General features: G+C 31.0%; 19 protein-coding genes and 3 long non-coding RNA genes across 36 annotated transcripts; 12 read left to right on the top strand and 10 right to left on the bottom strand.

Annotated features, from left to right (window-relative positions):
* Window positions 1-3,122: 3,122 nt before the first annotated feature.
* LOC128394950 (UDP-glucuronosyltransferase 3A1-like) lies at window positions 3,123-4,911 on the top strand. The gene is given in 3 exon segments (XM_053355327.1): window positions 3,123-3,338; window positions 3,468-3,652; window positions 3,655-4,911. Coding segments are annotated over 3 exon segments (1,317 nt in total). The 5' UTR covers window positions 3,123-3,294; the 3' UTR covers window positions 4,743-4,911.
* A 107-nt stretch (window positions 4,912-5,018) lies between these two features.
* LOC128394954 (adenosine 5'-monophosphoramidase HINT3-like) lies at window positions 5,019-6,252 on the top strand. The gene is made up of 5 exons (XM_053355331.1): window positions 5,019-5,329; window positions 5,399-5,516; window positions 5,582-5,648; window positions 5,719-5,845; window positions 5,905-6,252. The coding sequence occupies exons 1-5, from the start codon at window positions 5,156-5,158 to the stop codon at window positions 5,941-5,943; spliced, it is 525 nt and encodes a 174-aa protein (XP_053211306.1). The 5' UTR covers window positions 5,019-5,155; the 3' UTR covers window positions 5,944-6,252.
* A 270-nt stretch (window positions 6,253-6,522) lies between these two features.
* Window positions 6,523-9,726, bottom strand: LOC128394952 (protein rogdi-like). The gene is made up of 9 exons (XM_053355329.1): window positions 9,537-9,726; window positions 8,428-8,989; window positions 8,283-8,354; window positions 8,061-8,207; window positions 7,889-7,972; window positions 7,677-7,799; window positions 7,493-7,591; window positions 7,274-7,402; window positions 6,523-7,187 (listed from the first exon to the last, which is right to left on the bottom strand). Exons 2-9 carry the CDS (start codon window positions 8,452-8,454, stop codon window positions 7,053-7,055), a joined length of 816 nt encoding a protein of 271 aa, XP_053211304.1. The 5' UTR covers window positions 8,455-8,989; window positions 9,537-9,726; the 3' UTR covers window positions 6,523-7,052.
* A 1,016-nt stretch (window positions 9,727-10,742) lies between these two features.
* LOC128394956 (heat shock 70 kDa protein cognate 4-like) lies at window positions 10,743-11,398 on the top strand (the record flags this gene model as incomplete). The annotated part of the gene is given in 3 exon segments (XM_053355334.1): window positions 10,743-11,106; window positions 11,109-11,213; window positions 11,216-11,398. Coding segments are annotated over 3 exon segments (540 nt in total), but the record flags the coding sequence as incomplete, so codon positions are not given.
* A 216-nt stretch (window positions 11,399-11,614) lies between these two features.
* On the top strand, window positions 11,615-12,975 carry LOC128394953 (protein-L-isoaspartate(D-aspartate) O-methyltransferase-like). Of its 2 annotated transcripts, XR_008326470.1 has the most exons (4): window positions 11,615-12,081; window positions 12,180-12,265; window positions 12,336-12,577; window positions 12,834-12,975. XR_008326470.1 is itself a non-coding variant. In XM_053355330.1 (3 exons), the coding sequence occupies exons 1-3, from the start codon at window positions 11,757-11,759 to the stop codon at window positions 12,513-12,515; spliced, it is 591 nt and encodes a 196-aa protein (XP_053211305.1). In that variant the 5' UTR covers window positions 11,615-11,756; the 3' UTR covers window positions 12,516-12,582. The 2 variants fall into 2 exon arrangements, 1 of the variants encoding a protein (XP_053211305.1); XM_053355330.1 differs by lacking the exon at window positions 12,834-12,975 and having other exon boundaries at window positions 12,336-12,582.
* On the bottom strand, window positions 12,676-15,643 carry LOC128394949 (sulfhydryl oxidase 2-like). The gene is made up of 3 exons (XM_053355326.1): window positions 14,041-15,643; window positions 13,811-13,962; window positions 12,676-13,733 (listed from the first exon to the last, which is right to left on the bottom strand). Exons 1-3 carry the CDS (start codon window positions 14,644-14,646, stop codon window positions 12,812-12,814), a joined length of 1,680 nt encoding a protein of 559 aa, XP_053211301.1. The 5' UTR covers window positions 14,647-15,643; the 3' UTR covers window positions 12,676-12,811.
* A 130-nt stretch (window positions 15,644-15,773) lies between these two features.
* Window positions 15,774-16,514, bottom strand: LOC128394955 (histone H3.3A). Its single transcript, XM_053355333.1, has one exon. It carries the CDS (start codon window positions 16,393-16,395, stop codon window positions 15,985-15,987), a length of 411 nt encoding a protein of 136 aa, XP_053211308.1. The 5' UTR covers window positions 16,396-16,514; the 3' UTR covers window positions 15,774-15,984.
* Window positions 16,515-16,794: 280 nt separating this feature from the next.
* Window positions 16,795-19,641, bottom strand: LOC128394951 (probable serine/threonine-protein kinase DDB_G0267686). Its single transcript, XM_053355328.1, has 2 exons — window positions 17,585-19,641; window positions 16,795-17,478 (listed from the first exon to the last, which is right to left on the bottom strand). Exons 1-2 carry the CDS (start codon window positions 18,621-18,623, stop codon window positions 17,282-17,284), a joined length of 1,236 nt encoding a protein of 411 aa, XP_053211303.1. The 5' UTR covers window positions 18,624-19,641; the 3' UTR covers window positions 16,795-17,281.
* Window positions 19,642-19,933: 292 nt separating this feature from the next.
* Window positions 19,934-21,314, top strand: LOC128394957 (uncharacterized). Of its 2 annotated transcripts, none has more exons than XR_008326472.1 (2): window positions 19,934-20,973; window positions 21,089-21,314. It is a non-coding gene; the product is annotated as an uncharacterized LOC128394957 (long non-coding RNA). The 2 variants fall into 2 exon arrangements; XR_008326471.1 differs by having other exon boundaries at window positions 21,042-21,314.
* Window positions 21,315-22,872: 1,558 nt separating this feature from the next.
* On the bottom strand, window positions 22,873-33,724 carry LOC128394555 (formin-like protein). Of its 2 annotated transcripts, none has more exons than XM_053354882.1 (6): window positions 33,356-33,724; window positions 32,468-32,969; window positions 26,352-27,190; window positions 24,479-26,269; window positions 24,208-24,295; window positions 22,873-24,105 (listed from the first exon to the last, which is right to left on the bottom strand). In XM_053354882.1, the coding sequence occupies exons 1-6, from the start codon at window positions 33,522-33,524 to the stop codon at window positions 24,084-24,086; spliced, it is 3,411 nt and encodes a 1,136-aa protein (XP_053210857.1). In that variant the 5' UTR covers window positions 33,525-33,724; the 3' UTR covers window positions 22,873-24,083. The 2 variants fall into 2 exon arrangements, with proteins under 2 accessions (XP_053210857.1, XP_053210858.1); XM_053354883.1 differs by having other exon boundaries at window positions 22,873-24,102.
* Window positions 33,725-33,928: 204 nt separating this feature from the next.
* Window positions 33,929-39,753, top strand: LOC128394553 (WD repeat-containing protein 19-like). 2 transcript variants are annotated; one of them, XM_053354879.1, is made up of 11 exons: window positions 33,929-34,300; window positions 34,483-34,640; window positions 34,715-34,983; window positions 35,053-35,515; window positions 35,589-36,151; window positions 36,220-37,283; window positions 37,461-37,518; window positions 37,580-38,637; window positions 38,710-38,791; window positions 38,866-39,244; window positions 39,321-39,753. In XM_053354879.1, exons 1-11 carry the CDS (start codon window positions 34,295-34,297, stop codon window positions 39,430-39,432), a joined length of 4,212 nt encoding a protein of 1,403 aa, XP_053210854.1. In that variant the 5' UTR covers window positions 33,929-34,294; the 3' UTR covers window positions 39,433-39,753. The 2 variants fall into 2 exon arrangements, with proteins under 2 accessions (XP_053210854.1, XP_053210855.1); XM_053354880.1 differs by lacking the exon at window positions 33,929-34,300 and having other exon boundaries at window positions 34,501-34,640; window positions 34,719-34,983.
* A 38-nt stretch (window positions 39,754-39,791) lies between these two features.
* Window positions 39,792-45,427, top strand: LOC128394554 (histone-lysine N-methyltransferase, H3 lysine-79 specific-like). The gene is made up of 8 exons (XM_053354881.1): window positions 39,792-40,145; window positions 40,441-40,764; window positions 40,872-41,139; window positions 41,418-41,563; window positions 41,780-42,826; window positions 42,937-44,045; window positions 44,199-44,365; window positions 44,810-45,427. Exons 1-8 carry the CDS (start codon window positions 39,894-39,896, stop codon window positions 44,959-44,961), a joined length of 3,465 nt encoding a protein of 1,154 aa, XP_053210856.1. The 5' UTR covers window positions 39,792-39,893; the 3' UTR covers window positions 44,962-45,427.
* A 949-nt stretch (window positions 45,428-46,376) lies between these two features.
* On the top strand, window positions 46,377-52,080 carry LOC128394599 (cyclin-dependent kinase 5 activator 1-like). The gene is made up of 3 exons (XM_053354939.1): window positions 46,377-48,918; window positions 50,474-50,611; window positions 50,713-52,080. Exons 1-3 carry the CDS (start codon window positions 47,689-47,691, stop codon window positions 51,052-51,054), a joined length of 1,710 nt encoding a protein of 569 aa, XP_053210914.1. The 5' UTR covers window positions 46,377-47,688; the 3' UTR covers window positions 51,055-52,080.
* Window positions 52,081-52,871: 791 nt separating this feature from the next.
* On the top strand, window positions 52,872-53,717 carry LOC128394600 (thymosin beta-like). The gene has a single exon (XM_053354941.1). It carries the CDS (start codon window positions 53,126-53,128, stop codon window positions 53,396-53,398), a length of 273 nt encoding a protein of 90 aa, XP_053210916.1. The 5' UTR covers window positions 52,872-53,125; the 3' UTR covers window positions 53,399-53,717.
* A 2,504-nt stretch (window positions 53,718-56,221) lies between these two features.
* LOC128395043 (lysosome-associated membrane glycoprotein 5-like) lies at window positions 56,222-58,825 on the bottom strand. The gene is made up of 7 exons (XM_053355434.1): window positions 58,479-58,825; window positions 58,317-58,366; window positions 58,071-58,238; window positions 57,849-57,974; window positions 57,612-57,696; window positions 57,296-57,487; window positions 56,222-57,223 (listed from the first exon to the last, which is right to left on the bottom strand). The coding sequence occupies exons 1-7, from the start codon at window positions 58,537-58,539 to the stop codon at window positions 57,030-57,032; spliced, it is 876 nt and encodes a 291-aa protein (XP_053211409.1). The 5' UTR covers window positions 58,540-58,825; the 3' UTR covers window positions 56,222-57,029.
* A 662-nt stretch (window positions 58,826-59,487) lies between these two features.
* On the top strand, window positions 59,488-61,617 carry LOC128395042 (isovaleryl-CoA dehydrogenase, mitochondrial-like). Its single transcript, XM_053355433.1, has 3 exons — window positions 59,488-60,111; window positions 60,523-60,789; window positions 60,859-61,617. Exons 1-3 carry the CDS (start codon window positions 59,565-59,567, stop codon window positions 61,332-61,334), a joined length of 1,290 nt encoding a protein of 429 aa, XP_053211408.1. The 5' UTR covers window positions 59,488-59,564; the 3' UTR covers window positions 61,335-61,617.
* An 820-nt stretch (window positions 61,618-62,437) lies between these two features.
* Window positions 62,438-65,105, top strand: LOC128395041 (adenylosuccinate synthetase-like). Of its 2 annotated transcripts, XR_008326492.1 has the most exons (6): window positions 62,438-62,681; window positions 62,943-63,811; window positions 63,927-64,024; window positions 64,102-64,251; window positions 64,397-64,657; window positions 64,846-65,105. XR_008326492.1 is itself a non-coding variant. In XM_053355432.1 (5 exons), exons 1-5 carry the CDS (start codon window positions 62,544-62,546, stop codon window positions 64,447-64,449), a joined length of 1,308 nt encoding a protein of 435 aa, XP_053211407.1. In that variant the 5' UTR covers window positions 62,438-62,543; the 3' UTR covers window positions 64,450-65,105. The 2 variants fall into 2 exon arrangements, 1 of the variants encoding a protein (XP_053211407.1); XM_053355432.1 differs by having other exon boundaries at window positions 64,397-65,105.
* Window positions 65,106-65,111: 6 nt separating this feature from the next.
* On the bottom strand, window positions 65,112-72,780 carry LOC128395040 (synaptotagmin-14-like). Its single transcript, XM_053355431.1, has 9 exons — window positions 72,220-72,780; window positions 71,595-71,762; window positions 70,123-70,452; window positions 69,599-69,745; window positions 68,816-69,516; window positions 68,602-68,730; window positions 68,341-68,511; window positions 68,082-68,270; window positions 65,112-67,989 (listed from the first exon to the last, which is right to left on the bottom strand). Exons 1-9 carry the CDS (start codon window positions 72,236-72,238, stop codon window positions 67,957-67,959), a joined length of 1,887 nt encoding a protein of 628 aa, XP_053211406.1. The 5' UTR covers window positions 72,239-72,780; the 3' UTR covers window positions 65,112-67,956.
* An 11,443-nt stretch (window positions 72,781-84,223) lies between these two features.
* Window positions 84,224-89,629, bottom strand: LOC128394612 (RING finger protein unkempt-like). 3 transcript variants are annotated; one of them, XM_053354956.1, is made up of 7 exons: window positions 88,658-89,629; window positions 88,263-88,531; window positions 87,051-88,154; window positions 86,577-86,935; window positions 86,376-86,450; window positions 86,103-86,264; window positions 84,224-84,566 (listed from the first exon to the last, which is right to left on the bottom strand). In XM_053354956.1, the coding sequence occupies exons 1-7, from the start codon at window positions 89,467-89,469 to the stop codon at window positions 84,531-84,533; spliced, it is 2,817 nt and encodes a 938-aa protein (XP_053210931.1). In that variant the 5' UTR covers window positions 89,470-89,629; the 3' UTR covers window positions 84,224-84,530. The 3 variants fall into 3 exon arrangements, with proteins under 3 accessions (XP_053210931.1, XP_053210933.1, XP_053210932.1); XM_053354958.1 differs by having other exon boundaries at window positions 84,228-84,566; window positions 86,586-86,935; window positions 88,658-89,627; XM_053354957.1 differs by lacking the exon at window positions 84,224-84,566 and adding an exon at window positions 85,226-85,728 and having other exon boundaries at window positions 88,658-89,628.
* Window positions 89,630-90,496: 867 nt separating this feature from the next.
* Window positions 90,497-91,977, bottom strand: LOC128394597 (tigger transposable element-derived protein 6-like). The gene has a single exon (XM_053354937.1). The coding sequence runs from the start codon at window positions 91,475-91,477 to the stop codon at window positions 90,539-90,541; it is 939 nt and encodes a 312-aa protein (XP_053210912.1). The 5' UTR covers window positions 91,478-91,977; the 3' UTR covers window positions 90,497-90,538.
* Window positions 91,978-114,142: 22,165 nt separating this feature from the next.
* Window positions 114,143-121,696, bottom strand: LOC128394717 (uncharacterized). Of its 8 annotated transcripts, none has more exons than XR_008326449.1 (9): window positions 120,916-121,696; window positions 120,705-120,837; window positions 120,495-120,605; window positions 120,331-120,381; window positions 119,878-119,963; window positions 119,467-119,743; window positions 118,976-119,204; window positions 116,461-118,714; window positions 114,143-116,087 (listed from the first exon to the last, which is right to left on the bottom strand). It is a non-coding gene; the product is annotated as an uncharacterized LOC128394717 (long non-coding RNA). The 8 variants fall into 8 exon arrangements; XR_008326446.1 differs by lacking the exon at window positions 120,331-120,381 and having other exon boundaries at window positions 114,144-116,087; window positions 116,461-116,593; window positions 116,694-118,714; window positions 120,916-121,691; XR_008326448.1 differs by lacking the exon at window positions 120,331-120,381 and having other exon boundaries at window positions 114,145-116,087; window positions 116,461-116,489; window positions 116,694-118,714; window positions 120,916-121,690.
* Window positions 121,697-123,465: 1,769 nt separating this feature from the next.
* Window positions 123,466-124,899, top strand: LOC128394772 (uncharacterized). Its single transcript, XR_008326457.1, has 2 exons — window positions 123,466-123,960; window positions 124,100-124,899. It is a non-coding gene; the product is annotated as an uncharacterized LOC128394772 (long non-coding RNA).
* Window positions 124,900-125,517: the final 618 nt, after the last annotated feature.

The following is a 125,517-nucleotide window of genomic DNA, read 5'->3' as shown; positions in this document are numbered from 1 at the left end:
TATAATATTAAGAGATTTAAAACTTTCATCCATCGTAAGTGACTGCTAATGATTACCTCATTTGATGAAATTCAAAGTCATATTAACAGATTTAACATCCCTTGTTCTGTTATCCAAAATCAACTTGCCACAAAAACATATGACTTTTATGGGACAAAGTTTTTGATACAATCAATAGCAACTATTAATTTCGGACATGTTTTCGAACTTGAATCATCGACAGATAAAATGGTTTTGAAGGTGTTGAAAGCCGGGATCGCCTCAACCGAAATTCGATTCCTAAAAAAACTTGATCATGAGAATATCGTGAAATGAATCCGAGATGAAAAAGATTACGGTAATGATTTTGTTTTTGTCGATTTTTGTGGCCAATCACTTACCAATTTCATGGGAAATAAAAATGATCGTTTATCCTTGAAAGACATTAGCTGCTTGATGAGCCAGTGTATAAAAGCACTCGATTATATTCACAACAAAAAAATAATCCATGGAGATTTAAAACCATGTAACCTAACAGTTGATGCCCGGAAGATATTGAAAATTATAGACTTTGGTGTAATGGTGGTTTTAATGTCAGTGAAGATGATCCTGGTTATTACACATTGCACTTCTGTGCCCCTGAATATTGGTCGGAAAACAGCTGTAACAAAAATTATTGATTATTAGTTTGTTGTTTGTCGTCTGAGACGTTACCATGATGATGACCATGATATTCATGGTCATCAATGATTGTCACGATATTTTATCGATTAGTAGATAATTAGAATGTTCTAGAAGGTGATCATGATCAGTATCATGATCACCTTCGGTATTATTGTAATACATTGTATTCATTCATTGTAACTATTCATTCCCCATTCCCTCTTCCCTTAAGTAACATCAAAGTAAAAGTATTAAAGTTAAATCTTATTGTTATTAATTGTGATATTTAGTTGTATTTTAAAGTGATTATCGAAACAATCGTTTCACAGCAGAGGAACAAAATATGTATAGCCGGTATCAGTTTTCGTCTTATTTAATGAATTACCTTGATGGGACGATGATGATAAATACGTTGTAGGAAATTGTAACAATTCAAATGAACTGTAATGAAGATACACCTGATTATCTATCTTTTATCTTAAATATGATGATGTTAAATGATTCGAAGAAAAGATACTCAGCTAAAAAACTTTTGAATTGTAAAGAAAATGTTCTGTAAGTAATTAAATATTCAACCCATTTTGAATCAATAATAATAACAATAACTCTAGCCCAACGTCTCGGTATCTATTAAGTGGCGCGCATTTTTCCTGATCAAATTTTAAACTATTGCCACTTTTGATTAAAAAATTAATTTCAAATTTCGATTAATGCATCAAAGTCAACTTTATTTAATCAAATTTTTCAATCGAGTTCATGACAATCAGTAAACAATATTTCTACATGGTCATTACAAATCGTTTTTTCGCATAGAGCGCATTTTTTAGAGCTTCTTCTATTCATTCAATAAACTTTGGAGCAAATGTAACAATTGGCGCGTTTTCCTGAGCTTCGGAAATTATTTCTATCAATGACAGGTGTTCTGTCTATCTGCAAGATATTATTTATTATTGATCTAATTGTAAGTTTCAACGATGGCGCATTTAATCTGCTTTGAATATGCTTTTTTATCAGAACTAACCCTGGATTTTTCAAAAATCTAGACACTTAATATTAGACAAAGCAATAAGACGAAAAGCTTTGAACACATCTCTTTGGATAATCACTCGCTTTACCTTTGATAGAGTTACAAACCTCTTTAACTGTAACAATATCGTACAAATCATTCTCCTTGAGAATAAGTTCAATCTTGAATCTCCAATTCGATTTTCGATATTAATATTTTGTTGTCAAGCTCCATGACCAATTAATATTAATATTAAACACAAACGATCTAAACACAATCACAATTACCCAGGCAATTAACTAAAAACGAGCTGAGCCTATAATCTGTTGTAAATAAAGATTGTTGAATGGATTGATCATTACGAATCAGAAAATTTTTAAATTAAATTAAATTAAATATGATTAAAGGTTATATAGTAGACAAAACAACAATTATACTTATTATACTTTATTTATACTTAATTGTCATTATCTTATCATATGATATTATGTATATAAATATAGAAAACCGGAATTACTCAAAAACGTGGGGATCTAGAACTAAACTGAGCACAACGTTGAACTCGTCATAAAACGTTGCATCTAAAAAATTTGATACGATTGGTGCATCATGGTGTCCCAAAAAAGTTACATTTAATTCCCAAGGGAAAAATAATTTTTTCATTCTGATCAGTCCGTAAGACTCAGCTCACCGAGAGCTTTCGATTGATACCTATTTCGAAAAAGTCCGAAAAGTTCAGCAAAAAATCCCACATTTTGGCTATCCTCCTTCGTTTACTTTTGATTGCCTAAATTTGTATTCAAATAATAAGAATAATTATTGATTAATAATAATTTAATTAATCAACATCGATAAGCATTTGCTTCAACAGTCATTAACAATCAACAATCAAATCATCATAATCAACAACAATTGATGTTAATTAACGTAAATTAATTTTGTCAACCTGTTGTTGTGGTTGATCAACATCAACAATGACAAAAAATATCTGTCCACAATTATTAGTTAATTAATTGTAGGTTGAGAGAGAGAGAGAAAGATCTTTTTCTTTTTCTTTTTCTTTTTCTTTTTCTTTTTCTTTCTCTTTCTCATTCTCTTTGTTCACTTTCTTCTCTTAATATGCCAGAGCATCCATTTTAACTACTAATTACTCTTTGGTTAATATCATTGACATTTTATAACCAATCCTGAAATGTTTTCATGGTTAAATCAATTGTCTTGTCAAATAGTTTTAATCAATTGTTTGATACAATCAAAACTGCATCTTAATCATTTTGATGGTGATAACAAAAAGATTCAAATCAAATGATAACAATTAAACTGAAAAATACACAAGTATATGTATTGAAACACTACATTGTACATTGAAACAATTTAACTGATTACATCTTATCATCAATTAATTCACGGATTGTAGATTAAGACAACCATTAAGTCATCATTAAGCTATTATTAATAGTTAATTGCTCGAGGCGCATTTTAATCATTAATTGCAGTCATCTTTTAATCAGCGGTTTCGTGTTTTTGTACAATTAGAATTGCAAGTAAACAGGTTGTTTGTATTTAGTTTTTTCATTTTGATTTTCAGTAAGGCTAAATCAACAATAAGTAAATTGTCAATTTAATTTGAATAAATCATCGTTAAAATGACCAACACAAGTTTTCACTTCCTCTTGACCACTATGAATGCGTGAGTATTTTAACTGATATAAACGGTTATCGTTAGGATTTACTGACCATCGTTGATTGTGCTTACATAGTTTACTAATAATTGTATTTCCGTGTCCTCATTTTTTTTTACCTCTTTGTACTGTTGCAGATATGGACCAGTCAATGCGACACTTGGTTTTGGCGAAGTTCTTACCCGCCATGGACACAAAGTGACCTTTGCTCATTTACCGAAGTACGAAAAGGCTGCTACTAATCGTGGGTTCGGTTTCATCGCATTCAAAAAGGAACTTTTTCCAGAAAAAAATGAAGATTCTCTTGTTGAAACGATCGACAAGACTATGGAAAACTTCGTCGCGATCCGATGGTTCGATTCACTAATTTTACTCAACAGGATAAAGAGAATATGAATGACATGAGTGCTTGGTTAACTCTTCATGAAGCTCATAAAGAATTTCTTAGTCGGACGAATATCGATGAATTTGATGGCATAATTCACGATTGTTGTGATCTTACTGGTGCTATTTTCTCTACGGGTCTACCAGTGATCAACTTACACTCTTGTAATCCACTTGGACTTTACAATAACGGACCACCGATTCAATTTGGTTTATCAACATCATCTGATCGTAAACTATGGGCAGAGATGAGGAATCACCTTCTCGATTCCCATGAAGTTTTCATCACTTGTATGAATGAGCATTTAGCTAAAATCGGTCGACCTCCGGTCTTTCGTCCTACTCGACTTTCCTTACCCTTGACCAATATCGGCTTCTATCATTATCCCAAGCAACTTGATTACACCGAATGTGAACCAATTGAACCTGGTTGGCATCGAATCGATAATTTCATCAGATGTTCCGAATCAAAGTGCTTCGAGATACCCGATAATCTGAAAGATAAACCTGGTTCATTGATCTACTTTTCCCTTGGATCAACTGCTTCAAACGATATTCAATTAATGCAAAGGATGATTGATACTCTTGCTAAATCACCTCATCGATTTATCATTTCAAAAGGATTTCGAGGAGATCAACTTAAATTAGCTGATAATATGTGGGGAGATAATTATGTTGATCAAATTGCGGTTATTCAATCAGTTGATTTGGTTATAACTCATGGCGGTAACAATACCTTGATGGAAACACTTTTATATGGTAAATCGTTGATCGTAGTTGGATATTATTTTGATCAACTGGATAATGCTCAGAGAGTTGTGGATAAGAAGATCGGATTCCGAGTTAATCCATGGGAATTTGATGAAGATTATCTATTAGATTGTATTGAGAAATCGCTTGTTGATGATGAGATGAAAAAACGAATCGTTCAAATTTCTGAGACCATGAAAACTTCACAAAGTTCATCGGAAGCGATCACCATGATTGAAGAAGTAATTAGAAAACACAAATCATCATCAACCAATTGATTTTATTTCTCTGATTGTTATCGTTCAAATTTCGCTCATCAATTGATTGTTACTCACTTTAAATTGACAGTTTATCAACTGAAAATCTGTCACTTTATTTACTCTGGTTTGAGAAGGGATTTAATTTGGTTTCAACAATTAAAGTTCAATTATAATTATTTTCTTATTATCTTTCTTTTAAATTCATTTACAATCATCTTATAATTGCGATCAAAAATCTCAATTTTATCAACTGAATTGTCACAATTTAAGTAAACACATTAATCTGTAGTCGGCGCTATTTGTTTACTTTTTTGTAACAATCAGCTGATTGAAAATTGATTTTAAAACAAATTTTGTTATTTACTTGTTGGTTTTTATATTTACTTTTGTGTTGATTGTAATCAGTTAATTGTTGATTTAATTTCTTTTCCATGTTTTTGTCTGTCCTTCACCTTTTTCCATTATCTCTGAACTTTTTTAGATTATCTTTATTGTCATCAGAAATGTCAACTCAACGACAATCTAATTGCAGCTCAGAATTTAATAGTAATTGTATTTTCTGTCAAATTGTTGGTAAAAAAAGCGAAGCTTCAATTAGATATGAGGTGAGTTAAATTATTGCTCATTCTATCATCACAATTAACAGTTAATTGTTTCTCTCTTAATCAAATTAGGACTCTAATTTTATCGCTTTTGATGATATCTCTCCGGCGAGTGATGTTCATATATTAATCATTCCCAAGAAACATATTAAAGATGTTAAATCATTAACTAAAAATGATCTTTCACTGGGTAAGTTAATTGTCACAATTAACTAATGGTTCAACTCTAATTACTTTCATCATCTTGCAACTCAGTTGAAAACATGAAGCAAATCGCCATTGATTTGGTCAAAGAAAAACAATTCAACATGAATACTACAAGGTAATGAATGGAATCAAACTTAATTGTTATTATTTTATTTTCTCTAATCAATTTAATTTTAATTTTCTAGGCTTGGATTTCATCTTCCTCCGTTTAATTCAATTGGTCATCTTCATCTTCACTTGATTTATCCGACAAATAATATGACCTTTTTGAAAAGAGTTCAATTCAGACCTGGATCTTGGTGGTTCACTGAGGTTCGTAGCAATTAAGTTACAATACTGGACAATTTACTAATTGTTTCTATCTGATTTAGATTGAACCATTTTTAGACTCATTAAGAGCATCAACCTAAATCCCGGAAATTTATTGGTCGTATTATTCTGATTATAAATACCATAACAATTAACACAATAATCAATTTGATAATTTTAATAACTAATCAATTGTAATCAGATTTTATTCAATTCAAATAATTTGCTAATCAGAAAACATCGAAAAAAGTTCATTTGATTGCTCTGAATCTCATTATCGGTGGTGATTTTTGTTTTCTAGAAGATTTTAGTGGTTAATCGCTGCAATTAACTGATCTTATTTCAAAAGATACAATTGATTGTTGACTGAAAGAATAAAGATTTTTATAACCTCAATCAAAATGTCCTCAGGCAATTTTGATCAACAATCTTTGAACTTTTTTCTTCCGTCGGTGGCAATTACACTCGATTGCCGACATATTAAACTTGGAACACAATTCAGAGCTATTGATGTAATTTCTCACATTTAATTGACCTGAAAGGGTAAATCGATTCACAAATAGTTTCCAAGAGTTAATCATGCAAATGGACAGAAAAACATGTGATGATTAAGATGAAAGAGTTTGGTGATTGGAAAATTATTCTGGTTGTAAAATAATAACAATCAACACAATAATTAATTTCGTTTAAATTGTAATCAGATTTAATTCAATTCAAATAATTTTCTCATTCGTTTGGTTTGAAACAAGTTACACTACTATTTTTAAATTATTGCAATAAGTTATTAGATATTTTTTTTTCATAATTCACAAAGTTTTTCTGGTGCATTTTTATTTAACGTCATAAATTGTGACACCAGAAAAACAACAAAAAAAAGTTCATTCAATTACTCTGAATCTCATTAGTATACCAATCAAATAGTTTAAATCATATTCATATTTTTTGACGATTATGATTTTAAACATGTAACAACTTTGAGATTGTTTTTCCTCCTTTTGCTTAGAATTCTAGATTAATATTTCAAATAGAACTAAGTGATAGGCGACTATTAAATATTCGAGGCTACAGTTTTTTTTTGAGAAATAGAGAAGAAGAAGCGAAAAACAAACAATGGAAACTACAGATTTGTAGATAATGAAAAAAAAGGTGAGTCAGATGAAACTCGGTAAAACTTGAAAAAAAGAACAAAAAATAAATTCGATTGTAAAAGTCATGGGATGGCTTTGATTTGCATTTCCTTGTATTGTGCAAAAACTGAGACTTTGTCCTTAAGTTGTTGACAAAATTGAAGAGCAACAGTGAATAAAACAAGAACTTCACTTAACCATGGAATTGAAGTTTCAGCCTGTAAACAAATAAAGAGAACACAGAAAATAAATAAAACATCGATAATCAAATTAAAAAATTGACAGGGAAATTAATATCTCTTACCTGGTACATGTCCAACTTCAAATTTCCATGAGCATCTTTAAGTTGATGATAAATTGCACAGACTAGTTTGTGGGATTGAATGTAAAAACTAATAGCCAGATCGTTTGGAATGGAAGGTTGAAATGATTTCTGATAATAGAATAAAATGAAAAATTAGAAAATCATGTTGATAAAAGTAAATTAGATTAGTAGACGTGTCAATTGTTATTATTCTATTACCATATTACGACTGTTCCTTAATTCGTCAATTGTCTTGGTTTTAGGAACAATCAAGGAGTTTCTCCCTTTATGTAGATAGCTCATAATAGTGTTTATCATCTGAAGTAAATATAGAAACAGATAAATCAATTAGGAGAAGATTAAAATAAATCAATCGATAAAGAGCGAAAAATTCAATCTCTACCTGAATAACCTCTTCAGCTGAATGAAAGTCGAACTTGTTTTCAGACTCAATGTACCTAAGAGGTGGAGGAGATGATGATAGAAGTGATAGAGCAGCAGCAAGATGATTGGCCGCATCTTGGATCTTTAAGGAGAAAGAGAGAGAGAGAGTGAAAATTAAGAGAGTGAAGGTTAATTAACTTGCCAAATTTCAATAAGTTATCATGAACTCACTTGGTGTAGTTTCCATTGACAATCATTTTGGATGAAAAATCTTAGACTAGACGCTGTATGTTTAGGCAAACGAATGTTAATGTCCTGGAAAATAAATATAACAGAAAAAAACAATTCATTAGCTATTAATTAGTAATATCAAATGTAGATAATGGTTATTGATTATCTTTACCGCTGCAGTTATATCATCGGCCATGATGGTAGCAAAAATTTTCAATTTATCAGCATGAGAGGCGTTGGTGCTCATCAAAGCAAACTTTTCAGTCTTAATTAGAGAAGGAAATCCTTCTACATCATCAGTGAACCTTCGAGAACATTCCTACGAGGGAGAGAAAGAAGAAATTAAAAAATTCTATTCTAAAATAAATTAGTCAAATAAGTATTATGAACTTACAATGATTAACTGCTTCAGCTGTTCGAGGATAACATTGACTTCTTCATTGAGTAGCCATTGGAACTCCAATTGCTTGTGGGTAAAAGAAATTATTCTTATTGTTAAATCGATTGTTTTAAAGTCGGAAAAATAGAAAATCACTTACCAAGGAAGATATTTCATCAAGTTCCATGATATTATTTCGAGATTTTTGTTTTCTCTCTAGAAGATTTGAGTGATCATACGAAGAATAAGGTTGAGCTTTTTAATCCGATACTCTTTTTGAGCCAATAAATTGGAATGGATTTTGTTTAGAACAAAGGAAATTCTTAATTGTGAACTAGAGGATAAAGAGATCAGACAAACTGTGTAATAGTCTGATTGGTAGTAAAGGTGAAGGAATGTTGAATGATTTAAGGATAATCAACTTGAATTTCCAATGGTGATGATGAAATTGGAGGTTGTTATTGCAGCAACGAAATTGGAAGGCTGAGTAACATGAAAGAACCGTTGGTAACGATGATAAGCTGATGATGATGATGATGGCGATGAACCTTATTGTTGACGTATTGGGATGAAACAAAGATTATCTAATTCAATATTTGTTAATGTAAATAGATTTTTTCTTTGATTAGTAAAGAGGTTACCGAAGAAATTAACACGTTCTGGTATAGAAATATAAACGCCTCTTCCTCCTTTCAAACACCAAGGTGATCAACCCAAATTACCTGTTAAATGACAATAGAAAAGACAATAATTAAAATAAACTGTAAAAAAAAATTCAATACAAAAAAAAGGTTAAAATGAGGATAAGAGAAGTGAATTTCCTGTTGACAACACTTTAAAGTAAACCAACAAAAAGATATATTCAAATGTAATTAGCCTGTAATATCAATCAATGTTATTTAGGTTTAGTTTAACAGGTAATTGTGAATTAATCTAAAATCAATTGAGACAATCAAAAAAACTCTCAACAATTGATATTGAAAACATGACTAAACAGTTATTGTTACTCTTTGGGTATAAGAGAGAAAAAGGAAAACAAAAGAGTTGAATAATATTACTCATTAAAAAAGAGACGATCAAGAGAATTTAAATATTAAGTATTGTCATTAGAATCCATTGAGGACAATTAATTGTTTGGGAATAAGAAATGGTCACAATTAAATAAGAAACGTTAACTTTAAATTGTTATTCAATCAAAACATGAAGAATAGAAAAAAAACCAAAGTAAAAAAAGAACAAAATAAAACAAAACAAAAAGCAAATACGTACCAGTGATTAATCACCAACGATTATAAGAAAACGCAAAATTAAAGGTTAATCATTAATTGGCCAGAGAGATGAAGCAACTGTAAAAATAATTAATTGGAATCAGTTAATTACAATCAATGAACATTTAAAGTTGAATTTTGTCTTCTTCTGGTTCAGCGTTTGTTTGTTTCAATGGAACTCAAAATGATCACTCAATGTTCTCTGTCTATTTCTCTGTCTATTATTCGTCTTCTTGACAGTCTCACAAATAGAAAACACAATTTGTAGATTAGTTAATGTTCCCCTTGTTTTGGAACATTTTAAAAAATTTTTTTATTTACTAAAGTGAATCAATTTTGTCTTTCTATTTGTGTCTGAATAAGAATCCAAAGTAAAGTGTACTGTGAAAAGAACTGAACAATTTAAGCTAATAATGGATCTACATGCAACCCTTGGCTTCCCTGATAGAACAAAAAGCAAACCACCGTCGAAAGAAAGATACATCGAAATCATGTCCGAACTTGGCATTGACCCGAAACGATAGTTTTACCTTCGCATTTCACTGACCCAAAGCCTGAGCAATTCAACTCTGATGACTTTTTATTGTGTGGTGATGATGAGGTTAATGTTTATTTCTATATTCCCATTTGCAACTGCTCTCATCGAGCGCCCAAGAAAATGTGCCTACTTTATTACAATAGATGGAATGAAGATGAGATAACCAAAATTCGGGTGACTCAATTTGATGAGCTTAACTTCAGAATTGACATTGTAATGAAGAAATCGACCAGGAATAATCTGGTTAAAGAGAAGGGCTGATGATCTTTAGAGAGAGTCATTATCCTGGTTATGACCAACTGGGAGGTGAATTTAAGGTTGATTATGATAACACTAGGATTCAGATGGCTCTAAGTAGAGTCAAAAATAGCGACCTTCATAAGTACATGCTCTACCTTGAAGCCGCAAATCTTGAAAAGGTCAATAGATATCTTTTAAACCTAGCAGTGCATCGTCACTATATCCCTAGAGGCAGAGGTGATGCGAAGACCTTGAGATTATCGATTCGTTTATAAAACTAAAAAGGACACTACTTATGATTAGCCTGATTAGTCTCAAATCAACTCATTAATCATAAGTCTCTTTATCAAAAGGCTGTTAAAAATATTCTCGTTGCCTTTTCCTGACTCAACTAATATCTGATCTAATCTTGAAATCCAATATATCTAATCTGTTCCCTCTTCTTGTGAATTTTTTGTGAATCAACGTTTACTTTTGCTTTGTGAAACAAAATTCTTGAATCGAAAATGTCTGCTGGTCCTTGTATTGGTATTAATCTTGGAACAACTTATTCCTGTGTGGTGTTTTTCAACTAAAGATGATGGTACAATTGCTGGTCTTAATGTTTTGAGAATCATTGATGAACCCACCGCTGCTGCTATTGCTTACGATTCGGATAAGAAAGGTGCTGGTGAGCAAAATATCCTAATCTTTGATCTTGGTGGTGGTACTTTTGATTTATCCTTCTTAACAATTGATGATGATATTTTTGAGGTTAAATCAACCGCCGGTGACACTCATCTGGGTGTTGAAGATTGAGAACTACTTGTGAACAAGCCAAGAGAACTCTCTTTTCCTCAATCCAAGCAAGTATCGAGATTGACTCTGCTCATGAGGGTATTGACTTTTATTCCACAATCACTGTGTTCGATTTGATCTTTTCCGATCAACATTGGACCCTGTTGTAAAGGCTCTTCGAGATGGAAGAGCCTAACGCTAAAATCGCCAAGATGATAAGATCAAGATGATACGACGAAAGTTCTTAACAAGGTCGATGAAGTAATCAAATGGCTGGACAGCAATCAACTTGCCGAAAAGGAAGAATTCGATCAAGATGTTTGCTATCCAATTGTTACCAAAATTTACCAAAGTGCCGGTGGAATGCCAGACTTTGGTGTCGCTGGTGCCTCCGCTGGAGCCAAAGGACCAACCACTGAGGACGTTGATTAAAATATCGTAATACCCCCACCGCACAAATATGTAAATTTACATATTTATACATTAATGTATAAATTCAACTCTTTTTTTCATCTTCACTTGCTCAAAACTTGAAAATAAATTTACATTGTTAATATTTTCTCATACTCATTTAAAATGTATCAATGAATTTTATTGGACAATATTAATTTGATTGAGAATTTAAAGAGAAATGGAATCATTACTTGTGATCGAGTTGAAAGGTCAATGTTAGCGGTTGATCGGTCCAATTATTGTCAATCTAATCATTTCACTGATGCTCCACAAAAGATTGGATTTGCTGTTACCATTTCAGCTCCTCATATGCATGCTTATGCTTTAGAGTATTTTAAAGATCATTTGGTTGAAGGTGCAACTGCTCTCGATGTTGGTTCTGGTTCGGGTTATTTAACTGCTTGTATGGCTCATATGGTTGGTCCAACTGGTAAAGTCTATGGAATTGATCATATTCCTGAACTAGTTGAACAATCAAAGGTCAATATTGAGAAAGATTCACCTGATTTACTTTCATCTGGTAGAGTTACATTAATTGGTATGTAATTAAGATTTTATATCAATAAGTTTATTTCTTTTGTAATTTTCCTTTTTCTTTTCCTTTTTCATTTTTCATCTATTATGTTGATTAATCAGTTGGTGATGGTCGTAAAGGTCATCAACCAGGAAGTCCATATGATGCTATCCATGTTGGTGCAGCAGCTCCAGTTCTACCTGAAGATGTAAGTAACAATCAATGACCATCAATCTGAAATTGTGTTAATTTTGAACCTTTTTCGTTTAATTCTACAGCTTGTTAATCAATTGAAACCCGGTGGAAGATTAATCATACCTGTTGGTCCAGAGAAAGAAGGACAAAAATTAGAACAAATTGATAAATTACTCGATGGAAGTGTCAAACGAACTACAGTTATGAATGTCATTTATGTCCCATTAACTGATCGAGAAGCTCAATGGCCAACAAAGAAATGAATGTTGCTAAAAGAAAACAATTTTAAACATAAATTTTGGCGACAATAAACTACTCAGTCAATGTAAATCATGATTCTATTCATATTAATATCCTGATGTTATGATCGGTCCATCGGTTGATCCAAAATTTAAAATGACAAAATGACAAAAAGAGTTGATCAGTTTTTTACTTGTGAAAGACAATTCGAAACTATTTAATTTAGTCGCAGAAATTTAGGTAGATATTAGTATTAGTACATTGAAAAAGAAAAGTTGACAATCAGTTGTCTTGAGGAAGAAAAAAGTGTAACAGTTGATTAATTTTTGGTTTTTTCGCAGGGAATCCAATTGGAAGGATTGTATCGATTAATCAAATATTGAATGACTTGATTATCGTTAAATCGGCCTCGAGTCCAACAAGTGGAACATTGAGTTTGTAAAGGAAATTGGACTTTTGGAAAGAACGGATCTTGAGTTGGATCGCCGGCGATTCTTTTGTTGACTGAATTGTGAACAGACCAAAGATATCGAATAGATGAAAATGGATCCGATTGATGAATCACTTGGAACATGTCGATTGTCTCATTGATGAAATGTTGTCGACACTCTTGACATGAGAAAAAGTCTCTGATGAATGAGCGCATCGTAAAAGCGACCTGATGATTAGTTAACTGTCCATCAACTTGGAGATACTCGGCTACAGACAATGTGTGCCAAAGAAGCCACAAGGAACAAGTGTAACCTCGATAAATTGGATTAGATCCTCGACAAGTGATCCAATTGTTTGGCTTAGGAAGACGATGAACTTGTTGTAATTGGTTAATTTTCCTAATCAATTGGTTAACTGAAATGGAATCTAGAGAATCATTGGTTAACAATTGATTCTCATATGATTCTAGTGATTGTGATAAATGATTGAAAAAAGGTTTTCCTGTTGATGAATTAGTGAATGGAAAGTAATTAGCAATGAGATTGGTAAAATTTTTCAATGAATTAATTTTTTCCAATGAATAATTGTCATAAATCAAAATCTCATTAGTTAAAATTTGTTGTAAACATTTGTAAAGATCATCAAGATAAAGTGGACTTTCATATGTATTATTGAAAGATAATATTTGTATTGGTGATCTTGTCGATGATTCAGTTAAAATTGAACGCGATTTGTTTGTTGACAGTCCAATCGATTTATAGATGATGTCATTAATTGCTTGACGAGAATTTTTAATTGATTGATTGGTCCTTAATTAGGAAATAAAAGAAAAACAATCCAAGGTTAAATCGGTTGAGAAAACTTAATTGTTGACAAATCAACTTACTTAACAAGAATTGGTAAAAATCCTCTTTTGGGTAAAGTAACAAGAATTGGTAATTGTGATTCGTTTAATTGTAATTGATGAAACCATGGACTTTTCCAGTTGACTCGTTTTATCATCACTTCATCTTTAAACTGATAATTGTCAAGAATAACCTGATAATCAAGAAAGTAAATCAATAGGAAAATTATGAAAATCAGTCAACAATTTAATCAATGGAAATATCAACGAACCTCTGTCCCAACTTTGGAATCCTTTTCCTCAGCAATTAAGAAAAACTTTCTGTCCGATATTTGATTTGGTACATTTCGAAGATCAACCGGATCAGAATAATTAAATTCTCCACTTAATGATGATGATGAAGTGCTCACAATTAACGTTGTTATATTTCCTCTTAAATTATCAACTGTTCCCTTTTTAATGACAATCGGTGTTAATCCCGATGAGAAGTTCCAATTACTTGGATAGAAATGAATCGTTGGTACAAACGGAATTGAAGCCGATCGACATGTAGACACATTCTCATCATAAGCACAATTAATCACAGCCAATCGAACCACTGATTTCCACAATTTAATATCTTGGGATAAATTTTTCCAAACGGGCGCAAATCGTTTACAATAAGGGCACCAATGTTTATAAAATTGAACCACAAAAATATTGGATTTAAATTCAATTGTTGAAGTGAAATTGGTCCAATCCAATGTAATTATATTCTCGTCCAATGGGTCATACAAACTACTGCTGATTTGCTGTTGATTTGTAACACAATTAAACGATAAAATTGTAGACAATGTAACAATCAGAACAATTGATTGATAGTTAATTTGATTAACCATTTTTGTTGCTATTAATTGTCCACTAGATTTGTTGATTAGTTTAAATGGTGTCGAGTAAAAAGTTACACTTAACAAAATTGTGAATATTTTGTTCAATTCACTTTGATTGTAAGTGAATCTTTTTAATGGTGATGATTAAACTGATTGGTTAAAAATCCTCCCAATTATTTTCCACGTGATTTATTAAGATGGTTCACGAAAAAAAACTAACTATTCTATTCAAGGCTAATCATCTCCTAATTATCATCTTAATCATGATCATTTTCTATTCTTATTACTGGTTTTTTGTGACATTTGCTTGAGAAAAACTGTTTAAATATGATAACTGGTAATTCGTGGATATTTCAAACTCCACGAAATCTAATCTTTTAAAAAACGACTAATCTTTTAATCTAATTTAAGAAAATAGCCAAGAGACTGATTAACATGATTAAGAAGAAGAAAATTTAAAAAAAAGAAAGTGAATCATGATGGAGAACCGATAATTCCGAGAGTTGATTGGGAGAAGAAAAAAATTCAACAATTTCAATAAAAAGGGTGTTCACTTTTCCCCTCGGGCGGAGCGTAAATTAGGCGATCAACAATCAATAGAGTAATGGTGACATCTAATTAGTCGATTGTCCATCGTTAATTGTTCCAATGGTCAGTTAATTGCGATGATTACAAGGCGATTGTTTACATTTGAGAAGAGAAAGTGAGTTGATAGTGAAAAGAATTGGAGATTCTGAGTGATGAGAAATTTATCTCTTTGTTATTGAACGAGATTCAATTTTCTTTGTTTTGAATTTTTTTTCCGTTAAAATATAAGATCAATTTGATTGATTCTTTAATTTGGTTGAGTTAATTGGAGGATTTTTTTTTCTTTTCTCTTCCTTCTTGATTGTTGAGATTATTAATTAATTGGAATTTTTGTTTTTCTTTGATTTCCATTGAATTTCTCTTTGTTGTTCTGTCAAAATGATTTCTCATCTTCTTGTTTTGACTCTATATCAATGTTGGAATATCAAATTGCGACCGATTCAACTTATTGGTAGAATTTATCATTTTTTTTTAATTAGTAACTTTTATATGAGTTATTATCCTTCGATGGTTCACTGACCACTCGATGTAAATAATTCGATATACAATTAAGCTTTAAACTTATTATTTATTCAGTCATCTAAGATTAATTGAGAAATTAGGCAATAGAAAGAGAGGAAGAAAGAGAGACAAAGAGAGATAAATGAGAGAGGTAAATGAGAGATAAATGAGAAAGAGAGATATTAATGAGAGAGAGATAAATGAGAGAGATAGATTTTGTATGATGGTGATGAATCCACCGAAAAAAGTGGAGCTCAATTAAGCTCGTTCTCCTCGGATTCTTCTAGCCAACTGAATATCTTTCGGCATAATAGTGACTCTTTTGGCGTGAATAGCACAAAGATTTGTGTCTTCAAATAGACCAACCAAATAAGCTTCCGAGGCTTCTTGAAGTGCTCCAATGGCCGCAGATTGGAAACGCAAATCAGTTTTGAAATCTTGAGCAATCTCACGAACTAACCGTTGGAATGGTAATTTTCGGATCAACAGCTCAGTTGACTTTTGGTAACGACGAATCTCTCGTAAAGCTACTGTACCTGGGCGATACCGATGAGGCTTTTTAACACCACCTGTTGACGGAGCGCTTTTACGAGCTGCTTTGGTAGCCAATTGTTTACGAGGAGCTTTACCACCAGTTGATTTACGGGCAGTCTGCTTGGTACGCGCCATGGTGAGTTGCGAAAAACAAACAAAAACAGAGTAAAGTTCAGAGAGATGTTAAAATTGATGAGACACAGAAATGAAAGAGCTTTGATGAAAATTGAATGAATGAAAATGAGAAAAGAGTAAATACTCAACAAAGATGGCGAATTCTCATTCAACTGCGCAAGTCACAATTAAGAAAATGGTAGAGAAGGGGAAAAACTCAATCGTTTTCATTTCGATTCTTAATTTTAATCGAGTGGCGCCAATTACGAAAAGAGAATCGATTAATTCAATTATTTGATTGATAAGAATTTTTTTATTACTTTTAGACTTTTGTGATAATCTTTTTGATTTTGAACATTTTATTCATTTTTTCGTGTTTTATGTTACTATTGAAGTCTTGATAATTCTTGACTTTCACAATTATGTAATGAATATTATATATTATTAATATATGTTGTGTGTTTTTTGTTATCATATGAATTGTGTTGAGTTGTGTTTCCAGTTTCAGTCACAATCTCAGAATTGTTGTTAATATTGTTGACCATTAAATATGTTTTGAATATATTAGAGCAATTACAAGAATTAAATGAATTGGGAGGGGCGAGAGAGAAAATAAAAGAACGAGTAATTAACACCTTATTGTCAACTATTTTAAGATGATTAAAGGTGATGGGGAAAAGGGAGAGAGTTAACAATAATAGAGAGAGAGAGGCAATTGATTATGATGATAATAATATGCAATAATAATCATAATAGATAATGGTGATGATATTAAGTGATAATTGATGTTTTTTTGTTTGTTTGTTTGTTTTTTTGGATTTGAGATTAATTAGCTTTTTGTTTAACATTTTGCTTAACGGAGAGACCATGATGATTAATGATTATGGTCAACATTTGATTAAACGGGTCAACACATTTTACGATTGTTAGAGTAACCACTTGGCCGTTGAGTACATCGGTGACGGCGAGTTGGCCGTTGGTTACTTTGAATTTTGACCAGATTTTGTCGATTAAGGAAAGACTTTTTCAGATATTTTTGAGATCCTTGGTTCATAGCTTTTTGCATTGGTGCTAAATGATGATTGGTAATTTCAGAAAGATGTCCTGGATAATTTAAAGAGAGAGAAAAATTCAAATATTAAATTACATTCGTTGATTAATTAGAAGAGAATGAATTGCGAGAATAAATTGAATCGATTGAATATCTTACCAGTTCTTTCATGATTCTCGAGATTTGCTCCTCGAGTTTCACCAGCTCTTGGTGGTTGAATTGCCTCATCATTGAGTCGATTGTTATTATTATTATTGCGATTGTTGGATGATGATCCATTTCGTTGACCTCTATTTGACCGATTGGATCGATTAGAAGATGATGGAGTGGCCAATGCAACGATTGATGAAACAGCGACAGTTGCCAATGAGGTTAAATCAGCGAACCGAATTCCTGGTGATGGAAGGAGATGAAGTGTAGGGCAAGGCGAATGTTGAGAAGATGAAGGTGATCCAATGGTGTTTGGAGTTGGTGCTAATGATGATTGAGAGGGAAGAGGATAAAAAGAATCCAATGAAGATGAAGTGTGCGAATGGAACACACTGATCGATGGATGTTCAATCAGTATATCTTCCAATGGTGAAACGGAAATTTTCTTGATTGATTTTTTATGGCTCACGAAACATGGAGGTGGTGTCATGAACCATGATCCCTCCATTGTTCCTGTAGGGTTATTGTTTTCACGAGATTTTCTCTTTTTCCTTTTAATGGCAGTTTCTTGGTTCTTTGCATCATTATTATTGGCGATTAGTTCATCAATTGCTTCACCATCTCGATCATCCTCATCATCTTCTTCTTCTTCATCGTCATCTTCTTCCGATGAAACCTCATCATTTTCGGTGGGATAATTGTTGTTGGCAGTCGATTGTTTATCATCTTCACTAACATTTTCCTTGTTTGTACTTTGTTTGTCTTCATCATTGATTAATGAAATTTCATTAGATGCTCTTTGCTGATCCAATTGCTCGTCATCATTGGTTGAAGTAAGGCCTCCACTACCTGGTTCAATATCACCTGGACAACCAATTGATTGTTCATGAGAACCATTTGAATCCAATTGTTGTTGCTGTCGAAGCTCAACCAGAATCCAATCATCGCCATCAGCTCCTTTGATTGGAGTTTCTTTGAAAAGATTTTCTAAAACCTCGTCAGTAAATTCATTTAGTCCAAATAAATAGTTAGCAAGGCCAGTTAACATTTCAGTCAATCAAAAAGGGGAACAATTCAAAATGTATATCACCAACAAATTGAAATGAAGAATTGATTGTTTCAGTTTACAAATGGAAGGATAAAAAATCAAGTGAACAATGAAGGAAAAATGGTAATGTAATAATGTACAATAATATACGTTTGTCAAATTGATTAAAAGGCTAACAGGAGAATGGCTTAATTATTACAATCAGTTGATTATTGAATTTTAACAAATATATACTTTTTTTGGCAGAATTGGACTTGTGATGATTTGCTTTTCCTCTTCTTACTTGAATAACTGCGGAAATTAATCAATTTCTTGGTTAAATTGTTGAGCTAACACTTAATTTTAAATGGTTGATCTTTTCCCACTTTAAATGGCTATTTTGTTGTGTTGTTGTTAAGGAGTAATTTGCATCTAATTGAACTGGTAATCAATTCAAGGTGATTAATAATTTTTGCAGCAACAAGAAGAAGGGAAATTAACAAATTAATTTAAATTTCACTATTTCACCAAGAGAAAGAGTTGAGCTTAAATAAAAAGATATGAAAGGCAAAAGGACTTACAAAGGTTCACTTTGTATGGGGTTAAATGTTTAACCTTGGGATTAATGGATCATAAGTGAAATTGAGAGAAAAGGTTAAGTTACAATTAGGATAATTTAACAAAATTTAAGAGAAAATTGTTTCAATTTAACAGAAAAATGGGGTTAAGTTGATAGTTGAGACGAATTATCAAAAGATGAAAGAAAATTTGTCCTTTTGGTTGAACACAAATTAGATTTTCAAATACACAAGGTAATTAAAATGGAGGAAATTGATGGCGAAACTAAAATTAAAGTAAAATTTGAAAAGAGAAAAAGAAAATTTCGCTTAATTAAAAATTATTGCGAACAATAAATTAATCTTATTGTCTTATTATGTGGACGATAAATATTATATACACAAATTGATAGAGTTGATCAAGTTAAACACTTTTGTTTCTAATTAATCACAAAAATGAATTAAGCTTTAGACAATTAATTTATAAAAGGAGAAATAGAATTAAAATTAATAAGTTAATTTTAGTGAGATGATTATGATGTGAGAGATGAACATCAACTGATTAACGTTCTCATTTTTTTCTTTCTCTTCTCTTTCTTTCTCTTTCTCTTTCAATGTTTTCTTTTTTTCTCTCTGTCTAATTTTCTTTCTATTTCTCTGTCTATTCTTCTGTTACCAAGTAATGTTTATAATCTTTACGTCACTTGATACCAAGGGGAACCGAATGGGGAACAAAATTAATGAAGAAAAAGGCGCAAAGTGGGTTGGGTCGAGCAGAATTTCCTCCCACTATTTGGTAATGTTGACAATTTAAAATCGTAACTTTGATGATGACATTTTAACCTTAATCGAATCAATTTTGTTTATTGTTACACTTTAATTGATGGAAAATTTTGTTTACTTCATTATGTTGATAAATTTACTACTCATTTTGTTAGGAATAAACTAACAATTAGATATGTAAGAGTTTCTACTTTTACTTGTGTTGTTTTTGTTTGACATTCGATTGGGGAGACGAAATAAGGGGAAACCAATCAGCTGTTTTCTTTTTCTTGTTTTCATTTTTCTGCTCTGTCTCTTTTTCCTTTTCTCTTACTTTTTACTTCTTATACTTTCTTTGTTTCTCTTATTTTTTTCTGTCTTTTTATCAATTTACTTGATCGAGATGAAGAGTGAGAGAAAGAGATGAAAAGTTCCAACTCTGTTTCTCTTTCTTTTCTTTGATTTCATGTTTCTTTCTTTCTTTGTCCAGTTTTTTTTATTTAATTTCTCTTTCTCTTTCTCTCTCTCTTTCTTTCATTCTTTCTTTCCTTCCATGAATGTCCATAAGCTTTTTTTCTGCTTCAACATTTCTCTCCCTTTCTCTCTCCTTCTCTCACCTTTTCCTCTCTCTTCTAATTTTATTTCTTTGTTTATGATTTCACGGAAGAGGATCTTTTGGTCAGGTGATCATTGAACTCCCAAAAAATGGTTAAGCTTTGATGGTTTGGCTCCTTTTTTTGTTTCGTTTCAAGGTGGAGTCCGAGTTCACCATCATCATCATCGCCATAATCACCTCATTATTTAACTATCATTATGATTATCACTCACCTGACTAACCTTAGTTATCACGGCAAATATAATTTTAACTTTTCTCTCTCTCTCTCTCTCTTTCTCACCTTTTGTTTTCATTCATTTTCAACGTAATAATATTACACTGAACTGATTGTCGTTCTTATTTTTCCTTCTCTCTCTCCAATTTCTCATTTTCCAGTTTCTCTATTTATACAAAAACACCCAATGATGTCAACTCTCATGGAAGGAATAAAAAACTGGTAATATTGAAAAAACATCATCACGATGACATGATAATCATTTGCTGCTATTTGTTTATATGAAAAAGAAACTTGTAACCAGATTAATAAGCTACTTTAACCCTGTTACTTTAAGATTATCTTAAATTTCATGTAATCAAAATGAAGAAACTCCTACGGAACCATTAACGAGAAGGAGGACAAAGAAAAGAGGAAAACCAAGAAGATGAAAAGAAAGAGAAGATAAAAGGAAAAGATGATAAAAGCTGAAATTCAAGTTTCTTCATAATCATTAACGCAAATTACTGTTGCTACGAGTGCGAATTCTGCCAAGAGAAGCTTTTTCTTTCTATTAACCAGAATCACCGTTTTCTACCAAAAACATTGTTCATCTGATCCCTTTGCTCCCTTCATCTCTCTCACTAACCAATCCCTCTCATCCTTGTCTCTCATGGGTCTTGCGTGGGTATTCAATCCAAAGAAGCAACAGAGAGAGAGGAGAGAGAGAAAATTATGGAATCAGTGAGAATGTTCATTCTGCTCGTGATCAGACTAATATACGACCTAGAGAAGGAGAAACTTGTAACCAGGAAGAATAACAAATACATTAGAATATAAATAAGAAACAGTTTCAGTAGAGAAAAAGAAGAAGAAAAAAAAACTCAACAATAACAAAGGAAAAGAGAAAAAGTTTTTCTTTCTTTTCCATTTTCAAGGTCATTTCCAATTCACTTCCGTACTTTTTCCCCCTCAGAATTCTGGGTTGGTTGGTGAATAGAACCAGAGAGAAAAAAAAATGTTTATCATCATCATGAAAGAAACATAATTGTGATAGAAAATGAAATGATAGGAAATTCTACAAACAATTATATTTACTTCGAGTACCATGAAAATCTCAAGGTATTGATCAGAGATTAACACGTAATTAACATGAAAAGAAAGTTCTGTGAAGATGGAGATATAAATTCACCTTCAAGGTTTCCTACTTTTCTCTATTCATTAATTGTCGCAATTTAAATGAGAGAGAAGAGCAAATTGTTTAAATATAATCATCTCCAGGGGTTCCTGTGATTCTTGAACCAAATTTTGGCACCAAAATCAGTTCTATTTGATGAACAAGGTTGAACATTAATCGTAATCACAGTAACATAATTATATTGTCATCGTGAGCAAATTTTCATAACAATCAAGATTATCATGATCAGTGTGATTCTGATGTCATCAGAAAGTGAATTGAACTGATCAAAAATAATAACAATTAATACCAGAGGTAAATTTGTTTTCAACAAAATTAACCATTTGGTTTGTGACAAATGACAATTCGTATCAATTGACTTGTTTAATTGTAAACAAATAGTTAAAGGACAAAGTCTGAACAATTAACTTGATCACGAGGTGAACACATTTGCTCAACAATCAAGTCTCAAGAGTTACAATTATAACTCAATTAATAGTTAATTGTTAATTGTGTCCACGGGCAAATGGACATGTCAATATGTCTTAATTGTTTTCTCCAATTAAAACTAATCAGTTTGGTTTCCAGGTTCAAATTGAAAGTAATTTAAATTTACAGCTAATATGGTTAAGGACAAATCAATCAAAATTAAGTAAATAATTATGATCTGATCACTTAATGTTGGTTAAAATTAATTGATCAGAACGGAAAAGAAAACAATTAACTGATTTTCTCACAATTAACCTTCAATTATTTGACAAATAATTGAACAATTAAAAAAATATAAATAGAATTGACAATAAACAATCAATCTAATGAATTAAAATTAGTATTCAATCAACTGTACATGTAACTATTAATTAACAAACACGAATCTCAATTTTTGTGAAATAAAATTAAAAAACAATTAAGTTAATTTTCAGGCCTTAATCATTATCAATATAATTAAGCTCAATTTACACAAGTTGATAATATAATAATTATATATTAAATATATATACTTATACATGGAGATGAATTGTACAGAAAGGTTAAGAAAAAAAAGGAAAATGATTAACTAATTAATCAGTTAATTTGATTGTTGTTACATTTTGGTTGCCTTCAAGTTGATAGAAAACATTTTACAAATGTCAAAAATTGATTGTCAACAATCATTGATTTGATTGATTCTAAACAAAATCAAAACACTAACAATCAATTGTGCGAGTGTTTTGATTATGTAAAAAAAGAAGATGATGATTAGCAGTTGATTGTGATTAAGATGATAATTAGAAGTTGAAACTTAATCATCAGGGAAAAGTTGTAGTTGATATTCAAAGGTTTTGGTAAAATCCGTTGTTGTTGTTAATTGTTTGATATCAGATTAATTTTTTCCTTTAATTAGTTGGATTATAAGTGTTGTTGATGTTTCCATTGTTTTATCAAAGTTAAATTAATCGTTGGGATTGAGTAATGAGAACACAATTTAATTGTAACATGATTAAGTTGATTGGTATGTTACATTGTAAACATTTAACCAGTTGAAGTGTCATTTGGTGACAATATATTACTTGATAATTTATTTTTAACAATTAACCTTTGAAAGGTTAATTGTTAACACCAGGATAGTATTTAATCATAATGGATTAATTAATTTATAAATTAAAAAGGATTGGCAAGATTTTTGCATCATTTGTATCCTTAATTGTTGAGCCAATCACTTTGCTAATCACTTTGTTAATCATCATGATCAATTTTGTATTTGATGTAATCATTGTCATCCTGTAATCCAATTTGATTAAGATTTTCATCAAATTAATCAGCAATCTCTTGATTTTGGTCTTTGAATCTCATCAAGATTTTCAATTCTTCTCTATCAAATCTGATCAGCTGTTTATCTTTTCCGGTAATTAAATTTGATGATGAAATTTAAAAACAATTGTTAACAAAAAGACGAGATGATTTGATTCACACTAAAATTGGTATAAATTGATAAAAAATGTTAAAGAATCAAATTGTAAACAATAATCCGCTGTTTTCTGGTAAAACTTTAGTAACTTGGTTTTCCATGCAGTGGCCTTAATTGTGCCCAATTGTTAAAAATAAATCACTTCAGATCAGAACGGTAATTGTACTGAGATTTACAGGAACAATATAGTAATCATTATTTTTGACAATTCCAATTGTTTCAAGCTGATCACACATCCATTTCAGAGCTACTAAATTGAAAGGAAAGAGAGACAACAAACAAAAAGATAGAATTAGTTTACAATCAAATTAACAGATCAAATTAATGATTCGTTTGATTCCAATTGACTTACATATGACTTTGAGGTCTAGCATTTGCTTGTTTCTTTCTTTGACTGCGTCTAACGGCATCTTCCCGTCGATAAGGTTCATTCTTAAGACCTGAAATCATAAACAAATTAAAGAGAAACAATTAGATGATTGAGTTTCAATTGAATCGGCAAGGGGAAAAGAGGAAAGAAAATTTTCCAATAACAATAATGAAACAATTGGAGATTCGTGAAGGAAAATAACTATTGATTCTAATTGCGTATTAATCAATAATTAGACTGATGATTTACTTACTCAATAGAATGTCTTCTAAAGCTCCATTATAAACTTCATCTTGTTTCAATAATCTTTTATCTCGAATTTTACTCTCATGGGAGGAAACTTCTTTTTCCGGTGAATTTTTCTTCTGATTCTGATGTTCTTGAATTTTGGCCTGTAATAGCGCTTCTAGTTTCTTTTTATGAAGTATCTTAATGTCACGAAGACATTGCTTATAATGTTTCAAGAATTTGGCAAATATGTTGAAGAAAGCAGAAGATGATTCCAATAATTTACTATTTTCACCAAAATATTCAACACAATTACTATATTCACTTTGTGATCTTCTTAAATCCTCTTTTAAAGCGGTTAATTCAGTTGATTTGGAGGCGACAAAATTTTGTAAACGCTGAGTTGCTTGATCTTTTTGATATGATCTTAATTGTAATTCACGTTTAACTAATTCCATCCCTTTCTCCAATTCAAACACTTCACATGCACAAGTTTCCAGTGTTGCATTGGTCGCTACACTTTCCAATAAGTTTAATAATGTTTCCAAATCAAATGGTAATTTAATTGCTTCAATAGAAACGTCAAGACCAGAAAGTAGACTATTGGGTCCAGCAAATTTTTTGGTTGCCGTTGTAGGTGATAAAGTAGCTAATGTTTTGTACAGTCTTTCCTCTTCACTTAAGCCCGATTCTCCTTCAACATTACGCTGGATACATTCAGCAACATAGTGAAGTAAACATCGAGATCTATCAGCTGATGACTTGGTTTCCACAATTAACTCTAAATTTTGTAACTTAAAACCATAAGCTTGACCTGCTATGGCCATTGCTCGAGTTGCTGAATTTAGATAATTGCCGAAAACAAGAATATATTCAAGAACAGTTCGGATTCCAGTTGATGTTCGTAAAGCTCGAGATGCTTCAGTTATGGAGATGATTCGAGATCTCCAAACTTTGATCACATTAAGAGTAACACCGATTGATGGTTTTCCAGGTATTCCTGGTGAAGGTTCAGGTTTCATTAAAGTTTCCATGTAAGACATAATTCGTAACTTTTGTTCAAGTCTTTCTATCTTTGAAATTTTAAATAAAAATTTGTCTTCATCTGTCATCTCATCGACACTTCGACCAGATCGTTCAAATTCACGATAAGCTTGAATCTCTTGTGGATTTGGTATCATTCGTAATAATATTTCAATAAATTCTAATGAAAGTGTTTCAATGTCAAATGAATTGATTGATTTGATGACTGTTTCCGTATCAATGTTGACTTTACGGAGAGATATGGCCATATTACGAAGTCGATTATGCTCCAATAAAGATGTTTTCTCATTTGTCTTGATCTTTTTCTGTGCAGTGACTGTAGGATTTGAACCTTTTCGAGCTAATTCAGGTTTAGGGCCCAATTTAAATTGTTCTTCAAATTCTTCAAAATTAATTGAATTAATTATTCGATCTTCAGCATGAAATTCTTGGAAAATTGTTCCTTTCACTTGAGCGGGTTTCAATGCGTTCCAATTGAGAGTAGGAAGCTTGTAACGAGTAACAAAGGATTGCTTAATGGTCATCATTCCGGTGTTTTGAGCATTCATGGGGAAGGGTGGAGGTGGTGGTGGAGGTGCAACCGATGATGGAGGTGGAGGAGGAGGTGGTGGTGGCGGTGGCGGTGGTGGAGGCGGAGGTGGTGGAGGTGGAGGTGGTGGTGGAGCAGCTATTGAAGATGAAGATTTGTATCCACTCTCCGGAGGTGTCATTGGTGATGTAGCTGAATTTTGCATAGAAATTTTATCAGAATTATTTTGAAGTGAAGTTTGTCCTGCAAATGAGAAATGAATAAAACATATGATTAGAAATGGAAAATGAAGGGAAAAAAATATGAGAATCAAACTCGAGTTTACCATTTGTTTTAATTGATTCGAGTTGAATGATTTTCGATTCTAAAAGGGATTGTCGCCTTCTTGATTCTTCTTCTCTCATTTGAATTGTTTTCCTTAATGTTGATAATTCTTCGGATAAATGATGATTCTCTTCACTAACAGATTTATAATCTTGTTCAATAACCGAATATTGTAGCACCAGTTCATTGTATTTGGTTTCCAATTCTTTTGTTATTTCATTGGAATGAGATAATTGTAAAGCTAAGGTTTGAGCTCGATCTGTAGCTAAATTTTTCTGCTCAGCATCTTCCATAAGAGCACCAACGTCAAAAAAGTTATCCAAATAAGCTTGAATTTGAACCGAAAGATCCTCTGATTCGGTATTACGTAACTTATTTTCCAAATAATCATCCAATCCTAATTGGGTAAATTCAAATTGAAGGTGAACCCGGAAATTCATATCTTCCACGGAATGAACAATAATATTGATGAATTGCATACAAGCTACCATAAAATCTATGTTAAATACTTCAGGTTTAGTAAAATAGTTCATGAGAGTTTGAAATCTTCTCGGTTCTCCCATGATCTCCTTAAAATTATCGAAAGCATTCAGAATTAACTGATGCCCTCCATTGACCAGACAAATGGCTGCCAAAAGCTCCAAAACTAATGATTTTGTCCGTAAACTTTGGTGATTTAAACTCAATGCAATTGAATTAATAGCATAAGGGTGTTCCATGATCATGTTGAATCCATTCTTGTTATTCATTATCGCCCTCATGCACATAATGGATACATGGACATCGTCATCAACGTTTCCCAATTTACTTTTATTGAATGAACGGAATAAAGAAGGTCTCCTGGAAAAGAAGCAAACAATTAATTAATCTGTTCTCATTCATAAATTACAAGGTAATCAAGGAAAATTTACAATTACAATCCATTAATTTTTTTCTCCATATTGATTGGGTTGAAGATTGTTAACAACAATTAAGTTGTTTGTTATGAAAGTTTATCAAAATTCACAATCAACGTGAACTAAATACGAGAAAATCTGGTTTAGTGTTAATTACCTGATATCTTGAGCTAAATTAATATCCATTAGCAATAGATAGTAAAGAATTGATGATTTACCGTTTCTTCACTTTAATCAAGATGATCAAGTTTCAATTAAACAGATGATGATGATGATGCCGATTAAATAATAATTAAATTGTTATCGTCTCCATTTAAGGATCAAAAGGAATCAAATTGAAGATGAAAAAAAACAAATATGAAACCTCAAGGCAATTAATGAAATACTGGATCATCATTATCATCATCAAGTCGACAGCTTTCAAAAATATCATACATTATAATTCAGTTCCAAATCATGATTAAAGGTAAACCACAAGACGATCATCATGATAATCATCATGATCCGTGATCACATAAACTTTCAAGTAACATTTTGATAGGATTTAATTGATGATTTAGATTGAAATTCATCTTCTATTGAAAAATAGATCGATAAAATTTTCTCAATCTTTAATGAGAAATTAAACTAAAAAGGAATCAATTAAAAATGGTTTACATGATTTAATCAATCTCATTTAATTACGTTCAATCAAAGTGGAGCAAATTAAATTACTTTCAACTCAATTTGATTCAAAGCCAATTGTTGCTAAAGATCAGACAAATATTATTATATCAACATGAAATCAAATCAATAAATCCAATTGAAAGGGTTAGATTAAATTGTCAACAATTAGGATTATACAATATTAGCTATAGTCAAATAAGGATAAACGAAACGCAATTAACTTGCAATAATTTCAATTAATTATGTAAATCACAATTTGTTTTCAATGATGAAACTTGATGTTAATCTGAGATGATAAAAAAAAAGTGAATCTATTTTGATACAAAGACAAAACTAAACGCAATTAATTGTAAACAATCAATTGTCAATGTTTATAAATAATAACAATTTGGAGAGAGGCCTAATAATCAGTTTTGCCAACAATCAATAAATTGTAAAATCATATGTTCACAATTGATTGTTACTCTACAATCAACTCAATGTAATCTTTTGAAAGGTGAACCATTTTTCAGATTCATTTTGACAGATGAAGATAATCATCTAAATAATAATAAGTTGCCTTTTAATTAGAAGTGATAATCATAATGATGACGATTATTGATGATAGAGATGAAGATCATCATCATCATCATCAATCTCTTGTATTCATTTTTCATGCTTTTTATAACAATCATTTTAATTCAGTTGATTGATATCTTCACATTGAAAAGTTACATTTCTTTCAAGTCAAGGTTAATTTGAGAATTGAATTAATTGTTGTATTGAGAAACAGCGGATATCATGAAAATTGTTATTTAAACAAAACAAAATCACCATAAATGATAAGGTAAACTGAATTTGAATCAACATGATAATTAACTGAAAGATGAGAAATGTAATTAACCATTAAAACTTTTCCAAACTCTAAATGAAAACACAGTTTCCAAACAATTAACTAATTTGACAAAAAAAAAGAAAGGAAGAGAAAATAAAATATCTCTACCTGGTTATACCTGAGATTTAATTGTCAAGATTAATTGGTGACAAAAAGTGACTTTTCATTATACAGAAAATTAAGCTAATTACTTTAATTCCGTTCCAAAATTATTCGTGCTAATTTTAAGTTCGCAATTTATATTATATAACAAAGATAAAAGAAACTCTTGAAACAATGAGGAAGGAAAATGATGAATTAATTTTGTAACAATCAACAGATAATCAGAGTATTTTTCATGTTTCCGTGATTTGAATCATCATTTTGTTTATGCATTATCATCATTTAGTAACCCTGATAATCATCACATTCAAATTTAGTTATTGTTATAAAAGGTTAATTCAAGATCATGAGGATTAGGAGATAATCAATTGAACAAAAATAGTAACATCGGTGGATATTTAAAGTTGTTACATTTAGACAAGATTAATTGTTCTAAATGGTGAAACAATCAACAAATTGCTATTGAACTTTTAAAGTAATATTAACATTGGTTAGATTGATAAAGAGTGATTGAGATTAATTGAAACGTCAAAGAAGCCGAGTTGATATTTGAAAGATAATTAATTCGTAGTTTTTAATGATAATCAATATAATTTAATATTAATAATCATCAAAATATAGAGAAAAGTAAATTTTTTATATTTGATATTCAGACTTGATTCTAATCTTCATCATGAATGATTCGTGAGATTATTGGTTAAACTTGACAACATGTAAACTATTAACAAGGAAGATTAAGATTATCTGATGAATACCAAGATGTTGATGATGAAGATGAAGATGGAGATGATGACCACTTAAAAAGGTGAGAAAAGTAAAATAAATTAATGGTAAAACGGAACAAGGATAATGAGCTTTTCCTTAGATTAAAACCTTTAGGTGGATAACGAAAAAAAAAGTTACATGATCAAGTGAAAAGTTCTGATAAAAAGATACTCGGCTATCAAATCTCAAGCACGAACTTTTCATCTTGATCTAAATCTCTCTCTCTCTCTCTCTCTATCTTTTTAATGAGATAATCACCTTAATCACCTTGTGATTAGACAACACAGAGAGAAACCATCATCATCATGATAGAGATTAAGCTGATTCAATGATGCGATCTACTTAGGTCATGATAGTTTCAATTCTTGACATCTCATGGTAGAAAACACCAAGACTCGTTTTAAAGGATAAAAATCAATTGACCAAAAATTATCTTGTTTGTCCTTCAATCAGTCAATTATTACAATTAAAATCAACGTTGAAAGTAAATGTTTCCAACACGTTTATATCATTTCTTTGACATTGTCGAGTGTATTTTTTTTCTTCTTATATATATATATTTCTATTTTTCCTTTACTTAATCATAACAATAATTGAAACAGAATCAACAAACTTTTCCGTCTTCAAGGTTTGATTATTGGTTTTGTTTTTCTTTTCTTTATAATATATAAATTCATTGGTTGATTGCCTCGTTTCTTAGCTTGTTTACAACCCTTTTCATCCTTCCAGTCATTTCAATTGAAAACAAATTATCATCATCATCAATAACAATATAATGTTAGCTTACTGCTTGTCAACACTGTTACTCCCTCTTGATCATTGAGTAAAATTAGTTAACCTTTAATAATTTATCATAATAATAATAATAAGCTTTAAGATGACAAAAGGTGAAATTAAGGTAAAGTAGAGATGTTAATTAAATGGTAAAAGTCAATCAATCTGTTTATTAAGACAGAACCATTGAAATGCCCATTACCCACCTTCACTAATAAACAAACTAATAAGGAGCCTACACCCAATGTTTGGGGGTAAAACCATCAAATGGTTGGATAGAAAAGTTCATTTTCTCAACTGAACACATATCCTGAAGTAATTTTTCAGGTAACAAGCAAAAAAACCATAAAGGTTGATGAGAGAGAGAGAAAAGAGCAGGTTAAGTTGGGAGAGGATAAAATTCATTTTAAGGAAAAAGGGAGCGCATGTTAAGGGTTACGTTATTAAAATTGATGATAAAAGAGATGCATAAATGATTGGAGATAAAGATAGAATCATGATAATAATGATTAATATGAAATCTATAGTTATTATTAGTGAAAATCATGTTAACCTTGAATTTAGAAGAGAAATAAAAATAAAAATTTCATTCTTTTTTTTCATATTGTTGTGAGAAGAGGGAAACATAAAACTGTCAAATATCAAGAAAAACATATGATTGAATAAATAAGATGATGAGAGAGCTTTTAAGAAAAAAAAGAAAAAGTAATCAAACATTAGATCAGCATCTTGTTGATAAAATACATGTGCTTCATGATTAATAACTATCATGTTTAAAGTAATTCAAATACCTGACATAATTTGGTGTAAACTTGATGATATAATTGGAATTGATTGTTTTCTAATAATTAGAGTTTATCAATTTAAATTATACTTATCAGTACACTTTTAATATACGGGAATAAATCTAACAGATTATAATCATTGTCATCATCATGATAACTCTTCCTCATCATTTTCTAGTTAAAATAAACACGAAGAGAGAGAGAGAGCAAGAATTACTATTTTCTCATGTTTGCTTAATATCAGAAATTATCATCATGATAAAGAGTTGATATCATCACTATCAAAAGAATATTTTTCTTTTTCTATTATCATCCGGGTTTGTATATGAAAAGAAAAATATTATGCATGGTATCATCATAATTCTGTCTTTCCAGTTGAAAGTTATTCGATAATTCAATTGACAGGAAGAGAGGAGAAATTATTGAATGTATTTAAATTCATCATGATGAATGAATCATTAGTAACAATGAACAAAAAAACACCAACATCGATGAGGAGGTTTAAAAGGTTACTTAATTATCTGACATGATAGAAAACATAATTCATATTGAAAAGTTTTTCGCTTTGAATAATCAATTCAAATTTAAATGTACAATTAAGATGTAAACAGATAATAAAATAATACCAGAAATAATAAGAATATGGATCAATCAATAAGGAAATTAAATGACAAACAATATAAATGATTTGTAATCGAGTTATTAACATTTCTGTAATTATTGGAAACAGAATAAATCTTAATCTCAATGGAAAACCCTTAAGGCTTAAAGGTTTTTTTTCCAATTAAATGGATTGAATAAATATTCAGAATTGTAAAGAAATAAAAGATTAAAAAAGAAAATTAATTATATTGATTGTCTGATGTTATTCTGGGTAATGAGCCAAACCCGAACTATCCCATGGAATTGAATCAAGAGATAAAAATTAATTACACTCGGAAGTTGTAATATTCTTACTCTCTCACAGAAACATATTGTCAGAGATGTTGGATATATATGGGAAGAGAGAGAAGAGAGAGAGAGAGAGAGACCTTGAATGGGAAACTAAATGTTGAAGAGATGATTAACTTAAGAGACAGAATAATGAATAACTGTTCAGTTGAGTGTCATGTTTTTTAACCAAGTGAATGATAAAAACATGTAATTGATGAATATGATGACGATGCTGATGATTATATTGTTGTTGTTGTTGATCATGGAAATGGATTGTAAATATAATTCCCCCGGGTAAAAAAATGAAAGAACATCTTCTTACCGGAATAGATTAATAGTTTGAGATGAATTATGGGTTAATGATGATGTTAAATTTTTCAAATTTGACTCGGATAAATTGTGACAATCGCCATTTCCTCCTTCAGGTGATCGATTGTTGGTTAACTGGGTGAGCTTTTGTTGTTCTAAAAGTTTCTGTTGCTGTTGTTGAGTTGTTAGAACAAAGGTTAAATAATCTATGAGAACATCTAATCCTCTGTGACGTTCAGATAAAAATTCTCTAACCCATTCGATGTTATTTGTTCTCAATGAGATTTCTAAATCACGGAGAACTTGGGTAGAAGTTGAATCGCCCACAATCCGACGTTTCTTTGAGCTTCGACTTGCTTTTGGATCCAAATAAGTTCGCAATTTTCTTAAATAAAACTCGGGTGATTCTTTGGCTGTAACTTTTTCCTGATCTCGGATCATTTCCCATTTTCTTTCAATGTCATATGATCGAAGTGCCTTAGCTTTGTCTGGTGGTAGGTCCATTAAGGCTATAACTGTATCATAAACACGAGGAAGAATGAAGAAAAAGAGAGAGAGAGAGAGAGATGAAAAGATGGAGTCAAAAGAAAAAGAAAAACATTAGGAAAGAATTGAAATTGATAAATGAAACAAAAAGAGAATTAGTTATAAGGAGAAGAGGCAAAAATAGATAAATATACAAGGGGAAGAAGAGGAGAAAACGACAAGATAAAAAAGAATTTAAAAGAAAAAAGACATTTCAAGATGAAGGAGAGAAAAGAGAATAGAATAAAAAGAAACAGAAGATTAAAAAGAGAGAGAAAGAGAGGAAAAGCAAAAGAGAAAGATGGTTGACATTTGACACAGAGAGGAAAAAGATAATCCCGGGTAAAAGAAAACGGACAATTTGATTAATTGTTACCTTCATTAAATCTTCTATTAACTTCCTCGCGATCTGGCATTCGATCGCTTGTATCATCACTAGTAGTCTCTTTATCCTGGTCATGTATAACTGGTGGAATCTCAATTGAAATGGTTTTCTGAGCGTTGTCCCTTGTATCTGCTCCATCGGCAGAGAGTATTTGTCCCATTGCTTAATCATCAATAAAAAAACAATCTCATTAATTTGAATGTTGATTTAGCTGAGAAATAAATAGTGAACACAATAATCAACAATTAACTTAAATCAAAACAAACACCTTTCTTCACGTTTCTCTTTCACCGACACCAAACAAACAAACAAAAAAACTACAATTTAATTTCATTAACAAGATTTGGAGTTTAGTCTGGGCGTGTTTCCAATTTTGCTATTTATTCTCACGAAGATCTCACACCTGCTCGATCAATAGACTTTTGCTATTTCCACAGCAAATTTTTTTCTTTCTCATTTTATTTCAGCTAATTAGTAGAAAATTAAATTAATTGTTTTCTTTTGTTTGAGTTTTTTGTTCTTGATGTTCAATTGATTATTCTTCTTACCTTTCATCTTGGATAAGATTGAGTCAATTTTAACTGAAAACCATTCGTTTACCTTTAAGATGATGATTGAAATTGTTTTTCATTGTTTTGATTGTTTCGATTAGTTGATTATGATTTTGATTCACTTTCAATTTGAATTTCAACTTTTGAATTGAATGATTAAGAAAGAATTAGAAAAATTATTAACAACTAAATCAATTTGATCACAAATTTTTAGTTTGTTTTTGTTTTCAATCTAATTGAATCCATGGAAACCAATTGTTTATTTTAATTCATCAACATTGTTAACAATAATATCTAATTTATTAAGAGTTTTAATTGTTGAGTGATTAGTTATTCTTTTTTTTATCAACTCGTTCAAATTATTAGGAAACAATTAATTATGAAGGTAAGTTTGATTTCCTTTTGATTGTAATCTATTGAAATTCAATGATCACGATCAATATTCTGGTTCACTATATTCACTATATCAATATTCACTTGTTTCAATTGTTTTTCTCGAGGCAAATGAGAAGTTCAAGATTATCGAGATTTAATTGTTCATTATTTTATATCATTATTATTAATCAGCGTGTATTCACTATACCTGAACGAACCCATGGTTCGGGTCCTGTGTTCATAATTTGGCAGCCGAATAAAGCAAGTCACCTGGTTACAATGGGCTATGATAATACGGTGATAATTCATGATCGACATGGAGATAAAATCGATACAATTAATTTACCAGGGTAATTAGAAGAGACGAAACAAACAATTAAGAGAAAGAAATTAAATTATTTTCTATTTTCTTTATCGTGCCTAGTCAGTGTACTGGACTTTCATGGGATGTTGAAGGTAATATTTTAGGTGCAATTAGTGATAAATCACCGATAATTTACCTTTGGGATTCGAGTGTCCATAAGATGTCCAGAGTTGACACCGGTGTTCGTGACATGTTAACCATGTTGGTTTGGTCAAAAAAAGATCATCTTCTTGCCGTTGGAACGAGTAAAGGAAATGTTCTAATTTATAATCATTCGAGTTCCCGAAAAGTTCCAATTTTGGGTAAACATGCCAAACGAATTACAACAGGTAAGGTGATCAAATTTAATCCAATTTCTATCAGTTCTAATTACGTTCATAATCATCTTCTTCTTTCAGGTGATTGGAGTGATACCAATTTATTGGCCTTAACCGGTGATGATCATATGTTGACAATTAGCAACTCTGAAGGTGATACACTTTACCAATGTCAACTTAAAGGTGAACCTTCATTTTTAACCTTTACCACAATTCAACCTCGAGATACAATTAATTCATCGACAGGTAATAATTGTGTTAGTTTAATTCTCAATAAGAAGAATCTATTTCTCCTGAGATTAACTGACATGGAGAATCCTTATATCATGAGTTTCCAAGAGAAATATGGTTCAGTTAAATCGTATCAATGGTTCGGTGAAGGTTATATTATCATTGGATTTTCGTGTGGACTTTTGGTAACCGTTTCAACTCACCAAACGGAATTGGGTCAAGAAATTTCGTCGGTCAGAGCTCATCAAGATTTCCTCAATGGAATCGCCGTTTCAACAAAGTCCAAAAAAGTCGCAACTTTTAGTGAAAATGTGTAAGTAAAATCTTCAATCAATTGACTGTTGATCTTCACAATTAACAAATGAATTTATGATCTTTCTGTTTAGAATAAAATTTTTCGATTTGAATCAATTGGAAGATACAAAATCAGTCCTGGTGATAGAAGATGAAAAATCAGTTGAATGGTTGGAATGGACCGACGATGGTCAACTTCTTGCAATGACCACTGCCTCTGGTGCCGTTCACGTTTATTTAACCAAATTAACAATAATTGGATCAACTTTCGGCTCTCGAGCCGCTTATTTATCATCATTACTTGAAGTAACTGTGGTCAATGTTTTAAATGAGACTAACGATGAAAATGTTTACGATGAAGATTCAACGGTCACTTTTAGAGTGGACATTGAGCCAAGTTTAATCGCTGTTGGACCATATCATGTAGTCGTATCGATAAACAATCGAGCTTGGTTTTATGCTCTAAATGAATCCACAGAATCGACAATATTACTCAAAGAGAAAGAATATTCGTCGATCGTAAAATCAATTGTTCTAAACGGTGATTATTCCGCTGCTCTTTTTACCAATGGTAAACTTCATCTTCACCTAATCGAAAGTGAAACTGGATCAGGATCAAGTTACGATCAACGAGAGGCCAAAATATTCAACGATAGTATGAGTTAATCAATTGGAGAAGAAAACAGAAACTCAATTTAATCAATTCACTTTATCTACCAACAGGTTCGACCTCCGATTCTGGTAAAATTAGTTCAATCTCATTGACGAACGATTTTCTCATCTATGCAACGGATTCTGGTTTCATTGAATTTTTCTCACTCGAAGATTGGTCCATGGTTAATGTTTATCGTCATCAAATTGGTGTACGTTTAATATCACCCGATTTAACTGGATTAAGAATAATTCTGGTTGATACAAGGAATCAAGTGCATTTATATAACGCTGTTACCGATGAATCTTTTATTCTTGACCAACCGGAAGACTTTCCAGTCTCCGTAAGGTCAATTCTTTGGGAATCTTATCATCCCAGTAAACACATATTCAGTTTAACGGATGATCGCAATTTGTGGCTTTACGCTTACGTTTCGGACTCACTTAAGGGAAAATCAATAGAATATGTTGAAAGAATTAAATTTCCCCTCGGGCAATATCCTCTTCTAATTCACAATGGTGTAATTCTCTGTCAAACTGAATCGGGGAAGACCTCGAATTTTATCCTTCCAAGTCACAATTGGGTCGGTGCTATGAAAGATATTAAATCGGGACACAAAACGATCGACATTTTATCGACCACTTTAAAGTTACGAAGATATTCCGATGCTTGGAACATTTGTAATTCTCTTAACGATCTTAATCTATGGAAAGCGTTTGGTCAACACGCTCTAAACGATTTGAACATTGACCTGGCTCGAAGGGTTTACCGTTGTATTGGAGACGCTGGTATGGTCCATTCATTAGAGAAATTGAATTACATTGAGGAGAAAAACTTAATTGCTGGAAATGTTTCCTTGTTTTTAAATCACTTTGATTTGGCACAGAAATTTTTTCTCTCTTCATCTAAACCATTAGAAGCTCTTGAAATGAGACAAAATCTTCAAGATTGGGATTCAGCTTTAGCTTTAGCCAATAGATTATCGCCATCGTCCATTCCAATAATTTCTCGGGAATACGCATCACAATTAGAGTTCCAAGGTGATTATCGATCAGCATTAGATTATTACGAAAAGGCACTAACAACATACGAAAATAATAACGATCAACAAATTACAACAAATCAAAATAACAAAGTGAGTAAAGTGAAATTAACATTGGAAAAATTGATTCAATCTAATTGGTGCTACAATCTGACAATCAATCAACCCAAAGAGTAGAGATAAGATTTTTACTCTTTAAATCAACCTTAATTGTTAACCTTCAGTGTTTGTGAGTTGATATTGATTTAGTTAATTGTTTTTCCTTTGTAGATCTGTAAAGCGGGAATCGCCAGAGCATCTTTGAGATGTGGTAACATTAAAAAAGGAGGTAAGTTCAATGATTGTGATGTTGTTGATCAGTTTTCTAATTTAATTGTTTTGTAATCAAGTTGAAGCTGCTTTGGAATTGGTTGATGACCATGAATTACACATTGAATGTGGTTCCATATTGGAATCGTTGAAACTTTATTCAGAAGCTGCTCAACTTTATGAACAGGGTGGTGATGGTGAAAAAGCGGCTAAATTATATTTGTCCGTTCGAAATACACGAAAAGTTGGACAATTGATCGATAAGTTTTCCTTAACTAATGTTGATATTCTTAATCAATATGGCCGAATCAAGGAAAGTCAAGGTGATTACAAAGAAGCGGTTAAAGCTTATCTAAGCTCTGGATTAACGATTGATTCGGTTCGTCTTCTTCTCGATAAGCTTAATAATCCAAGTGAAGCCGTTAGATTGGTAAAAGATTCTGGTAGTTTAGAAGGAGCTAAAATGATCGCTCGATTTTTCCAAAAGATCAACGATATCGAATCTGCGATTGAATTTCTAATCCTTTCCAAGTGTAACGATGAAGCTTTTCAATTAGCAACTTCAACAGGTAATGTTGATATTTTCGCTAATTTCTTACTTGATTTAACTGATCAGCAACAATCAAAAAACAATGGACCAGCTAAAGAGCCATTTGCAAGTAAATTGGTTGAAGATTTTAAAAGTTTGGCCATTTATTATGAGCAATCAAAAAACCCGTTGATGGCTGGTAAGTTTTACTGTTTATCGGGTAATTGTAGGAAAGGAGTTAAATTGTTATTACAATCAGCGACCATAACTGGTGATGTTGGTGAGGCAATTAAGATCGCTATTGATTTTGTCTCAATCAATCGTGATGATCAAGCGATTAGATATCTGATTGATTATCTTATGGGTGAACCTGATGGTGAACCAAAGGATTTCAAGTATCTATTCAGACTTTACATGGCGTTGGGACAGTTCAAAGACGCTGCTCGAACTGCGGTTATAATTGCGAAAGAAGAGCAATCAGCTGGTAATTATCGAAATGCTCATGATTTATTGTTTGGAATGTGTCAGGAATTAAGAAGACAGAAAATTAAAGTTCCAATGGAAATGGATTTAACTCTAATGCTTATTCATAGTTATCTCTTGGCAAAGGTAAGTCAATTTGGTCAATTTAATTGAATTGTTTCTCGATAATTGCTAATTGTTGAAATAATTTCCATTCAGACTTGGATTAAATTAGATGATCATCTTCGTAGTGCTCAACTTTTGATTAGAGTTTCAAATAACATCAGTAAATTTCCAACTCGTAAGTTGATCAATTCGATTTTGATGAGAATTCTAATAGATTATTATGATATTCTTGATTCTTTCTCATTCCAGATATTGTGCCGATATTAACAACGACAATTATTGAATGTCAACGAATTGGATTTAAAAAACAAGCACTACAATTTGCGAGCATGTTGATGAAGCCCGAATATCGAGATCAAATTGATTCTAAATTTCGAAGAAAATTTGAGACATTAGTTCGTAAATCAGCATCAATTAGACGAGAATCAGATGAAACCGGAGATTCGATCATTGGAAAATTAACTAATTGTCCTTATTGTGACGCTAAATTACTGGAAACTGAATTAATCTGCTTCGATTGTCGTAACAATATCCCTTTTTGTATTGCCACTGGTCATCACATAATTAAAGATGATTTAACTGTTTGTCCTTCATGTTCATTTCCAGCATTGAAAACAAACTTTATCAAGTAAGTTAAATTTTCCAATTTAATTTTTAACCATCACAATTAAATCACAACCATCAATATAATCAATATTTTCCAGGCTATTAAATCGTGAACCCGTTTGTCCAATGTGTGGATCGACAATTGATATTAAACAATTGGAAACCATTAAAGATATTACCAAAGTATTAAACCCAGAGCATGATAATTAAATCATCAAACTAATCACAAATTGCTCAACAACAACAACAACAACAAAGTTAATTGTTAATTTGAAATTTTATACATAAAATTGAAAACATTAAACTGATCACAATTAATGAGAAAAAAAATAACAATCCCAAACAAAAAGAGATTCATTTTCAATCAACAATTAAATCCTTATAGAAATCATATTAAAAAAACAGAACCAATTTAATTGTTACAATAAAATTTTCTAATTTAATTAAATTGTTCAAAATGAACAAAAATCAAAAGAATGACACATGAAGTCCAATGTTCCCCACCAGATGGCGCAACCAGAGAAGAACAATTTAGTTAAGTAACTGATCTTTACACCGCCAGGTTCATGTATAGAAAGTGGTGATTTTGGTTTGGTTGTTGACTTTTTTTTTGATTAGTAAATTGTTTTAATTTATTTGTTTCCAGGCCAAAAATAATATGATAAGTTGATATGCAGGAATTGATTTTACATTCGCCTGCTCATGGCGACCCTTGTGTTTATTATTGGCCCATTGATGACAAGGCCAGAGGTGAAGGTGCGCTTGAAATTATTGAGACCATCAAATGGGTTTGTGATGATTTCCCGGAAATGAAACTGGCCCTTGATAATCATATACTTTCTGGTTGTGATCTTAAAAGCTATGAAAGTATGAAAATTGTTTGTGATCGGTTTAATCGGGTAATTGCTTCAGTTCGTCAAATGGTAAGTCTATATTTGGACAAAATAGAACAACCATCAGTTTGATACCATTTTAATTTTCTTTCCTCGTACTTTTGGTTTTGTAATCTCATGAAAAAATCTCTTCTTTTCTCTTATACCTGATTTTTTTCTTCTTCTTCTTCTTCTCCTTCTTCTTTTTCTTTTTAACCCTCAACCCCCTTCTCACTGTGTGTGTAAACTTGTCCTGTCTTTCCTTTTTTTTCTTCTTATATTCTCTTTTAACTCTCTTCCCTCTTCTTTCTTTATCTACCTTTCTTTTCTTTTGTAACATTTTTAGAGAGCTGGAACATCTTTACCAGTTGCAGTACCTACTCGTCCATCTGTAGGCCTTCTGAGACACATTATCCAAAAAGCTTATAATCACGCGGTTACTGATCCTGATAAACTAAACAATTATGAACCCTTTTCACCTGAAGTTTATGGGGAAACCTCATTTGAATTTATAATGCAAATGATTGATCAAATATCCATCACAGAAAATGATGTTTTCATTGATCTGGGATCTGGTGTTGGTCAGGTTGTCTTACAAATAGCTGCCTCAACTAAAGCCAAAAAATGTATTGGTATCGAGAAAGCTGAAGTACCAACAATTTATGCCCAAGTAATTAGATTTGCATAATTTTTCCCTTTAATTTGATATCCATCTCTGTCCGTTCTAGTTTTCTCTTATTAACGTAATAATTACATTTGTGCTTTTTTTTATCGTAGCAATTGGAAAAATCGTTCAAATTTTGGATGCGCTGGTATGGTAAAGTATCTGGCGATTACGAGTTAGTAAGAGGTGACTTTTTCGAGGATAAATATAGAGAAATAATTACCAACGCTTCGTTCATTTTTGTGAATAACTTTGCATTTGGTCCAAATGTGGATCATATGTTAAAATTACTCTTCGCTGATCTCAAGGATGGTGCTCGAATAGTTTCATCAAAATCATTTTGTCCATCAAACTTTAGAATAACCGATCGTAATTTAAGTGGTATGCACACATCTTTGTTTACATTTTTTTCCTTTCTCTCTCTCTCATAAGCATGGAAGTACGAATCCCAATTCTCTTTCTCAATTAGTTTTTCCTACTTGATATCTCTCTCTATCTTCTCACTTTCTCTTTCTTATGTACGATATTGAGCATGTCAATCTCTCCCTCCTTGTCAAAACATCGTGATTCATACTTTGCCTCCATTCTCTGACCCCCGTTCTTATCCCTTTTTCTTATTTTCTCATCTTCATGCTCTCTACTATGTCCATGATGCGTAGATATTGCAACTATTTTACATGTTCGGGAAATCCAACCTATCAAAGGTTCCGTTTCTTGGACTGGTAAGCCTGTGTCTTACTATCATCACATTGTTGATCGACGTAAATTGGAAGACTATTTTCTCAACATGAGAGGCCCCAAAAAGGTAAGTACTGTCAATTATAATTTTCCATGTTTTTATTTTCTGTTGACATTTAATATCTACAATAAGTTATTCCTTCATAACGTCAAATACTGCACAGACTTTATCAACTAACGATTATGTCAACTAAATAATTTTTTTTTGCTAATTTGAAAAAAAATAATTTTCTTTTCTTTCTTTTCTTTCTTTTCTTCATTTTATCTTCAATTATTTATATAGCACCTGAATCGAAATCAATCAAACAACAATAGTAATAATAATAGTAGTAATAATACCACCACAAATAATAAAGATAATGTTCAGAATATAAGTAACAATAACATCACCGCCATAAATAGTAAAGACGATGATGAAATTGATCGTGCAATGAAAACTAATTGCAGTGATTCCAGTTCATCTGATGATTCAAATCAGAGTTTTAAAGATTCCAATCATGTTGGCCCAACGACTCGTAAAGCCTGGTCAGAATATTGTAATACAAAATATCGTGAAAATTCAAACTCTTCAAGTGGTAATACTCAACAGTCCAGCTCTAGTGAAACTGGTTACCATTCTGCTTCTCAGGTTCCAAATAATAATAGTACCAATAATATTCCCAATCGACCTGGAAGACCAAGGAAATATGGACCAGGAGTGGCTGCTGTCGTTCGTCGTGCAAATAAAACCAAAGCCGATAGCGAGGGACGTCGTCGACCTGGTAGACCGCGAAAAGATGGTGTAAAGAGTAAAAAGAATAAGAGAATAACATTTAACGGTTTGGATTTACTTCATGCTCAAACTGTTTTGAGTATTTCAAATTCTTCTGCTGTTAAAACGGGACCTGCGCCAGGATGTATTGATCAGAAATTAGATACTGTAAAAAAGTCTATGATCCCGCCACAATCTACTTCGTTAACTAAGACTCTTGGTCTTGGATTTGGACAATTTAACTCTTTTGAAATCAAAAATTCTGATCTCAAACCAAATCAGTTGCAAGAAGCATCAAGTACATTTCCAACGACAACAATACCACCGAATAATGTTTATACACCAAAAGAACAGCAAGAGCAAAGTATGGCTGTTGTCACTGATTTCGAGATAGAAGAAAGTGAGAATAAACCCTTAAATGATGTAAATAGTCCAGAATACAAACATTTAATGGATAATATTTCAACTTCATTGGATAATTTATTCGAGGAGCAAAAACGTCAGTTTATGAGTTTCATTTTACTTATGCAAACCCGTAATTTCAAAACCGATCTGCTTACCGAGATCGAAGCAGAAAAGGTATTTACCTCTTTTAAAAATTAATCTTTCATTTCTCTGATCGTATATTTCTACTTTTTTATGTATATATTAATTGTTTGGTATTCTTTTTTTGTTGTTTTTAATTGCAGAGAAAACGCTCTCATCATTTAGCACAAGTAGAAATCTTAGAACGAACTGTAAATGGATTACGAGAAAAAGGCGTTAACTTTTTAAAATCTCGACTGAGTGAATTAGATATAACTGCCGCTACTTCCGAAGAACTGGTAACTAAAGCCCGAGAAATAATCTGCCTTAATAAAGATCTCCAAGAACAGGTGAATACTTGTCAAGATCAAGTCAAGTACCTCGAGAATTTAAATTCAGCGTTAAAAAAGCATAAAAGTTATGATAACCTGATGCATGTAAATACCATGAAAACTAATCGCGGAATTATGGATACAAATTCACTTAAAGAAACTGCCAACCAGAAGGCAAACATCACCACTGCCATAGAAAAAAATTATTCAGATACTTTTCTGGTTAAAGATGTTCATCAGCAATCACAACACCATATTCAACACCCACCACCTCAACCAAATTCACATCATAAGCAACCACAAGTCCCACCACCACCACCATCAACACAACATCCCCATCACCATCAACAACAACAACAACAACAATCACTTCAACAACCAGTACAACCAAATCGAGCTCAATCTCAAGCAAATGTTGGATCATGTCGATTAATCAACATTGAGGAAAGAATGAAAAAGATGATAGTTGCAGCATTAAATGAGAATAAAGATACAAAAAAGGAGAGTCGGAAAAGGTCAAAATCGCTTAATGACAACAATAAGGCTGCTAAAATTGCCAATAGATGTAATGGAATTTACGATTTTGATGATGATGAACCTCCAAATGTAACACCAGAAACCGATTACCCCAGTAGATTGAAAGATTCTTCTAAACTTGTTCAGATGAAAGATGTTTCTATTACTCCCGTTCCTTCAACTGGACCAAGTCGAAAAGTATCTGAACCCCGTTCCTCTAACAAAGCTTCCAATTCCTCCAATAATCCACCAAGCGAAGATAAAAAGCCTATTTTACTAACATTCAAAATCGATCGTCGTGATAACAGTGCTATTGTTACTTCACCATCTATTTCACCAGAAAAATCCCCATCAAAAGCATCAAAAGACCTTGATGTTAATACAAAAAAGAAACATTTTTCACCCGAAAGAGTGAAAAAATCAAGGTAATTATATACATTATATTTATTTCTTTATGGAAATTATTTCTAATCATCATCTCTTTATTAAATATACACGAAAAGTTAATTTGTTAATAAAAACAAAACTGTTATACCAAATTTAATTAACTTTTGTTTTCTTCTTCCTTTCTCCGTTAGATCTCCGAAGTATAGTTCAATAGTACCCGAAACAAATGGTTCTGAGAAGCGGCCATCATTAATTATTAAATTTAATCACTCATCGATCCACATAAACAATCACACTCACGATAAATTAGATTCAACTGTTCACCAATCTAATTTAAAAAATGACAAACCACTTGATGGTAAGTCAATTTATGAATATGTAGATTTAAATACTCAAGCAGTTAAATTAGTAGAAAGTTTTATTTATCTAGTCAATTAAACTGATAATTAACCTTATTAATCTACTAATTATCAGCAAATAGTATCCACTTACATCTAATCATTAACCTACAATTGGAAATCAAATAAATGGAATACAAGTGGAAACCCTGAGAATATAAAGTCTCTTGTGAATGTCAAATGATTATATTAATTATCATTTTCTTGTCATTGGTCATTTATTTATAATCACCACAGATTAAGATGATTGGCTTCTTATGAGATTTTCACTCAAAAGCCAATGAGAATTAGTTTTATTTTGTCAACTACGCTTGAGATTAAATTGTACAATCAGCAAAAATGTAATCCTTTAATGCTAATTACGTGTAACTAATAACTGTTTTTCTTGTTTTTCTTATATTTAGTTTCGAGCAGATTAACATCATCGGCATTAACATCATCTTCACGTTATCATCATCATGATCAAGGAGTTGGTGGTCATAAATGGCAAGCAACGATCAGTAATTCATTTGATAAATTAGTAAAACTGGCCCATCAGCTTGACCAATCAACTTAATCATTATCAACCATGTTTCTCTTTTGTTGGATTTGATTATTTTAATCCTGTTTTTTTATAATAATCTAAGCATAATTATTATCATCAGCTGTTAATCATTTTAATTGCAAAGGATCAGAAACAAATCTAAGGCATAAAGAATAAGAAGAAAGAGGAAATTGATGTTTTTCTCACTGCCAATTAGTTTAATTTTATCTCTCAAGTTCAATTATTGACTATTCTCTGTTTGTTTACTTGTTGATGACACAATTAACGAGAAAGAAAAAGTTTTAACAAAAAATGTAAATCGTGAATATCAAACATGATTATTATAACAATTCGAGAGATAGTTAACTATTTATTGTTTTAAATTGATGTAAAGGTAAATTGTAAAAGCCAAACATCTTCTTCCACCAAAACCATCAAATGTATTATTATCATCGTCTCTTAAATTAAACACAAAATATCACAATTATTATATAAATTACGATGATAACATTGATTAACTGTTACTCTGTCAAACTAATCATATGGTTGGTAAGTAACAATTACAATGAGAATTAAGATGAAACCGATTCATTGGAACTGCAACAATTAACATAACAATCATAATCCTATTAAAAGGAAGTTAATTGATTATTGATCACAATCGAAAGTGGATCAATGACTTTTCCTTTAATTTTCCTTAGATGTTGATGATTAATCGAAGATGATGAGTCAACATCTTGTACGTTTTTCCTCATCCATTATAATTATCATCAGAATCATTGATTAGATTAATTTAACTCTTTTCTACTTTTCAATTGAATGCATAAAGATCACAATCTAAATTAATATCGTTGAATAAGTGATTTAATTTTGCTTCCATTTTGAATTGAGTTTTAGATTCAAATAAATGAATTTCTTTTGAGAAAATGGAAAATTTTCTTATAAAAAAAGGAATCGGTTCTATTATTGTTCAAGAAAAATGATCATGATAATGAATAAGAATGGAGATTATGATTGTGATAGAAAGAGAAGAGTGTGAGAAGAGAAATAGGATGAGGATGATAAATTCGAAGATGAAAAAAAGACTGGGAGTGAAAATAATACACGAAGAAGTGAATATAAAGGAATCTGTTTTAACATCGCATTTGTGTTCATCTCTTCACCTTTGGATGATAAAAGGGAGTGCATGTCTATTTGATGATGATGAAAGGGAAATACCAGAAGATGAGGATGAGGATGGAGATGAAGATGAAGATGATGAGTAAAAAATGTTGGATCAATAAAAGTAGAGTTTAAGAGGAATGATATTGGGATGGAGAAGAGAGAGAGAGAGAGATGAGGATGGAGATGGAGAGAAGATGATTATGATATAAATAGAGGAAAAGAAAGAGAGAAGATGAAAATTAAAGTGACCCCGCGAAGTTAAACTCGAAGCATTTCAATGGATCGATAATCTCCATCCGAATGTAACCATAGAAATGGTGGAGAATTTTTCTTACCCAGAAGCAAGTGTACAGAGACTTCGAGGATGATATTGAACATGATGACGAAGACGAAGATGATGATTAAATGTCGACAGTAAATATCGAAAGTGATACTTTGATCATCGAAAGAGAAACTGAATCATTCCATTGTCATGCCCTTTTCTTTCTCGAATTCATCGAATTTTCTTCCAACAATAATCTTAACCTTTTTTTGCTCGAAAAAAAAAGTTCATCTCAAGATTTAGAAACAGAATTTTCAATCAATCTGATTATAAATTGTGTAAACCAATTGACGACCTTTTGATTCTGTTAATTGTGATTACTTACAAGATCTTTGATTCTTACGATAATTGATAATCTCCCTCATCCAATTCTGGTTCCTACTCGATTAAAATCATCTTCTTTTTGTTATTATTGTTACGATTCCAAATTTAATTATTTCGTTTAATTGTTTCTCCTCAAATAATCATTCATTTAATCATATTAATTGCCCTCAAAACTACTGATCAACTCTCTAATTGTGCTAAATTAATTTTCATTTGTCTTCGTTAATCAAACTTGACCAGCCTTCCAATTTCAACGTCGCCAATGTCTCTTTCTTTGATTTACTTTAATTGTTGTTGATTGTAATCATAATTTACCTATTCTATTGGTAATTGGAGATAGTTAATAATCATAAGATTAACTTTGATTGTTAACATTTTTGATTAAAAAGGTTGAATCTAAATTGATGATCTAAGCATGATTGTCAATCAGTAACAATAATCCAACTAAACGTAACCTTTACAATTGTGTGTTTGTGAATTAACCAAGAGTAAGGTTATTTAATAATCTACAATTAACTTTTTAATTACTATGATTAAAGATTTGTGGTTCATCTTAATTTTGATCAAAACAATTAAAAACCCGATTCAACCCAAAATCAACAAAGTAAAGAAAATCCCATTAACATAATAACCTTTTAATTGTGACTTTTAATCACTTTTTGTTTTTCTCACACAAACAATTATCATCACAAGTGTTAATTATCAATGTGCCGGTTATCAACAATTGATTAACTATCATAATAATAATCAATATTATCAACAAGCAAAAAGTGACCAGATCAAGTGGTTTGACCAATACAATTTAAGGTAACCCTTTTGTTTTTAAGAAGCAAACAAAAAGAGTCTCGTTGATTTTGATTAACTAATCAATTGGGAAATTAGTTTACATCAAACCATTAGAATCAAGTGAAGAAGAGGAAAACAAAAGTTACCCAACTAATTAACTAATCATGGGAATGATAATGAGCATTTCCCGTGATCGTAAGATGGTCGTTTATGCCGATGGTTCTGGAACTGGTCCAGTCGCTGGTTTCGATCTGAACAATTACAATTTTAACGATCGACATTCGGGTAAAATTAAACTATCAAAAGGATTGATTGATAATAACCCAAATGAGGCTAAAAGTAAATCACATAATCAACAAACTAACAACAATCAACAGCGAGAAACCAAAAAACACTCAATCTTCATTTCAGCGCTGAATTTGGGTAAACACTTAAGCATTGCTACCAAAAAGAAGGCTGAAAAAGCGGCAAATAAACACGATAAAGAGAAGGAGAAAATGTCAATTGATAAGAAAGGATCAAATAAATTGTTAAATAGCAACAACAATCAACAACAATCGTCAACAATTAACCAAAATAACAATAATAATAATAATAATCGCCATTCAAGCAACAACAACAACAACAATAGTAAAGATAATAATTTGAATACCATAAACAATAATAATAATTCAATTAGTCCATTGGATTGTGTTGATAATTTAATCCATAATCATAATACTAATCATAATCATCCATTGGTCAGTGAAAATAATACTCGTAATTCAATGTCCAAATCATTGTCGTGTTACAATTTGAAATCGGGATTAACAACAAATAACATTGAAATTGTGAAAAATTGCTCTAAAGATATTGGACAATTAACTAATAACAATAATAATAATCTAAATAATAACAATTTAAATGAAAACATTGGTTACAATTTTAAGGAATCAAAAGGAATTGAAAATATGAGGATGAACAAGAAAAGAAATGGATTCTTATCAACATCTAATCAACTCGCTGTTCCCTTAATTAATTCATCAACAAACGTTTCCACGATATCAACATCATCATCATCATCAACAACAACGTCAACAACATCTTCAATTTCATCAATTATCACCAACAAATTAACAACAATTAGTAACAATAATCACAATCGTAACGATATCATCATGCCTAATATCACATTAGGCCGATCCATTGGTCCACCCTTACCACCAAAACCAACAATCTTATTGTCCAAAAACTCAATCCGACCAAGTTGTACCTCCTATTTACCTAATCCATCAACAACCCTACGAAACGGGATTACGTTAACTAACAACAATATAATTAACAGTAATCAAAATAATCAAAATGAACCAAACCGGATAAGCCCAAGAAAAAACTTAAAGAAAACAGTAATCCAAGTAAGTTAATCCAATTGTTAATTACTCTTAATCCCAACTAGAGTATCAATCGTTGAATAGATTAATATAGTTACTCAATCAAAGGTTTCGTTGGTTAGTTAATTGTTGTTGAAAATTTGTTTTTTTCTTCAATAACTATTGAGACCAAGGATAAATTGTTAATATTATTATTCAGGTTCTGATTCACATTTAGTTCAGATTAATATTTTTGTTGATTGTGATTAAAAATAGCAAAATCGGAAATGTTAGTGATTAAATTGTGTATGTGTGTTGAGGATTAACCAGATTAATTAATCATATACTTTTGAGATATTATTTGTTTTGTTTTTTGTTTTTATATAACTATTAACATGGACACAATTAGTAAATCCTCAAGTTAATCAATATTATTATTCACATTCATGAGTAGTAATTTAATTCATCTGAGTCTGATCAACAATCAGACTTTTTTTTGTAATCGTATTATTATTATTATTAGTTGATGACAATTCTCAGTGGGAGTGATAGCAACAACTCCCAATCACTTTGACGAATTAACAATTAATTAATTGAACATTTTAATCATCATTTAAATGATAATCTTGTTGATCCATTGAATTGAAAAAAGAAGTAAAAAAAAGTCTTAAATTGAATTGATCTAATCTCCATTAGAAAATGTACCTTGAATATATTTAAGAATTTAATTAGTAATTTTCTTAATTCTCTCATTTCTTCTTAATCATTTGTAATCTAATTTAGTGAATTATGTGTAAGATAATTAACTAAATTTGTCTCAATCACTTTTTTCATCTTATTATTCAGCTCTACTACTTTTGGGAGTATTGATAATCAAATCTGATGACTTGATATTAGAACGAGAAAAAAAAACTTTCATTTAGATTGATAATCATTGGATTAACTATTATGATGATTTGCTTAATGACCTTAATCAACCTTGATTACTATTCTGGTATTAGACCACTTATCACATCTAATTGTGGAAATGATTAAGATGATGATGATGACAATGAAGGAAATTGCGTGACACCCAAAAATGAACTTGAATTCAGATACAAAATGGTAAATTGTTATTAAGAACAAGGTTACAATCCAATGTATTATAATAATTAGTTTGGACGAAAAAAAAATCAGGTAACAATTAGGATAATGATGAATTAACATGGTGACAAATAGATTCACCATTGAGCAGATTTGATTATTGAAAATCAATCGTAATTTATGGTTAGACGTTTATAACAATTTCCATTAGAAAATGAAAATATTGATTCTCTTTAAATTTACTATCATTTATTAGCTGGAAAAGTGTCATTATATTGATTGATCTGTTATTAAATGTTCACCTTTTAAATTTGTCAAGTTAATTGTTAACTGTTCTGTCGAGAAAATAATTAATCATTTCTGATAGTGATGAAAATAAGGCAGAAAAGCACATAATCAATATTGATTAACTTTGCCATCTATTGACTAGAAGATTTGAAACTTTTTCTATTGATAATCCGATGCTAATTATCATTTCTTTGTTTCTTAATTGCTAATCATTTCCATTTCATTTAAGGCTTCAACGTCTGAATTACTCCGTTGTCTTGGTGATTTCTTATTGAAACGATGTCCAAAATTGAAAAGCTTTCAATCGGGCGATGCAGTTATGTGGCTACGAGCCGTTGACCGATCGCTACTCTTACAAGGATGGCAGGTAAGTGTTGGAACAATTAGTTAATCGTTTGGAATTTGGTCTTGTTTTCTGCTTGATTGTGACGATTAATTTCTGTCTTTTCTGTCTCTCTCTTAATCCAGGATATTGCTTTCATTAATCCAGCCAATGTTGTATTCCTTTATATGCTTTTGAAAGAGTTAATCAGAGAGGATGTTGACTCTGAATGTGAACTTCAAGCGACAGTTTTAACTTGTCTTTATCTTTCATATGCTTACATGGGAAATGAAATATCTTATCCATTGAAACCTTTCCTGGTGGAAACTGATAATAAGGATAAATTCTGGGATCGATGTTTACTCATAATCAATATGCTCAGTGGTAAAATGCTACGAATCAACAGTGAGCCAGCATTTTTTACCGAAATATTTACAGAACTCAAAGGTTGCCAATTCTCAAATGGACATATACTCAATGGATATTAACTCTATTCAATTAACATTCCGATTAAATTAACTCATGTATTTTTCCTGTTTCCATGATGATCATGGTCAATCAACACTAACAACTCTCTTCCTCTCTTTCTCTCTCTCTCTTCATTAGTTAAACCGTTAATCTCAACGATTGACCTTCCAAAGTGTTAATTGTATTAGTTAAGCTTTTACCCGTTAATCAATCAGAGAGAGAGAGAAAGAGACAGAGATGACCTAATGTAACTAATTAACCTTTTTCTGTCTAATTGTTCAAGGGACTGCTCAATCTAATCTATTAATTTAATATCTCCCAAAAATCATTATCAATTTTCATCTAATAATTTACACAATTCAATTATTGTGACTTGATTTTAATCTCATGTTCAATCATCATGATTAATAATTGTTCATCTATGATATTTGAACCTGAAGTTAAATGATTGGTCACTTGAAGGTCAGTGCAATGATCATGAAATCAATATAATTCAATTGGTTTAACTAATACGAAAATCCAATTGATTGAGAAAATTAATTTCCTGATTTTCCTCTTCCAATAATAACCAAATTAACCTGATTTGAAAGGTCCCATTAATTTAAGAAAGTTATACAATTAATTTTGACAATTACGAGCGACGATCAAATCAGATCATTATGGAAACTGGAAACAACCATATATACATGATAATAATACATGAATATGTGTTATATTGATTGATTAGTTAATCATCTTGATTAACTGATCATAAAGATAATCTCAACATGTAAAGTACTCAATGAAATAATTGAGATTAACAAGAAAACTGAAATCATTAAACGTTAATTCAGTTTGTTCAAATGATTTAAATTTCAAATTAAATCATAAAATCAAATCTAAAATTCAAAATCTTCTGATTGTTTAACTAATCATTAAGCTAATCACACAATTAATTCACACATAATTAAATATATAAAAACTACAGCACTCAAATTAATGAAGCTGATTAGTTGTAAATTTCATTTGATTTGCTAAATAAAAGTTGATCTAAATTGAATCAATAATCATGATTGTAATTAACTTTTCCTTTCATCATTTTCCTCAATCATTTAATTGTATTAACTCAATGATGATGATTATAAATGTTATAACTTTTCACTTGTTGTCTTTTTTAGTCATTTAATTGTTGATTAACCATCTAAGGGTAATTGTCAGGGTGGATCTGAATCAGATGAATTGCTAAATTAACTGAGAGAGAGAGAGGGAATAATTAATTGTTTATCCCTTCCAACAATTGATACGCAATTGAATCAACTAATAAATTACAATAAGAGACAGAAATAGCTGTTTAATGATCAAAACCAAATTAAAACCTTGATTAACATTGAAAGACAAACAAATGATTAAGAGCTTGATTATCTTGATTATTATCAAACACTCAAAACTATTAATAATTAATCAACATTTACTAATTCAATTATGTTATTAATATTTTTCACTTTTAATTGTTGAGAAAATCTATTCACCCCCAATCAGTTGATTGATTGAAATACAGTTAAATAAACAAATTGTTCCCATGAAGTTAATTATTTGCGCTTCCCTCACTTCAGGAAGAACAGTAATTAACTAATTGTGATGGTTTTAGATTAGAATTTAATAGAATTTGATTTTGCCGCCATTCGTTTTTTACGCAATTCTAATTTCGCTTCCCCTTCCTTGCGAAAGTTTAACTCACCCTGTGGCAGAAAAAGAGGTGTGGCAATTCAACTCATTCTTCTTTAAATATCTTTTTGTGTTGCAAAATTCAATTTATTTACAATCAATTCACTTGATCGGTAGTTTCGATTTTTCTAAATTGTGATTAAAATCAACAATTAATCTTCCTTTCAATTGTTCAATTTACTTTTTGTCTCTTCTTCTTCTTGTTTTGTTAAATCTCTTTGATTGACTTTCAGTTTTTCGCAATTCTCTTGAATTTTAAATTCTTTTCTTCTTAATCTCTTCAGTGGTTTTCTCTTTTGGTGTGTCTACTCTCCTCTCTCTTTGTCGTGTGTTTTCTGTTTCTTCTTCTGTGTCTCAATATCTCGGTTCTTTTTTATTTAAGGAAAAATGTCTTCACCAACTAAAGATGATCTTAAAACCATCGGCGATGAGCTTAAAAATGAGATCGTTTCTGAACATCATTTGAAACACGCTGAAACTCAGGAGAAAAATGTTCTCCCCTCAAAAGAGGCCATTGAATCGGAAAAGGCTCAACAAGAATTGCTCCAAGGAATCGCCAATTTTGACGCTAAAGCTCAATTAAAGCCAACAGAGACCCAAGAGAAAATTGTCCTTCCAACAAAGGATGTCATCGAAGAGGAGAAACAAGCAGCCCAATAATCTGACAACAATTTAATATCATCAAACAAATCAACAGAATTCCAGAATATAATAATCAACAATCATCAAACAATATGATTTACACCATTTTGTTTACATTTCCACAACAAAAAAGAGCAAATCTAATCTTCTAATTATCTATTCTCTCTACCTGTTTACCTTTTTTGGTATTACTTTTATAATAATTAACAAAAGAGAAAAAAGCTTAAAATGTTTCCAACTCAATTTTCCAATGATATTATATACTAATTGTAATTGTCAGATTGATTTCTATTACAAGAAACAAGCAACAATAATAAAACACAAACATTCCCATTGATTTATGATTTAATTGTTATAAACAAAATCAAACAATCAAACTAATGTCATTTAAAAAGGAAGGTGAAAAAACAATCATCTCCATTTCCGGAGCTACTGAATTATCATCAATTGAATGATCAGAATAAAAACAAACCGTAAAATGATTAATTGTTTATGTTTGTGACTAAACTTGATAATCAGTTGGAATTACAATTAAGTTTGATTCTTTTCGCCAGCAATTAATTGCATCAAATGAAACAGGAAAAAGCTGTTGTTAGTTGATTATCATAGTTAATCACGTTACGAAAACACCAACAAAATATAATTAAAAATCTCGGTTTATTGTCAAGATAATTTATTAATTATAATTGCAACTCAATATTACAATTAACTTTAATTTACTTCTTACAATCAACATAATATTACAATAATACAATGAAAAACGATTGTATCATTAGCTGTCAATTATTTTTGATTTAAGAGTTAACTTCCTTTTCTGAAACATCATTGATCAATAAATTAAGTCAACAACAATTAACTTTTCTGGGTTGATTTGATTGTTACATTGTAATAATCAAAATAATGATAATAATCAACATTTGTTTACGGAAATCAATCCAATACCAAACTTGACAATCAAAATGAATGAAAGAGAAAACAATTACAATTACAATTACAATTAACTCTTTTTGATTTACCTAAATTGGTTAAAATTGAGATCAAATCAAATTTAAATCATTGATAATAATTTTCACGATTTTAACAATTGATCATCAATCAATTGATTAACAAACAACAAACAGCAACAATAATAATATGAAAATATTTTTATTAACAATCAAAAATGTTTGGCACTAATCAATTAACAAGATATGAAAAAAACAATCCTCTTTATAATGATAATTAAAAGTAATCACAATTAAGTGAATAATTTGTTTTTCTTCAACAGCAATTGATTTTGTATTGAAGACAATTAAACAAAAACGGAGAGTAATTAATGTTGATATCGTTGTGATGTTTCATGAATTGATTTTAAAATTTGTAAACTTTCAATTAAATTGCGTTTCTTACGTTTACCAATTAAACCTTGCGAACTACCTGTTCCTTGATTGCTCGGGACAATTGAATTAGTTGGAATCAGTGTTGCCTTATTAGTTTGAAGTAACAATATAAATGGTATGAACATAGCAATTAATAAACCAAATAAACCAGCGATGGTTAAAACAACAATGAACAAGGCGATTTCCTCAATGTGTGATTTACTTGATGATGAAGGTAAATCAGGTAAATCAAAGGGTGGATGATGAATTGGGAATGATGGTAATGAAGGTGGGGAGTGGGAGTGTGGTGGTGGTGGTGGATAGTGATGAGATGATGGATGATAGGGTGAGAGTCTATTGTAATCATATCGGTGATAAGTTGGTGTTAATTGTTGGTGTTGATTGTTTGGTGAATATGAAGATGCAGGATAATTTGATGGATAATCGGTCCAATCTGATGATTCAATCATTGGAATCATTTCATAGGAATTTATTTTACTAATTGATTTTCTTGATTCATCGTTAATTGTTGTTGTTGGTTGTGTTGATGATGGTGATGATGATGATGATTGGATTGGGGAATTGTTTGAATTTAGATCTGATTGGATTTCTGTTGGTTTTATTTGAGAGTTTACAATTAGAGGTGATGGTTGTTTAATTATTGATTGGATTGTCATTCGGGTTGGATTTTGTTTACAACAATCAAGTTGACAGTTGATAATTAGTGGACACAAGAGTAAAATGATTAACTGATTAGTAAACATTTTTGATTGACAAATTTGATTACAATTTTGGAATCAGTTTTTCTTGTTGTTGTTGTTGTTGTTGTTTCCTTTGGGAAAACATTTTGTCAACTGATTAGTATGAAGAAATCTCTTGATTGTTGTGATTAAATTAACCAGTTTCTTGGAATTAATTGTGCATCTAGAATGGTAGAGTGAGTCAAGAATTAAATCTTATCACAATTTAAATTGTTCCCAAAATATCAATGAACTTTTTTTTCTCATCTCTTCTTCATTTCTATTCCTTTCATGTTAATCAACTTGCTAATCAGTTGATTGTTCAATTCCGTTGATTGTTTATACATAATTTTCTAGGTTAGTTTAGCTATTTAAGGTTAACTGATCGTTAATTGTTTAGCAAATATATTTATCGAGCCTTGAATTCAAATGACAATAAGTTAATTGTTGTCAGTAAATAAATAGTCAAATGATTTACCTTTCACAGGTAATAAGGTGATACTTTTATACTAATTGTTGATTTATCACCTTATTTGGTTTAATCTTTGTTAAATTATTCACCATTATTGTCTAATTGTTAATCAACAATCTATGAAGTGATTAGTTAGATTAATCTAAATCATCATCTCACAATTTCCGTACTAATTTAAGGCTATTAAACCAGAAAAAAAGTAAATATATCCAACTAATTGTGATTAAACAATCACTAAATTAGGATTTAAATAACGGATGAGATTAATTAGTTGATTGGTTTTCATCAATTAACTTTACTTTAATCTGATTTGATTGAAAACGATTACATTGATTGTAAAGTTGAACTTTAAAATCAATTTAAATTATATTTTTTTATCATTCAAATTGAATTAAAATTTTAATTGTTATCAAATCAAATTAACAGTTCACACTAACACTTGAACAAAAAACATTAGTTAACAAATTGTTTCCAATGAAAAGATTAATGATTTGTCTCTCATGTTGATTACAACTATTAATTTGATTCATATTGTAATGATTAAGATGATTAATTGTCTTGATGTATGAAAAAATTGGAAGACATCATTGCCTTTGATTTGATTGCTTAGGTTTTTAATTAGTTTAATTAGTTTTCATCTAATTTAACTTTGAAAGACTTAATCTGGTTGCTTTTTTTTTGATAAATTGTTCTGGTTAACAGTTAATTGTGACTAATTGTAGTCCAAATAATCAGAATGAAAGACTTTTCCATGGTAAGATGATAATGATGATGATGATGATGATATTTCTTGAAAGACATTAGGTAATCAATTGAAGTGATTAAGACAAAATTATTAGGAGAACGTCAAGTGAAAGCAATTAGTTAATTGTCTTTGGACGAAATATTGTCAATATGTATAATGTGTTGAAAGACCATTTAAATTGTTTCATTCTCGATTTGTGATTAGATTTCGAGGGAAATGATTAAAGTTTTGGTGAATAGGAAGCAACAGAAAACGGAAAACGGAAAAGGAAATCGATGAGATGGTTGAGTTTCCAAAATGATAATTCCTATTGATGGAATTAAATTGCAATCGTTTAAATCATTGTATCATAATCTACTTTCTTAATGAACCAAGCTCGGTAAACGGCATAACCAGCGACAGTAGCAACGGAAACAAATATCGTTATAACACCAACGATCATGGAAGCGCTATCATCCTCATGATAGCCCATCAGGTAGAAAGGGGCGATTACCCCTGATCCGAAACCAACTAACCCACAACGAGACACTAGAGAAAATATTGATAGATAATTAATATAATTCATTTTTCATAATGTACTCTTTCTAGTTGGTTAATTACTTGGAGAAAATTTTCCATTGTTAATTTGATAGGCTTGAAGTTGAACAGTTGACATCCTCAGAATAACGGTTCTTTCACCATCTCTAGTGTACATATTGATTATCGATGGACTTGGACAATAATACGATTTACTCATTAGGGTCTCGAATTGTTTCAATGAATCTTGATCACTTCGAGCGATCATTTCTCTTCCTGTTGAAAAAAAAATCCGACAGAGAGAGAGAGAGAGAGAGAGAAAATTAATAGTATAATTGTCAATAGTATTATAAATAGATATTGTTGCGATTAAATTGTTAATTGTTACAAGTTAACTAACCATCAACTGATTCGGTGAATGCTGAATCTTTTGTGTTATAAACAAAGTCCATTCCTTTGACTCCCCAAGAATTAGTTGCTTCATGCTGAACCAAAATGGTTAAAACAATTTAATTAATTCAATGATGACATAGTTAATCAATGAAACTGATGACAAACAATGAGAAAACAATAACAATCAAAGGTAATAAAATTTACCAAATCATTAATACTAATAAAATGAACAATTTAAACTCACCCTACTGAAAACCATTCGGAAGGTGAATCCACCTCTCCAATTAATGTCCAATATTGGATTGTCATCAAGTAGACTGGCACATCTTCCTCTTGTTTCAGTATCTCGAGGTAATTTAGCAATTAATTGCTACAATCAAATAGCAAAGAAACAGAAAAAGATAAACAAAATGATCAGTTAATCAAGTGTCTCCTTGTTGATTCATATTGAGATAATCAAACTTACCTGTCGACCTGAAGTAGCTTCATATGTAACGGTAAAAGTGGCTTCAAATTTTGCTAAGATACAAATTTTACCATAATCGTCCCAAGCAGCGAAAGTGAAACTTGGAGCAATTTCCTGATATTTTGATTGTTGTTTCGATTCCTCTTGATCACTACTAATTGTTGTTACCTAAATGATTAACATTGGAAATTAAATCAAATTAGAAAACAACAACAATAATAATAAAATGTATCAACAAACGTTTACCTTTTGTTTGGATTTACTTGATTTTGTCTTATTTCCAGCACAATCTAAACCTAAATCATAGTAATCAAAGAGGTGCGAGCAGAGATTTAGTTGATTAGACTTGATTAGATTATTTTGCAATTTTCTACAATTAAATTAAAATCAATTGTCTTTATTACTTACCTGAGATAATGAAAAGTAAAATGACTAAGCTTTTACTCCAGAGGATTTTACTCCAATCCATAGTTGTGGTTATTAATTTGATTATCGTTGATTAGTCTGATCAAAAAATAATCATGATTTTAATTTCTATAATATAAATGACAACAATTAGAAAAAAAAGATTGATTATTAAAATAGATAAATAAAAAGGCAAATAGAAGATAAAATTTCAAGTCGAATGATGAAAACAATTCACTGAATCTTGGCTTCGCTGAATCTGCGTCAGATTATTGATCTATTCAATGAGATAATTCATTTACCATGAATTCCAATGATTTCACCGGTTTAACATGAATTCATTTCTTCAACTTTGTTTCAATATTCAACAAAATTAGTTAATCATTTGGGTTGATTAACATCAATCGATGGCAAATCTGAATAGTGTTAATCAGATGAAACTTTGTCTCCATCTTGATAAATATCAAGATAATTTGATTACTCCTTAAATTGTAGGTTGATAGTTGATGATTTAACAAATGATTTAATCAATTATCACCATTGAAATTGATGAAACTATCTCAGCAATCAAGCTCTATCATAATAATCAGATCAATGATTGCAATTTACATCTCGGACAATAAGCATCGTTTTGATTTCTCACTATTAGTTGATTATTGTTAGAATTAAATTAAATTAATGGTTATGATTTCCATAGTTTTGTTAATCAATTTTCCATGGACTAATTGTATCAATTTAATTTGAATTAAATCTTTTCATCTTCATATGCTGATCACAGTCTCAGCAACAAGAAAAAAGATAATCAACTTTCCCGATTAACTAATTGTTACATTATCTTAATCACTACGTCACAATCAATTCATTAATGATTAAGCTTTTTTATCACCAACGATTGACCTCCTTCACCTTAATCAATGTTAATCTGAAGTATCAAGACAATATTGATTATCATATCTATTGATTGATAAAAACAAAATGAGATGAAACAATTTGGATGAACAAGTTTATTTTTTAATTGTTATTGATCATTTGTAGTAAAACCATAAAACCAATAAGTTAATTGTGTTACCTGTTAGTCTTAATTGTCTTATGAAAATGTTGAGTAAATTCAATCAATTATCGTGTTTGGGAAAACGATTCATTTCAATATCATCTCAACGTTTCTCAATCGATACAATTTCCGATCATGTTTCAGCTCTTAATTGTTTGACTCCAGAACAATCAGAATTAAGGTCTTCAGTTAGAAAGTTTTTGGACAAAGAATTGCCTCTGGATGTGGTCGGTAAGATGGACCGAGATGGACATTATCCCGGATTTCGAGATTTCTGGAAGAAATTAGGATCAATGGGATTAATGGGACCAACCGTTTCTAAAGATTATGGTGGATTAGGATTATCTTATTTAGATCATTGTATTATCATGGAAGAGATTAGTCGATCTTCAGCCGCTATTGGACTTTCATATGGAGCTCATTCAAATCTGTGTATTAACCAAATCGCCGTAAACGGAAATGATGATCAAAAGGCCAAATATTTACCTGGATTAATTGACGGAACCAAAGTTGGTTCGTTGGCAATGTCAGAACCGGAATCCGGAAGTGACGTTACCTCAATGAAAACACGAGCTGAAAAAAAGGGTAATTATATTTAATTATAATCATGAGAAAAGTTTAATTGCAACAATTAGGGAGAAGAAAAAATTAATAGATAATTAATTAAACAAACAATCAGTATTTACGTCAGTGTTTATTGCTTAAATTGTTTATTTACAGTTTAATCAATTGAAGTGATTAACAGATAATCATTAAATTAAATTGATTGCAGTTAAAAATAAACTTTAAATTGTTGTTTAAAATGTAAGAATCCTAATCAACCATAGGTGACCTTTAATGTGGTCAAGAATGGTAAGTTAATTGTTCATATTGTGGTGGAAAATGATATCTAATTGTTTCCATGTAATAATTAGGATTAGCTGAATCATTGGTGTTTCTCTCTCTCTCTCATTAATTTCATGATGAATTCTAATTGAGTTTTGCTTTGATTTCTAGGCGATTATTATGTTATCAATGGAAGCAAATTCTGGATAACCAATGGATCTGAAGCCGATGTTGTTTTCCTTTACGCGAAAACGAGTGACAAAGGGATTACTGCTTTTCTCATTGAAAAGGGAATGGAAGGATTTTCCGTTGGTCAGCATATCGATAAACTTGGCATGCGAGGGTCACCCACGGCCGAATTGATCTTCCAAGATGTGAAAGTACCGGAGAAAAATATTGTCGGTGGTTTGAACAATGGTGTTTACGTTTTAATGTCAGGTAATGTTTGGAATTGGGAGAAGAAAAAATTAAACTAATAATTGTTGTTGTTTCGTTTTTCATTGTTAGGATTGGATAAGGAGAGATTAGTTTTAGCCGCTGGTCCTATTGGTATTATGCAAATGGCCTGTGATCTTGCTTTCGATTATGTTCATCAACGAAATCAATTCGGTAAAGCCATTGGTACCTTCCAATTGCTTCAGGGTAAAATGGCCGATATGTATGTCGCTCTAACTGCGTCAAGAGCATATGTTTACAGTGTCGCTCGAGCTGTGACCGATTATTATAATCAAAAAAACGTTGAGATCAAAGGTACAAGTCCGTTTACCAAGGATTGCGCTGGGGCCATTCTGTATACTGGTGAGGCTGGAACTAAGGTCGCTCTTGATGCCGTTCAACTTTTGGGTGGAAATGGTTATTCAAATGAATATCATGTTGGCCGTTTGGTCAGAGATGCTAAACTTTACGAGATCGGTGCTGGTACCAGTGAAATTAGACGCTGGCTAATTGGCCGAGAATTGAACAAATCATATCTCACAAAATGAGAGACAAACAATTAAAAACATGACGATGATTTTACTACGAAACTCAATCGTTTCTGTTTTAAGTGGATTGTTTAACTTAAATCACTATTAGATTATTACAATTATAACAATTAAGATGATTAGCTTAACCATCGGAAGATTTTTAATCAAATTGTGATACTTGAAGTCAAGTATTTTCTGTGATAATCGCAAGAGATGTGGGACTTTTAATCTAATTATTGTGCTATTTTAATTTTAAATTGTTGTACAGAAAAAAAATTAAATTCTCACCATGGAAACTGAATCAATCTAATAACCTTGACGATAAGTTGACAAGTCTGAATGAGCCAAAAAAATCACTGGAATTCATGTAAATCAATGATTCCTACCGATAATTGTTGACGTTTATTGTTACATTAATTGTTATGATGATGATGATTAAACCTTGAAAAAGTGTTTGATTTAATAACAATTTAAGCTTGGGGAAATAATTTATTCACAAATTAAGGTAGAAAACGAGAAAACTGGTTTAAATTAACCAGAAAGAATAAGCTAATTAATTAAATGATGAGATGTAAATTAATCCAAAATTAAACAACAGTTAATAAGTAATTAAGGTCAACCAAGTTTGTAAGCCAAGTTTTAATCACTAAACTAATTGTTACAATTATCTCTCCTCATACAACAACAATGTAAATATTAACTCTAAAAACTAAATATTTAAAATTAAATCAAAAAGATAATCAAATTAAACAAGTTTAATGAAATTTCCATAGAGAAAGAGAAACGAAAAAAAATAAATCACTAATAACAATTAACAATTAAATCGCCAAAATGAAATTGATTTGATTTGATTGATAAACAACAAAAGATAAAGTTAACATTAAACTGCCAAAGGTTAATTACTACAATTAGAATGATAGTAATTAACTGATATCAACTTATTTCTGATAAGAGTCAATGATAATTATAATTGTGATCGAAAGAGATTAATTTCTGTTAATCACAATTGCGATTAAATGAGAAGATTTGATTTGATTAAATTTCGAAAGAAAAAAAAAATTTGAATTTGGCGCTTTTCTTTTCTTAAGCTTTTCTCTTCTTCCTTTGAGCTTGTGTTCCTTTGAGCCAGAGAAGAAAATAAAAGCTAAACATTTCCAGGCAGAGTTAATTCATATCTGTGGATGAGAGAGTTTATTTGAAGAGAAAATAATAAGAAGAGTGATTATCATGTCGAGCAACGGAATGAGTGATTCTAATGTTAAAAGTTCATTAAATGTCGTCCTTGGTACTCAATGGGGTGACGAAGGTAAAGGAAAGCTTGTTGATCTTCTCGCAGATAAGGTTGACATCGTTTGTCGATGTCAGGTAAGTTTAACTCTATTTTTTTCTATTCTCTTTTTCTCTTTTTTTCTATTCTCTTTTCCAATTTTTTCTTTTACCGGTTACCTTTTTCGTTGAATGTTTCTCTTCAATTAACCTTCTCAATTTAACCTTTCCCTCTCTTTTTTATCTTTCTTTTTTCTCTCTCTCTCTCTCACTCCATGTTTGTGTCTTTATTAATATGTTTCTCTTTTTCTATTTTTCTTTTCTTCTTCTTTTCTGTGATTCATGGTTCTTGTCCTTCAGGGTGGTAACAATGCTGGACACACTGTGGTGGTTGGTGAGTCAGAATATGATTTCCATCTCTTACCCAGTGGTATAATTAACAAAAATTGTACCGCTGTGGTTGGTAATGGAGTTGTCATCTCATTGCCACAATTGTTTGATGAGATTGCTCGTAATGAAGCTAAAGGATTGATTGATTTGAAGAAACAATTGATCATTTCCGATCGAGCTCATATGGTATTTGATTTCCATCAATCGGTTGATGGTTTACAAGAAAAGGAAAAGGGTAAAAAAAGTTTAGGTACCACAAGGAAAGGTATTGGACCAACATATTCAACCAAAGTTTCTCGAACTGGTATTAGGATGGCTGATCTTTTAGGTGATTTTAGTAATTTTGAAGAGAAATTTAAATCCCTTGTTATTACCTATCAGAAGCAATTTACTGATTTAAATATTGATGTTGACGAAGAGCTTAAACATTATCGTCGTTATGCTGAAGAGATTCGTAATTGTGTTAAAGATACTGTTACATTTCTCCATCAAAGTATTAAAGCGGGTAAAACTATTCTGGTTGAAGGTGCCAATGCAACCATGTTGGATATTGACTTTGGTACTTATCCCTATGTTACCTCATCTAATTGTACTGTTGGCGGTGTTTGTACGGGCCTTGGATTACCTCCAAAATTAATTTGTGATGTTTACGGTGTTGTCAAGGCTTATTGCACTCGAGTTGGAGATGGACCTTTTCCAACGGAACAAAACAATGAAATTGGAATAATCCTTCAAGAGCGTGGTAAAGAAATTGGAGTAACCACCAAGAGGAAAAGAAGATGTGGTTGGTTGGATATTGTTCTTTTAAAATATTCCAATATGATCAACGGTTACACACAGTAAGTTATATAAAAGAACAATCGTCTAATTAGCTAATTACTTAATTACTTCTATTTTCTCTCCATTGAATTGCTGTTTATATTTTGCTTTTCTTATATTTTTTTTCGCAAACAGTTTCGCCGTTACCAAGTTAGATATTTTGGACACTTTCGATGAAGTGAAAATTGGAATAGAATACGAAATTAACGGGAAAACTTTGCTCAGCCCACCAGGTAGAATATAATAATCTTTAATAATTTTGATTCGAAATCTAAATTTTCATTTTATTCTCTTTTCTTTTTCTTCAAAGCAAATGCTTGTGATTTAGAGCAGGTTAATGTTAAATACTTGACTCTTCCTGGATGGAAGCAAAATATAAGCAATTGTAGAAAATTTTCAGAATTACCTTTAGAAGCCCAAAGGTATATACTAACAATCGAGGAGCTTTGTGGTGTACCTGGTAAGTTAATTGATTTCTCTCTAATGGTTTTACAATCAACCTTGATTATCGATTCTTAATCGTGATATTTCATGGTAGATATTGTAAGCGGATGTTTAATTTGATAACATTTTCTTTCTCTCTCTCTCTCTCTCTCTCTCTTTAGTGAGATGGATTGGTGTGGGGCCTGATCGTTCGTCAATCATTAACAGATCATAGTGATTAATCAATTTAATTAAGATAAAGTCTTTATTAGCTGATCTTGTTCACAATCATCCAAAAACCACACACACACAACCACACATACTACACACATATATTCACACATACACACAAACACAGAGATCATTTGTTTAATTAAATGAATAATTTGTTTATCTAATGTTTAAGAAAAAAAAACAATCAGTTTTATTATTATAGTGACAAAGTGAGTTAATTAAGTTTAATTACAATTAAAATCAAAACCTTGGAAATGATCAGATTGTTGATGAATGAAATTTGATGATCAATTACTTCAATATTATTTTTTGTTCTTGTTTCGCAATTTGATTTGCTTGTATCTTATGTTAATTAATTAACAACTAATCAATTATTGTGTATCTCATTTCCTCTCAGATTATTTAATCACTTCATCCACAATTACCGTGATTAGCTTAAGACAATCAATGAGAGAGAGACCATCAATTTTTAATTGTAATTAAGAATCTTAATCGATTCCAATTGCGTTTGTGTTGATCTTATTTTGCTTCATTTAAAGTTTAATTTTCTAAATTGTTTCACTTTTCAATTTAAAGTTAATTCACTTAACTCTTATGTATCTTAATCTGATTGAACTTTAAAATCACCGATAATTAAATCTAATTAGTTTATCCAGATCTGTTAATCTTGTAAATTGATTGTTGTCAATTTTAAATAGTTAAAAGTACTAAATTTAAAAATCCTCCCAAAAGCAAATCAAATAAAAAGCTGATTAAGTTGATTAAATCCGATTATCCGTCCAAACTGTTGATTTATGTATTTTAATCAAGTGGTCAATGGATTTGTTGATTTAGATTAAGATTAAATTGACAATTAAAAAGTTTTGATTAATTTTACGATTTTTTTTATTATTAATTTTCTTAAATATCATTTAAATCAAATCGGCAAATAAAACATTATCAGAATTGGAAAAAAATAATATAATGATAACAATTAAGTTTCGTAATTAATTTAATTGCTCTGATTGGATCCAAATCAGTCTAAAAGGGGGAGAAATATTTGTTTAATTGTTAATTAATAAGTTTCATCATTTAATCAGCTGAGAATCTGTTGTGTATTGTTTTGTTTTAATTAATTGGGTTAATTGAACAACTGTTTGAGTGATTTAAAGGGAAAGACAATCAACATAGTAATTAAATCATTTTGATCAAGGTTTGACTAGAGCTAAATTATGTTTTGTAAGTAATTAACTTTTCAACAATTAGTTAATTAAATTGGCAGAAATTAATTTCATATTTTTCAAGAACGAGAAAAAAAAGTTGCGTCAAGTTTTAATTGTAATGAGAAACCAAAGAGTTTAAATTAATTGTGGATTAATTAAGAAACGATTAACCGGAAAAAGGTGACAATTAACAGGATCTTTTTGTTTGACAATTTAAAATGACATTGATTAAAAATAGATTTAGATCACAATTAAATTAGACTCTTCATTTGGACTTGGTCAATTTGAAATGTCTTTTTCTGTCTGCATCAAATTGTTTATTAAATTGTGACTAAATTGCAAACAATCATCATTATTAATTAACTAAATTAGAGTAAACTGTTAATTTTGATCATTTGATTACAATTAGAATCGGTAATTTAAATTGTGATTCGGAAAAGAAAACGATTTTTTGATTCTTGTTTACTAATTATACTAAAGGATAATAATAACATTGTAATTACTTAATTAATTGTCAATCAGATTGTTAATTAGTTTTAAACTGTTTGGTTTTTTTTTCAAGTAAATTAAAGTTTAAATTGAATGAGGTGATGATTAAAGTCACAATTAGTTTGATTATTATCGGAATCATTATTATCATACTCATCTCGTTACGATTAATTGTTAATTGCAACCAAATCTTCATCACCATTAGAGCTTAATTGTTGACCTGGTAAACTGATTAATACAAAAAGATTAACAATTATCTTAATTTTTTTCCAATGCAATCGAAAGTTAATCAATTCTGATCAATACGATTTCCATTGAAATCAAATTATCTCTCTGATTAACCAACAATTAACTCACAACTTTCTGAAAGAATAAACTTTTCAATCAGTTAATCACAATTAGTCAACAATAAACATGATGAAATAAGTTGCAATTAACAATCAACAACGATAACAATTAAGTAATAATGATAACAAAGGTAATAATCATTTGAATGAAACGGGATGAGGAATTAGTTAATTGTTATGGATTAGATTAACTTTTTTGGAAGTTGATTAAAAAGAGAGTTTCATTAAAATTGTTCCTAACAATTAATAACAATTTGTTAATTAAATATGCACCAAAAAAGACTTGATAAGTAAAAAGATTTTCAATTTTCTTGTTATATCAACTGACCATTTCCACAATTTACCCATTGGTCATTTAAATTAATTAATCTTTACACATAATCAATATTGAATGTATATAATTAAATATCTATTATGCTGGTCATCGTAATTAACAAATTGTTTGCGTTTTTTTTTTGTTCACTTTGTGACGAAATATATTTTTTTATATAATCGATAGTGTTTCTTGTTTATCTCATTATTTTCATGTTGATTGAGAATGTGAGAGTTAATTGTTGGAGCGAAAATCATCAATTTCGTTAATTGTGAGTATATAAATTGGGAATTAAGGCCAAAAGGGTTTTCTTTGTAAATATTAGCAAATTGCAATTAAAACCAACTGTCAATCATTGGCAGAAATTAACAAGGAACGTATTGATTGACTTGATTTTATTAGCAATTTTGTTAATATTTCTTACAATTAACTTGATTAAGTTAATCAAAGGATTAGGATTAAAGGTGAGAAAGGGTTACAGGTAATTTGGAGGGTTGATTAATTGGTGAATATGAATTAATTGTGAGTGAATTAATGTTTCTCAGTGATTTGGATTTAAATCTCCATACAATTTGTCAATGTGATTCGTTAATTAAGAAATTGATTCATTTCCAGATTAGTAGAAAACACATTAATCTCAATCATCGCAATTGGACAATTTTTTTAAGGAATTGCTCAATTGCCTGAGGGTAAAAGGGTCAAAGTGTAATTGGAATTGGAATTGGGTGATATATGAATGTGATTAATTAAACGATAACTTTAGGATCGTTGTTGATTAGAAAAAACCAAATCGACAATTAAAATAGATGAGGTGGGAAATTTACTCTCTCTCTCTCTCGCTCACACAATTGATTAATAACAATTATTAAACAATACCGTTAATTAGTTGATTGGTATTAGTTTAACTCTGTTAATTAATTGTAGCAAATTTATCGTTTCTGTATGTGAATGATGATTAGCGTTTCGGCTGTGTCACAATTTAGAATCAAATCAATTTTATCAAATGATTTTTCCCCTTTGATTTTCGAAGATGAAAATTGATAAGTTTCGAAACCAATCATGTTCCAAATCACATAAACAACGATAGAGAATTAGATCAATATTTAGAATATTCCAATTCTTGGAAGGTTTCAATTTCTTTTTGCTTTGAACTTTTTTCATGGATCACAGAGAACGTGCCAACGAGCGATCTGTTTAATATGAAAAAAAAGTCGAAAAATTTAGTTCACATTTATATTGCTAGAGAGATATTCGTACGGAACTGTAGGAAAATACTATTTACCTGATGATCTAAACGGGATGTGACCTGTTCGCGAATCACATCTCTCATATCAAGCCAATGAGATTTCTCCTCTTCTCCGGTACTGTTTCGACCCAATGAAAACCAGCCGATCATTTCGTTACGAAAAGGCGGTTTACGACAATACACAGAGACTAATAAGGTGACATCAGGTAATTGGAAAAGAGCGACCTGAACAATTAACGAGTTAACAGCTGATTAGTACCAAGATCGTAACACACTGTCGGATTAAAAGACTTACAGGGAATGAAAAGGTTTCCTTATAAGTTGGATTCGGTTGACCATTTTTAATCGATGTCTTTGCTCGGGAAATCTCTTGACCAGAAGACGACACCAGAATTACCTTGACATAAGTATCAGGAGCTTTGGTCATCGTTGCAGTTTTCAACGAACTACCTCGAATTATCGAAGTCTAAAACGAAAACGAAAACGGAGACGAAAAAAGTATATAAAAGATCAATACGATTATCAAATTCGAAAGAAAAAAACTTTTAGATCTTACTGTTAGTCGACCAGTAATCCCGTTATAAGCTAATCCTAACAAAAGCTCAGGTGAGCATATGGACTCTGAGTTAGAACCAGAACTATCACTTCGAGCGATACTTGAAACGTCAGATCTTGAATCGGCTTTCTGTTTATATCGAAAGAATTAGAATGAAATAAGACGAAAAATTAACAATCGATTAAATGATTTTCGTGTGACGATTGAAATTTACATTAATCGAAGCTCTTGGTTCCAATGTGAGCCATATTCTGGTCTCCTGTTGTAAAGGTTTATGATGACTGAAGTAAATATGTCCTTCTCCTAGCATAGTTTCACGACTCATTCTTTCCCGTGTATATAAACGATATCGAATTCCATGATTAAGAATATCTTCCGGATCGATACGATTAAATGTGAATGTTTCATTAAAAATTGGGTCACCCGTTCCAACGGGTTTAGGTTTGGTTGATTGTTTAGACTTATGATTCGGTGTTAGGACAACTTTAACATAGACAAATTTACTTCCCGATTTTTCCTGTGTTGGTACTGATCTACCTCGAATCACAGTTACATGAAGTTTACGACTTGGTGGGTCATAAGCATGGCTAATTTGTAGACAACCATATTTAACGGAATCATTGCCATTGTTTATCATCACATAATCGTTATTATTATCACTTGATTTACTATTTGTTTCACTATCGGCCTCAGATCGACGCTCATACCCTGCATTATTATAACTCTTTTTATTCATTCGACCTGAATTGGATTTCGTTAGGCCATTGGTTCCACAGGAATTACGGAGTAGTTCAGCTGCTTTTTGTTTCGCTTTTTCATGTAAAATGGGAATCAATGCTTCTTCTTCCGTATCCTGACTGGCAGAATCACTTGAACTCGAGGTTCCATCCAATGAACCAGTTTTACCGATTTTACCTGGACAATTAAAGGAAAAGTTTTAATGTGAGATGACCATTGATTCAGTTGATTCATTTTCAATTCTTTTTTTCAAACTTACCTTTTTCCGCCATCGAAATGAGATCAATCTTATTTCCTGATTCTTTTGAATTAAGACCATTCTGTCTAATTATCTCACTTGTCTGATCACCTTCATATTGTTGATTGTTATTAACTTGATCAAATGATGATCTACATTTTAATGATTCTGATTTGATACATGAAAAATGAACAAAACAAAAGTAAACAGAAAATTATTGTTAATGGTAAATGAAAGTCATTCAAGGTAATCAGAAATCAATCATATTATCATCAAATTCAATCAATACAAATAAAATCAAAAATCTATATAACAGTTAAGACTAAATATTGATAATCAATCACCAAAGTTTACTTTGTATAAACCATATTGACGAATAACAATTAGCTTTTTGTTCATTAATTGTTATATAATTTATCATGATAAGTTCTCAATCATAATCATCCATCTGATTAAACTGTTCTCGAAAATGATTGAAAATTGATATGATAAAATAATCAATCGATTCTAAGTCGATCATTGAATTGATCTAACTAATTACTTACCTTGATATAAACTCGACGGATCAGATTTTTCACTATTAATCGAATCACCTCTTTCTAGTAATTTATCAGAACTTGTTGATTGACGAACTAAATGTTTTCTTTCCTTCTTTTCATTATTAGACCAACAATTATGATTCTTTTTGTTATTATGATGATGATTAAGATTCTTATTTGATGGTTTTCGTGTTAATTGTTGACGATGTTTCTTATTAAGTGATGATTGTCTTCTTGGTCCTTTGGCCTCGAAACCTGGTTGATATAATCGCTCAAGAACTTCCTTTTCGCTATCAGATGATGATTCCTCGACATCATCATAACCATAGCTCGAACCTAGAACATCAATCAGAGAGAGAGAGAGAGAGAGAGAGAGAGAGAGAGAGAGAGAGAGAGAGAGAGAGAGAGAGAGAGAGATGAGGATGAAAAATGAAGATAAAAGTATGTAGCATTATGTATCTAAGAAGATAAATTAAGGAAATAAGATGAAGAGGATGCGGAAAAAAAGTTGTTGTCACAATCAATTGATTGTTATTATGTGACATGAGAAAATTTATCATATTTAGTTGATTGTAAACAATTTTCCATATTTGTTATTGGTAAAGCCAATGATTAATAGTACTTATTATCTAATCGTTAATAAACAATCAAGTTAATTTTTCCGGTTGCCTAATGAAATGAGGAACCAAAAATATTGATTCAATGAATGAAAATTAGTCTTTCCATTGTTAATTGTTGAGCAGTTGAGTTAATCACATGATTTTATTACATGTAATTTAAATCATCATCTTTGTTACTTTCATGATAATCATCATCTCTCATCAATTGATTTAAATTTCGTTAAATAATCATCATCATCATTATGATACAAAGACTTTAGAATAATAAATAATCAGACAAATTTGGAAGCCAATCAACAACAATTAGTTAAATTTGATTGTTGTCTTGTGATTTGGTGAACAGGAAATTTATGATTTCATTGGTTGTTTTGCTTTTCAGTTGAATTTCTTTCATCATGAATATGTGAATAAATCTCATGAAAACAATATTTCAAATAGATTACAAGGTTTATATACATTGTAATCATGACGATGATTGTGATTTGTTTTGTTGATTTAATAGATTCAGAAATTAAATCTACTAGAACATTTTCCTTGAATATTATTTTAATATTGACTCATGTTAAGAGGACAAAATTCAACTGAATTACCAAATGAACTTGTAATAATAATCATAATAATATCGATGGAAAGTTGTGAAAAGTAATTGCAATCAACTTAATGTAATAACTTTAATTGTGGTGAGAAAGTGTTGTAGGAATATAAATCGATAAAAAAAATTCACTTTTAATCAAATAGATGATTTTGAATCATGTGATTATGACACGAATTTTGGTTTTGTCACAGAAAATATTCAATGTCCATGATGTGATACTCAGGCAACTTGATTGTAAGTTAATTGTTCATCATAATATTTACCTAATTGTCTTGTAATTTTACACTTTTCCGTCTTAATTGGTTCATCACAACAAGGGAAGTTACCAAGATTTGAAAAACACACTTTTTTACTCAGGTAAAGATACAAAACCAGTAAACCGACCATACATACTGCAACCAGGCCCAGGAAAGCACTTGTCTCTGGTGGCACTTTGTTGATTAAGAAAAGAAATTGTTAACAATTAGTAAATTGAGAAACTCGAAAGGTAAATATGTAGGTTAAATCATCAATGGCGATCGCTGCAAGCAAAATAACAATACTACATAAACAATGATAAGTAACATCTCATTGATATTGAAATTGGTTAACCTAAAAATCACTCAACAATTTTAAAACCATTTCCAACTGATTAACGTTTACTAAATCAACTGATTGTCAAGTTAAATTGGCAGGAATTGAACAGAACACTCAACCAAACCAATTGGCTTAATCTGTATTCTAATGAATTTCATGTTGAAATCAATGATGAACAAAAATTGACCGAGATTCTTTTGCAAACTGAGAACAATTTAAATCAAATCAAAAGTAACTAATTATCTTAATCTTAAATCACATTGATGATAGTTGATTGTATTGGATTAATAATTAAGGTGAATATAAGCTTACCTGAAGCAGGAAGGATCATCACAAGATTCAGTAACTTAATTGTAGAAATGGTTGATTGTTAGCAAATACACACACAGAGTAAAAGGACAATTGGATTACAATTAACTCTGGAACAATTTAATGGAAACATGAAATTAAACACGAAAAAAGGTAAATTATTTTATATAAAAAAAAGAAAAGAAAATACATGAAATGATTATCATGAAATGAGAATAACAACAATCATGATCAGATTCTGAGTCGAGTTCTATTTGTTTCTGGTTCTTTTCTGTGTCTGTTGACCAGAAAACTGTTGTTACTCTTTTACTCTCTTTTTCCAACTTATTGTCAATTCTCTTGTAGAAAAGTGTTGATGCCTCTGTCTACCTTAAGAATAAACGATTTTCATGATAATCATTCCAGCGAAGTTTTTTTCCACCAACGATTCTGACAATTCCATGGGAATCTTATTGATCCATGATCATCATCATCATTTACCAGAATCTTTCCACTATATGTACACAGTTTCACTTTTCTCTGTCTTCTTTTCTTTTCTCTGTCGATTTTTCTGGTTTTCTCTTTCTGCTTTTCTTTTTTCTTCTTTGCCAACTTTTTATCATTCTAATTAACTAATAGTAACATCATCAATGGTTAATTATCCCACAATCGTAAATCATCATGATAGTAAATTTCCAGTTCGTTTAAAATATTTTCTTCCCACAAGTTTAAATAATCATCTAAATCATTGAATTCTGGTTTCCTGGTTTAACCAGAACTTTTTTTTTCTCCCAATGGGTTAACTTTGTAAGGCAGGAATTTGACCTCCTTAACCTTTCCCATGGATTCTAGATTCAACCTAGATAATCTCCTCTCTTCACTTCTATTTAATCCCTTTTTCTTAATTACTTTTCTTTTGTCTTAAAGTTTTGCATTTACTTTCATTTTTACCCTCAAGTTAAACTTAGATTATGATTAAGCTTTAATTAACCTTTCGAATCACCATTGATACTCATCATGGGAACAAAAGCTAATTTCCAAGTACCAACCCCTTTTTTGCTTTACAAAGCCTAAGAGCTTTTATCATCATTTCCTTTTCCTTTCTTGCTGCTATAAAAGCAATTGACCCTCTCCAATTCATTAGGAGTCTTTCAGGAAGTTTTCTGAAGTTTACTGATGAAGTGTCCCCAGTAACTAATTGAGAAAGTAATTTTCAAATTTTGTGTTTTGATAAAATAAAGATAAATATTGTGTTTATTGAAGTCTCTCTCTCTCCTCCACCTTATTCAAAAGCGTGTTTTCAATCAGTAAGATTGTAAGTGAATTACTAGATCTCCGATCCAAAAGAATCTGATCTATGATCTTATAAAATTTTTTGAGGATAAGATCGAATCTCTGAGTTAATCTCAGGTGAACCTTTCCGCTCTAATTTATTTAGAACTGCACCCCCTCAAAATGGCGACCTAGGCAGGATTGGTAAATTAGTAAACAATCGCCCACATCTTATTGATCATCTTTAAAGTGATACATCAGTCAACAACTAAAAGTGTTTAGTGTTTTGTTACCGTGACCATCTTATTTCTTTGTGAAATTTTGAATTCTAGTATCGTGAATCTACTCAACTGATATTGAGGTTTCAATTCTCAACCTGTTCCATTTGTCGGAATTTTCGTTTCAACTCCGTTTGTCGGAATAGCCCGTGATTTCCGTTTGTCGGAAGAGCTTTTTATTTCCGTGTGTCGGAAGGTGTGGAATCCGTTTGTCGGTCCAGTTTTCGCTCAATGGCTAATTTAAGGAAACGTGTTGGTAGACCTAGAAAGGCTACTCAACCTTCAAGGGTTGTAGAGAACCAATCAGATTTATTGGTAGAGATACAAAAATCCATCGCAGATTTGACAGCAGAGGAAATGTCAACCATCTTGGATAAATGGTCGGTAAGTGTTGCTTTCAGGGGCATTATCCCTCAAAGATTTCGAGACTGTGTAGTTACTCATTTAGCTTTAGAAGGTGTTAAATTATCTCTTGATGAGATTAATAGATTGAATGTCGATGACATCAATTCATTTGTTGTACCTGAGTGGACAACTAAGTTAAGATTAGCAGGTCTTAGTGAACAAGACATTCAGTTAATCATTGAAAAATTAGGCAGGAATATCGATTCCTTTAAACATTGTAAGCCTGAAGATTTAGAAAAATTGAATTTAAGTGTAGGAATAAGAAGAACTCTTGAGAAGTTCATTTCAATGATTAAGCCTACAGAACCTAGTAATTCTACTCTGATAGACGAGGTTTGTCCTCCAAGAGAAAGACAGAGAAATTTAGATTCTAGTGTTTCATCAATTCATTCCGAGCCATTGAGGCCTAGAGAGCAAACAAGGGTCAATTTTCAAAATTGTTTACCCAGTCAACCTGAGATAAATGTCTCAAATTTAGGTCAATTTCCTCAGATAAGGATCTATCAAGATCCAGTAGTTACTGAATTCAGAAGAGAGAAGATCCTTATGAATGGTTATTCAAAACCGAGAAAAGGTTAGCCTTAGAAGATGTAGATGAGTCTACTAAGTTGAGAAGTCTTCGTAAAGGTTTTGCCTATGAAATAGCACACTTAGCCGATCTAATCGATCCTGGTGTGACTACTTATCAAGAGTATGTCAAAGAATTATACTCAAAGACTCTCAGTACTACAAGTAAAGCTAATGCGTTACAAGAGTTAATGCGGCTAAATTACAAGTTCGAGGAAACACCAAGTGAATTCGTTTCCAAAGTTAAACGTTTGGTAACTAAAAGCCAAGGAAAAGTCAGTGAAGACACCATGTTGGTTTTTATCCTTAATCATCTTAGTGAAGATATTAAGAAGGAAGTTCTTCGACAACGTGCTAATAAAAGCATCGAAGACATTACCGAAGCTCTCATCATTAATTACCACGAACATCAAGCTAAATTGAAAGAGCGCCGAGCTCAAGATAAAAATGAACACAAAGGTAATCGTTTCGACAGGAAACAAAATCATCGTGATAATCGTCACAAATCAAATGATGAAAAGGAATCCAATTCAGATGGACATCCTAAGAAAAAACCTTATAAGTGTTTCAGTTGTGGATCAAGTGATCATCACATTCGAGATTGTCCTAAGAAGAAAGGCAATCAACAGCTTGATACTGATAAGTCTGAATCAGGTAAACTAAACGAACCTGAATCAATCAGAAAAAGTGCACGTGTTTCAGTTTTGTTCACATTAAAGAACCAAGAAAAAACATTAACAAACATTGATGGTTCTGATTTAAGTGACATGCCTACTGTGGCAGTGAAATTGTTTTCAATCAACAAGAAGTTAATCACTTCAGGTGATGTACTCATCGATACAGGAGCAACAACAACAGTAATTGATAGTGATCTCGCCAAAGAGTTGGGAGCTCATTTATTGGAATCTCGTAAAAGACTTCAAGGTGTAGTTGAAGATTGTCCGCTGGAGACAATTGGAAGTTCATATGCTATTATCAAGCATCCTCACATGGAAGATGCTCGCATCCTAAAACTACAAGTCGCCAGAGATTTTACACCAAAGTTGTTATTTGGCAATTTATTTGCTCATTTATTTTACATGGAAATAAATTCCAGTGGAGAAGATTATAATGTAATCGTGAAAGATAATCCACAAGGAAGGTCTTACGAACCCAAATTTAACATTCGATTTTGCAGCCAGAGTGAAACTGAGCTCATCATCAAAAATGCTCCTCCTTTAAATGAAAACAATCAAGAAATTTCTGAGTTCAAAAGTGAAAAGACCCATTCAAATGGTCTGAGTGAAATTTATTCCAATTCAAATGGAAGAAGTGATAACAAAATTATGTTTCCGGACCAAAAAAGTGAAAAAGCCTTTAACGAGGAACCAAAAATAAGTAAAAGTGTCCGTGATGATCATCTATTGTGTATCAAAGAACTTCGTATTCCAGAGATAATTATTGGAGAATGTTCAAGTGAACATAAACCCTTGGTAAATGAACCAGAAATCAGTGAAATTCTTAGTGAAGAAGAATTTGAATCGATTTTACCGATTTTCAACATTGAACGAGATAAATTGAGTTTATCTCTACAAGAACGTTTATTGAAACGAGTTAATCCTGAACTTTCATCATCTAAAAAAGATGAATTACTTGCTGTTCTTCTAAACTACGAAGATGTTTTTCTCCATTCTCATGATCTTGGACTCGTGTCTCATGAAATTTGTCCATTTACAATCGACATTGGCAACAATATTGTACCTTACGCTAAGCCTTATCCTTGTTCAGCCGTGAAAAGGAAAGCATTTGAATTTGTGATTAATGATCTACTTAAAGCAGATATAATCGAACCATCTTCAGCCTATGGCGGTAGTCCAGCTTTACTCGTGGATAAACCGGATGGATCTCATCGATTAGTTGTAGATTATCGTAAGCTAAACAATTTAACAGCCATTCCCCCCTATCCAATGCCTCGGATAGATGACTGCCTGGAAGCAGTGAAAGATTCAACATACTTTAATATGTTGGATTTAGCTCAAGGATATTTTCAAATAGAACTTAATCCGAAAGAGAGACTTAAAACAGCATTTTGTACGCCTGATGGTAAATACCAATTTAAAAGGTTACCTATGGGATTATCAGGAGCCCCTTTCGTGTTTCAAAAGTTAGTGAACACCGTTTTGCAAGGCTTACAATACAGTGAATGCCTTGGTTACTTTGATGATGTGCCTATCAAAGGATCGACATGGGATGAACTCATCAACAACACTAAAATCGTTTTGGGACGATTAAGAAAATTCAACCTGAAGGTGAAAACCGATAAGTGTAAGTTTGGCTTTAATGAACTTTTATTCCTCGGCCACATTGTGAGTGGAACCGGAATTAAGCCTGACCCTGGAAAAGTGACCGCACTTAAACGCTTACCTTATCCAACTTGTGTTAAGGAACTCCAAAGTCAACTTGGATGTTTCAATTACTTCAGCAGATATATAAAAGACTATTCATCAATAGCATCGTGTTTGTATCGTCTAATTTCAAAAGACAAAAAGTTCATCATGGGTTCTGAAGAAAAAGAAGCCCTGAATCGTTTAAGAGATAGTTTAATTGAAACAACTATGCTCGTTCATTATCAATCGCACCTTAAGCATAAACTCTCAGTGGACGCTTCAGACGTCGCCGTGGGAGGAATACTTCTTCAGGAAGATCCTGATGTGAAGTCAAGTGATGATGGTAAACCAGTTCCAATTGAAAAGGTAAAAGCATGGAAGCCGATAAGTTTCTTTAGTCAGAAGTTACTAAAGCATCAAAGACCATATTCTGTGTCTGAAAAAGAGCTACTAGCGATTCTAGTAGGTGTAAGAAAATTTCGTCACTATTTAGAAGGAGAAGAATTCCTGATAGAGACGGATCACCATGCGTTATGTCAATTACCTCGTATCAATTTTAAAAATTGTAGACTCCAACGTTGGAGCATCATTTTATCATCATACCGCTACAAAGTGTTATACAAAAAAGGTAAAACACATGCACCAGATTGCTTTTCTCGCTATCAAAATGAGTGGGAACATCGAAATATAATCGACCCCGAAAAAGACTTTGTCGATAATTTATTAACAGTGCGATCAATTCCACCTTGGGATGTGGAAGAAAACAATGAATTAAGTCTGAATTTAGTTCAATTTGGATTGAATAAATCAATCGTGAAAATGAAAAAACCCGATTTGATATTGTATATCAAACAATCAATTCCATGGATGGATAAAATTAAAAGTTACCAAGAAGCTGATGAAAAATGTGTTAAAATTAGAAAACTTTTAGGTGAATACCCTGATAGTGCTATTCATCGTCAATATACAATTAGAGACAATCTATTGTATCGGAAATCAGCTCAACCTCATCAAGTTTCAAGACTTGTTATTGGTCAACCAGTTATTGAACAAATTTTTGAAGAAGTTCATTCGTCCCCTTTGGGAGGACACTTTGGATGTGAAAAGACCTACCTCGAAATTTCAAGGAAATTTTGGATGCCGTACCTCTATGAAGAAGTTCAAAGGTTATGTAATAAGTGTTTACCTTGTCAGTTATCTAAACCCTCTAATAAAACCCTCTCTGAAGCCCATGCTAAGCCCATTCCTGATAGTCTATTTGAAAGACTTGAGATGGACGCAAAAGGTCCATTGACAATTTCTTTGTCAAGAAGAAAGATTATTTTAGTATTAGTTGATACACTAACCCGTTTCGTCTATGAAAGCATTTCCCAATCAGAAATCCCCCACTGTTATTGCGTTCTTGAAAGAGTTTTTCAAAACTTTCGGATATCCCAAAGTTATCCAAACTGATAGAGGAACGAATTTTCTGAGTGACGAAACTGAAATCTTTTTAAAAGATCAAGGAATTAGGCATGAGATATCAAATGCATATCATCCACAATCTCAAGGGATTGTTGAACGAATTAATCGTACTTTGGGTGAGAGATTAAGAATTCTTATTTCTGAAAGAGGAACTGAAAATTTTGACGAACTCTTGCAATCAGCAATTTATTCCATAAATTCGTCCGTACACAAGATAACCCGTTTCACTCCATTTTTCCTGACCTTCGGTCAACATCCACGAAAACCGATTGACAATCAGTTAAACTTGCCTATTGCGAACTATTCAGTAGTTCAGGCTCGTAAACTAGCTCATGCTAGATTAGTTGCACAACAAGATTATTATCTTAAAGTTGCTCGAAAAAATGAAAATCCATCCCCTTATAAAGTAGGTGATTTAGCCCTAGTTAAGAAACATAGTAATTCAAATGAAATTACCCAGAAACTGAAGCCACTTTATCATGGCCCACATATTGTTTATGGTGTTAAGAAAGGATCAGTTTTGTTACTTAATCCTGAAACTATTGAGTTGTTTTCAACGAACCTCTCAAATACTAAAGCCTACAATGGCGAACCTAATGAAAAGGTTAAAGAATTAATCAAACAATTTTTGATATTAATTCAAAGATTGGTTATCTCAACCTGATAAAGTAGATCAAGAAAAAGAGACGGAAGATCTCATAGAGAAACCAATTCTTAACACCAATTCAATTGATAAAACTATTGAATTAAACTCAACAGAAGATTTTGATTTTCAATCAAATATTGATCTTGATTCCTATTCTGAAAATAAGAAAGTTAAATTGAAAAAGCATGCAGATCATATTATTTCTCAGTCACCTCAGAACATTATCCCAATTGACCCTGATTCTGATAACGATACTGACAATGGTAACATGCGAATTACAAGATCCAAAACTTTGAAAAAGTTTCATCAAATTTTGTTGATCCAAACAATTAATCATCTTGGAGATGATAAGAAGTCAGTTGATGCTAATGACTTTTTGAATTGTAAAGAGTTTAAACGCTTAATTGATTTAAGCTTAAACAAACAAATTGGCTTTATGATTAATTCGTCTAATCAAATTTCCGTTGCAATTAAACGCTCAAATTGCTTTTTTAAACTGTTTGCCTCCATAGCAACAGAGACAATAAAAGGAAGCCAACTAATTAATCGCCTCATCATTTTCGTATTGGCCTTCGAAGCGATCACTTCTCGTTATTCTGACCTTTACAATTGTGTTACATCTAATTCATTTAGAGATAAAAAGTTTCAACTCTTTCTTTGTTTTGTGATAAAACAAGTCAACCTCATCTTTAAAAATTGTTCATCTTTAATGGATAAAATTACTCATTCAGAGATTGTGCCTGATAAGTGTGACAATGTATTTCCAATTGAGTCGGAATTCAACACACATCAAGTTGGAACTGACTTTTCGTCACCAAATGGTAACGGTGAACATCCCACTTCACCAACTGTGTCATCATGCTCAGGAACTCATTCAACAAGAAGTTCCGATGACAAACCCGAAAGTGTATCTCGAATTGATTCCGAGTACTCAACATGGTTATCTGCGTTTAAAGATAACTTTGACCTTCCAGCTTCAAGATCTGGAAGTGAGAGCTCACACGTTTCTGAGAGTAAGGAGAAATCACTCGTGAAGAGTGTAAACAAAACAATTTGGAATTCGCCAGAACTTTTCCCTAGAGGTGTATTTCCTTGTCCCCCAGCCGGACCATTACCTGAATATCTCTCAATGAAAGCTTATGAAAAAGCCCGAGCCGAAGTCCTGGAAGACTTCAAAGAAAATAAAAAGAACCTTGAGATCTACATCCAATTCGTTAAGGAAAAACTCAAGCTTAATGTGATTGATTCAACCCAAATTCTTGATTCAATCGACTACAACAATATACCTCGTGGCCTACCCCCTTCCAAAATCATCTTGGAAAATTTGGAAACTGTTTTAAATCAGTTCATCTGCAACTTTTGTGAATCAATTTGTATTCAACCTTTAAATTGTTGTAATTGTAAGAAATGGTATTGCTTCAAATGTGCTCTTTGGTTAAGAGAAATTATCACCAAAATTAACTTGGTTCCAGTTCAACACAAAGATGAATTCCTGTGTATTGATAAAGACTGTGTTGTTCGCATTTCCAATGAACAACCATACTCTCGAATTAACCAAATCGATTGGTCATCATCGTCGTCTCTCAAGAAGTATTTCGACGCCAAATTTATTTGTAACCGATCTTTGTGTAAGGAGCAACTTGACGCTGTGAATTATCCAGCTCATTCTTATAACTGTCGCCGTGGATACTTGGAGTATCACCTCAACTTTACAGTTAAAACACCATTTCGCCATGGAGCAATTCGTGAGGAATTAGCTCTGGTACCAAGAAAATTATCAAATTTGGTACCTGCTCATTTAAAAGGAGCCTCTCCATCATCATCAATTCCAACCTTTTGGAACAATAAGTTCAAGCTTTATGCTTGTTTAGTCCAGCAACGTGAAGAAAATCCCGATGATCCTTCACTAGGACCAGTTTCAATTCGTCGACATACCGACTTATCTCTCCAGTGGTGGACAAATTACAAACGGGTACAAGACCCTCACAACCCTCTTTATGACGGGGAGCAATTCATTCAAGATATTGGATTCGAACCTACTGTTGGCCAGAAACCTCATCCAAGTATCTTACCACGTCCTCACACTTTTAAATGGAGATCGATCCCAGGATTTTTACTTCGTGAATCTACTGAATGGATCAAATATTATGAAACTAACAACTGGATGTACCCTGGTCGTATCTACAGAACTAATTCAGTTAGTTCAATAAGTTCAAGTGTGTCTCTCGCCTCTGATGTTTCAGAAGTTGATCAACCATGGATCCGAATTAACCCCTTTACAAGGTTAGAACCAGATCAAAGGCGCGGAGTTGAACAAATCATGGCTAGTTTCCCTAGCATAATGACCCCATCGACCGGAATTCGTGATAAAACTGAAAAAAGAAGATTCAGTGAAGAAACAATGAGAAAAAGAAGAAGACTAAAGGAAGCCTTCGATAAACGACCGAAAGCCGTTCTTCCTCCTCTTGATGAGAAGTTTCAATCAGCCATCGCTGCCAGTGCTATTGATTTCAAGAAAAAAGATACAACTTTTTGTATCACAATGGCCTGTGTTAGAGTCTTGGAAGGTAATAAATTGAAACCAAGACCTTGTTGGATAATAATTATTGATGGCAACCTTCAAGTTGTTTATGAAACTTTTGTTCATCATCCTCGTGTCGAGAGATACGATACTCATTGCCATGGTCTTCGTGAGAAAGACCTTCGACATGCTAAAAGTCTCCAAACTGCTCGAGACCAAGTAATTAAATACCTGTTAGTTGCCGATGTTATCGTAGGTGCAGGAATTTACAACCAACTTTCAGCGTTGGGAATTTCAGAAAGTGAATTCTGTTATTTTAAACCTCACATGAGAGAACTCACCCAATTCTTCTCTCCATACAAAACCTCAGCCATCAACTTGAGCTTGATTGCATTTCTAGTTTTCGGAGGTTATACAATTCCTAATAATGCACATTCACCAGCCTTAGAAGCTGTTACTACCATGCAACTGTACTTGATTTTCTGGAAAGAAATAGAGAAAATGTGTAACGATCTTAAAGATGGTATTCACAATTCAAATGTGACCTCAACTGTTGGTAATACCAAGATATCTTCACTCTTGTATCTTTACTCTTTAAAAGTAAAAGAAGGTAAAGCAGACTGGCCCTCAAATTGGCATCATTATGGACATTTCAAGGAACGAGATGATCCTGAATTCAACTCTAACTGTGTTACCCCTGATGACACCCTTATTGAACAAGGAAAAAGAGTCAAGCCACAAGCCCCCATGTTGCCAGAGATTCAAGAAATTGATGAAATTGAAGATCATCAACCAACCACTACTACAGTTCCAGATGAACCAGTAGCCGGACCATCTCATCAGTATGAATCACCCCATTCATCAACCCAATTGGATGAATTAACAGTATTCGTCACCGACAAACTCAATTCAACTGAGAAAGAAACTCATCCTACTCCCGTTCAGTCAGAATCTGAACCAGAAAGTTCTTCAAGTGGAACAACCACTTCAGATGAAGAAGATAAAAAGGACGATGAAAAAGAATCAACTGAGATTGATTTCGACAAAGCCATGGATTCCCTATTAATCAATATGAACAAGATGGAATCACAATTGAAAAATGAAAGTGTCCTACTCATTACCAGTTCTGAATTGAAATCAGACATGAGATTACCTATTGCTAAATCTAATAGAATCTCATCAGAAAGTTTAAAGAAGTATCTTAATCAAAAGAGACGGAATATTTAAGGCAGGAATTTGACCTCCTTAACCTTTCCCATGGATTCTAGATTCAACCTAGATAATCTCCTCTCTTCACTTCTATTTAATCCCTTTTTCTTAATTACTTTTCTTTTGTCTTAAAGTTTTGCATTTACTTTCATTTTTACCCTCAAGTTAAACTTAGATTATGATTAAGCTTTAATTAACCTTTCGAATCACCATTGATACTCATCATGGGAACAAAAGCTAATTTCCAAGTACCAACCCCTTTTTGCTTTACAAAGCCTAAGAGCTTTTATCATCATTTCCTTTTCCTTTCTTGCTGCTATAAAAGCAATTGACCCTCTCCAATTCATTAGGAGTCTTTCAGGAAGTTTTCTGAAGTTTACTGATGAAGTGTCCCAGTAACTAATTGAGAAAGTAATTTTCAAATTTTGTGTTTTGATAAAATAAAGATAAATATTGTGTTTATTGAAGTCTCTCTCTCTCCTCCACCTTATTCAAAAGCGTGTTTTCAATCAGTAAGATTGTAAGTGAATTACTAGATCTCCGATCCAAAAGAATCTGATCTATGATCTTATAAAATTTTTTGAGGATAAGATCGAATCTCTGAGTTAATCTCAGGTGAACCTTTCCGCTCTAATTTATTTAGAACTGCACCCCCTCAACTTTATATTCAAATTGTTAATTGTTTACAGTTAAACAATAAAAATCAATGTTAATTGTTCAAAGTCAAGTCTATGTTTATGGTTACTGATTTTGTTTGTTTGACATTGATGATTGTCCATTGATTAGTATTTCAATGTAATCATTAATAACTTACCAATTTAGCATATCGATTAAATTAATTGTATGAATTAGTTATGATCATTTTTCATTGGAACCGATTGAATTACCATGAAACTCATGGAAAATCAAATCTTTAAACTTTTATTTCCAATGTTTCCAATAAGATTTGATGTAATCTTCATTCATTTTAATTAAGATGAAAATAGCTAATTCAGTTTCCAACAATCAACAAAGTAATATTATATTCAATATTGATTATAAATATACCGATGATTGTAATAATTTAAATGACAATTTGATTAAGTTTTAAGTAAATTGATCAGGTTTTATTAAGATGAATCAAATTAAATTTTAAATCATTTAATGTTTTGTTTTAACTTTATTATTAGTTAATGATTGAGAGGAAAAAACAAAAATTCCAACTGATTTAACTGAATTAACCTTGAGACAGAGAGTATTTAATTTAATTAATCATATTAACTAAATGAAATCAAGATAATTATCTTTCTTTTATCATGATTTGTTGAAGCAAACACAATTTATTTTGATTGTCATGATAATGTGATAATATAAAAAAGCATAAGGATTAGTTTTAAATGTGAAGATAATCATTTTCAAGATCAAAACTTGATTCAATTGTTATCTTATATCATTTACAGTTGATTTAAATTGTGATTTACTGGTGATAATAATCATGATCCAAGTAAATGATATAGTTGAGTTTTCGAGTGGATTTGTTGAAGGAGAAAGAAAAAGCTTCCAAAGGGGAAAAAGAATGACATTGACCTTGACCTTGGCCTCGGAATCGTTGGTTACGATTAATTTGATTAATCCCCTGTAGTCATTTCTATTGTGATGATCATCTACTGAGAAATAATTTACAGAATCACATTAATCATTATAATAAAAGATTTAATCAACTTTTCGTAATTGTTATTAATCGAGTTGCAGTCGAAAACTTTTCAACCGAAAATGAAAAGTTTCGATTAGAACTTTTTTTTTATACCGAGTTGATTGTTCAATTAAAACCTCATCCCAATTAAACGCGACAGTTAAGAGACTGTTAATTTAACTACAATTTTAGTCTTGAAATGTAATCTAACAATCAACTGATTGTTATTGATTCCATTCAGTTATCAGGGTGATTAGATTTTATTGACTTTTATTGTTTATCTACAATAAAGTTAATTGAGATATTGATCAAGGATTAAGAGCTTCGGATTAACTCATAACTGCAATTGAGATGAAATAATCAGTAGACAATCAGATTGATAGTAATCAATTAATCATAATTATCTATTAGTTAACAGACTTTCGGGTTGATCATTTGCTGAAACCAAATGAAATTAATCATTTTAAATCTCGATCTTTAATCATTTTTACCTTTTTAGATTAAATCGAAATTACCAATTAATCTGTTAATTAAACCGACTGAAGACCGAAACCAATTAATGGGATATTTTCATATTTTACTTTGATTAACTCGGTAAAAAGAAAGCATCAAGTTTAAGAATGATAATAATTTGATAATAAAAAGTAACTCACTTTTAATTGTGTAAATTGTGTTGGTAATTTTGGTGGTTAATTAAACCACAATTAGAGTTGATACTTTTCTTTTGTTTTTCTCTCAAAAATTTACCTGATTGTTACTCTTTTTTCAGAGTTTACGATTGTATCATTACACAGTATCAAAGACACAGGTAATTCAATCATTTGGTTACATGTTAACATCAACTAGACATGAATAGAGTGTCAAATATATAATATATTTATGTATAGTTTGTATGTAAACATAAGATGAAGAGAAAAAGAGAAAAAAAGAAAAGAATTGAGAGAGAAAGAGAGAGGGAGAGATAGAGATAGAGATAGAGATAGAGAGAGAGATGATGATAGATTTCTTTTCATGTGCAGGTAATAGACAATAATTATTAATATTAATATTTGTTTGCGTTTTTTAGTTTAGATTATTTTTTTTCTGTTTTTTGTCTTTATTCACGCATTGATTTGCGTTCTACTAGTTAGTTCCTGATGTAAGTCATGATTTCATGTCGATGATATGATGAGTGGATGTGTGTAGGTTGGTGGTGATTTTTGTGTTCATGGTGAGTTTGTGGATTTATTTATATATGAAAAAGAGAGAGAGAGAGAGAGAAATAAATGGAAGAAAGGAAAAAGGAGAGAGAGAGAAGGGTATTCAAAAAAAACAGAATCTTAGCATTGAAATAAAAAAAACAACTATCGGTGATAAAAATAATATTAATAATAAATCTTTGTAAAATATAATTATTAATATTATTGAGAAATATATTTTATATATATAATTTTCGTGTTATGATTGTTTGACTCAATTCTCAAGCTTAAGTTTTTGTTTTTCACCAACCATGTACAGCAGCACTCACCTTATCAATACAATCCAGATCAGAGCGTAACTGTTGCTGTAACTGTTTCAACTGATTAATTGTTAAATTTTCTAATTCTGATGCTCGATTAAGAGTATGTAAAAAGGGACCACCGCTCATTTGTTCCACTTCTTTTCTTAGAGTGTTGATCGTCATGAAAGCCTGGAAAAAGAAGAGAAAATAATTTAAATATAAGAGAATTAAAAGTTTGCCATTTTTCCATCATTGGTTGTGTGGTATTTGTTAATTGTCAATAATCAATTGAATAATAACCTCATCTCTTTGTTGTTCTAAAAGTTTCTCTCTTCTTTTGGCATCCTCTGCTTCTCGTTTCCATACTTCAACAGCCTGTGATCAAAAAGAAATAAGATAATGAGAGAATAAATTAGTTTCATTTGTATATAAGGAAAATGAATCATTTTTCGGATAATTAACAGGAAAATTTGAAACAAAAAATCTACTCAGAATTCTTACGCTGCTTACTTTCATTAAATTCTCTTCCCAATTGTTCCATTTTACTTTACACAAAGCCAACTCTTCTCTTAATCTTTGATTTTCTAGCATTGAGGCTGCAGCCTGAACGACACTGCTTCCTGTCGATGTTGGATCGACTGAAGATGGTGACATGTTAGTTCCGCTTGTAAAGTCATAAAGACTTGATGCAGCTGATGAGGAGACGCCATGAGCAGCAGCATTGAGTGATGTTGTCCTGTTATAAGAAGAAACTCCGAATGCTCCAGCCGAATGAGCTCCAAAAGATGCAAGGGGAGATGCATTCATTGGTGGAGATGATAAGTTTGCTATTGTAGATCGATGTCCTCCCAATCTTGCTCCTAAGGATAAAAGAGTCAAAAGAAAAAAGAAAAAAGAAAAAATTAGTCATTTTATGATCAGCTGATTAAAGTGTTTTCTTTTTCTTTCCAAGAAACAAATGTTGACCAAACTTACCAGGAATATTTACAGGGGCAGTCGATCCTAATAAAGACGCTTGACCAGGACTTCGTCCAAGAACTGAATTGTTGTTCGAAACAGGATCAACATTATCGACTAAGTTATTACCATTACCACGATTTTGAGAGGTTGGTCCTAACTCTTTCTCAAGTGCAGCTTCCAAGTGAATATCTTCAAGACTAAGATCTTCAACTGCAAGACCCAAACATGATTCAACTGTATCAGCTGTTGATGAATAAACAGGAGCACCAAAGAGACTCCCGCTTTCCCTATTAGTTGTTAAACTGCTAAATAAACTAGAATGATTTCCGCCTGAGGCAAATAAGGATGAAGAGGGAGTAGAAAGTTTTCTGTTTGCATGAGGACCATTGAGAAGTAAATTATTTTTCTCTTCGACATTCTTGAAATATGATGAGAGTAAAGTTTCACTCATATTATTGTTGGCAGCCGCCATACTAGAGGTATGTGCATTCGAAGATGAATAAGATCGAGGGCGAGCAATAGGACCTGGTCCAGAGGTTGGATTATTTGTCGTTGAGGTTGAACCAGAATTAACAAGGAAATTATTTCCTTGACCAAGATTTGCTTGTGAACCTGTTGTTGGTGCTGTACCTAAATTGCTCATTGGAGGTGTTGTCTCTCTGTTAAACAATTGTGATTGAAGATTACCAAAGTCGAAACTTGTCCCAAAATGATCAGGTAACGATGAAGCAATACTATTATTTCCCGTGCTTGGTAATTTAGATTGATTATTATTACCGTTATTATTATTATTGTTATTATTGTTGTTGTTGTTGTTAAGAATAGGCCTGGCTATTGTTATGTTATTAGTTGATGTGATATTTGAATTTGTTGAAGTACAATTATTACTTGATGTTGAGACAGTTGTTGTGATACAATTTAAGGTACCATTACCTGTTGAAGGAGCTATTGTGGTTATGTTGTTATTACTTTCATACTCTCCACCATTAGCACTAGAAGAGATTGATAAAGATGTTGTTGTGGTTGTCGTAGTGGTTGATGGTGGCAATTTACTTGACAACAAAGAGGCTAAATCTGTACTATTGTCCATATTTAAATCTCTGGCAGCAGAAATTTCATCTATAGAATGAATGAATGAAAGATAATAGAAGAGAAATTAGAAAACAACAAATAGATTAGAATTGACAATTAAATTGATCCATTTTGATTTGATTAATGTAAACATACTTTCTATGTGAGCAAAGGCACAAAAAGCCCCTCGCGGACAATAATTTGTTTGTTGCATATCATTACACTTAGTTGATTTGTAAATTTCTGGATGAAATTGTTGCTCTGTCCTAGTGTGACAATAAGCACATGCATCACCAGCTTCACAATTAGTTGGATCTCCCCATTCATCACCTTGTTTAACACTTGGACAGGGTGTTGATCGATATTTATACTTCTTTGGTGATCTTCGTCGATCCTTATTGTTATGGTACTGTGGACAAGCATATCTACCAAAGCGGGAAAAGTGGGGAGAGAGAGAACAAGAAAAAGACAACAAGATAAATTAATGAGAAGAACAAGAAGAAAAAAAAATTGATTGACATTAATCAAATTTTGACATTTCATCTATTTACCCTTGACGGCATAATCTTGGAGGCCGTTTACAAACTTCCGTCTTATAATTAGCGAGAACATAAGTAGTATCAAGCCAACGTGGATCATCTGTAAGAGCATTTCTTTCTTTATCAAGAGAATTGGGTCCAATTAAAGCATTAATACCAGAATTTGCATCAACAGTTATTCCAGGAGAAGAAGCAATTTCACCAGGAAAACCAGTATTATTACCCAATTCAGCTGATCTTAATTCACTTATATCATACACAGGATTTCTTAGATCATGCATACCATGAGCGAAAGCACAATGAGCACCATTTTTAACACAAAATCCTCGGCTATCAGTATCATAGACACAAATTCCAGTTTTATAATACCTTAAATGGTAACGTCTTTCAGTATCACCAGCAGTCCGATGAAGATAAGGACATTCATCCCCATCAGGACAGATTCCAGTGGTCTCATCATATTTGGTACAATATATATCAGGTGAATAATTAAAGCTTCCATCTCTCTTCCTGATGGGTCGACGTCTTCTTTGATTCATGAAATGCCAATGGAAACAAGTGAACGGCTTATGATTGGTACATTTATGTTGAAGAAACTGGGGACACTGATCACACCTAAATTCTTTCAGGTAAGAATAATGTTGAGGTTTTTCAGCTTGGGTTGATAAAAGACTATTTGTTGATGATGTTGTTGTTGCTGTTGCTGTTGTTGTTGATGATAATGATGAAGAAGAAGATGATGTTATTGTTATAGCAGAAGATGAAGAAGTGGTTGTTGTTGAAACAACCACAGTTTTATCATTAATAGATGATGATGATGGCATTCTTGCTAATTTAATCGATTATTGGAAAAACACCTTAATTAACTTATTAAGATTGTTAAATTAAACATAAACAACATTACATTGAAAATGAAAATTTACTTTTTCTCTTTTCTCTTTTGTTTTTCTCTTTCTTTTGTGTTATTTTTGACGTTTTTGGCTCGAAATTTATAGGATAAGCCGCTGAATCACCAGCTTGTTCTTTTCATAAGTTCGGCTCCTCATTGAGCCATCACGAGACTTTTTTGTTTACTTTTTTTTCATCACAAAGAAGAAAAAAAATTAAAATTCTTTACCCACCAGATGGCGACTTGGTCTCAATGTAAATGGAAAATGTTTGTGGCTCCATCTGATGTTTACTCGTAGAAAATATTGAATCAAATGAATTGAATATTTGTCACAATTAATTGTGGAAAATGTTTTGTCATCAAACAATTAAAGGTTTAATATTAGACCATAGAATTTAGTTTGATTGTTTTGTTTTTTTCTCTTGTACTGGAAATGGTTTTATTAGTTGTATTATGAAAATGAATGATTAAATAATCTAATTGTTACCTGATTCTTTCTAATCATTAAGTTATAATTGTCATTATAATGTCAAATGAAGTTATCATTTTAATGGTTTAATTATTAGAAATGAAGTAATCATAATTGTAAAAGACACTAATTGATTTGTTAATTTCCATGAGTTTTTGCTTCTTTCACTACAATTAAAATGATAACTGTATGATTAAGGTTAGTGATCATTAAGCATATTAAATTGGGAGCATAAATGATAAATTAATGTTGATTAACAATCAATCTCATTTAGTTCTCTCTCTCTCTCTCTCTCTCTCTCTCTCTCTCTCTCTCTCTCTCTCTCTCTCTCTCTCTCTCTCTCTCTCTCTCTCTCTCCCTATTTGGTGTAATGATCAAGGCAGAGGAGGAGGTTAAGGTGGAGGTGGAAAAAGGAAGTGGGTGAAAAAATAGATTACAGTCAAGTACCTAAAATTGTCCACTTTTTGTACAATGAATTTGTAGAGCGGGAATATTGAAATTAGTAAAAATCGATCAAATATTTTTTTCGAAAAACTTAATTTAATTCATCAAAGGTAGAAAATAGAGAATCATTTATACTTAATTGTTGTAAAAATTCAACATGAGTTGGCAAATCAGGAATATAAATACTTAAATTAGTTAAATTAGTTACAATTTGGTCAATATTTTCTTCAACAATAAGCTCATCAACTTGATTTACTTGAATCAAACCTGATTTTCTCCAACAATTAACAATCGTCTCATTTTGAACTTCATACCAGGACTTACATACCCATTTGATTGCTACATTTAATTTAATTTCTTTTTTAATTTGATCAATTTTTTTCCCGCCTTTGAACTCATTATAAACGTGATTGATTAAATTAGAAGCAAATTTTGATTTAAATGATTTTATGATACCACAATCAAGGGGTTGGAGGTGACTAGTTGTATTGGGTGGCAAAAATTCAAATTTAATTCTTGGATAATCAGACTGATTAACATGATGACCATTGAAGTTATCAAGAATTAGTAAAATATTTGAATTTTTTTCTTCTAAATTTTCATGTAATTTATTCAACCATCGTTGAAATAATTGTGATGTTACCCAAGCTGATGAAGATGAATCATAATCAAATTCGTAATTGTTTAAATCATTATCTCTTAACCAACGAGGATTTTTAGAGTTACCAACAATTACAGGTAATTCTTTGTTACCTGATCTAGAACAACACAACATCAATGTTACTCTTTCTTTACATAATTTACCTCCAAAATGCTCTGTTTTCGAGAAGAAATATGATTTAGATGGTAACAATTTATAAAAAAGTGATGTTTCATCAACATTAAAAATTTGATCATCACAATAAAGTCTCATTAATGGTTGAATATTAACTCGATATTGATCAACAGTATTTGTATCAACATCATTTGATTCACCAGAAAGATTACCAAACTTTAAATTATTTCTCAAGCAAAATTTACGTAACCACATATTGCTACACTGTAACTCGAATCTACCTTGATTATCACCAATTAATTTCCCTTCTTTCTTGATTAACCAGCCACCTATGGGAAAACCTTCATCTCGATATTCTTTTAGTACTTTAATTAGCTCATCATCATGATCTTTAACTTTCTTTTCAACTCCAACACTATCAATAAAAAAAATTATTAGAATTTGTTGTTGATTAATTTTCAATGATTAACTTACTGTTTGAACTTAGTTTTATTTTTTGATGATTTTCTTATATTTTCCTCGTTATTTTTATATCGTTTAATTGTTTTGATTGATACCTTATATTTATTTTTCACATAATTCAATCCAAATTCACTATAATCATTGAGAAGATTAATTTTTTCACTAATTGTTAACTGTCTTTGAATCATTTTGTTTACATTTAAAGAAAAATGAACTAAATTAAATTCGACGATTGAGCTTATTTCTAATTCTACTAGATGGAGCTATGATCGATTGGACAATTTTGGGTACGGACAATTTTAGGTACTTGACTGTATTTCATTTTCAATAGAATCGAAATGATCAAAGGTAATTTATCAGCCATTTAATCATCTTCTTTTTGGTAACAATTTAATCATTTACCACCATAATAATCATGATGATGATCATTTTTATTGACAATAAAATTCATTTTGTTTCCGGTGAAAATAATAACGATTAACATTTTCACAATGTTAATCACAATCATCAATGATCAATGATAAAGATATTTATTAATATAACATAAATATAATAATATATACGTTTACTTTTAATGGTTAAAATAAATTGATTGTAGAGGAAATGATTTGATAACATGAAACAATTCACAGATTTCAAATGATTTCTGATAAACTAATCAATTGGTTAGACATTATTAAAACGGTAAATCAAATTAAATAATTGTTTCAACTTGTAACAGTGAAGATTAATCAAAAGTAAAGATAAACTATTACCTTAATTGTTGATAAAACTCATTATTTATGTTTAATACTCTAATCAATCAAACAATTAGTAGTTGATTACCTTAAACACCAAAAATAATTGATCAATTGTCTATTGATCAACAACAATTAAAATCTACTGAGGATTATATTTACTATTACATAACCTAAACTAATTTAATTAGTCATTAAACAACCAACCCTTACAATATGATTCTACATGAATGTAAATGTGAAAAATAAACTCACTCATAATTAACACAAGGCAGTAACAATTAAGAGGCAACAACAACAATTAATCATCAACAAGAAGCAGAAAACAAGGTAACTTAAAACAGCGGAGAAAAAAAAAGTTTAGCTAAAAAGATGAATGAATATGAGAAGATAAAATTGATGATAATGTTGCTGTTGTTCTGATGATGATCAAGATGATGATGATGATGATGTTGTTGGATAGAAGGAGGAAGAAGACAAAAAGCAAAAAAGAAAAATAAAAAGACATTAAAGTTAAGGTAAGATGAATGATTCTATTGGGATCATTATTCATTGGAAGAACAAGAAAAGTCTCTAAATCTTGACTCAAAACAATTATTTACTCTGATAATGTTTTCCATGAAAAGACAAAGACCTTCCTCTCCCCTGAACCTGCAACTCCTTTTCCACCTCATTCTCAATCATCTTGATCATCCAGTTACTCAACAATATCACTATTAACTCACAAAATTACAGATATATTATCATAAAGCACTCACAGGGAATCAATTGATATTAGGATAATTTTCATTTTCCCTCCCAGATAATTATTATTATTATTCACATTGGGAGACAATTTTGTTGCGTTCCCAAAAATAAAATAAAAGTAAATTAAAAGGAAAAGGGAAAACTACAAATTTATTGGTGTTAATGTTAAAACAAAAGTAAAAGTAAAAGCTAAATATTACACCAGAGAGTTTACGTTGCCACTTCGGCCATAAGTACGTAACTGACCTTAGAAAAGAGAAAATTACTAAATATAGAAAGTAAATGGAAGATAATTGGAAGATAAAGATGATGAACATCTGGCAACTTAGATCATTAGCTAAGGAGCAAAGGTTAAGAATGTGGGGGTATGAAATGGGGGTATTCAAAAGTTAAGTACAAAATGATCAAATTTCAAAGAAAACATTATTATAAATGAGAAAAGTACAGAAGTACATTTAAAGTGGAATTTGGACCTCAACAAATTTCAACACAAATCATATGAAATTATCATGTTTATATGAATCTGATCACAGAATCATCTTCATCTCTCTCTCTTTCTCTCTCTCTGAATCTCATTAAATGACAATCAAATTTTGAACAATAAAAAAGCAAAAATTAGTTATATTTTTGTAGTAAATGAAACTAATACAATTACTATTATCAAGAAATGCCATTAATTTGATAACAATATAAGAAAAGGTAATAAACAAACTAGAAAATAAATAAAAGATAATAACAATAACAATAATAATAATAAATAATAACAATTGACTGATTGTAACATGATAATGATGAACAAGATAATGATGATGATGATGAAAAAAATAATTACATTTTTACAAAGAAAATAATATTACTGTTATCATGCTGATTATCAACTGAATTAGTTAGTTTGTTAACAATTTAGTAAAAAATAATAATTCTAGGTGAAAGTTACATTGAATTGTATTAACCATAAAAACTGTTATTTTTTTATTATTATGGTTTTCATCCTTAATCATGTTGATGATGATAACAGGAAAATATTATATTTTGACAGAAAACCAACAATTTGAAAAGCTAATAAAGATTACAGTTAAGGTAATAAACCAGATAATCTGTAATAATGATCACAGTTAATGTGTTATTGTCAGATCTTAACTAACATCGAGTAATAATCTTAATGATAATCAAGAAAATTTTCTTCCTACAATTGAAAATGGGAACAAATTATCACATAGAAAACTCGAATTGATAGAAAATTGTTTCTTCTTCTTCTTCTTCTTCTTCTTCTAAACTTTCATCAGAATTTTGTTCATTTTCTCCGTTAAATTTTACTCTAAATAAGTTTACAATGATAACCGAACACAATTCTGCCAGAGAAAATGTTTCGAACTGTTAAAGAAAAATAAAAGAAAAGTTTTGATAATTTATTTCTCATATTCGATAACAAAATTTACAGAATTTTATTCTTTAAACTTTTCTCTCATTTTCTTTCTTTCTTCCTTCTCTCTTACCAATTCTATTCTTCCATAAAAATTTTCCACCCTCAGGGTATATTCACTGATATGATATTTCTCCAGTTATTCTAATACTAATAATAAAAATGAGAAGAACATTTTTATCATCAGAAAAGGAGGATAACTTTTTTTTTCTTACGGAAATTGTTATTCTATTAATGATGATGATTAGATGGATTCTTCAGAATCATAATTCTGATAAACTTTTCCTCTCTATCATGGATTTCAGTTAATTCTGATGAAAGGTTAATTTAATATAACAATAATAATAAAAGGTAAGGATATATGATATTTTTTTTTCATTTGATTTTCACTTGATTGCTAATACATTTTTTATGTTTATTATCATCGTTATTATAACTATGATTATATTTAAGTCAATATTATATTGCCATAAATTGTTATCATAAAAATCTTGTATCTGCAACAATTTAGGTCTCAAAACATTACAATTTACTTTATTTACTCCCTAAGGTCTTTTATATCATCATCATCATCATCATTATCATCATTGTTTACACCATTAAATTACATTATGGGAATTAAAATTGTATCTACAGGCAACATTGATTCCCTTTAAATCAGTAACAATCAACTTGATGGATATTATAATTTGTATTTGGATATTAAAAACTTTTTCCTCATGTCAATAATGGTGATTGATTAACTAGTAGTATGTTGATTGTAATTAATCTGATGATCGATTAATTCATATTTCAACTTTAATTATTAGAGACAAACAACAAAAAAAATCGAACCAGAATTTGATGATTACTTTGATTAGTAAATTGATCACCAGATGACGTTATTATGTTTACTAATGAAGTAAAATTAACTTTGACAATTAGTTGATTGTGAAAAATTTGTAGGCAAAGTTTTGTCAATTAATCATGATGATCAAGTAATTTGATGGTTACGTTGATATTGATTGATTCAAAACAATACCATGGGAACCACTGAGATTGGAAAATGTTAATTTGGTTGAAAAAAAGTGAATGAAAAATGATTCCAATTGGAGCAATTAAATCAAATGATAACAATTAGTTGAAAATTGAAATAAACGGATACGAAAAAATATCGATCAATCCTTTTTTTTACAGTTCTATCATCATTAAAGTTATTAATTATTATTGTTAATGATTATTTTTTAAATTGTAAGTTTGAAATGATTAAAATATCATTAGAAACTATTTGGAAAGTGATTAACTTGATTGTTATTTGAATAATTTGTTTTCAGGGCAACACTAGGGATAGAAACCCAAATGACATTAACTAAAGTGTCTCAACTGGCAAGTGCAACTGTGAAAATGATAAAATAACAAAATAAATGAACATTTTATTCAAATTGTGATTCATTACCAACAGAACTTGTTACAATAACAGAGAGAGAAAGAGATGATGATGAGGGAAAAAGATAAATAGACAGAGAGAGAGAGAGAGAGAGAGAGAGAGAGAGAGAGAGAGAGAGAGAGAGAGAGAGAGAGAGATGAAAATGATAAGAGTTAATGGTTACTTTTCCAGGGCTGGTTTAACTAATGACTCTGAAGGTATTAACTCATTAATCAATCTGTAAAACCTAATTACGATTACTCACTCATTCTGGTCTCTTTTATCTTCCTCTTATCATCTTCATCTTCTTTTTTTTCTTTCTTTTCTTTCTCTTTCAATATCTCTCTCTCTCTCCCTGTTTCTCTTTGTCTATCAGTACCAAATCTGTTTAATTTAATTGCATTGAATTAACTTAACACAAAATCAATCAGAAAACCTAATGAATTACTGGTTTACCCCCTCGAGCAAATTAAATTAACATAAGAAACAAAAGCAAACAGAAATGATTAGATTTTGTTTCTCATTGAATCACTTGATTAACTCTCGTTAATCAGATTTATTTCAAGATGTATCAGATCAATTTAATCAAGTTAAAGCAATAAAATAATAATAATTGAAGATAAATCATTTGATCAACAAATAAACATCACATAGAGAGAGAGAGAGAGACAAGAAATCATGAGATTAAAATAATCTTTTACCTGTAAATTGAATCTCATCTATTAATAGATTAGTGAATTAGTCTTAAAGAAAGTTAAAATAACTCAAATTGATTGTGATAATTACGTTAATCAGATCAATAGTAAAATTAATCTCATGTTTAATATTTCCCATTCATTAACCAAATGTCAGTGATTAAAATATTATAATCTAGAGTCATTATGATTAAACTATAAGCGGATATTAACGTGCTGACCATTAGTTGATTCTGTGGTTTGTTATTATCATAATGATAATATTTCTGGTTGAGTTAAAACCTTTTGTTATTATTATTATATGTTATCATCTAAAAACGAGCCTTTAAAAACATGTTGTTGGTCATTTGTCACAATTGATGACCATTTATTCAGAATTGAAAACCTTTTCCTCCTTTTCATCATTCTCATCATTTCTCATCCTTCATCTTCTCCTCCCTCCATCATCCTCCTCATCATTTGTACAAAATAAATGACCTTATCTCCTCCTCTTCCGATTCTTTAAACGCTGTTATTAATAATATCAAGCAAATTCCCTGGACATTAAACTCCCTGTTATTTTATCTCGAAAACAACAATGACCAATATGATAAATGTACACAAATTATTAGTTATAATTTATTGATTACAATAAGTTATCAATGATAATTAAATCACTATAATTACAACAATCAAGTGATTGTAATTTTACCAAATCAATTACATGTTGATTCTGATTCATGTTATTTGTTATCATTTATTTTTCTGGTTCGATAAGTTTTTTTTACTTCGGTTCAATCGTATACTTTTTGTTTTGTTTTTTTTGTTGAAAAAACTACAAAATGATGATGAAGATGAAGATGAAGATGAAGATGAAGATAATTATTATCAATTTGTTGTTAATACGCTATTGTCAAAACAAGGATTAAGGTCAATTATCATTTGAAGATGATGATGATTTTTTTACTTTGATTCTGCTGATAACAATGATGATAACATTTAAATGGTTCAATGCCTTTTCAATGGTTCTGTCAATCAAATGTCCCACTAGATTAGATCATTTTAATCCCGAAACAATTATGATTTAGTAACCATAGAGGAGACGGATCATTGTAATCAGATTTAGAGAGGAGCAAAATTTACTTACAGATTAAGATTAGTTAACAGAATCAACTTAATCTTGATCAACATGATTTACGAAAAAGTTTATCAATAAATCCAAGTGATCAGATTAAGCTTGACCTCTTCACCCTTCACCTGGTCATCCTTATATTACAAATGGTCACCTTGTCTTTATATTGATTAATAGTAATAAACAATTTATCAACAATCAAGTGGATCATAAATTGATTACATACAATTTGATTGTTCAACTAATGATATTAATACAAATAATACAAAAATCATTTGACTTTACAAAGTTTCATCAAAATTACAATCTAATTATTAGCTGTTAACATTTAATTAACTCCTAATGATGATTATAAGAAAACCCAAATTATAAGATGAAAATCAACAGAATCATTTAATTGTTAACCTGATTTTCAAGATAATCATGATAATCATTATTAAATTAAAAACCGCACTGACACTAAACTAGTAACTATTAACAATTAATTTACCCTTAAGCAGATTGTTAATGACGTTTGTCTAAATTAATTAACTTGACACTAACTAGAAATTAACATTATTGCAACAGCAACAATTTAATCAGTTAATCATTTCTTTTATTGTTTTTTTTTTGCTTCTTCTGTATTTAAAATTAATTGCTGGTTATCATTTAATGATTTTAATAATAGTTAAATGATTAAATCTTTTGACAACATTTTCATCGTTAAGCAAGTTAGTTAATTATAATGTTGATGATAAAGATAATTATGATTAGTATTATGGCAGAGAAATGATTAATGATTATGAATTACAATTAAATTTGATAATAATTTTTGTTTCTCTTTAAATAATAATAATAATAATTAAATTACTTTTAAATGAATGGAAAAGGTTAATTGTAAATACGATTAATTAATTATGATCGGTTTGTTTTCGTTTGCCTTTTAAAAATATAATAATAATCAATCGTATTAATTAACAACAAGAGAAAACAAAAAGTTACAATCAACTAAATCATTAATTAATTACTAATCAAGGATCAAGAGAAATAATTGTGTCAGGGAATCGAGGGAACTAATTAAGAAATCAAATCAATAAATATTATTATCAATTATCGATAATTATTGAAGAAAAAGTTTTAATAACTTTTGTTGATTGTTTCGTTGTTGTTGATTGCTGATTGTTGTCAAAGATAAATGCTATCATCGTTTTTGCATATTAACCCTTGCGATGAGGATAATAATAATAATAATAATCGCCAGTTGATTGTCAACTGATTGTTAATCATGATTAGATTAATGATGAGACTTTATTATTAGAATTGAAACAAACCTGACAAAAGGGAAACTGTGATCTCTTTTATTGTATTTCCACAAGGTTATCACTTTTTTCTGGGTTAAAATAATCAATCTTTTCCTTTATCATCTAACCTTTACTGTTTTCGACATATTTTCCTTTTTTTCTATTATTTCATTCAGCCCAATCATCATTATCATCATCATCATCATCATGTTGATAATAATCATCCAGAAGACATGGTACATCATCATTATTATTATCATCATCATCATCAACAAGATCATCAATATTATGTTTATCATCATTATCCCAAAATAAGATTAACGAGTTTTTTTTGCTTCTCTTCATCTTCTAATATTGAGAAACTTTTATTTTCTTGTGTTAGAGTTACAGAAACGTTATTATTAACTAATCATAATGATGATCATCATGATCATCATGATAATCACAACTTTTGAAAGGATGAAGATGAGGATGAGGATGAGAAAAGTGTTTAATAAATGACTTGTTATTGTATTAATGGTATCATAACATTTCATTAATCAAATAGATGATCATCTTAATATACTCAAGTTAATTGTTTCACTTTAACTTTACAACGAGTCATTAATCGTGATAGAAAATTGTAATTTAAATAATATCAATTCAATTTTTTATTCGCAATCATGTAATTTGTTTTTAATTGTTATTCTCATTCATTTTGGTTGATTGTTGTTTGTTATATTATTGTTATTGTATAAACAATCAAAGGAAATTTCATTTCAATGAGTAAATTTAGTGATTTAGTTGATTTAATTTTCGCCTCTTGATTTGATTCCGTTTTTGCTGTTTGGTTAATTGTTTAATTACACCAAACTTGAGACAATTAATCATCTTCTTTAATTAAGTTTAACTCATTACGTTTCGGAAACTTTTCAAGTTTCACTCTCATTTAAATTTTTCTGCTCTTTCTCTTAAACTAATTAACTAATTCTAATTGTTTGCTAAAAGTTACGAAATCTCAGTTAAATATTGTTATTAATTTCATTATCAACATGATGAATGATAGCTGTCAACATGGAAGATGCTTGTTAACAAAAAAAACTTGAGACGATGATGAAGATGAGAGACTTAATCATCTTCATGAAGACATGAAAAAAAAAGTTACTAAGATTATATAATATAAAAAAAACAGGTAAATCAGGAACCATGACCAGGTAAGAAAAGGTGTTCAACCGATCAACCAGTAATGCTAATGATAAGTGTTGATGATAACAATATTAACTATGATAATTTTCATGCTAATTTCACATTATCTGAAGTTTGAGAGGAGCAATTGGAAGCACAATTAACAAAACAAATCATCTAATTGTTACTTCAATTGAAAAAAAAAATTATTTAAAGTTAACAATAAATCATTATACAAGTAAAACGAATCAGTTAATTAGCTGGAAAGCAAAAATCAAGTTGATCATGTTGATTATGGAATCGAGATGAAGATTTTGATCATTTTTTGGTGGTCTTAATGTTACCACCCTGATTGTAGCTGGGTGAATAGGTAGAAAGGTGAAAGATGATGATGATGATGATGATGATAATGATGAAGAGAGAGAGAGAGAGAGAGAGAGAGAGAGAGAGAGAGAGAGAGAGCATAAAGTGATCAATCAAAAATGACAGAAGCAATCATAGAATCAAGAAATACAAGATGATCAAATGGTCATCCATTATAATCGATAACAATCAATAATAATAGACTCTGGTCAGTTTTGGTCAGTACATGATGATGATGAAGGATGAAGATGATGAGTAAAACTTTTATCTTCTTCCTCTTGTTACTATGAAAAAATTTTGACAATAAAGAGTAAAACTTTGTATACAATTATTATTACATTATAATTTAATGATTATCCTTAAATTGTAACAATTGATTGTCATTTTAACTTTATTTTTTTCCCTGTGGTTTAGATTGAGTTTACAATTGTAATTGTAATTGTAATTTCAAATTATCATTTGATGATCGCTCATAATTATTGTTAAATTTGTTTCCCTCCTACAACCTCATCCATCTTATCATCTTTATCATCCTTCTCCTTTTTATCTTCAACATCCTTGACCAAACCCATTAACTCATTCATCATCATCATCATCATCATTGTAACCGATTTAGATTCAATTTTAATTGTTACAATCGCGAGAAAACAAATTACAATTATCCCTCCAAACGTATCAACCAATTTGATTTTTCCTCAGCGACAATTCAATTAACATCAGAACAAGTAAAAAGAAATAGATAATAACAAATAATTACTATTATCCTTTAATTATGATTACCTGTAATTGTTGTTTACGATGTTGATGATTATAATTATTTCGTTGATTGAAATTCTTGATGATTAAATTCCTAATTCAATCAACTAATAAATCAACATTTTCTTTGTGAAAAAAAGTTCATTCAAACATTAAAGAAATTTGAAAATTAAAGTTAATCCACTGATTTGAGTAAACAATAAACATCCAAGCAATTTGATTACAATTAACTAACAACAACAGCAACACACTAATAATATAACACAATCAAGAGTTAAATTGTTGACTATTAAAGGTAAAAAAAAATTTCCTATTTGATAGTTTTTCCTAATGTTAATTTAACCATAAAATTTATTGATCATTGTTGATGTTATGTTGTTATTCAAATTGATCATTGATGTATTAACATCAACACCACATCATTAACAACAACAACAACAACAATCAACATGATGATGTTGATTATCAAAGCAAATTAATTCACAATTTAAGTAATAACAGAGGAAGTACCAGTCAAGAATGCTGAGAAAAAGATGCACTCACAGGAAGATGAGGATGATAATCATCATCTTTACATAATTATCTCTTTCTATGGACAGGAAGAGGAAAAAGTTCTCAATGTAAAAGTCCAATGTTAAATTCCTTGAATAACTTAACACAAGAAAATGAGAAAAAAAAGTTAATTTAATCAAGGAATTTAATCTCTATCCCAATGAACTTCAGAATCGTTTTCACCATGAGATTCATTGTGATGAATTCATGATGTGAATGAAAAATCAAACCATAATCAGAATAAAGTAATCAGAGAATTTTTCTTTTCCAAGATTCTTCTTATCCTTTAACCTTATCTAGTGTTGCGCGATACCGATAGAAAGTATTGATTGAACGTATCGGTATTGTTAGGCAAAGTATCGATAATATTTTCAATACTTAATATTGAAAAATATCGAAAAGTATCAACAATACCGTGGGTATTGAACAGTATTGCTAATATTTTTTGATTTTTTCTGATTCTATTTGGTGAAATTTCTACATATTCTCAATTTTTCATTTTTCTGAGTCAAAAATTCACTTTCAGTGCCTGGAAAAAGTACTCGATACCGTTCACAAAAGTATCGAGTAATATCGAAAACGAAAGTATCGATAATATTACTCGTTAAAAAAGTATCAGCGCAACACTACCTTATCCTTATTGAACATCAACAATTAACAACAATTAACTTTCATCTTCCAAGTTTGATCTGGTCTGAGTCATCTTGATTCTTAATCCTCCTCAACCTAAGATGTGATCCCATTCTACAGGGCGATTACGTTAAATTAACAGATTTGTTTTCGGAATAACTTAAGAATGGCGAGTCGTTGACAAGATCAGATCGCAGTTATGGACTTGGGAGACCATGGGAATTTGTTTGACATCAAGTTCGAAACTGACCTTTTGGTAGGCCAAAAGTCCATGAATCGCTAGGCCAAAATTATCTGGTAAAATTTTGCGAAATATTTTGCTCTTTTTAAAGCCAGAAAAAAATGATTTCCGTTCTCAAAGCGAAATTCGGACGGACTTTTGGCCTACCGAAAGGTCAGTTTCGGCTTTGATGTCAAACAAATTCCTATGGTCTCCCAAGTCCATATCTGCGATCTGATCTTGTCAACGATGCGCCATTCTCAAGTTATTCCGAAAACAAATCTGTTAATTTAACGTAATCGCCCTGTATATGATGTTAAGCTGTATCTCATTTTTTTGATGAATGGATTAATGAATTAATTATGTATTATTTTTATTATTATTATCCTTAGGCTGGAAAAGTAAATGCATCACAATGCAAAAAGGTGGTCCAATTACACGATTTGTCGGGATGCACAAGGACAGCGAATGTTGTGTCAATCTCTACTGGAACAGGTAGAAGAGTATGAAAAACTTGACAAAGAAACATTTCCCTATCACGAAAATGCAGGGACCTTAATCTTGAAGTAGCGGCAAAGAATATTGAAATTAGTCAATTAAACGAACAAGTTAATCGACTTTCAACTCGTGAAACAGCACTAACCGTTGAAGTAAGCCGACTAGATCGACACTGGGCCAGGCCTATTCTTCATGCTGCTGGTCGTTTAGAGGAAGTTGATTTTCCTTATGTTTAACCTGTTTTTCCGGCTGTTTCATCCTGTAGTTTTCCAGTTGAAAATTACGATAACCATGTTAACGTCCCTTGGACTCCAATAAGAGATTATTATGTGGAGACTTATCAGCAACTTTTGCAATCTCCTACCATGGGACCATTCTTTAAACAGGCCATTGGTATATTTGTTCAGAAATATCACAAACGACCAAGCACCGTAGATGACGATGAGATAAAAAAGGTTTACCAATTTATGGACCAAATCTTTGCTAGCAGCCAGCCAGATAGAAGCGTATCGATAGTTTCTTGTGATGATGATGATGATATTTTAGAAGAGGATAATAGTTTAACTCGACCGGTGGATTTTGTCGTTGAACGCCTGTGATTGGTCTAACATTTTCCGGGTCTCTGGGTTAAAATGCACCTGAAAGCAATAATTTCAAAAATGTTGAATGAATATTAAAACTTTAATCCTTTTTTCTTTAACTGTTCAGGGAGAGTGTGTTTTTATTGATACAATGTATTACATTAATACAATAGGTGACGAAGGTGATCATGATCAGAAGATCTTGATCACCTTCTAGAACTTTCTAATAATCGTAAATCAATAGTTTCAATTAATATTTAAAATATCATTATCATCATTTCATTATCTTGCATGTTATCACGATAGTTGATAATAACAATCATAAATATCAGACTGCGATCAAGGTCAGTATTGATCGGTCGCAGTCTGATTGACATTTTTTGTTACATTACCCTCCGCTCTAAGTCGAAAGGTCTCTCTTTCGATAACATTACAATTGTGACTAAAATTCTAATAATATAATATTGCAATTAAAGGTTCAAACGTGCAAGTAATTTTTAACAACAAAGTTTAAGGTGAAAATAAAGAATCGATTCCGTAATTCTGAGGCCCCATTGAAGTTGATTCCCGTCTAGTCTTAGGCCAAGTTAAAAGTGATACAATCTGTTCATTCCAACGAGGTGCAGTTGGTTGAATGTTGATAGGAGGTATAATCGTGGTAGGTCGACTTCTATATGTCACTATGCGTTTTGCACATTGACAACCAACGCAGAAGCAGGTAAGCATCGAAAACATGATGATTATTGTACTGAATGAGTACTGGACCGTCGGATTTTCCCATTGTTTCCTCATGAATTGATATGGATTGGAGTAAAGTTCCATGTTGATTGGTTTTAATCCAAAATCAATCGGACTGTTATCTAAGATGAAATTTATCTTCATCGTTTCGGTGTCGAATACATTTTTCTTGATGAAAGTTACAGAGTAATTCTTGCGTCCAATGGAAAAAGGTGTATCAACATCCAATCGAAACGGATAATCAGGGCATTTGCGTGTGATATTCAACAAGGTGATATTATGACCAAAACAATAAATGTGGTTTTCTTTCGCTATTCTTTTTATCTGTGGTTCCATCCGTTCGTATTGTTCGGAGCATCCAGTCAATGTCCATCGTAATTGTGTTTCATTAATACAGTTGTCCAAATCTGGAGCCAAGACCAAATTGTCGGAGTCGAAATACTGTTCATTTAAAGGGCAAACCCGTTGACCATTGAGTATAACCGTTTTTGCACCGTTGTAATTACTCTGACAGTAATTAGTACCATTCCGAGCGATTAAAACAAACGGTTCGGCTCTATATAGTTTGAGCTTTGGATCAATAGTCTGAGCTCTGAAGTTCAATTTCAATCTTTTATCCTTTTCATTCTGAGTAAATTCACACTCAAAATCCGTGACTGCGTCTATTGGACAGGATTCGTTACAAGCCAAAGTGAAGTTAAAGATTCGAAGAAAATTCACATGTAAATGCCGAAGATATACATCTTTTCGGTTAATTCCAAACGGAGTTTATCTGTCGTTAATTTACTGATTACCTTCGAGGTCATCAAATTAACTAGAGGTGAGTATTCAAAGAAGTTTTTCAACCTCTTACGTGTGACTATTAATTCATCTATTACTTAGTTTGTATTGAAGGTTAGATTAGTAATTGCTTCTTTAAGGATAACATCGTTGTCCCAGGCCTTGTCGAGCTCCTTCCATATCCCGTCTATTTGAGATTTTTGATCCTTGTTGGTCATTAAGTTATAAGAGGGGAGAACTTGACTAACACCAAATCCAATTAAAGAAGAAATTCCAATTATAGCAGTTGTACCTAATAGCACGAACCTTTTTGATTTTTTGATACGTTGACGACATATTTGTGATAAAGGTTGATAAATGTTTTCGTTGACAGCAGATTCACAAAGATTTTGCGCAGTTTTCTTTAAGTTAGCCATATCTTCTTCTACTGTTGGTTCATGTACTATTGGAGGGTTAACTTTATACCTTGTTGCCGAATCAGTTGATGCTGGAGAGCCATAGAACGCCGCTACATCGGATGTTCCTGTTGATGGACACGATATTGGTGGGCATGCAACTGAGGGGCACGACATTGAAGGGCAGTTACACTTTGCTTGTCTTTCTTGTTCAAACCTAGGACGATAGGGCATTGGAGGTGCCACAAATTCTTTTGGTAAATATGTTTCTTCCGGTAGCGGAGGTGACGATGATGGCGATGATGGTGATGATTCGGGGTAATTAGGATCAAAAGAAAGTGTTATATTGTCGTTTTGTCTTTTCGTACGTATTTCGAATCGTGGACAAGGACTTTTAATGAGGACCTCATGATTCATGTGCCCGTTGATAATGTGTTTTGGATATTCTCTCCAGAGAATGAAAGGTGCTGGATCAAATTCCATTGAGGGTGAAGCCAAACATAGAATAAGAAAAATTAAGAGTGATTTAATTGATAACCATCCAGTGGTGGTCAACAGTGTTTTCCTTTTTCTATTAATATTTAGTTTATTCGAATTAAATTTCGTTCCATCGATTTTCCTTCCCATTTGATCTTCATTGATTTTCTTTTGCTCATCCGAAGGTTCGTTGAAAACTTTGAGTTTACTAAGATGTGCTGGTCTGACTTTACCTGCACTATCTTTTATCTTGTAAGCTGCATCATTTATTCTTTTTTCAACAATAAAAGGTCCTCGAAAATTCGGTGAAAATTTACTCTCTTTCAACTCGGTTTTAAGAGTAACCTTTTCTCCATCCTCCAGATGTTTAAAGTTGGAGTCTTTATCATGCTGAAGCTTTTGTGAATCTTTAGCAGCAGCTGAAAAATTGGTGGCCATTGCTCTTATATTTGGCCACTCGTTTTCGAGAAATGATACGTAACTGTTGAGAGTGTGAGGCTCTCTCTTGAGTCCTATTGACAAATCAACAGGTAACGTTGGCTCTCGTCCATAAATTAGATAAAAAGGAGAGGCTCTGGTACTCGAATTATTAGCACTATTGTAAGCGAAGGTGATCATCGGTAGGACCAGGTCCCATTTATTTTGCCGTTGAACATAGTGAGTAATCATTCGACACAAGGTATGATTGGTTTTCTCAGTTAAACCATTAGTCTGTGGGTGATAAGGTGAAGTTAAATAATGATCAGTTGAAAAGAAATAATTAACTTCTTTCACAATTTTTGAGGTAAAGTTTGTTCCTCGATCACTGATTATAATCTTCGGGCATCCATGTCTGGACATGATTTGTTCGATTAAGAATCGAGCGATAGTCGAAGCTAATTGATTGTTTACGGCTCGTGTTTCTGCCCATCGAGTGAAATAATCTGTTGCTACTATTATATATTCTCGTCGATTAGAACAAGGTAATCGACCAACCATATCTATTCCAATTTTTTCGGAGGGTCTTGCGGCAGCAATAGATTGAAGAGGAGCCTGAAGAGGTGCTGATCCTTTATTATTTAATTGACAAACAGCACAGCGTCGAACATAATCATTAATATGATTTACCATTTTCTGCCAATAGTATTTTGCCGTAATCTTTTCATATGTTCGTTGAAAACCAATGTGACCAGATAGAATATCGTCGTGATTAGCACGAATAATTTGCGTTCGTAATTTCTCCGGCACGACAATGTTCCATGATGTTTCGTATGGTTTTTTAACAATTCTGAACAATATTCCTTCATTTATTTTATATTTATCCAGAACTTTCCTGTTCATTGTAACTCGATTCTCAATTTCAGTTTTTAATCGCCTGATGTGTGGATCTTCATCTTGAGCTATTCTCATCTGATTATCTGCTTCATTCGATTGATTATTCAGAAAAACGAATAATCTTTCATCATCATCAAGTTTATTTTCAACTATATCTAATTCATTCGGATACCTTGAGAGAGCATCGCAATCTTGATGATGTTTCCCTGATTTATAGATAATTTTAAAATCAAATTCTTGCAGAAGTAATGAGTATCTAAGCAATCTTGGTGGTAACTTTTTCTTGGAGGTGAGAAAACATAAACTGCAGTGATCGGTCACTACTTCGAATTTAATTCCCTCCAGATAAGGTCTAAATTTCTCAATCGCGTAAACGATTGCACAACATTCTTTATCACTTATCGCATAGTTCAATTCAGGTCCTCTGAGTAATCGACTTGCGTAAGCTACTGGTTTCCATTGATTATCATGTTCCTGTAAAAGAATCGCACCGACTCCGTAATGACAAGCATCACATCTCAGTTGCGTTATTAGTTTCGGATCATAGTGAACTAAAAGCGGTGGATTAGTTAATTTGGATTTCAATTCTTGAAAAGCATCATCTTGTTCTTTTCCCCAATTAAAACCAATTTCTTTTCTTGTTAAGTTAGTCAATGGTTTAGCCGTAATTGCGAAACCCTCAATGAATCTTCGAAAGTAAGAGCAGAGAGCAACGAATGCCCTTACGTCAGTTAAATTAGCTGGAAGAGGGTAATTCTTAATTGCGGTCAGTTTGTTTTCATCGGGATACTGACCCTCTTTTGTTATCTTGTGGCCTAAATATAAGATCTCTGATTTACCGAAAAAACACTTGGATGGTTTAAGGGTAAGTGAAGCATCTGATAGCCTCATCAATACTAAATCTAAGTGTATTAAATGTTCCTCGAATGTTTTGGAAAAAATGATAACATCATCAATGTAAACTAATACACAATTATATTTCAAACCCGAAATCACTCGATCCATTAACCTTTGAAAAGTGGCAGGAGCGCAAGTCAGTCCAAAGGGCATCACAACAAATTCAAACAAACCATCTTGTGTGATGAAAGCCGTTTTCTCTTGATCAACTGGATCCATTGCAATTTGATAATATCCACTTTTCAAATCTAACAAAGTGAAATATTTAGCTCCTTGTAAGCAATCCAAAGCTAATTGGATATCGGGTAATGGGTAAACATCTTTTTTTGTTACCGAATTCAACCTTCGATAATCGACACAGAATCTCTTCTCTCCCGCCTTCTTGTCAACCATCACGATGGGTGAGGCCCATGGAGAGTTTGATGGAACCACGAAACCATCATCAATTAATTCATCAATCATTTTCGTGGCTAATTCCCGTTTCAATGCCGATAATCGGTATGGTGGTTGATGAATCGGAGGATGATCTCCCGTGTTAATTTGATGTTTAACCATTTGAGTTTTCCCAATTTTTTCCCCAGAGAAAGAGAAACAATTGCGATGAGCGATTAACAATTGTTGAACTTTCTCTTTCTCAATATGCTCAAGACCAGAATCCAAATTAAATTGTTCCTCTTTACGAGGGACATTAACCATAGTCAGTTGTCCCTCTTCATCACTTTCCGAGTCCCAAATGTCAGGCAGTGATTCATCTGATGATGAATCATCACCATTATTTGTCTCTCTAGAAATTACTACAGTTTTATTGGAACAATTTATTTCAAGCGAAGCAATTCTCGCTATGTCTTGTCCTATTAGAATTTCTATTCCTGCAGGTAAATAATCGACAACCATTACAGTTGATTGGATTTTAATTATCTCTGAATGTGAATCGATAAGAGTGAAAGTTAATGTAATTTGTCCTGATGGTTTTAATGGCAAATTACTCGCTGTGTCTGTCCTTGGACCTTGATATGATTCAATCGAGACATGAAGTCGATTAACTATTTCTCTTGTTATTATAGTCACGTCAGACCCAGTATCAACTAGAGCAGAAAAATCGATATCATTAATTTTAACCTTCATAAAAATTAGATTATTATCATCGATTGAATTGAATAAGTTTTGAAGGACAGAATTTCTCAGAACCATCGAGACAACCTTGGGTCGTGACCAGTTATTATTAGGATTTTTATAACCAGACGTTGAAGGGTAATTTGTTTCATTTTCTTTTCTCTTCTTTTCTTCATCTCTTTTCTGGATAAACATTGGTATTTTTTATGACCAGGTTTATTGCAATAATGACAAATTATACTTTTTCGATCCGATGAGTTTGATGTACCTTTTGGCAATAAGTTAACTACCGAAGATAATTTATCACCAATTAACTCAACTTGTTTCTTTAAATCATTAAATCCTTGTTGCCACCCCAATTGTTGCCTTTCATTACTTACAATCTGATTTCGTTTATATGTATTTTCAGCCACATTAGCTCGTCTTAGTAAATCTGAAACTGTTTCCATTTCGAATTGGTCTAAATGTTGTGATATCGCTGGCCACATTCCCCTTATCGCAATTCTTATATTTTTCTTCTCATTCATCTCAGATTCATATCTTCTACATAAATCTTTCATTTTGAGAATATAATTTGCAACGGGTTGATCAGCCTCTTGACGATAATCAAATATCTTCTGTTCTAACATAGTTCGATAATCTGATCTGCATAAATCTCTAACCATCATCTTCTTTAATGTAAGATAATCTTTTGGTCTCGATTTCACACTAGGAGATGCATAACAAGCATACCAACTTCTTGCTGTTCCTTGCAAATACATTGGTAATCGTGTTAATTTAGTCTCATCATCCCAGCCGGCAGCATCTGATTCAAATTCATAATTTTCAAACCAATCAACTAAATCTTCACCGTAATCGTAGCTCAACGCGTTGATATTATTCAAATTGGCAACGGGTATTGAAGCAACTATTGAACCAGTTGTTTTCTTACCTTTTGTCTCTTTGATTTCCACTTTATCACCTTCCATTTTATGCTTAATGTAAGTCAAGGATAGCTTCTTCGAATTCAGGAATAATGGATTCAAAACAATTTAAGTTATTAGTATCTTCTTTTGGTTTATCGATTAGCTCAATAGTAATTCTTTTGGGTGTACAATTTTTCCAACTTATTTGAATACAGGGTTTTTTATCACTCTGATCATTTTTATTCATTTGTTACAATTTATTTTAATTTTAGTTTTTCCAATCGTGTACCTTTAATTACCTTAAACGGATGTGGTTGCGAATGATTAATTGTTGCTTTGTTTAATTCAGGTTTAATTGGGTCCGAAAGGTAAAGAGAGTTGATTGAATAAGTTATGTACTCAGCAATTTCTCTTGGTGATTTATTTTGTATAACAGGGAATGGCCGTTTATGATGTTGTTGTTGATATTTGTTAGATGCCCTGAGGAAAATTGCAGCTCGTTTATCTGCCTCTGCGAATAATGATTGAGATTGTTCTAATCTTGATGAATTGCCTTTCTCTTTTTCGTGAAGATTTCTTGTTTTTACTGCCGATAGAAAAACCTCTCTTATCCGCTTTTCTAATTGTCTTAAATGCTTCAATGCTTGTTGGCTTCTATTCTTATCATTTCGATATGATTTATAATTGAACTTTCTCTTTTGGTTCTTGGTTAATCCTTTTGGACAATAAGATTGGGGATCTGAGTTATTCAGGTTTGAAAATTAACAATTAGAAAGGAAATTAAAGTAAAAACATGCAGAGGAGAAATAAACGAATAAAATGATTCGACTTCACTCCCAACTTGCTCTGTAAGCTGTTAGAGGAGTGTTGTCGATAACTTACCGAATTCCATTTCCATTTCGAATCAAATTCACAGGAAACTTATTGAGCTATCAATAATACTAGGATAATTCACTATCCTGGTAACCTCGCCAATTGAAAGCAATAATTTCAAAAATGTTGAATGAATATTAAAACTTTAATCCTTTTTTCTTTAACTGTTCAGGGAGAGTGTGTTTTTATTGATACAATGTATTACATTAATACAATAGGTGACGAAGGTGATCATGATCAGAAGATCTTGATCACCTTCTAGAACTTTCTAATAATCGTAAATCAATAGTTTCAATTAATATTTAAAATATCATTATCATCATTTCATTATCTTGCATGTTATCACGATAGTTGATAATAACAATCATAAATATCAGACTGCGATCAAGGTCAGTATTGATCGGTCGCAGTCTGATTGACATTTTTTGTTACACATTTTATTGATAAGGTCACTTTAAGTTCGCGACATTCTAGATTAGATTGTTACTCTTTTTTTTGTATTCTTCCATATTCGTTTGGAATCTGTTTTATTCGTTTTGTTTCGTTTTTCCATTGAAATGACCAATCGGCTTATATTGTCAGTCCAAAAGGATGCTGAAGTTTTTAGTTTATCTCGCCAAATTAGGGCATCTTTGATGGTAAGTATTCACTTAATTATTTTATTTATTCATTTTTATGATGATGATGATTGGTAGATTAACGTTTCTGTAATTTATCAATTTCGCTCGACTCTTTGGCAATCAATTCAGCAACCATTTTAAGAAGTTTATCATCATTGTTATCATCATCGAATTCATCAAATTCAGCAATCAACTGTTCACTTTTCAATATAATTAGTGCACAATTGCTTTCTAATGTTATTTTAATATCGTCCAAAGCTTTGTTACATTGTTCAACATCACTTTCCAGTGTTTGTACATCACCCAGGGCAGGACAAAGTTCATTGAGAAAATCAGTTAATTGTTCTACTTCTGATTCAAGAATTGATGTTTCATCGTCAAAAGTAGTCAGGCTTGTTTCCAATTTACGGTAATTAGCTATTCTATTGAGACACTCATTGTGGCAAAACTCCTTAATGATTATATTTAATAATGTGATTTAGAAAACTGAATCAAATTGAAAGGAAAACTGATCTAATTGATAACAATGACGCGGGAAAAGTCACCGTTTTAAATAATGGTTGGTGATTAAAATTGAATTGTCACCCTGTAACCACAATAACAGTTACCAAACAATAAAGCCTCGAATATCATCTTGGTATTTATAACAATAAATGTATAATAAGAGGAAATTCAATTGATTTGTGGGTATCAAGTATATTAATAACAAGAGAATAAGTTATTACATATAAATTGGATCAAGTTGATGGATAATATCATTAAAAAAAGTACACTGGATAACAGAAGCAATAGAAAAGTGGAAAAGGAAATGAAAAGGAAAATAAATTGATAACAATAACAAGGGAATGATAAAGATGATGGAGATGATGAAGATAACTATTATCCATTGATGCAAACTGTGTTTATATATTATCATCATTATCATCATCATCATTTACTGCACTTTTTTGTCTCCATTTCATCTTCATCTTTTTTTCAATCTTCCTCCTCCTTTTTTGACATCTTGCCTCCATTAATCTCTCTCTCTCTCTCTCTCTCTCTCTCTCTCTCTCTCTATGTATCTTACTTGTCATCAACATATGCTTTATCATCATTATCATTATCTTCATCATTATTATCATCATTATCATCTTCACTGTGACATTAAATAACCAATGACCTTTAACCTGAGAAAAACATCAAGGATGACTTTCGATACTTTTTTTTCAATTTCATCTTTTTTATCTTCTCTGATCATGCAATATCATCACTATCATTATCATTATCATCATCATCATCATCATCATCTTGCTTATCTTTATTATACAGAAGCAAAATGTCACTTGTCAGATTATTTATTTACTAGCATCATGTTGGTAGCATGATGATCATTACTTTAATCACGCAGTGTTAATATCTTCAATTACCAAGTAAATTGTTAGCAAATTTTTCATTATTATTAGTTAACCTTTTAATTTGATTAAAACGAGAAAAGTTAAATTACATTTATCATCATCCAATGGTAATGGTCAATGGTTGATGATTATTTAATCTTCATCACAATTTATAATCTGTTGATTTTACCTGAAAACTTGAGACTATAAATTTAATAGTTGATTAGTTAAAAGTGAAATGAAAAGTTCACAAGTCATATTTACATGATGATAAATCACACCGAGATGATGATGATGATGATGATGATCAATTGATTATCTAACGATGAAGGATACTGAAGATGCTTTCGACCAGTGGGTGGTCATCATTTTATCATCATCTTCATCCTTTTCATAAAAATTGAATGGTTATTCAGTCAATTAGATTAAAAATTAGCTAATAAGATGATGATGATGATGATGATGATGAAGATAATGATGTTCAAGATGAACATGGTTAATATGATGCAGTTAAGATGATAATAAATTTATCATTCATACTTCATCTTCATCAATTTCCTTGAATTTTTTTAATTTACTCATTAATTTTACCTTTAACAAATGAGTAAATTGATTTACCATGAAAATGATTATAACATGTTTTACTTTTCTCATTTGTTATTATTCAATCATCATCATCATCATCATCAGCACTTCACATTTAGTAACAAGGTGTGATTCAGGTTCATCCTTCTTGTCAGATAAATCACCTTCATCATTTTTTATTTGATTTACTCATCATTTTCATCATCATGAAAACATTATCATCCTTATTATTATTTTCATCATCCAACGCCTTCATCTTTCATTTGGTTACCTGAACATTTTAAAGGTGCTAAGGTGTTAAAAAGTACTTACCTTTTGTTTACTTACCTATCAAACTTTAATTGTAATTTCAACACAATTATGTTGACAGTTTGATTATTATTCAGTTAACTATCATTATATCATCATGTTAATTACATTTATCATGTTTTTATTTTCTGAGCGATAAAAAAAAATGGAAAAATTTTCTTGTCAAAATGATGAATGAAAATTGAAAAAATTAATGAATCAAAATTAACGTAAAAAAATTGAATTTCAATCAATTTGTATTTCTATTAATATTATTATTATTCTGTATTTAACTAATTACTACAAGTGATGAGAAGGTTAAATTTTGTCCTAAGTAAAGTTAACTTTTACCTGTGATAATTTACCTTTGTTATTATTTGATTGCGGTTCTAATCAACAATCAACAGCTTTAATTGCACAAGTTGATTGATAAAATAAACAACAATTAAACATGTTAAATGCTCAACCTTATTTCCTTTCATCATATTGACACGTTAACACGTTTTTTGACAACTTCCCGCTGATTTTTTCATCATCATCATCATCCTAATCATCTTCCACTTCATTTTTATCCTCATCTTCATCCTCATCCTAATCTTCATCTTCATCTCTCCATAAATATTTATCAACTTCACCTGAAACAAAACCCTTAATTCAGTTAACCTTCAATTCACCAGGTAATCAGTTACACCAGAAAAACAATTAACAATTTAAATTAATTTGTATAAATTAATCATTCGTTTAATCGTTCGGTTCACAATTAAACTTGTTACTTTTGCTTCTCAATCCGTAACAATTTAATTACCTTGAAAAATGCTTTTAATTGTAACTATTAATTCAATTAACTTGGTAAATCCTTGTCTTAACAAGTTAATTAAATCAACAAATAACAAATCAATTTAACGACACAAATTAGATTAACAATTAATAAGCCTTGAAAAAAAAATCGTACGATTTAAAATATTGAACAATTTAGTTGATGATTATCATTGGCAAACAATTGATTATTAATTAAATGATTTAACTGCCAGGTAACAATTATGATTGACATTAATCCTTGTTGATATCGTTTTGATTGAAAAAAAAATAGTTAATCTCTTGGAAAGTGATAATCTTGACAATTGATGATTAAGGATTAATCTTCAATGATGATGATGATTATAATCATCTTTTCAATTTTCATCTTAATTTCCCTGGTTAATCAGTAGTTGAAATTTAATTTGATTCATTTTCCCCCCTCAAATCAATCAGATTTTAAAATGAAATTTAATTAACTATTATTAAATCAAAATCGTAATGATAATAATCATTGTTAAAAGCTGATTAACTTTAATTTCCCTTAATTATTTTAGAAACACAATCTTATATTATTATTATCATTAGATTAACAGAAATTACAATTGAATTAATAGATTTCATAAATTGAATAAATTGAATGATATTCAATTTTGTGATTAACTTTTATACCAAAGCAGCGGCAAAAAAACTAAATACATTTGATTGATTGTTAGCTAATGATGAAAATCAATTGATTTCAATATATCATTAACTTAACAATTCATTATAATGTATCATTAATATTGTCAATTCTAAATCACCTTATTATTATTATCTAATAAGAATCAATCAACGAAAACAAATCAAATAATCAGCTTAGCACATTAAACACTTTCCAAAATGATTTACAACAACAATTAAGTTACAAAATATCAGCAAACCAAATCAACACAATTAACACAATCAGAATGTGAGTGCTGATCATCAACAAAGAAGGAGAAAAACGTTTCGAATGGTGTTGATCATTTGCATCCAATTGAATATAAAAGAAGAAGATGATCAAGATGATGATAAAGATGAGGATGGAGATGGAGATTCTCTTATGCCTGTAGGAGAAAGAGAGAGAGAGAGAGAAAAAGAAAAGAAAACGAAAATTAGAAGATAAGTAGAAGAGAAAAGAAGATGAAGAGAAAAAAAAAGTTCGCCTCATGAGAGAGACAAACCATTAGAATCTGTTTGACCGAGGACATTGATCGATTTCAAATTCTAATCTTGATGGATGAGACTATCTACAGTCAACAATCAATAATCTGTTAAACTGCAACAACTTCCATCACCATTATCATCAATATCATCAAGAAAACAGTTTCGCAACTGAAACCATCAAGTTTTTGCTTCCACTTTTTCATACTCATGACAATCAATTTTTTAAAAGTAAACGTATGAGTTAAAATGGATCATCAGAAAGCTAAGGGTTACCTGGAAAAAACAATGAATCTATCACTTTCCTGGTGTGAACATCATTGTTGTTCAATGTGTATAGAAGTTAAGATGATGATGATGAAGAGAAAAAGATGATAAGTTAGTTTGACAAGAGAAGAAAACAAGAGAACTGGTCAAAAGAGAAAGAGAGAGAGAAATTAAGATGGATGTGGTCAACATTTCGCCATCATCACAACATCATCAATTTCTTTTTCTTTTACAATTATTACCTGTTATCTTTTTAAATGATCGACTCATTTAAGCGACACTTTTTTTCACGATTTCTCTCTCATCCCTCTTTATGATTCTTAAAGGTATTTAACACTTTGTTTATCATCATCTTTTCGTCATCATTAGCATCAAATTTTCATCTTCATGTGTAAACATCATTCATCATTCTTGTCATGTTCATTGTGAAACATTTTTACCCAACGACATTTAACTGTTATAAATAAAATAGATTATCAAATGGTAATTCAATTCAAATTGTAATACAATCCAAAAATTGAATCAATTTTAAGCCATAATTTACTAATCATTGGATTAAGGAAAGACGGATTAGGAGATGAAAGGAAAAATCTGAGTGGGACAAATTAGACAACAATAATAAACATCAACTAAATTAGAATTAGAACAATAATCCATCATAGAGAATAATTTATGAGAGTGAGTGAGAGAGAGAGAGAAAGTTATCCTAATCATGTTAAATCATTGGAACAATTAAATCGATCCATCATTTAGATTACAAGATTTCGAACTGGTGTATAGAGAGAATGAGAGTAAATCTGAATTATAATAGTTGATGATTAAAGGAAGATAACTAATCACAAGAAATTATGTTTGGATAATCAATCATAATTGAAAATAACTTAATGATGATGATTAGCATCAATATTTACAAAAACGATCAAGAGAAAGTAAAACAAAATCAATCTAATCATGAAAAGTAGTCAAGGTCAATTATCAGGAAGAAACAAGAATAAATTAAAGTAACGATTATCATCATGATGGAATCAACAACAACAACAACAATGATAATAACATAGGTGAACATGAAATGAACAATATCATGAAAGAATCATAATGAATCTAAACTTAATTAACCTTAATTATTTTGTGTATTGTTGACATTTTCTTCTTCTCTCAAACATGGAAAAGGTAAGATGAAAACATGATGGATTTTCTTTGTAACTTAGATTGGTGTCTTTATCTTGATTCTTGTTTCAAATTCACTTCTAATCCATCCTCATCCTTGAATCAAGAGAATCACAAATCTCTTGTAACAATCTCTCCTGTGGAACTGATAACTCTTGTCTTTTTCGGATTGTCTTTTCTGTCTAGTGTCAAACTTACAAAGGAGAGAGAGAGAGAGAGAGAGAGAGAGAGAGAGAGAGAGAGAGAGAGAGAGAGAGAGAGAGAGAGAGAGAGAGAGAGGATAAGACATCAGTAGGCGTCTCAAGATAAAACACTTTGAATGACAAGTAAACTCTTAGAAAAGAAAACGGATTATAAGGTAAACTTGATTATTAGGTTTCACTAAATTAACACTACACCACAATCTTTTTTTTTCTTCCACTAACTGTACCTTATTACTGTAGAGTTGTCAATCTAATCCCTAGTTTTTAGAAGTGTTTTAATCTGTCTGTTTATCATCATCTTCATCATTATCATCTACTCTTGTCTTTTTCTTCTTTACTTCCTAGTGGCTTAAGAAGCTTAAAACTCATGTTATCTTAAACGTTCAACAAAACTCTGTCTGTGTGTGTGCGAGGATAAAGTAACCAGGTAATTTCCGTCATAAAGTACAATGAATTTCACAGCACGAACAAGAGACATGATGAGACAGAAAGAGGGAGGGAGAGAGAGAGAGAGAGAGAGAGATGTAAGAGGAGAAGGTATGATGAAAAGGAGGATGAGGATGTTTTGTATTGTCACAACATTACACTCGGAAAAACAATCTTTTGCCAATCAAACCGTCAACCTTTAAATATACACAATGGAGGAGGAATTGAAGTTTCGTTGATTGTTGATAAACGCTTATGGATGATAATTTCTTTCAGTTTTTTTTTCATCTTCTTTGAAGTTGATTGTTTCTCGTCAACTAATTCCGTTTATCGGCTTAAGCTCAACTGGATTATCCTAGGATTTGCTTCTACATTTTTCTTTCTTGTTCTTGTTTTGTTATTGCTCATGATTATGATGATAGAGACTCAAGAGTGACATTGACGTGTACCAATGATGATAACAATAACTACAAATAATGATAGAGGGAAAGAAAGTAAAAACCATAGTTATCATAACAATCAAAGATAAGTAACTCAAATCCAAAAGGATTGATACAATATATTATAAAGCTCATAATGGAGTAAGAATAGAGTATTTAAAAGGAATTAATCAATCGATTTAAATATAAGAAGAAAATAATACTCGTATTCTATTTAAGATTATGTAGAATAGATTCAAGTATCTCATTTAAAGATTGAGGTATAAAAGTATCAATGGATAATCTTACTGAATGATAAGTTGTTACGACAATCTAATCATCTTTGTCATCTCGATTAATCAAATAACAAGTTTATCCTTTCGTTGGATTTAATTTTCCTTTGCTGGTCCATTGTTTCATCAGGTCATCGTTGGTCATTTGTATTGATAACATTGTTATTATATCTTCGGCATTTTGTTATAACATTTTCCTCAGTTATCAGCGAGATTAGTTAATGAATATTATCGTCAAGTTGAATCTGAAATCAAGAGATAGAAGTGACAAATTGATTATCATCATTAACCTAAATAAATTCAGATGATTAGGTTTCTTTTTTTTGTGAGATCATAATAACAATAATAATGTAATGGTTAGCAAATTGTTAGATTATCTCATGTAGGATTTAATGTGTGTCCGGTTATGATAATTGCTACAATTAGCACTTAGTACAATTGGATTTTCCTCTTGTGTAAATGTTAATCCTAGCAAGTTAATCAAGTCCAAATCAGTGAAATACTTACTGTTTGCTAATTGAGTTAATTCATTTTTATCATCAAATGATTATTGATCATCTAAAAGTGTATCATGACTTAGTGTAGGCGATGATTAAAGTAATGATAATCAATCAGAAAAGGGAGAGAGAGAGCATCCAAATCTTAATGGGTCAGTAACTTATTGGTATTTAACTCTCGCATCCAAAGTAATTAATGAAATCAATTAACGTTTTTTTTAATGGATAAACTCCAAACAATTTATCACCAAAAAGTGGATTTAATGTGATCAAGATTCTTTAAATTTCTGTCAAAACAAAATAAAAAGAAATAGAAAATAAAACAAAAACAAGAATCAATCAAGAGTGAAACAATATATCGTATATATGATTTAGGAATGAATGAGAAAAATTTTTCTTATTTTTCTTACGATTAACTTACCAGAATAGTTTGAATTCTGTGAGTACAACTGTTGACTTTGTTTTCCGTCACAACAATCAACAAGCAATTTGATTGCAAATTGAAATCTGTGAAGAGAAGAGGAGAAAAAAAATTGAAGGTTCATTAGACTGTAATTATATTGCAATTAAACTTCAACCAACAAGCTAATATTGTAAGAGAAAAATTAATATATTAACAGCAAAGAAAATGATTAGGTCAGAATAGAGAGAGAGAGAGAGAGAGAGAGAGAGAGAGAGAGAGAGAGAGAGAGAGAGAGAGAGAGAGAGGATAATAACGAATAGATTGATAATTTTCAACATTTTGATTGGATAATGATGATAGAGGTTCCATCGTAAGGTTAAATAGATTGACTTTGATTGATAACATATTGTCAGTTGATAACATTGGCTTGTTGTTGACAGTTTATTAATCTATCAAATGAAATAAATCAACTCAATTGTAAGGATGTAAGCTAATGTCTGTTAAACCATTTCCAAGAATAGGCTGGAAAAGTAAGAGAGTAAAAAAAATAGATAAGTAAGTAAATCAAAGTATAATCGAGTTGACCAAATCATTTGATTGTGTTTATATATAGAGAGCGATAACTCCCAGCTTACTTTGTAGATCGTTATGTTAGGTGAAATAATCACAGGCATGGATTGGTTAAATGATTTCAATCTTCAATATACTTGGAGTCCGTCAATTGATGATGGTTCTGGATCGATGAACTGTACAAGAGAGAAGAAGATAAAGAGAGAAAGAGAAAGAGAGAGAAGATGAAGATAAAGAGTGTATAAAGTTAAGACTAAGGGAAAGAAAAAAGCTACATGAAAATCTTAGCAATTCCTATTGTCCTGGAATTGTCATGGATTGTCAGTCAGGTGATTGATTGATGGAGCTCATATCGGCATCAGAGCTGATTTTTCAGATCGTAGTTTTCCATTCAATCGTCCATTGGGGCTAAGAGAGAAGGGAAAAAGAAAAGATCATCAACATTGTTGATAAAGGGGAAAAATAGATCATGTTGTTTACTGTTACCATTGAGTAAGATAAAATTATATTTATACACCAAATGCACCAAAACTCACAGGGGGGACATGGAACCAGAGTAATATAGTACATTGTATTGGGAAAAGAAAGAGTTGACAATCTGAAATAAAAATATTATAGAAAGATGATTAGAAAAGTATTACAAGGTAATGTAAATACGCATAAGAGACAAAAAAAGAGGGAAAAAGCTTAGGCCTGAGATGAAGGTAAAGATAAGCCAAAAACAGAAAAGAGGAAGATCAAGGATGGGATGATAGGAGATAAACATGACACATATCTTGTAGTAATTTAATTTACTAAATTAAGCAAGAAAATAAAAGTTAACTACATAAAGGTATTAGAAAACATAGAAAAGGCTCAATAAACAAATAGCAACAATTAGATGTTTTCTTGTGGTAAAAAGGGTAAACCCAAGTAAACAGATTTTAACTAATTACACAGAAATAAAATAAAAACAATGAGATTCTATTAATGAATTAGCCTGGAAAAACGAGAAAGAAAATCTATATAATTAAATGTATGTGACAATTAACTTTATACAAGAATTAACAATGAGAAGACAAATAAACAATTAAGAGACAAAGAGAATGAGTTGATTGAATGTTAATGAGAAAAACGAAAAGCGCCAAATTTAACAAACGATAAATGATGAAGAAAATGATGAAGATGAAGATGAGGAGAAAAGAAAAAGGCGTTTATTGTTTGTCACATCTTCATGTCTTCCAATGAGGATGCGAAAAGTCATCAGTTTATCTAACGTGGTGAAATTATTACTGTTATGAAAAAGAAGATGGAGATAAAGATGAAGATGGAAATGTTGATGATGATGAAAATGATGATATACAGAAGAAGATGATGATGAAGGTTTACCAGTGTTTCCGATGGAATTTAATGACTCGGAATGAAGAAAAGAAAATGATGAAGGATGATGATGATGTTGATGATGATGTTGATGATGAGAAGTAAAAGGAGAATGAAAAAAAGATGGATGAAGAGAAAAGAGAAAGAGAAATGATCTTTTGTTAAAAAGGATGATGGACGACTTGACATGATTTATAATCTCTCTCTCTCTCTCTCTCTCTCTCTCTCTCTCTCTCTCTCTCTCTCTCATCCTCATCATCCCTTTGAAAGATGCTGAGTTAAGATTAATTGCTTACCAAATACTTGGCATCTAAAATGTACATAAAAGCAAAAAATAAAGGATCAAGTTGATGATGAGGATGAGGAAGATGATGAATAGATGAAGATGAAAAAAGAGATGAGGATGAGGATGAATTGTGGGTGATGATAGTGGTTAACATTGTCCTTTACTGTTATTACAAGTGTATTATTAGATGATGATGATGATGATGAGGTAGAAACGATTAAATTATGTAACTTTGCAATCAATTTAATTCTCTCTCACTTTCTCTCTGTCATCATCAACTTTTCCAAGTTATAATTAACTTGATTTCTATCACTTAGTTGTAATTAATTCCTTCAACGTTAATTACTTGCAAACAATTTGTTTCTATTACTTTAAACTTATTGTTATTCCAAATGTTAATTAGATGATGATGATGATGATGATAACAATTAAAGATTAATTAAAATATCAAGGAAAAACATTAAAACTTCAAATAGGAAGTTAATTAAATTAATTAACTTGAAAATTGTTAAATAATCAAAATCAATTTGTCATATCGTTTGATTAATTGTTCCCAATAATTTAAGATAAATGTTGTTAACGATTTAAGTTCAATATGATATTAATTTCATTTATATTATCATGAAATTCATGATAAGTTGATGAATTTTTCTCTCTCTCTTTCTTTCTTTCTTTCTTTACTCTCTTTTCTTTTGATGATGATAAATAATAAATATCATGAAATTATCATCATCATCTTCATGATAATGATAAAATGAACAATTCTGAAGTGAGAAGATAAATTGAGATCACAAGTCACTTCATTTATCATCTTTCTAATCACTTTCTTGATGATCATCAATTTACTATTAACTATTATTACTTTTCCTTCATCAAAATTATTGATTATCATTATCATTATCATGATAATCAATAATATCGTTCACTAAATTAATTTTAATCCATTGATTAAACTAAACAAATCGCTTAATAATTGTAAATAATCAACCGCTAATCATTGAGTTGTAATTGTCATTACAGTCAAACAAACCAAAAAAAAACTAATTGTATTTACATCAATATTGATAATATTAATTGTTATATGATTCTTAATAATCATTGATTAATTATTATTAGGTGACAATCAACAAATTAGTTTATCAACACTTTAATCAGTAGTTTTTTTTTATATATATTATCAATATTATACTTGAGTTAATTGTTATTTACCCTTAATTTTATTATATTAGTTACTTTATTAATTTGATTTTGAGAAGCCGAAAAATAGGAAAATTTAATTGTTATTATTATCGTTAATTTAACGTTGTTTATTGTAACAATTAGTCTTATTATTTACTCAAACTTTTCGTATTTGATTTAACTTGTTGTAAAAAGTAAATTGTTGTTGTTGGTATTTAACTTGATCAAAAGTAAACACAATTTGATTGCCATATAAAATGTTAACTGTTATTATTAAATTTCTTCAACTTGTAACTCGTAACAATTAACTATTTGATCAGTGAATTACGATGGAAAACCAGTTAATCCATTTTGAAGAGTTGATTAAATTTCGATTGAAAAAAAATTCAACAAAATCAAAAAAAAAGAATCGAAATCAAGTTATGACTAAAGAAGACACTAGATGTCAGTGTGATAGAAGAAAAAAAAAATTTCAAATTTTTGTGGTTTCAGTTTTAATCTGTTAATTTATTTTGATTGTTAAATTGTTTTCTTTTCCATGTCTCCAACAATTTACTAAGAATGATTTACCTTTTCTTGGTTTACCTTTGCTGGTCTATTCTTATTTGCTGGGTTAAATGTTATTGATCGTTTTGGAGAAGGCGTCAAATTGTCATATGGAAAATGGTGTTTGATTGTTATGGAGAAGGCTAAACATGTAAATCAAGGTAAGAGATGAGAATATAAAGAATCATCACAAATCATTTTTTCTTTATTATGTTTTTTTCTCCCTACTTATTTTTTTTTCTCTTCTCTTTTTTTATCTTCATCATCATCTTTCTCCTTCTCCTTCTTCTATTTTTGTAGCTTTCAATGGTTTTTCTTGTTTTGGTATCATAACAATGGTCATAACCTAATAGTTGAGCTGTGGTACTTTATCATTCTCCTTGTAGGCCCAGGGAGTCTTGGTGATTAAAAGCACCATTGACACCACATGAGGTGTTTACATTGACCTTACCACAGAGTCGTTTAGACATCTAACCTGATAACAGTTAAAGTTAAATTTCTTTTCTTTTCCGTTTTCACAGTGATAATCATCAATATTATCATCCTCATCATCATCATTACAAGAAACTGGAGAGAGAGAGAGAGAAATGGAGGCAGGAGAGAAAATTTAACAAAGCAGTTTGAAGGATGATAAGAGAAGATGAAAACCTTAAAGTTATCCTTAATAAAGGTACTTTTCTACTCTGGTACGGATGAAATTTATCGGCCCTTTAGCTCCCGTTGAAGTTTTTTTTTCTTCTCTTTTCACATCGGACAAACAACCCAGATACATACGGATATTTATCGTTTGTCACCTTTACAACACATACCATTTAGATGTAAAACAAAACCCACTAAAGATATCATCTCATCAGGGAAGAAGACAAGTATGGATGTAGGAGAAAGGCAGAATTTTGATCAATTTCATCTTTGGTCTTTGCCTACAATTGTTTGCTTCCTGTGGATCACATCATTTCGTTGTTTCTTTCTCATCATCATCATGCTCATCCATTGATAAATCAGCAAGCAACAAGCAAATCAAAGGAAAAAAATAGAGGAATCAAAAGCATAACAAAAAGGTCGGAGGTGGAGAGCTATTGATGATAATTGATGGTTTCAAACATGGGCCTCAAAACATAATTTGCGGTTGCTTATTTTTACTTTGCTGTTTTATCTCTAACAAAACAGCTCAACATACACTTATACACACAAAAAGAGCGAGACCTTACATGGACCATCGAGATATTGCTTTGGACATCAATCAAGCGCCCTTGGGCCTCTCTCTCTCTCTCTCTCTCTCTCTCTCTCTCTCTCTCTCCTTTCCTCTTATTTTACAGGCCATTTATCTGTCTAGAGAAAAGCAACAACTCAACTCCTTATAACTTTGCTCATTCCTTAACTGCCGATGATGATGATGATGCCGATTATCGTTTCACAGTCTAATAGAAGCAATAATAATCTAATATAAACACATTAGCACAAAAGCGTCAGTTTGAGTTGTGTAAATATTTTACCAAAACCGAAAGAAAAAAAATCCATCGGATGATAAACGTAATATTGGAAAATAACAAACAACTGAAGAAAAAAGAAGAAGAAAAAAAATCACAACCAGAGAAACTGAATGAAAAGAAAAATGCTAATTACAATTGATAATCAATCAATTAAAATTATCATAAATTATGAAAACTAATCATGGTAATAACGATTATTCATCATGATTATATATCTAAAAGGAAAGC

This window comes from Panonychus citri, unplaced genomic scaffold (genome assembly GCF_014898815.1).
Source record: "Panonychus citri isolate SS breed McGregor unplaced genomic scaffold, ASM1489881v1 Contig00140, whole genome shotgun sequence".
NCBI lineage: Eukaryota > Metazoa > Arthropoda > Arachnida > Trombidiformes > Tetranychidae > Panonychus > Panonychus citri.
Note: the sequence above shows the minus strand (reverse complement) of the source record. Positions and strands in the feature narration are given on the sequence as shown.

Coding starts and splice junctions, on each gene's coding strand:
- LOC128394954 (XM_053355331.1), top strand. CDS start 5,156: ATGTTTTTGTCTGTCCTTCACCTTTTTCCATTATCTCTGAACTTTTTT. Junction 5,517..5,581: donor TAAAAATGATCTTTCACTGG/GTAAGTTAATTG, acceptor CTTGCAACTCAG/TTGAAAACATGAAGCAAATC. Junction 5,649..5,718: donor TTCAACATGAATACTACAAG/GTAATGAATGGA, acceptor TTAATTTTCTAG/GCTTGGATTTCATCTTCCTC.
- LOC128394952 (XM_053355329.1), bottom strand. CDS start 8,454: ATGGAACTTGATGAAATATCTTCCTTG. Junction 7,973..8,060: donor CCGATGATATAACTGCAGCG/GTAAAGATAATC, acceptor TTTATTTTCCAG/GACATTAACATTCGTTTGCC. Junction 7,800..7,888: donor GTCAATGGAAACTACACCAA/GTGAGTTCATGA, acceptor TTCTCCTTAAAG/ATCCAAGATGCGGCCAATCA.
- LOC128394953 (XM_053355330.1), top strand. CDS start 11,757: ATGTTAGCGGTTGATCGGTCCAATTATTGTCAATCTAATCATTTCACT. Junction 12,082..12,179: donor TGGTAGAGTTACATTAATTG/GTATGTAATTAA, acceptor TTGATTAATCAG/TTGGTGATGGTCGTAAAGGT. Junction 12,266..12,335: donor CTCCAGTTCTACCTGAAGAT/GTAAGTAACAAT, acceptor TTAATTCTACAG/CTTGTTAATCAATTGAAACC.
- LOC128394949 (XM_053355326.1), bottom strand. CDS start 14,646: ATGGTTAATCAAATTAACTATCAATCAATTGTTCTGATTGTTACATTG. Junction 13,963..14,040: donor ATTCCAAAGTTGGGACAGAG/GTTCGTTGATAT, acceptor CTTGATTATCAG/GTTATTCTTGACAATTATCA. Junction 13,734..13,810: donor TTTTTACCAATTCTTGTTAA/GTAAGTTGATTT, acceptor TTCCTAATTAAG/GACCAATCAATCAATTAAAA.
- LOC128394955 (XM_053355333.1), bottom strand. CDS start 16,395: ATGGCGCGTACCAAGCAGACTGCCCGTAAATCAACTGGTGGTAAAGCT.
- LOC128394951 (XM_053355328.1), bottom strand. CDS start 18,623: ATGTTAACTGGCCTTGCTAACTATTTATTTGGACTAAATGAATTTACT. Junction 17,479..17,584: donor CGAGAATCATGAAAGAACTG/GTAAGATATTCA, acceptor TAAATTATCCAG/GACATCTTTCTGAAATTACC.
- LOC128394555 (XM_053354882.1), bottom strand. CDS start 33,524: ATGGGACAAATACTCTCTGCCGATGGAGCAGATACAAGGGACAACGCT. Junction 26,270..26,351: donor CGAATCAATTAAAACAAATG/GTAAACTCGAGT, acceptor TCTCATTTGCAG/GACAAACTTCACTTCAAAAT. Junction 24,106..24,207: donor GCTAGACCTCAAAGTCATAT/GTAAGTCAATTG, acceptor CTTTCAATTTAG/TAGCTCTGAAATGGATGTGT.
- LOC128394553 (XM_053354879.1), top strand. Junction 37,519..37,579: donor TGGTAACATTAAAAAAGGAG/GTAAGTTCAATG, acceptor TTTGTAATCAAG/TTGAAGCTGCTTTGGAATTG. Junction 38,638..38,709: donor ATAGTTATCTCTTGGCAAAG/GTAAGTCAATTT, acceptor ATTTCCATTCAG/ACTTGGATTAAATTAGATGA.
- LOC128394554 (XM_053354881.1), top strand. CDS start 39,894: ATGCAGGAATTGATTTTACATTCGCCTGCTCATGGCGACCCTTGTGTT. Junction 40,765..40,871: donor TACCAACAATTTATGCCCAA/GTAATTAGATTT, acceptor TTTTTATCGTAG/CAATTGGAAAAATCGTTCAA. Junction 44,366..44,809: donor AAATGACAAACCACTTGATG/GTAAGTCAATTT, acceptor TCTTATATTTAG/TTTCGAGCAGATTAACATCA.
- LOC128394599 (XM_053354939.1), top strand. CDS start 47,689: ATGGGAATGATAATGAGCATTTCCCGTGATCGTAAGATGGTCGTTTAT. Junction 48,919..50,473: donor TAAAGAAAACAGTAATCCAA/GTAAGTTAATCC, acceptor ATTTCATTTAAG/GCTTCAACGTCTGAATTACT. Junction 50,612..50,712: donor TACTCTTACAAGGATGGCAG/GTAAGTGTTGGA, acceptor CTCTTAATCCAG/GATATTGCTTTCATTAATCC.
- LOC128394600 (XM_053354941.1), top strand. CDS start 53,126: ATGTCTTCACCAACTAAAGATGATCTTAAAACCATCGGCGATGAGCTT.
- LOC128395043 (XM_053355434.1), bottom strand. CDS start 58,539: ATGGATTGGAGTAAAATCCTCTGGAGTAAAAGCTTAGTCATTTTACTT. Junction 58,239..58,316: donor CAAGTAAATCCAAACAAAAG/GTAAACGTTTGT, acceptor TTAATCATTTAG/GTAACAACAATTAGTAGTGA. Junction 57,697..57,848: donor TCCGAATGGTTTTCAGTAGG/GTGAGTTTAAAT, acceptor ATTTTGGTTCAG/CATGAAGCAACTAATTCTTG.
- LOC128395042 (XM_053355433.1), top strand. CDS start 59,565: ATGAAAATGTTGAGTAAATTCAATCAATTATCGTGTTTGGGAAAACGA. Junction 60,112..60,522: donor AACACGAGCTGAAAAAAAGG/GTAATTATATTT, acceptor TTTGATTTCTAG/GCGATTATTATGTTATCAAT. Junction 60,790..60,858: donor TGTTTACGTTTTAATGTCAG/GTAATGTTTGGA, acceptor TTTCATTGTTAG/GATTGGATAAGGAGAGATTA.
- LOC128395041 (XM_053355432.1), top strand. CDS start 62,544: ATGTCGAGCAACGGAATGAGTGATTCTAATGTTAAAAGTTCATTAAAT. Junction 62,682..62,942: donor ACATCGTTTGTCGATGTCAG/GTAAGTTTAACT, acceptor CTTGTCCTTCAG/GGTGGTAACAATGCTGGACA. Junction 64,025..64,101: donor AACTTTGCTCAGCCCACCAG/GTAGAATATAAT, acceptor TTTTCTTCAAAG/CAAATGCTTGTGATTTAGAG.
- LOC128395040 (XM_053355431.1), bottom strand. Junction 68,731..68,815: donor AACCAAGAGCTTCGATTAAT/GTAAATTTCAAT, acceptor CGATATAAACAG/AAAGCCGATTCAAGATCTGA. Junction 68,271..68,340: donor AGGAAACCTTTTCATTCCCT/GTAAGTCTTTTA, acceptor TTAATTGTTCAG/GTCGCTCTTTTCCAATTACC.
- LOC128394612 (XM_053354956.1), bottom strand. CDS start 89,469: ATGCCATCATCATCATCTATTAATGATAAAACTGTGGTTGTTTCAACA. Junction 88,155..88,262: donor TGCCTTTGCTCACATAGAAA/GTATGTTTACAT, acceptor TTCATTCTATAG/ATGAAATTTCTGCTGCCAGA. Junction 84,567..86,102: donor ATCTGGATTGTATTGATAAG/GTGAGTGCTGCT, acceptor ATTTCTCAGTAG/ATGATCATCACAATAGAAAT.
- LOC128394597 (XM_053354937.1), bottom strand. CDS start 91,477: ATGTGGTTACGTAAATTTTGCTTGAGAAATAATTTAAAGTTTGGTAAT.